At 48.6% G+C, this 144,179-nt stretch overlaps 3 protein-coding genes, 1 long non-coding RNA gene, 1 pseudogene and 1 gene segment (V, D, J or C); 4 read left to right on the forward strand and 2 right to left on the reverse strand.

Annotated features, from left to right (window-relative positions):
• Window positions 1-33,900: 33,900 nt before the first annotated feature.
• Window positions 33,901-53,021, forward strand: LOC119960269. The segment is given in 7 exon segments: window positions 33,901-33,958; window positions 34,087-34,399; window positions 35,614-35,660; window positions 49,122-49,421; window positions 49,629-49,937; window positions 50,560-50,868; window positions 52,573-53,021. Coding segments are annotated over 7 exon segments (1,728 nt in total).
• Window positions 53,022-60,691: 7,670 nt separating this feature from the next.
• Window positions 60,692-67,383, forward strand: LOC119960262 (annotated as a pseudogene).
• A 9,502-nt stretch (window positions 67,384-76,885) lies between these two features.
• Window positions 76,886-79,453, forward strand: LOC119960263 (zinc finger protein 239-like). Its single transcript, XM_038788008.1, has 2 exons — window positions 76,886-77,060; window positions 78,076-79,453. Exon 2 carries the CDS (start codon window positions 78,160-78,162, stop codon window positions 79,291-79,293), a length of 1,134 nt encoding a protein of 377 aa, XP_038643936.1. The 5' UTR covers window positions 76,886-77,060; window positions 78,076-78,159; the 3' UTR covers window positions 79,294-79,453.
• An 18,649-nt stretch (window positions 79,454-98,102) lies between these two features.
• On the forward strand, window positions 98,103-106,782 carry LOC119960264 (gastrula zinc finger protein XlCGF8.2DB-like). Of its 5 annotated transcripts, none has more exons than XM_038788013.1 (2): window positions 98,103-98,121; window positions 105,513-106,782. In XM_038788013.1, the coding sequence occupies exon 2, from the start codon at window positions 105,623-105,625 to the stop codon at window positions 106,550-106,552; it is 930 nt and encodes a 309-aa protein (XP_038643941.1). In that variant the 5' UTR covers window positions 98,103-98,121; window positions 105,513-105,622; the 3' UTR covers window positions 106,553-106,782. The 5 variants fall into 5 exon arrangements, with proteins under 5 accessions (XP_038643941.1, XP_038643938.1, XP_038643939.1 ...); XM_038788010.1 differs by lacking the exon at window positions 98,103-98,121 and adding an exon at window positions 101,170-101,796; XM_038788011.1 differs by lacking the exon at window positions 98,103-98,121 and adding an exon at window positions 101,170-101,730.
• A 4,662-nt stretch (window positions 106,783-111,444) lies between these two features.
• LOC119960265 (zinc finger protein 664-like) lies at window positions 111,445-113,986 on the reverse strand. Its single transcript, XM_038788015.1, has 2 exons — window positions 113,509-113,986; window positions 111,445-111,747 (listed from the first exon to the last, which is right to left on the reverse strand). Exons 1-2 carry the CDS (start codon window positions 113,729-113,731, stop codon window positions 111,464-111,466), a joined length of 507 nt encoding a protein of 168 aa, XP_038643943.1. The 5' UTR covers window positions 113,732-113,986; the 3' UTR covers window positions 111,445-111,463.
• A 146-nt stretch (window positions 113,987-114,132) lies between these two features.
• Window positions 114,133-130,738, reverse strand: LOC119960271. Of its 2 annotated transcripts, none has more exons than XR_005459354.1 (3): window positions 130,673-130,738; window positions 124,163-125,107; window positions 114,133-114,337 (listed from the first exon to the last, which is right to left on the reverse strand). It is a non-coding gene; the product is annotated as an uncharacterized LOC119960271 (long non-coding RNA). The 2 variants fall into 2 exon arrangements; XR_005459355.1 differs by having other exon boundaries at window positions 114,133-114,365.
• Between the last annotated feature and the right edge of the window lie 13,441 nt (window positions 130,739-144,179).

Here is a 144,179-nt window from a genome sequence, read left to right on the forward strand (position 1 = left end):
GAGGGAGCCGCAGTGTCTGGCACTGGAGGAGTTGCAGTGTTCGGCACTGGGAGAGTCGCAGTATCCGGCACTGGGGGAATCGCAGTGTTCGGCACTGGGAGAGTCACAGTGTTCGGCACTGGGGGAGTCGCAGTGTTCGGCACTGGGGGAGTCGCAGTGTTCGGCACTGGGGGAGTCACAGTGTCCGGCACTGGGGGAGTCGCAGTGTCCGGCACTGGGGGAGTCGCAGTGTCCGGCACTGGGGGAGTCGCAGTGTCCGGCACTGGGAGAGTTGCAGTGTACGGCACTGGGGGAGTCGCAGTGTCCGGCATTGGGGGAGTCGCAGTGTCCGGCACTGGGGGGGCAGATGCGTTGTCCAGCACTGGGGGAGTCGCAGTGTCCAGCACTGGGGGAGTCGCAGTGTCCAGCACTGGGGGAGTCGCAGTGTCCAGCACTGGGGGAGTCGCAGTGTCCAGCACTGGGGGAGTCACAGTGTCCAACACTGGGGGAGTCGCAGTGTCCAGCACTGGGGGAGTCGCAGTGTCCAGCACTGGGGGAGACGCAGTTTCCAGCACTGTGGGAGACGCAGTGTCCAGCACTGGGGGAGTCGCAGTGTCCAGCACTGGGGGAGACGCAGTGTCCGGCACTGGGGGAGTCGCAGTGTCCGGCACTGGGGGAGTCGCCGTGTCCGGCACTGGGGGAGTCGCAGTGTCCGGCACTGGGGGAGTCGCAGTGTCCAGCACTGGGGGAGTCGCAGTGTCCAGCACTGGGGGAGTCGCAGTGTCCAGCACTGGGGGAGTCGCAGTGTCCAGCACTGGGGGAGTCGCAGTGTCCAGCACTGGGAGAGTCGCAGTGTCCAGCACTAGGGGAGTTGCAGTGTCCAGCACTAGGGGAGTTGCAGTGTCCAGCACTGGGTAAGTCGCAGTGTCCAGCACTGGGTAAGTCACAGTGTCCAGCACTGGGTAAGTCGCAGTGTCCAGCACTGGGTAAGTCGCAGTGTCCAGCACTGGGTAAGTTGCAGTGTCCAGCACTGGGTAAGTTGCAGTGTCCAGCACTGGGTAAGTTGCAGTGTCCAGCACTGGGTAAGTTGCAGTGTCCAGCACTGGGTAAGTTGCAGTGTCCAGCACTGGGTAAGTTGCAGTGTCCAGAACTGGGTAAGTTGCAGTGTCCAGCACTGGGTAAGTTGCAGTGTCCAGCACTGGGTAAGTTGCAGTGTCCAGCACTGGGTAAGTTGCAGTGTCCAGCACTGGGTAAGTTGCAGTGTCCAGCACTGGGTAAGTTGCAGTGTCCAGCACTGGGTAAGTTGCAGTGTCCAGCACTGGGTAAGTTGCAGTGTCCAGCACTGGGTAAGTTGCAGTGTCCAGCACTGGGTAAGTTGCAGTGTCCAGCACTGGGTACGTTGCAGTGTCCAGCACTGGGTAAGTTGCAGTGTCCAGCACTGGGTAAGTTGCAGTGTCCAGCACTGGGTAAGTTGCAGTGTCCAGCACTGGGTAAGTTGCAGTGTCCAGCACTGGGTAAGTTGCAGTGTCCAGCACTGGGTAAGTTGCAGTGTCCAGCACTGGGGGAGTCGCAGTGTCAAGCACTGGGGGAGTAGCAGTGTCCAGCACTGGGGGAGTCGCAGTGTCCAGCACTGGGGGAGTCGCAGTGTCCAGCACTGGGGGAGTCGCAGTGTCCAGCACTGGGTAAGTCGCAGTGTCCAGCACTGGGGGAGTCACAGTGTCCAGCACTGGGTAAGTCGCAGTGTCCAGCACTGGGGAGTCGCAGTGTCCAGCACTGGGGAGTCGCAGTGTCCAGCACTGGGGGAGTCGCAGTGTCCAGCACTGGGGGAGTCGCAGTGTCCAGCACTGGGGGAGTCGCAGTGTCCAACACTGGGGGAGTCGCAGTGTCCAGCACTGGGGGAGTCGTGGTGTCCAGCGCTGGGGGAGTCGCAGTGTCCAGCGCTGGGGGAGTCGCAGTGTCCAGCGCTGGGGGAGTCGCAGTGTCCAGCGCTGGGGGAATCACAGTATCCAGCACTGGGTGTGTCGCAGTGTCCAGCACTGGGGGAGTCGCAGTCATTCAGCACTGGGGGAATCGCAGTGTCCAATGCTGGGGGAATCTCAGTTTTCAGCGCTGGGGGAATCTCAGTGTCCAGCGCTGGGGGAGTCGCAGTGTCCAGCGCTGGGGGAGTCGCAGTGTCCAGCACTGGGGGAGTCGCAGTGTCCAGCACTGGGGGAGTCGCAGTGTCCAGCACTGGGGGAGTCGCAGTGTCCAGCACTGGGGGAGTCGCAGTGTCCAGCGCTGGGGGAGTCGCAGTGTCCAGCACTGGGTGAGTGGCAGTGTCCAGCGCTGGGTGAGTCGCAGTGTCCAGCACTGGGTGAGTGGCAGTGTCCAGCGCTGGGGGAGTCACAGTGTCCAGCACTGGGAGAGTCGCAGTGTCCAGCACTGGGGGAATCGCAGTGTCCAGCGCTGGGGGAATCTCAGTTTTCAGTGCTGGGGGAATCTCAGTTTTCAGTGCTGGGGGAATCTCAGAGTCCAGCACTGGGGGAATCTCAGTTTCCAGAGCTGTGGGAGTCACAGTGTTCAGCACTGGGGTAGTCGCAGTGTCCAGCGCTGGGGGAGTCGCAGTGCCCACCGCTGGGGGAGTCGCAGTGTCCAGCACTGGGGGAGTCGTAGTGTTCAGCACTGGGGGAGTCGCAGTCTTCAGCACTGGGGGAGTCGCAGTCTTCAGCACTGGGGGAGTCGCAGTCTTCAGCACTGGGGGAGTCGCAGTCTTCAGCACTGGGGGAGTCGCAGTCTTCAGCACTGGGGGAGTCGCAGTCTTCAGCACTGGGGTAGTCGCAGTGTCCAGCACCGGGGGACTCGCAGTGTCCAGCACTGGGTGAGTCGCAGAGTGCAGCACTGGGGGAATCGCAGTGTCCAGCACTGGGGGAGTCGCAGTGTCCAGCGCTGGGGGAGTCGCAGTGTCCAGTACTGGGTGAGTGGCAGTGTCCAGCGCTGGGTGAGTCGCAGTGTCCAGCACTGGGTGAGTGGCAGTGTCCAGCGCTGGGGGAGTCACAGTGTCCAGCACTGGGAGAGTCGCAGTGTCCAGCACTGGGGGAATCGCAGTGTCCAGCGCTGGGGGAATCTCAGTTTTCAGTGCTGGGGGAATCTCAGAGTCCAGCACTGGGGGAATCTCAGTTTCCAGAGCTGTGGGAGTCACAGTGTTCAGCACTGGGGTAGTCGCAGTGTCCAGCGCTGGGGGAGTCGCAGTGCCCACCGCTGGGGGAGTCGCAGTGTCCAGCACTGGGGGAGTCGTAGTGTTCAGCACTGGGGGAGTCGCAGTCTTCAGCACTGGTTGAGTCGCAGTCTTCAGCACTGGGGGAGTCGCAGTCTTCAGCACTGGGGGAGTCGCAGTCTTCAGCACTGGGGGAGTCGCAGTCTTCAGCACTGGGGGAGTCGCAGTCTTCAGCACTGGGGTAGTCGCAGTGTCCAGCACTGGGGGACTCGCAGTGTCCAGCACTGGGTGAGTCGCAGAGTGCAGCACTGGGGGAATCGCAGTGTCCAGCACTGGGGGAGTCGCAGTGTCCAGCACTGGGGGAATCGCAGTGTCCAGCGCTGGGGAGTCGTAGTGTCCAGCGCTGGGGGAGTCGTAGTGTCCAGCGCTGGGTGAGTCGCATTGTCCAGCACTGGGTGAGTGGCAGTGTCCAGCACTGGGGGAGTCACAGTGTCCAGCACTGGGAGAGTCGCAGTGTCCAGCACTGGGGGAATCGCAGTGTCCAGCGCTGGGGGAATCTCAGTTTTCAGCGCTGGGGGAATCGCAGTGTCCAATGCTGGGGGAATCTCAGTTTTGGGGGCTGGGGGAGTCGCAATGTCCAGCACTGGGTGTGTCGCAGTTTCCAGAGCTGTGGGAGTCACAGTGTTCAGCACTGGGGTAGTCGCAGTGACTGGCACTGGGGAGTCGTAGTGTTTGGCACTGGGGGAGTCGCAGTGTCTAGCACTGGGGGAGTCACAGTCTTCAGCACTGGGGGAGTCGCAGTCTTCAGCACTGGGGGAGTCGCAGTGTCCAGCACTGGGGGAGTCGCAGTGTCCAGCATTGGGGGAGTCGCAGTGTCCAGCACTGGGTTAGTCGCAGTGTCCAGCACTGGGGAGTCGCAGTGTCCAGCACTGGGGGAGTCACAGTGTCCAGCACTGGGGGAGTCACAGTGTCCAGCACTGGGGGAGTCGCAGTCTTCAGCACTGGGGGAGTCGCAGTGTCCAGCACTGGGGGAGTCGCAGTGTCCGGCACTGGGGGACTCGCAGTGTCCAGCACTGGGGGACTCGCAGTGTCCAGCACTGGGTGAGTCACAGTGTGCAGCACTGGGGGAATCGCAGTGTCCAGCGCTGGGGGAATCGCAGTGTGCAGCACTGGGGGAATCGCAGTGTCCAGCGCTGGAGGAATCGCAGTGTCCAGCGCTGGGGGAATCGTAGTGTCCAGCGCTGGGGGAATCGCAGTGTCCAGCGCTGGGGGAATCGCAGTGTCCAGCGCTGGGGGAATCGCAGTGTCCAGCGCTGGGGGAATCTCAGTTTTCAGCGTTGGGGGAATCTCAGTGTCCAGCGCTGGGGGAGTCGCAGTGTCCAGCGCTGGGGGAGTCGTAGTGTCCAGCGCTGAGGGAGTCACAGTGTCCGGCACTGGGGGAGTCGCAGTGTCCAGCACTGGGGGAGTCGCAGTGTCCAGCGCTGGGGGAGTCGCAGTGTCCAGCGCTGGGTGAGTGGCAGTGTCCAGCGCTGGGAGAGTCGCAGTGTCCAGCACTGGGGGACTCGCAGTGTCCAGCACTGGGGGACTCGCAGTGTCCAGCACTGGGTGAGTCGCAGTGTCCAGCACTGGGGGACTCGCAGTGTCCAGCACTGGGGGACTCGCAGTGTCCAGCACTGGGGGACTCGCAGTGTCCAGCACTGGGTGAGTCGCAGTGTCCAGCGCTGGAGGAATCGCAGTGTCCAGCACTGGGGGAATCGCAGTGTCCAGCGCTGGGGGAATCGCAGTGTGCAGCACTGGGGGAATCGCAGTGTCCAGCGCTGGAGGAATCGCAGTGTCCAGCACTGGGGGAATCTCAGTTTTCAGCGCTGGGGGAATCGCAGTGTCCAATGCTGGGGGAATCTCAGTTTTCAGCGCTGGGGGAGTCGCAGTGTCCAGCACTGGGGGAGTCGCAGTCTTCAGCACTGGGAGAGTCGCAGTGTCCAGCACTGGGGGAGTCGCAGTGTCCAGCATTGGGGGAGTCGCAGTGTCCAGCATTGGGGGAGTCACAGTGTCCAGCACTGGGTAAGTCGCAGTGTCCAGCACTGGGTAAGTCGCAGTGTCCAGCACTGGGGAGTCGCAGTGTCCAGCACTGGGGGAGTCGCAGTGTCCAGCACTGGGGGAGTCGCAGTGTCCAGCACTGGGGGAGTTGCAGTGTCCAGCACTGGGGGAGTCGCAGTGTCGAGCACTGGGGGAGTCGCAGTGCCCAGCACTGGGGGAGTCGCAGTGTCCAGCGCTGGGGGAGTCGCAGTGTCCAGAGTTGGGGGAGTCACAGTGTCCAATGCTGGGGATGTCGCAGTATCCAGCACTGGGTGTGTCGCAGTGTCCAGCACTGGGGGAGTCGCAGTCATTCAGCACTGGGGGGATCGCAGTGTCCAATGCTGGGGGAATCTCAGTTTTCAGCGCTGGGGGAATCTCAGTGTCCAGCGCTGGGGGAGTCGCAGTGTCCAGCGCTGGGGGAGTCGCAGTGTCCAGCGCTGGGGGAGTCGCAGTGTCCAGCGCTGGGGGAATCACAGTATCCAGCACTGGGTGTGTCGCAGTGTCCAGCACTGGGGGAGTCGCAGTCATTCAGCACTGGGGGAATCGCAGTGTCCAATGCTGGGGGAATCTCAGTTTTCAGCGCTGGGGGAATCTCAGTGTCCAGCGCTGGGGGAGTCGCAGTGTCCAGCGCTGGGGGAGTCGCAGTGTCCAGCACTGGGGGAGTCGCAGTGTCCAGCACTGGGGGAGTCGCAGTGTCCAGCACTGGGGGAGTCGCAGTGTCCAGCACTGGGGGAGTCGCAGTGTCCAGCGCTGGGGGAGTCGCAGTGTCCAGCACTGGGTGAGTGGCAGTGTCCAGCGCTGGGTGAGTCGCAGTGTCCAGCACTGGGTGAGTGGCAGTGTCCAGCGCTGGGGGAGTCACAGTGTCCAGCGCTGGGAGAGTCGCAGTGTCCAGCTCTGGGGGAATCGCAGTGTCCAGCGCTGGGGAATCTCAGTTTTCAGTGCTGGGGGAATCTCAGTTTTCAGTGCTGGGGGAATCTCAGAGTCCAGCACTGGGGGAATCTCAGTTTCCAGAGCTGTGGGAGTCACAGTGTTCAGCACTGGGGTAGTCGCAGTGTCCAGCGCTGGGGGAGTCGCAGTGCCCAGCGCTGGGGGAGTCGCAGTGTCCAGCGCTGGGGGAGTCGTAGTGTTCAGCACTGGGGGAGTCGCAGTCATTCAGCACTGGGGGAGTCGCAGTCTTCAGCACTGGGGGAGTCGCAGTCTTCATCACTGGGGGAGTCGCAGTCTTCATCACTGGGGGAGTCGCAGTCTTCAGCACTGGGGGAGTCGCAGTCTTCAGCACTGGGGGAGTCACAGTCTTCAGCACTGGGGTAGTCGCAGTGTCCAGCACTGGGGGACTCGCAGTGTCCAGCACTGGGGGAATCGCAATGTCCAGCGCTGGAGGAATCGCAATGTCCAGCGCTGGGGGAATCGCAATGTCCAGCGCTGGAGGAATCGCAGTGTCCAGCACTGGGGGAGTCGCAGTGTCCAGCATTGGGGGAGTCGCAGTGTCCAGCATTGGGGGAGTCGCAGTGTCCAGCACTGGGTGAGTCGCAGTGTCCAGCACTGGGGAGTCGCAGTGTCCAGCACTGGGGGAGTCGCAGTGTCCAGCACTGGGGGAGTCGCAGTGTCCAGCACTGGGGGAGTCGCAGTGTCCAGCACTGGGGGAGTCGCAGTGTCCAGCACTGGGGGAGTCGCAGTGCCCAGCACTGGGGGAGTCGCAGTGTCCAGCACTGGGGGAGTCGCAGTGTCCAGCACTGGGGGAGTCGCAGTGTCCAGCACTGGGGGAGTCGCAGTGTCGAGCACTGGGGAGTCGCAGTGTCCAGCACTGGGGGAGTCGCAGTGTCCAGCACTGGGGGAGTCGCAGTGTCCAGCACTGGGGGAGTCGCAGTGTCCAGCACTGGGGGAGTCGCAGTGTCGAGCACGGGGGGAGTCGCAGTGCCCAGCACTGGGGGAGTCGCAGTGTCCAGCGCTGGGGGAGTCGCAGTGTCCAGAGTTGGGGGAGTCACAGTGTCCAATGCTGGGGATGTCGCAGTATCCAGCACTGGGTGTGTCGCAGTGTCCAGCACTGGGGGAGTCGCAGTCATTCAGCACTGGGGGGATCGCAGTGTCCAATGCTGGGGGAATCTCAGTTTTCAGCGCTGGGGGAGTCGCAGTGTCCAGCGCTGGGGGAATCACAGTATCCAGCGCTGGGGGAGTCGCAGTGTCCAGCACTGGGGGAGTCGCAGTGTCCAGCACTGGGGGAGTCGCAGTGTCCAGCACTGGGGGAGTCGCAGTGTCCAGCACTGGGGGAGTCGCAGTGTCCAGCGCTGGGGGAGTCGCAGTGTCCAGCACTGGGTGAGTGGCAGTGTCCAGCGCTGGGTGAGTCGCAGTGTCCAGCACTGGGTGAGTGGCAGTGTCCAGCGCTGGGGGAGTCACAGTGTCCAGCGCTGGGAGAGTCGCAGTGTCCAGCACTGGGGGAATCGCAGTGTCCAGCGCTGGGGGAATCTCAGTTTTCAGTGCTGGGGGAATCTTAGTTTTCAGTGCTGGGGGAATCTCAGAGTCCAGCACTGGGGGAATCTCAGTTTCCAGAGCTGTGGGAGTCACAGTGTTCAGCACTGGGGTAGTCGCAGTGTCCAGCGCTGGGGGAGTCGCAGTGCCCAGCGCTGGGGGAGTCGCAGTGTCCAGCGCTGGGGGAGTCGTAGTGTTCAGCACTGGGGGAGTCGCAGTCATTCAGCACTGGGGGAGTCGCAGTCTTCAGCACTGGGGGAGTCGCAGTCTTCATCACTGGGGGAGTCGCAGTCTTCATCACTGGGGGAGTCGCAGTCTTCAGCACTGGGGGAGTCGCAGTCTTCAGCACTGGGGGACTCGCAGTCTTCAGCACTGGGGTAGTCGCAGTGTCCAGCACTGGGGGACTCGCAGTGTCCAGCACTGGGTGAGTTGCAGAGTGCAGCACTGGGGGAATCGCAGTGTCCAGCACTGGGGGAGTCGCAGTGTCCAGCACTGGGGGAATCGCAATGTCCAGCGCTGGAGGAATCGCAATGTCCAGCGCTGGGGGAATCGCAGTGTCCAGCGCTGGGGGAATCGCAGTGTCCAATGCTGGGGGAATCTCAATTTTCAGTGCTGGGGGAATCTCAGTGTACACCGCTGGGGAGTCGCAGTGTCCAGCGCTGGGGAGTCGTAGTGTCCAGCGCTGGGGGAGTCGTAGTGTCCAGCGCTGGGGGAGTCGCAGTGTCCAGCACTGGTGGAGTCGGAGTGTCCAGCACTGGGGGAGTCGCAGTGTCCAGCGCTGGGGGAGTCGCAGTGTCCAGCACTGGGTGAGTGGCAGTGTCCAGCGCTGGGTGAGTCGCATTGTCCAGCACTGGGTGAGTGGCAGTGTCCAGCGCTGGGTAAGTCGCAGTGTCCAGCACTGGGGAGTCGCAGTGTCCAGCACTGGGGGAGTCGCAGTGTCCAGCACTGGGGGAGTCGCAGTGTCCAGCACTGGGGGAGTCGCAGTGTCCAGCACTGGGGGAGTCGCAGTGTCGAGCACTGGGGGAGTCGCAGTGCCCAGCACTGGGGGAGTCGCAGTGTCCAATGCTGGGGATGTCGCAGTATCCAGCACTGGGTTTGTCGCAGTGTCCAGCACTGGGGGAATCGCAGTCATTCAGCACTGGAGGAGTCGCAGTGCCCAGCACTGGGTGAGTGGCAGTGTCCAGCGCTGGGTGAGTCGCAGTGTCCAGCACTGGGTGAGTGGCAGTGTCCAGCGCTGGGGGAGTCACAGTGTCCAGCACTGGGAGAGTCGCAGTGTCCAGCACTAGGGGAATCGCAGTGTCCAGCGCTGGGGGAATCTCAGTTTTCAGCGCTGGGGGAATCTCAGTGTCCAGCACTGGGGGAATCTCAGTTTCCATAGCTGTGGGAGTCACAGTGTTCAGCACTGGGGTAGTCGCAGTGTCCAGCGCTGGGGGAGTCGCAGTGTCCAGCACTGGGTGTGTCGCAGTGTCCAGCACTGGGGGAGTCGTAGTGTTCAGCACTGGGGGAGTCGCAGTCATTCAGCACTGGGGGAGTCGCCGTCTTCAGCACTGGGGGAGTCGCAGTCTTCAGCACTGGGGGAGTCGCAGTCTTCAGCACTGGGAGAGTCGCAGTGTCCGGCACTGGGGGAGTCGCAGTGTCCAGCACTGGGGGACTCGCAGTGTCCAGCACTGGGGGACTCGAAGTGTCCAGCACTGGGGGACTCGAAGTGTCCAGCACTGGGTGAGTCGCAGTGTGCAGCACTGGGGGAATCGCAGTGTCCAGCGCTGGAGGAATTGCAGTGTCCAGCGCTGGAGGAATCGCAGTGTCCAGCGCTGGGGGAATCGCAGTGTCCAGCGCTGGGGGAATCGCAGTGTCCAACGCTCGGGGAATCTCAGTTTTCAGCGCTGGGGGAATCTCAGTGTCCAGCGCTGGGGGAGTCACAGTGTCAAGCACTGGGGGAGTCGCAGTATCCAGCGCTGGGGGAATCTCAGTGTCCAGCGCTGGGGGAGTCGCAGTGTCCAGCTCTGGGGGAGTCGTAGTGTCCAGCGCTGGGGGAGTCGTAGTGTCCAGCGCTGGGGGAGTCGCAGTGTCCAGCACTGGTGGAGTCGGAGTGTCCAGCACTGGGGGAGTCGCAGTGTCCAGCGCTGGGGGAGTCGCAGTGTCCAGCACTGGGTGAGTGGCAGTGTCCAGCGCTGGGTGAGTCGCATTGTCCAGCACTGGGTGAGTGGCAGTGTCCAGCGCTGGGGGAGTCACAGTCTCCAGCACTGGGAGAGTCGCAGGGTCCAGCACTGGGGGAATCGCAGTGTCCAGCGCTGGGGGAATCTCAGTTTTCTGCGCTGGGGGAATCGCAGTGTCCAATGCTGGGGGAATCTCAGTTTTCAGCGCTGGGGGAGTCGCAGTGTCCAATGCTGGGGATGTCGCAGTGTCCAGCACTGGGGTAGTCGCAGTGTCCGGCACTGGGGAGTCGTAGTGTTCAGCACTGGGGGAGTCGCAGTGTCCGGCACTGGGGAGTCGTAGTGTTCAGCACTGGGGGAGTCGCAGTCTTCAGCACTGGGAGAGTCGCAATGTCCAGCGCTGGGGTAATCGCAGTGTCCAATGCTGGGGGAATCTCAGTTTTCAGCGCTGGGGGAATCGCAGTGTCCAATGCTGGGGGAATCTCAGTTTTCAGCGCTGGGGGAATCTCAGTGTCCAGCGCTGGGGGAGTCGCAGTATCCAGCGCTGAGGGAGACGCAGTGTCCAGCACTGGGGGAGTCGCAGTGTCCAGCGCTGGGGGAGTCGCAGTGTCCAGCACTGGGGGATTCGCAGTTTGCAGCACTGGGGGAATCGCAGTGTCCAGCACTGGAGGAATCGCAGTGTCCAGCGCTGGGGGAATCGCAGTGTCCAGCACTGGGGGAATCGCAGTGTCCAGCGCTGGGGGAATCGCAGTGTCCAATGCTGGGGGAATCTCAGTTTTCAGCACTGGGGGAGTCGCAGTGTCCAGCGCTGGGGGAGTCGCAGTGTCCAGCGCTGGGGGAGTCGCAGTGTCCAGCACTGGGGGAATCGCAGTGTCCAGCGCTGGGGGAATCGCAGTGTCCAATGCTGGGGGAATCTCAGTTTTCAGCACTGGGGGAATCGCAGTGTCCAGCACTGGGGGAGTCGCAGTTTCCAGAGCTGGGGTAGTCACAGTGTTCAGCACTGGGGGAATCGCAGTGTCCCGCACTGGGGGAGTCGCAGTGTCCAGCACTGGGGTAGTCGCAGCGTCCCGCACTGGGGTAGTCGCAGTGTCCAGCGCTGGGGGAGTCGCAGTGTCCAGCACTGGGGGATTCGCAGTTTGCAGCACTGGGGGAATCGCAGTGTCCAGCACTGGAGGAATCGCAGTGTCCAGCGCTGGGGGAATCGCAGTGTCCAGCACTGGGGGAATCGCAGTGTCCAGCGCTGGGGGAATCGCAGTGTCCAATGCTGGGGGAATCTCAGTTTTCAGCACTGGGGGAGTCGCAGTGTCCAGCGCTGGGGGAGTCGCAGTGTCCAGCGCTGGGGGAGTCGCAGTGTCCAGCACTGGGGGAGTCGCAGTGTCCAGCGCTGAGGGAGTCACAGTGTCCAGCACTGGGGTAGTCGCAGTGTCCGGCACTGGGGGAGTCGCAGTGTCCCGCACTGGGGGAGTCGCAGTGTCCAGCACTGGGGTAGTCGCAGCGTCCCGCACTGGGGTAGTCGCAGTGTCCAGCGCTGGGGGAGTCGCAGTGTCCAGCACTGGGGGATTCGCAGTTTGCAGCACTGGGGGAATCGCAGTGTCCAGCACTGGAGGAATCGCAGTGTACAGCGCTGGGGGAATCGCAGTGTCCAGCACTGGGGGAATCGCAGTGTCCAGCGCTGGGGGAATCGCAGTGTCCAATGCTGGGGGAATCTCAGTTTTCAGCGCTGGGGGAATCTCAGTGTCCAGCGCTGGGGGAGTCGCAGTGTCCAGCACTGGGGGAGATGCAGTGTCCGGCACTGGGGGAGTCGCAGTGTCCAGCGCTGAGGGAGTCACAGTGTCCGGCTCTGGGGGAGTCGCAGTGTCCAGCACTGGGGGAGTCGCAGTGTCCAGCGCTGAGGGAGTCACAGTGTCCAGCACTGGGGTAGTCGCAGTGTCCGGCACTGGGGGAGTCGCAGTGTCCAGCACTGGGGGAGTCGCAGTGTCCAACGCTGGGGGAGTCGCAGTGTCCAACGCTGGGGGAGTCGCAGTGTCCAACGCTGGGGGAGTCGCAGTGTCCAGCGCTGGGGGAGTCGCAGTGTCCAGCGCTGGGGGAGTCGCAGTGTCCAGCGCTGGGGGAGTCGCAGTGTCCAGCGCTGGGGGAGTCGCAGTGTCCAGCACTGAGGGAGTCACAGTGTCCAGCGCTGGGGGAGTTGCAGTGTCCAGCGCTGGGAGAGTCGCAGCGTCCAGGACTGCAGGAAAACCCGGTCTCCATGCGCCGGGGGGGGGAGTTCCTGTCTGTGTGGGAGTCTGCACATTCTCCCCGTGTCTGCGTGGGTTTCATCCGGGTGCTCCGGTTTCCTTCCACAGTCCAACTTTGTGCAGCTTAGGTGGATTGGCCGCCCTAAAATTGCCCCTTAGTGTCCACAATGTGCGGGTTAGGCAGGAGTGGGCCGAGTTGGGGAGCTCTTTCAAAGGGTCGGTGCAAACGCGATGGGCCGAATGGCCTCCTTCTGCACTGTAGGGATCCTATGGGTGTTCAAAATAACGCGGGGTCAATAGGGAGTCAGTTACCTTGCTCGCTCCTTGGACTCATTGTAGATCTTTGTTATGACCTGGTCCTTGTTGTCCATGAAGCTCTTGTGAAATTCTTCAAGTTTCCTGAAAGGCAATCAGCTCCAATTTACAAATGTGGAAGATTTTGGTTCACAATCGCAACCTCCGCGTCCCTCATCCCCAGCCCTTTGCTCTCTGGGGTGTGTCCGGGGGGCAGGGGGGGTGTAACCTCTGTGAGATAAAGCATGACTGAGATTCGAGGCGGACAGGTCGCCTGGCGTCGACCTGGGCACCGGATCAGACACCCGTCCAATTCTGGGGCCTTGGCCGTCCCCGATTCCCATCGCTTCACCTTGTCTGGGGGCGGACGGGCGGCCTGGGGCCCCATGCTCTGGATTTCCCTCTGTAAACCTCTATCTCCCCTCCTCTCAGATCTTCCTTAAAACCAACCTCTTTGTTGGAGGCCATTCGGCCTATCGAGTCTGTACCGACCCTCTGAAAGAGCGTCTTACGTAGGTCCACTCCCCAGCACTATCCCTGTAACCCCACCCAACCTGCACATCTTTGGACAGTAAGGGACAATTCAGCACGGCCAATCCACCTAACCTGCACATCTTTGGACTGTGGGCAGGGCAGCACGTCGGCACAGTGGTTAGCATTGTTGCCTACGGCGCTGAGGACCTGGGTTTGAACCCCGGCCCTGGGTCACTGTCCGTGTGAAGTTTATACATTCTTCCCGTGTCTGCGTGGGTCTCACCCCCACAACCCAAAGATGTGCAGGAGAGGTGAATTGGTCACACTAAATTGCCCCTTAATTGGAAAAATATAATTGAATAATTAAAAAAAAAGAAAAATGAAATGAAAATCGTTTATTGTCACAAGTCGGCTTCAAATGAAGTTACTGTGAAAAGCCCCTAGTTGCCACATTCTGGCGCCTGTTCGGGGAGGCTGGTACGGGAATTGAACCGTGATGCTGGCCTGCCTTGGTCTGCTTTAAAAGCCAGCTCTTTAGCCCTGTGCTAAACCAGCCCCTAATAACCTTTGGACTGTGGGAGGAAACCGGAGCACCCGGAGGAACCCACGCAGACGCGGGGGGAGGGGGGGAGAACGTGCAAACTCCACACAGTCACCCTAGGCCGGAATCGAACCGGGATCACTGGCGCCGTCAGGCAGCAGTGCTAACCTGAAGATCACCACACCTCAGGCGAAGGGCAAGATTCAGACTGGGGCCTTCATGAATTTTTTTTTTAAATTTAGAGTACCCAATTCATTTTTTTTTACCAATTAAGGGGCACTTGAGCATGGCCAATCCACCTACTCTGCACATAGAACATAGTACAGTACAGCACAGAACAGGCCCTTCGGCCCTCGATGTTGTGCCGAGCCATGATCACCCTACTCAAACCCACGTATCCACCCTATACCCGTAACCCAATAACCCCCCCCCCCCTTAACCTTACTTTATTAAGACACTACGGGCAATTTAGCATGGCCAATCCACCTAACCCGCACATCTTTGGGTTGTGGGGGCGAAACCCACGCAGACACGGGGAGAATGTGCAAACTCCACACGGACAGTGACCCAGGGCCGGGATCGAACCTGGGATCTCGGCGCCGTGAAGCTGCAGAGGCTAACCCACTGCGCCACCGTGCTGCCCTTGGGGCCTTCATGAATAACGTCAGCCTGCCACCATCCTGACCGAGGCTGTGGTCTCTGTCTCGATATCTCATCATGTGGCTCTGTGTGTTCGATAAAACTCCTGTCCAGCACCTCGGGGACGTCTCACTTAACCGAAGGATGAGTAATGAAGAGGCCCAGGGTGATGTTCCGAGGGCCCTCGGTTCGAACCTCGCCACAAATAAAAAAACGTGGAATCGAAAGCTCACATCCCCTGCATTAAAAATAAAAAATCTTCATCCTTGGAAAGTGGAGTGTTGATTGGACGCGAGTGCTGGCTGTGTGTCTGACACTACTCCCAGCTGCTTGGCAGTGGGAACCATCAGGGTTTAGTTCGGTATACGCGGGAGAACATTCGGAGGACAGAACTAAACTCTGGAAATTACTGCGTCTAAATATGTATATAACATACCGTCCTAATGTAAGCAAATATTCATTACATTTCAGACTTTCTGGGAGTTCAAATACTTGCTGATAAATGGCATATGTTAACGCAGAGCCAGTCTAGTTTGTGCAGGCTGAGAAATATAATACCAGTGTTCTTCAGGGCCAGTCCACAAAGCTTCATATCCAAATATACTAGACCTCCATACTGTTTCAAACGGGCAGTTAGTTTTCGAGGCAAATATATGAATAGGGTGGGAACGGAAGGCTACGGATTCAGTTAGTGCAGACATAGAACTGTACAGCACAGTGCAGGCTCTTCGGCCCACAATGTTGTGCCGAACTGGGCTGAAACTAAGATCGAATCAACCTATTCTTGACGGCTTTAGTTCAGGCAGCTACCATGGACAGTACAGGCTTGGAGGGCCGAAGGGCCTGTTCCTGTATAGTATTGTTCTTTATTTTGAGGAAAGGGAGAATGGTCAGGGCTTTGTGGAGAAGGCCAGGGAGAGTGACACAGAGGCTCAGTCGGAACACGTACGCACACACGACAGGACAAACGGCCTCCTTCTGTCCTCTCACCCGTTCTGTGACTCGGTTACAGATCGCTCACAATTCAATGTTTCATACGGAGGTCTGGGCTGGGCCGGCCGCACACATCCTCAGGACGGACCCAAGACGCTTTACAGCCAGTGAGGGAGTACATCCTCGTTGAGGCGCCGGAATGTTGATCGACCCTGTTGATCGAAACCCTGTCTACATCAGCCTGGAAAATATTCAACGACCCCGCAGCCTCCACCGCCCTCAGGGGCGAGAATTCCAGAGATGCCGGACAAAATTCCTCCTCATCGCTGTCTGAAATGGGAGACCCCTTATTCGAGAATGGAGGCTCAGCTTTATAATTCCAGCTGCCGGCGTTGGATTTGAACCCGTGTTCCCCCCCCCCCCCCCCCACCCGGAACATTTACCCAGGGGCCTCGCCGGATTGCTAGCCCAGTGACATTCCCACTACACAACTGCCTCAACCTCAATCGACATCATTAAAAAAAACAAGATGCCACAATGCTGTCTGTGGGAGCTGGCTGTGCACAAAATGGCTGCCGCATTTCCTACATGGGGGCAGCATGGTAGCACAGTGGTTAGCGCAGTTGCTTCACAGCTCCAGGGTCCCAGGTTTGATTCCCGGCTTGGGTTACTGTCTGTGTGGACTCTGCATGTTCTTCACCGTGTGTGCGTGGGTTTCCTCCGGGCGCTCCGGTTTCCTCCCACAGACCAAAGATGTGCAGGTTGGGTGGATTGGCCATGATAAATTGCCCTTAGTGCCCAAAAAGGTTAGGAGGGGTTACTGGGTTACGGGGATAGGGTGGAAGTGAGGGCTTAAGTGGGGTGCTCTTTCCAAGAGTCGGTGCCGACTCGATGGGCCGAATGGCCTCCTCCTGCACTGTAAATTCTATGATTACTAATCGCGCGACATTACCACGACGCCACCGTTTCCGCACGTCTGCGTTTTGCCTACCTTTCTGGGCTTGTCGAGGAAAGCCTGCTTGATCAGCTTAAGCGGTGGGAAGATCACCAATGGCACGAGAGGTGAGAATTGGAGGAGCGCAGAGACCTCAGGGGGGGGGGGGGATTACAAATACGGGGGGGGGGGGGGCGAGGCCATCAACGGATTTGAAAACCAGGAGGAGAGTTTTCATGGTGGAATTTACCAAGAAGGTGCCCGGACTAGGAGAGTTTCAGCCGTGGGGAAAGGCTGGAGAGGCTGCGGGGAATGTTTTCTTTGGAAGAGAAGAGGCCCGAGGGGAGATTTCATCAAAGTTTATAAAATGATGAGGGGTAGAGATAGGGTGGAGAGTGTGATGATAGAATCCAATACCAGGGTCCGATGCTTGAACAGAGGGGACTACGATAGAATGAGGAAGGACCTCGCTAAAGTAGACTGGAAACAAATATTTTATGGTCGGACAGTTGAGGAGCAGTGGAGTACTTTCAAAGAAATCTTTCATAGTGCTCAACAAAAGTATATTCCACTGAGAAGGAAGAATTGTAAGAAGAGGTAATCTACCATGAGTGTCTAAGGAGATACATGAGGCTGTCAAATTGAAAGAGAAGGCTTACAAAGTGGCCAAGATCAGCGGGAAACTAGAAGATTGGGAAAACTTTAAAGGTCAGCAGAAATCCACGAAAAAAGCCATAAAGAAAAGTAAGATAGAACACGAAAAAAAACTGGCACAGAATATAAGGATAGATAGCAAAAGTTTTTATAATTAAATAAAACTAAAACGAGTGGCTAAAGTAAACATTGGTCCGTTAGAGGATGAGAATGGTCATTTAGTTATGGGATATAATGAAATGGCGGAGGCATTGAACAAATATTTTGTATCGGTCTTCACAGTGGAGGACACTAATGACATGCCAGCAATTGACCGAGAGAAGAAGGTAGGTGAGGACCTGGAAACCATTACTATCACAAAAGAGCAAGTGTTGGGCAAGCGAATGGAGCTCAGGATAGATAAGTCTCCTGGCCCTGATTGGATGCATCCCAGGGTACTGAAAGAGATGGCTGGAGTAATAACAGATGCACTGGCAGTAATTTTCCAAAATTCGCTGAACACTGGGGCAGTCCCAGAGGATTGGAAAACAGCAAATGTGACGCCACTGTTTAAAAAGGGAAGTAGACAAAAGATGGGGAATTATAGACCGGTTAGCTTAACCTCTGTCGTGGGGCAGATGCTTGAGTCTATTATCAAGAAAGAGATAGGAGGGCACCTCGATAGAAATTGTCCCATTGGACGGATGCAGCATGGATTCATGAAGGGCAGGTCATGCTTGACGAATCTCTTGGAATTCTATGAAGACATTTCGAGCAAGGTAGACAAAAGTCTGTGGAGGTGGTGAAGCTAGATTTCCAAAAGGCCTTTGACAAGGTACCGCACAAGAGGCTGCTGCATAAGTTAAGGATGCATGGTGTTAAGGGTAGAGTACTAGCATGGATAGAGGATTGGCTGTCTAACAGGAAACCTAGAGTGGGAATAAATGAGTGCTATTCTGGCTGGCAATCAGTGACGAGTGGTGTGCCTCAGGGATCGGTGTTGGGACCACAATTATTTACTATTTATATAGACGATTTGGAGTTGGGAACTACGTGCAAGGTATCCACGTTTGCAGATGACACGAAGGTGTGTGGCAGAGCAAAGTGTACTGAGAACTGTAAAACCTTACAGAGGAACATTGACAAATTGAGTGAGTGGGCAAAGGTCTGGCAGATGGAGTATAATGTCAATAAGTGTGAAGTCATGCATTTTGGTAGGAGTAACAATAGAACGGATTATTACTTAAATGGTAAAAAGTTGCAGCTGCTATGGAGAGGGACCTGGGTGTACTTGTACATGAGTCAGAGAAGGTTGGTCTGCAGGTGCAACAAGTAATTAGGAAGGCAAATGGAATTTTGTCCTTCATTGCGAAGGGGATTGAGTTTAAAAGCAGAGAGGTAATGTTGCAGTTGTATAAGGTGCTGGAGAGGCCACAGCTGGAGTACTGTGTACAGTTTTGGTCTCCACACTTGAGAAAGGATGTGCTAGCACTAGATGGGGTGCAGAGGAGGTTCACTAGGCTGATTCCGGAGTTGAGGGGGTTATCGTATGAGGAGACATTGAGTAGGTTGGGATTATATTCACTGGAATTCAGAAGGTTGAGGGGGGATCTAATAGAAACATATAACATTTTGAAGGGAATGGATAAGATAGAAGTAGAAAGGATGTTTCCACTGGTAGGTGAAAGTAGGACAAGAGGGCATAGCCTCAAGATTAGGGGGAGCAGATTTAGGACTGAATCAAGGAGGAACTTCTTCACTCAGAGGGTGGTTAAAGTATGGAATTCCCAACCGAAAGGAGTAGTAGCCGCTACTTCATTGAATATATTTAAAGATAGGGTAGATATTTTTTTTTTAAATAAAGGAATTACGGGATATGGCGAGAATGCGGGTAAGTGGTTCTGAGACCAGGAAAAGATCAGCCGTGATCTTATAGAATGGCGGAGCTCGAAGGGCCGGACGGTCTACTTCTGCTCCTAGTTCTTATGTAGGGCGCTCTTTCCAAGAGCCGGTGCAGACGCGATGGGCCGAATGGCCTCCTGCGCTGTAAATTCTATAATCAGACCTGCCTGGTGTATATTTATATCTATCCTCACGTTGTAGGTGTGTTTGGGGGGGGGGGGGGGGGGGGAATAAATGCTGTGGCCAAAAGGAAAACAAAACGGCCGACAGTTGGCGAACCTCCCCTTTAAGGCGGCGGGGGCCAGAAGAACCTCCCCTTTAAATGGAAGAGATGGTCCCGTGACGGGGAATCAAAGAGCTTTGCGAGTCAGTGACAAGAGGAGGGAATTCACGAGTGGGCGGGGCCCCACAACCTTTCTACCTTTTTGATCTCTGAACGGCGACGACGGAGCGCCTCCCCCTCGCCGACCAGCGCCGCCTTCCTCGGGCCACTGCCATGTCCGCGCATGCGTCCGAGGGCGCGGGACTGAGGGAGGGGACTCCACCGATTGTGACATCGCCCGAACCCGCCCCCTTCTTGCGACGCCACCGGGCCCAGCCGTTGACTTTTAAAAGGGACGCGAGCGTCCCCCACCAACCTCCACACGAACGCGCGCACCGAGCATGCGCCACTCCCGGTCGTGCCGGCCAGCGCGCGCCGAGCATGCGCCTCTCCCACCAGACCCGGGCGGGTGCCGGTACTTGCGCATGCGCCCTCCATGCCGGCGATGCCCCGCTCAGTCGAACAGCCCCTCCGCACAAACAGACACTTTTGATGGAAATTCGACACTCGAGGAAACAGAGAGGGAAAGGGAAAAGGGGTGGGGATGATTCTGGATACACGGCCAAAGGGGGGGGGGGGGGCGGGGGAGAGAATGGGGCGCGATTTTAACCCAGTCAGGCGGGTTTCCCGCTGGGGACGGGTTTCCCGCCCCGCCTGATTTACTGTGCTGCTTTAATATTGACGTTAGGCCTCAAAGTGGGTCAACCTGCTGCTGGGTGAGCCGGAGCGTCACGGCGGCGACGGGAGGCCAGTCGGCCCCTCGTGCCCGTGCCGGCCCTTTGACGAATCGATTTGGATTTATTGTCGCCGGTACCGAGGTGCGGTGAAAAGTATTGTTCCACGTGCAGTCCGGGCAGATCGTTCCGGACGTGAGAATCAGACGAGGAATACAGATTCCCGTCTCGACCCCCTGCCCCAAAGTTGAAATGCTGGCAGCTCATTCTGTAGGATCACAAGCTCAAAATAACCACTTGTTAATGTACTAGAGGGCAATCAGTGACTAGGACTGAACCCAAACACATTCATACTGGTGAGAGTCTGTTCACCTGCTCTGTGTGAGAAGAGATTCAGTTTGTCAACTCACTAACTGACCCGCCAATGCACAAGTGACTGCAAGAATTCGATTCTGCTGTCATTGCTGCTGATAATGCGGCATGCTTGCCTTCATCAGCTGGGGCATTGAGTATAGAAGTTGGGAAATCATGTTGCAGCTATATAAAATCTTGGTTAGCCCACATTTGGATTGCGTGCAGTTCTGGTCACCATATTATCAGAAGAACGTGGAATCTTTGGAGAGAGTGCAAAGCAGGTTCACCAGAATGTTGCCTGATCTCGAGGAGAGGTTGAATAAACTAGGTTTGTTTTCACTGGAAAGATGGAGGCTGAGGAGGGACCTGATGGAGGCCTACAAAATTATGAGAGGGATAGACAGGATGGATAGGCGGAGGTTTTTTCCAAAGGTTGTTTTTGAAAACACACCATTATTCTTAGAATTCCCCCGATACCAAAAAGGGCCGACATTCTAAATGGTGAACAGAGGTTCTCACTCCCTGACTCCGATGCAGGCTTCAGTGGGTGCTATTCAGGTCAAACTATATGTTCAAGTTATCCCCCGGTATAACCCATACCTTCACCGAAGATTTTATCTACTTCCCACTTAGTAGCATCGATGTCCTGGGTCCTGCAGTAGACTTTAGGAATAACCACTATTTCAGGTTCAATTAAGTTATTTGATTATATATATTTTTTCTTTTAAAAGCTGCAAACACTTCCTTTACAGAAAGGTAAAAACATCTTGCTTCTGGATCCTTCTTGTTGGCTGAAGGGACCTTCAGGCCCACCTTCACAATCAATTTTCTTTAAAGCCTGGACTTCATGAGATTTATTTGCTGGTTAGCTCCATTGCTGTGTCTTGTCGATCCCATGTACTGAGCTGGCTCTGCTTGCTATCTCTCATCTGACTCTGACTCTTGTTTAAATTCTAGTCTTCCTTAGATGTATAGCTGTTTACGCTCGTCTGCTTGTCTCATCTTTCCCATGACCGAGCTGTGAAAGCTGAATCTGCTTCTCTTGTTCCTTCTCTCTCTGAGTTGTGATGCTGCTTCTGCTCTGGTCTCTGGGTTTAAATTCTCTTTCTAACAGTTAAGTTTTTATGACCTTATTGTAAATTAACTTATTTCACTTTGATTGTAAAAAGTATCTTTGATCTAAACATTCTAATAGAGCTAAGTATTCATTTTGGGCATGACCTCACCTCTCAGATCTGATTAAATTGTCCTTTGTGATGTTCAAAATGCTTTTTGGTTTCAATAGAGGTGTTACTTTTAATTCTTGTCATTTCAAAAGTTTAATTTTCCAATTGTCCCCAGCTCATAACTTTACATTTGATTTTGACTTTAAATTATGTTTCTCGTAGACTGATAGTCTCCAATGTTCTTTCAATTTACTTGATGTTAGTAGAATTTCACACCTAGAATTGACACTGTCTGTGCGGAGTCTGCACGTTCTCCCCGTGTGTGCGTGGGTTTCCTCCGGGTGCTCCGGTTTCCTCCCACAGTCCAAAGATGTGCGGGTTAGGTGGATTGGCCATGCTAAATTGCCCGTAGTGTAAGGTTAATGGGGGGATTGTTGGGTTACGGGTATACGGGTTACGTGGGTTTAAAGTAGGGTGATCATTGTTCGGCACAACATTGAGGGCCGAAGGGCCTGTTCTGTGCTGTACTGTTCTATGTTCTATGTTCTATGTGCAAGTTAGGTGGATTGGACATGATAAATTGCCCTTAGTGTTGGGTGGGGTTACTGGGTTATGGGGATAGGGTAGAGGTGTTAACCTTGGGTGCGGTGCTCTTTCCGGGAGTGGGTGCAGACTCGATGGGCCAAATGGCCTCCTTCTGCACTGTAAATTCTATGTAACACTATGTGACACCAAATTCAACCTAACCTAATCCTTTCCTTTCCAGTTGTTTACTAAGAGAGTTAATTTCAATGAAGGTGTGAACCATTGTTTTTAAACTTAATACAAGAATCCTGTGTGTTTGCTGAGCCTGCTTGAGAGAAAGAATTTGCATTTTATAATCCTGCTCTTTGTAGCTGCTATTAACCCTTCGTGGGATCTTTCCCTGTATCCTCTCATGTTTCTCTCAGACCAGATATTGCCAGACTTCCATGTTTCAAATGACATATTTTTCTGTATTTTCAACAACAGGGTGCAGTGTCAATTACAAATGGGACACAGGCTCCAGGTGAGAGGGGGAAAGTTTAAGGGAGATGTGCGGGCTAAGCTTTTTAGTGGTGAGTGCCTGGAACGTGTTATCAGAGGATTTGGTGGAAGCAGGCACATTAACAACATTTAAGAGGCTTCTGGATGGGTACATGAATAGGGAGGAAATAGAGGACCGAGTCAGGGCAGAAGGTTTTTAGTTAGGGCATCATGATCAGCACAGGCTTGGCGGCCGAAGGGCTTGATCCTGTGCCGTGTTTTTCTTTGTAATCCCATCTAGGACTGAATCATTTTCATTCTGACAGTTCGCCTTTGCTTCTGTTGATAATCCCCATAAGGATTTTGAACCTCGTGTCTTTCCTACCTGATGGTTCAGCATCAACTATCTGGAGCTCAGAAAGGATAATCTGGGGAGGATCATACAGCAATAACAGAGCTTCAGCCTGGACTGTTCTTCACGGTCACACAGAGAGATGAACGTGCACTTTGGTCTTTCTCATCTCTCTTCACTAACAGTGTGCGGTAACTAAAAATAAATGTTTCCCGGCTTCTCTCTCTTTCCCAGTTCTTCGACATGGAACTGAAGACTGTTTTACAACTGTGCTCAGAGCCAGGAAGAAGAACAGAAAATGTCAGAAACAGGCTGTCAAATCAGGAGATTGGTGGACAACTGATTTGGTCCAGATGGAAAATAAAACGGCGAAAGATAAATTGGGAACAAGGTTCTTGCCCCGTAATTTGTTACAGAACTCGCTGCTCCCTTAATCCTCTGACCTCTGAGTTCTCTTCCTGTTGGCTTCCAGGACAATCGATCAACACTCGCTAACATTACACTGTCAGATAAAGTTCAGGGTCTTGGAGGATGAAACAAAATGAGGCCATGACTTATAACATTTTATTTTTCAATGACACATGATGTTTCTCTCTATGAATGGGTGAATCCACGAAAGCTCCGCCCCCTAGAGCCTGCTTCCCGGAGCATGCGCGGCTGCAGGAAGCTGAGACGATCATTAGCGCAGCCTCAGGAGCAGCGAATATAAACAAACAGGGAGCTCTAATGGCGGGGATTTTACCCAGCCTTCCCCGCGGTGGGAATGCCCTCCATCAGCTGGAGATCTGAACGCATGCGCGATTCCTCCAGTGTTCCGAGCATGCGCAGACTGAATGATAGTGAAGGCGAGACGCCTGTTTGTCGCTCGGCAACCGGTAAGAGGCGGTAGCAGCGGCGGGAGGGGGTCCTGCGATTGTGTGGGCGAGAAGAGAGTTCATTAACACCCGGTGCAGGCCGCAAACCCCCAATAACAACCTGCAGCTCCCGCGTTTGTAGCGTCGGTGCTTTCCCCGGGAACACGCCCAGGTTAACGGCCGCCATCTTTTTCCAGCGGGGAGCAGAGCGCAGGCGCGGGTATCTTGGTGACGTAACAATGAAGGGCGCTGGGTTGTGGAGGGTCAGAGGGAGCAGCACAGGGACATCAGCTGGTTCAGAAGGCAGATGGGACACTTGTCTTTATTAGCAGAGATGAGATGCGGACGTTGGACTGGGGAGGGCGCAGTAAAAAGTCTTACAACACCAGGTTAAAGTCCAACAGGTTTGTTTTGAATCACTAGCTTTCGGAGCACTGCTCCTTCCCCAGGTGATTCCCGAGTCGCCAAAGCATATAATATAAGAGCAGGGAGGTTCTGATTCATCTGTTTGAAACACTTGTTCGGTCACAGCTGGAATATTGTGTGCAGTTCTGGTTGCCACACTATAGGAAGATGTGATTGTACCAGAAAGGGTACAGAGATTCACTAGTATGTTGCCTGAACTGGAATGTTTCAGTTATGAAGAGAGTCTGACTAAATTGGGGTTGTTTTCCCCAGAGGAGAGAAAGCTGAGTGGGGCATAATCGAGGTGGACAATATTTATGAGGGACATAGATAGGGAAGTGCTTGTCCCCATAGTAGGGAGATCAATATCTAGGGGATGTAGATTTAGGTTAGGGGATTTGAGGGAATGTTTTTTAACCCACAGGCTGGTGGGAATCTGGAACTCACTACCAGAAAGGGTGCTCGAGGCAGGAACACCCACAACATTTAAGAATCGTTTAGCTGAGCACTTGATAGAGTGGATGTGGAGAGGATGTTTCCACTTGTAGGAAAAACTAGAACCAAAGGGCACAATCTCAGACCAAAGAGACAATCCTTTAAAATAGAGATAAGGAGGAATTTCTTCTGCCAGATGGTGGTGAATCTGTGGAACCCTTTACCGCAAAAGGCTGTGTAGGCCAAATCACTGAGTGTCTTTAAGACAGAGATAGATAGGTTCTTGATTAATAAGGGGACCTTGGGTTATGCGAGAAGGCAGGAGAGTGGGGATGAGAAAAATATCAGCCATGATTGAATGGCGGAGCAGACTTGATGGGTCAAGTAGCCTAATCCTGCTGCTATGGCTTGTGGTCTTGATATGGAATAGCATGCATGACTTTGGACCAAGTCCTAAAACTGGCATTAGTATAGATGGATAGTATAGACCAGACCTGGTCCGCCACCTTCAGGTGGTTCTCCTGAAGCATTGTCACATCTGCCTTTAGCCCCTTCAGATGAGCAAGTACCCTCGACCACTTCACCGGCCCATTCAATCTTCTCGCATTCCAGGTTACCAACCGAATCAGAGGGCGTCCCGCCCCCCTCCCCGTCGACTAGTCATAGCCCGTCGACTGCCCGCCCCAGGCCAGCACCCCCTGCCCGACCCAGTCCCCACAGCGACAACACCTCACCTCTGTCCCCCCCAGCCCCCACCAGCTCCTTCCTGACCCTACCAGCAGCAACCCGGTATTCCCCTTTCCCCCCCCCCCCCCCAGGCTAGGAACCCTCCTAACCGCGAACTGTCCTCCATTGTACTTCCATGGGTCAGCTAACTTCTGTTGACCCCGGAAATTCCCGCCAATAACCCGACCACTCCCAAAGTGGGATCATTCCCCAATCTATCCCTCCTCCAGGCACCGCTCCAGTGCGGGGAAGAACCAGTTAAGGCCCCGCCTCCCCCCCACCATAGTCTCCACTGCCCAGCCCCGCAGCGCGGGAAACCAGAGGAAAGCCCGCGCTTTCGCACTGCCCCACCACACCCTTCTGACGCAGCTCCCAAATACCAGCCCCACTCAATACCCCAAACCCGACATAGAATACAACAAACCCCCCAACCCTCCCCCCAAGATACAAAACTCAAACAATGCCCCACAGCAAAAAAAACATAACAGAACAACGCCCCCATCATAATCATATCAAAATTGCAAAAGTACAAAAAAAGAGAACACAGCAACAGCAGAATCCAGCAATAAAGTATTACAACCGACCCCGCAACCCCCAACCCCTAGTTCAAGTCCAGTTTCTCCGTCCGCACGAAGGCCCACACCTCCTCCGGGGAATCAAAATAATAATGCCTGTCCGAATAAGTTACCCACAGGCGCGCAGGCTGCAACATTCCGAACTTTATCTTTTTCTTGTAAAGCACCTCTGTCGTCCGATTAAACCTGGACCGCCACTTAGCAATGTCCGCACTCCAATCGTGGTAGATCCATACTACCCCATTCTCCAATTGCTGCTCTTCACCTTCTTGGTCCAGCGCAGCACACACTCCCGATCACTGAACCGGTGGAACCTCACCAGCACCGCACGCGGCGGTTCATTCTCCTTAGGCCTCCTGGCCAGTACTCTGTGCGCTCCCTCCAGCTCCAGGGGCAGATGGAAAGATCCGGCCCCCACTAGCGAGTTCAGCATTATAGCCACGTAGGTTGTCAGGTCCGACCCCTCCAGCCCCTCCACAAGGCCCAAGATCCGCAGATTTTTCCGCCTCATGTGGTGAGCAAGCTCCTCAAAGCATTCCTGCCACTTCTTATGGAGTGCCTCGTGCCCCTCCACCTTACTCACGAGGACCCCGGCCTCCTCCTCTCGTTCAGTGCCCTGCGTCTGCAACTCCTTGATGGCAGCACCCTGGGTCGTCTGAATCTCCGAGAGCCTTCTTTTCGTTTCCTGCAGAGAGCTCAGTACCTTAGCCTTGAAGTCTGCAAAACAGCGCAGGAGAGCAGCTTGTTGCTCCAGGGCCCACTGCCTCCACTCCTCTGGAGCTCCGCCGGCCGCCATCTTGGATTCCTTCCCCCGTTTTTTCTTGGGAGCTGCTGCCGTTTTTTTCCCCCTTTCCACTCCGAGTTCGAGTCATGGATTGCGGGGAAAGTCGATCAACACACCTTCTCCCACCGGGAGACGTCGAAAAATTTCCGTTTTGGGCTCTAAAAAGAGCCGAAATGTCCGTTTAAAACGGCAGCTTCCAAATGTGCGGCTTCCTATGTCATCGCCGCCACCGGAAGTCTTAACATTCACCTTAACGAACATGAAGGCAAATGGAATTAATTGCTAAAGGGATGGAGTTTAAGACTAGGGAAGTTATGCTGCAATTGTATAAGATATTAGTGAGGCCACACCTGGAGTATTGTGTTCAGTTTTGGTCTCCTTACCTGAGAAAAGACGCACTGGCGCTGGAGGGTGTGCAGAGGAGATTCACTCGGCTAATCCCAGAGCTGAAGGGGTTGGATTACGAGCAGAGGTTGAGTAGACTGGGACTGTACTCGTTGGAATTTAGAAGGATGAGGGGGGATCTTATTGAAACATTTAAAATTATGAAGGGAATAGATAGGATAGATGCGGACAGGTTGTTTCCACTGGCGGGTGAAAGCAGAACTAGGGGGCATAGCCTCAAAATAAGGGGAAGTAGATTTAGGACTGAGTTGAGGAGGAACTTCTTCAGCCAAAGGGTTGTGAATCTATGGAAAACATTGCCCAGTGAAGCAGTTGAGGCTCCATCATTAAATGTTGTTAAGATAAAGAGAGATAGTATTTTTTAGGAATAAAGGCATTAAGGGTTATGCTGCTCGGGCCGGAAAGTGGAGCTGAGTCCACAAAAGAGCAGCCATGATCTCATTGAATGACGGAGCAGGCTCGAGGGGCCAGATGGCCTACTCCTGCTCCTAGTTCTTATGTTCTTATGATGTTGGGGCGAATTTGTTGGTTCATTATGCCAGCTGAAAGATGATTGGAGTCATTGTCACCGAAGCCTCCAAGGAAGTTAAGATGGGATCTTAAATTGAAAGGGAAAATGTGGGTGTGCCTGGAAGACAGAGAGAATGCTTGCGTGAGAGACTGTGTGTGTTTCTGTGTTTGGCTGTGTAAGTGAAAGCGAATGTTTGCGTGTCTTTGTGTGAAACACATCATGTGTTATATACAACTGAATTTCACTGAGGTCACAGGTATCCTTTTGTTTCCAATAGATACACAGCAAATACATCCACTGGTTTTCAAACAAGTGTTGCACATGAAGCTCCCAATTGTCATGGGTTGTCATTTTCTCGTGTGTGTATTTCAAAGCTGCTAAACCCACTGGTCCTGGTGGATCACACCAGCCCACCGGAAGTGTCGCAATTTTTTGTTTGCTGCTGGTGACCACCAATTGCGATGCTCAATATTTACGTTTCGGGGCATTATGTCACAGTTAGTAGAATCCTTGAAGTGGAATATTTGGCTTCCCATTGGTTGCGTGGCTCCGGCTGCTTCGTGAAGTGGAAATTCCTTGGTCATGTGACCATCTTCCATTTAGAGACCAAACTAGAACTGCGCAAACTGGAACTCATTCTGATTGTTTAGAAGAGACTTGGAACGTTTGTCTTTAAGAGCAATGCCGCATTAATGATTTTGTCCTGCCAGTAAATCTCCATAATGCATGGCGGACAACAAAGATGAATTTTTTAGAGCTATTTTTCTTGACAGCTGCAAGTGTTCATTGTTCCACAGACATACAACAAGGTTCATAGAATCATAGAATTTACAGTGCAGAAGGAGGCTATTCGGCCCATCAAGTCCCTTGGAGAGTACATCCTACCTAACCCATACCTCCATCCTATCGCCACATCTCCACCCTATCTCTGTAATCCCAGCTGATCTTTTTTGGACACTAATGACAATTTAGCATGGCCAATCCACCTATCCTGCACATCCTTGGACTGTGGCAGGAAACCGGAGCACAGGGCGAAGGTGCAGACTCTGTGCAGATAGTGACCCAAGGCAGAAATCGAACCTGGAGCTGTGAAGCAACTGGGCTAACCACTGTGCTACCTTGTTGCCCTAAGGTTAGGCTATAAGCTATAGAATGTGCAGTGCAGAAGGAGGCCATTCAGCCCATCGAGTCTGCACCGGCTCTTTGAAAGAGAACCCTAACCAATCCCACACCTCCATCCTATCCCCATAACCCAGTAACCCGACCCAACTCTAAGGGAAATTTTGGACACTCAGAGCAATTTTAGCATGGCTAATCCACCTAACCTGCACATCTTTGGACTGTGGTAGGAAACCGGAGCACCCGGACAAAACCCACGCACACATGGGGAGAACGTGCAGACTCCGCACAGACAGTGATCCAAGCCGGGAATCGAACCTGGGACCCAGGAGCTCTGAAGCAATTGTGCTAACCACCATGCTACCGTGCTGCCCAGGTTCTGAGAGTTCAGGCCTTACATACCATCAGCTCATTCCAAAGGGTCAGCTTGATGTTATTCCATGGACATTTTATGAGTCAAACAAAGGTAGTACCTGCGTTCCCCATGTCAGCATCACATTCTACATCAAGACAGTCTCTCACCACGGAAAATCGGGAGCAGAATCTGCTCACCGGGTTTTATTTAGTGTGACCAATTCGAAACAGCAACACCTTATCCCACGACCACGGTTTTCCTCATGCTCATGGTAAGGAAGGACAAGTTACAGACACTGTGGACAGGTTCCATGAGCCACTGTCGATGATATTTTGTTCGGATGATCGAATTTTCAGAGAAGAGGAATTCCCTGATGAGGATGTATTGTGATTATGTCTCCGTTTTCATGACTAAAAGGCTGTAGAGGTTGCAGCCTGACCGAGAGCGCAAGTGGATTCATCCAAATCTTCAGGGAAGGCAAAGATCAGCAGCTTGAGGAGGAAGCTCCCGAATAGAGTTGGGTCAATGATACGGTCCTGCTTCACTCAATTATTCACTTTGAATCTGTCGGAAGTGGAATCATCAATCTGTACAGTGCAGTGTATTTGCCATGGAAGGAGTGAATGAGACAGATGAGCTTTGGCAGACAACCAATTATCCCCAAATCTTATAGTGGCTGCTCTGCTGACGGTGTCGAATGTTTATTGAGATTGACGAAAGTATGGTGAAGAGGTAGACATTAGGCAGAGGGAGCAGATCACGTCCAGAGTAAATCCTGTGACATGAATAGCGCACATTGCTTCCATCTACATTCGGCCTGCAAGCAGATGAAGTGTTTGAAGTGTGAAGCTAGCAAAGGCCTTCCCAGTGATGCTGAGTGAGATATGCCAATAGTTGCTGCAGTCTCCTCTGTCCACTGTGTTTTCGGATAGTGGTTATGATTTTGCATCATGAATCTCCTGTGGGATGGGTTATATCTTCCAGCAGAGACGAAACATGCCATAAATGTTCAGAAATATAGTAATTATATCCACCAATCTTCATTCAATTATAAAAATAAATAATTGAATTCACCAATTACCGTCGTTTCATAAAAAATAGTGCAGTTTTAAATTAAGTTATCTAGTGTGGGTGTCGCTAGCTAGCCCATGATTTATTGTGCATCGCTAATTGCCTTTCACAAAGTGGTGGTGTGCGACCTATTTGAAACTCCGCAGTCACCCTGGTGTCGGTAAAACGACGGTGCTTTTAGGGAGGGAGTTCTTGTTGTTTGAACCAGCGACAACGAAGATTCTGCGATCTATTTCCAAGTCAGGTTAGTGAGTAATTTGGAGGGGAATTTCCAGGTGGTGATCTTCCCATGTGTCAGCTACTTTTTCCTTCTAGAAGGTAATGGGCCTTGGTTTAGAAGGTGTTTCAAAGAAGACCTGATGGGTTTCTGAGGTGAATCTTGTGGATGGTACATTATTGTCATTGTTCGTCGGTGGTGGATTGAACCTTGCCTCCCACATCTCCTCTAAACTTTGCCCCAAGGACCTTAAACCTATGCTCACTGGTGACAAAACTCTCCACCCAGAGAATGAGTTCCTGCCCATCCATTCTATCCATGTCCATCATAAGGGTGTTTGCACATAGGGTGACAATCAAGCGGGCTGCTTTGGCCTGGATGGTGTCAAGCTTCTTCAATGTTGTTGGAGCTGCACCCAGACAGGCAACTGGAGAGTATTCAATTACACTCCTGACTTGTGCTTTGTAGATGGTGAACAGGCCTTGGGAGTCAGGAGGTGAGTTGCTCGCCGCAGGCTTCTTAGAACCTGACCAGATCATGTCGCCTCAGCATTTGTATGGTCATTCCAGGATAGCTTCTGATCAATGGTAACCCCAGGGTATTGATAATGGGGTATTCAGCGATGACAATATCACTGAATGTCAAGGAGAGATTGTGAGATTCTATTTTGCTGGAGATGGTCATTTTTTAGGACTTCCGTGGCGAATGTCACCAATTGTCACAATTCACAAAGTTAAATAATTATATTAATCAATTATGATCAACTCACAACATGCATAGTTGCATTCACCAATTATTTTCGGCATTTGGTTTTACAAAATGTAAATGCAATTCATTTAAGGGAGGTGGATTTGAGACCAGGAAGAGATCAGCCATGATGATTGAATGGCGGAGCAGGCTCGAGGGGCTGAATTTCCGAATTCTGCTCCTAATTCCTAGCTTCCTATAATTTATTGAGATTAATCTTCATTGAGATAGCATTGACCATTCTGTCAGTAAGAAGTAACATCTGCATCAGAATTCAGTGTGAAATGGAATTAAACCCCACCGGGGATAATGTGCAGCTACCCAGCAGCCTCTGCGCTGTATTGGTCAGTAATCACCTCATCGTCACACAGAATCGTCAGACTGGAGGGTGAGATGATTTTTGAAGTGTCGGTAAAAATGAAAATACCTGTACCTAATGTGACGTTAATTAATCATTAAATCCCGATTTGTTATTACACTGTTTTGGAAAGTAATTCAACGTCTGCAGCTGTCCACAGAGTTTCACAGGATTTCTGTTTTTAGTCTGGTGTCTTCATTAATTTGGGTAGGGACATCTGGAGTGACTTATTGTACATGAATTTATCACATGCCTACAATATTACAACCATCCCTGCTCAATGTAATCACGTTCCCGCTTTCTGTCTTTGAGATGAAGATTCACCATCAGCAGAGATGAATCTCCAGCACCGCAGGAATATCTCCAGTTTCCTCCTAGTGAAGTCCAGCTCGTCACTTCCCGATCGTCTGGGGATGGAATTCACCCAGAAAAGATTGAGCCACCGAATGTATTAGACTGGCATTAATTATGAAGGACCTGCTTTAATTTATCAAGCGCAAAATTGAGAATGTAGAACAACATCTTTCACACCATCTATCCATGCATCCATCAACCACATTCACTGATCCCTCAATCAAAATATTCAGGCATCCAACCAACATCCATCCCTAATAAAAGCAGTCATCCCTTTATCTTTTGGCAGATAGTGGTATAGTATTAATGTTATTGTACCAGTAATCCAAAGGCCCAGTCTAATCCTGTGGGGACTCGGGTACAAATCCCACCATGGCCGGTGGTGGAATATTAATTCAATTAATAAATCTGGAATACATACCATGAATACATACCACAACTTTACCAATGAAGGAAATCTGACATCCCTCCCTGGTCTCACCTACATGAGGTTCCAGTCAGACAGCAACATGTCTGACTCTGGTTTAGCACACTGGGTTAAATCGTTGGCTTTTAAAGCAGGCCAGCAGCACGGTTCAATTCCAGTACCAGCCTCCCCGAACAGGCGCCGGATTGTGGCGACTGGGGGCTTTTCACAGTAACTTCATTGAAGCCTACTTGTGACAAAAATCGATTTTCATTTCATTTCTTCAGATCCTTCTGAGCTGGCCCACTCAGTTCAACGTCAAATAGGGACAGGAACACATGGTGGTCTTGCCAGTGAGTTCCACATTCCATGGAAGAATAAAGTGAAAAAAACATAAATATACATGTTTATCTATTACAAAAGGTATCCCCTGTCTCACAGTCTGATTGTATTTCTATCCATCATCACAATGTTATGAGGTGTGGGAGAGATCCTCCAGCCGGCTAGTGTTGCTAAGAGAGTCAAGAAAAGCTGGATAACTCTCCTTTCCTTAGAGATGGGAACAGTTCAAATAAGTTCACAATCTAAAACATAAAATGATCTTAGTACTGTTGCTGGGTAGATTTGTTTATAAATAGTTCTCATTGACAATGTTAAGAGTTTGAAGTTGGCTTGCAGCCAAGCGGTCAATACCGAGGAAACAGATATTTGAAAAAAAAAATCCAGATGTTTCCTGTAAACAACATTGAACATTCGAGCCTCCCTGACTGCAGGCGGCTGGATTGCTGCCAAATACTGTGTGGGGCAGATTAGCCTGAATATGAATGGATTAAATGGGATTGATCCATTCAAACAATAAATGTTTAGTCGCACATGAAGTAAACGTTTTAAATAGTGTTCCATGCAAAGAAATATATTCACTGAATGTTTTGTTCACAATGAGATTAAACACAATGGGCTAATAGTAAACGGACTAGCTGCTATTTAATTTATATTAGTTCTGTGTAAAGGTCACTCTAGTTATTAAATTCCGTTTGTTAAGAACCTAATGAAGTGAGAGTGAGTGGTGTTGGTGGACCCAATCCGCAAGTTCAATAAGATGACTTCAATTACAAAAAATAAAATAAAATAAATTAAAAATAAATAAACTGCATTTAATTCGCGGGGATTCCTAGAATATTCTCCGAATTCTTGATCTCCTTTAAATGGAGTCGTCTCTTATACCCGATTAATACCGTGTTATGTACAGTTTAATTTGTCTGGATTTCAATTGTTTAACAGTCCCTCTTATTGCTGCCAATGAGTGGAGAATTGACCAGTTCATGACCTGCTTTAGTGGAGAATAAAACATTTATTCCTGTGATCTTGTGTAACATGCAGCAAAGTCCTGATATCCTGTGTTCCCAACACCAGTGAATGTTAGACAGCCGGTGGTCAGTAAAATTAGCGGCAATGATTTGGATGCTAAAGGATAACTTTGCTGATCGCCGTGTCCGTTCTGATTCATTAACTTCTCTGTCAAAAGCTGGTGTGAATGTTATGTTTCGCTGTCAACTCACTGCTGAATTATCAGGCAAGCGGCTTCTTTTACCGCTAATGTTCACAGGGCTGTCTGAGGCTCAGGCTCAGGGACAGTTCCAGAAATCTGAAGAGAGACATTGTGTAATGTTAGAGTTTCTTCTTGTCTGCAGACCCACATTGTACAGTGATGGCCATCCGCACTGCAAATGTAATCACGTCATTCATTCCCTCATTTAGTTACATTTAGTCTGATAAATTATACTTTATTGTTGCAATGGGATAGAGTCCCTGAGTGTTGCAAATCTGACTGACAGACGATTTGTTCCCTAATAATGTCATTTAATGTTTATGTTCATCCCTTTATATTGAAGTATAGGAATAAAGAGAGTGAATATATAATGGAATTAGATTTTACATAGAGATGCTCAAATATAATTTTCCATTCAGATGAGGATAGACATTACAATTAATCCTTCCAGCCAAACAAATATACCGATACCGATCTAATGTCTTTTAAAAATAATATCCTCCAGTAAATCTATGGGTCCATTCTGTTGGGGGTGTGGAAGGTGGGACGTGGATCCAGCCGCCGCCTCCACCAGGGAATCAACAAGCGGCGCCTGGAAAGCCGCCCCCTTCTGCCGGGTATTTAAATGCCGCTCACTGGGACCCAAATCCAACAGTCCGGGAGCTGGTTTGTTCACTGAGTTCCTGACACAACCATTTCCCCCAAATGGCCAGAAGGATGAGGTGGGCCATTTCTCTCAGTTTGTTGCTGACTTTCTTATCCCGTGAGTAGTTTTTATTGTCCAAGTCTCTCACTGTTACTGTCTCAGTGTTAGTCTCTCTCTGGAATATTCCAGAGTCACCAATAATTTCTCCAGCATTAATCCTCGGGCTTTTTGATATATTTTTACAGGTGTCCAGTCGGATGTTGTGTTGACTCAGCCAGAGGCAGAGACCGGGCGTCCCGGAGGCTCCCTGACACTGACCTGTAAAATCAGCGGGTTCACTTTGGGCAGCACCTGGATGGGTTGGATCCGCGAAGTTCCTGGACACGGGCTGGAGTGGCTCGTTCGCTACTACAGTCCATCCAACACCATCTCCTACGCGCCAGGGATTCAGGGCCGATTTACTCCGTCCGAAGACACTTCAAACAACATCTTCTCTTTGGCCATGACGAACCTGAAGACCGAAGACACCGCCATCTATTACTGTGCAAGAGACCACAGCGAGAGGAACCAGGGCTGGACCCGCACAAGAACAGCTCGAGAGGGAATTCAGCAACTTGCACCTTAACCTGAAGGTTAGCACTTGATCCAAATCTAATATTAATGTCAGTGGTCAGAACCGGACCACGAGCCGCGTCTGACACAACTGAGACAGACAAATTTTCGCAGTAAAACCTAACAAACCTACCGATATCAATGTGACTGTGTTTATATGTAATGTCTCAGTTTCAGCAATTACTGACCTGAATATGATACTTGTTTTAATATGTCTATAATTTGGAGCAGAGCTTTGTACATTGTGTTTTGTAAACTGCTGTATAAATTGTAAATTAGATCAGAAGTAAACGTGTATTTGAAGTGAATATTGAGCGGCAGGACTGAACAGAGAGAGAGTGCAGTTTTTGTGCGGGTGTCTGTCACTGTGACTACAGTGGGTCACAGTGCTGTGCACAGCGACATCCTCATACAAAAACCTCAGTGATAGAGTTTGTTCAAATTGGTGATCAGCGCCACAGCAGGATCGTCAATGTAAATGAGTTTTAAATAAAACAAAGTTTGGAAGTAATATTAGTTTGCAGAGAGGTATAAAAATCTTCCACTTTATCTCTGTTGACCGACTCGCTAAATCTGCACAGAGGGTTTAAAAGTGTTCCGATCCTCTTTATAAATGTAATGACCAGGACAAGCTGAAATAACTCACCCATTCGCTCTTGGAAGAGAGAGAGTTAGGTTTTTGAGAGCGCAGTGAAATTAAATCTCTGTATTTTACAGTTAACAGTCTGCCGCAGTATTTGACACGCTGTGTCTCACTGTGATAACTGGGGCACAGCAGTTACTGTCAATACAAAAAGCCCCTCAGCACTAATTCACTGAGGCTGGCTCAGTGCTCGCTTTTACAATCCAACTTTATTCACAGTGAAGTATTATTTATGTCCATCACTGACTAAGTAATAATAATTAATGTGGAAAATTGGTGGTCGTTATTTAGTCACAGTTGGTGTTTTCAATAACATTTCCATGTCTGTGAAATATAAAACATTCGGTCATTTATGAAGAGAGAATGGTATCCACAAATATTAATATAATTTCCTGAAAATTAATCGTGAATTTTCTTTGCCGTTGGTTTGTGAATGTTTAAAATAATGGTGGATTTCTGTCTATTTTGTGCAGGTGCGGTTATTGAACGGAGCTGCCCAGGGAATATGACACTGTGACTACTTCGGCTACTGGGGACAAGGCACCATGGTGACGGTGACTGCAGGTAAGAACCATTCCGTCATTTACCAACTGTTTTACTTGAGTATTTGTTTTATATTTTTCTGCATTTTCAAAATCCATTCGTTCACTGAAATGTGTTTTGGTGGATCATGTATTGAGATGTTGTTGCAATGTTTCATTTGATTCTGCTGAAAGGGGGATATAGAATCCCGCGGTTTCTTGACAGAAAGATGCTGCTGAGGGATTCAGTCCCTGTTTGCTGTGATTTGATGTTTATTTGCTGAGGATACTGTGTGGCTGGGTTACTTTAAATACAAGACGACTGTTTTTACGATGTTTAATCTCGGTTCTATCTAATGTCTGCAGTTTGTACCGTCTTCCGCACACAAGTGTTTGAGGTCGACCCCAACCACAAAATGTGCTAAAATTTCTGTATTATCTTATTGAACATGTTCTGCTTACTGAAAGTACTGATGATTTATTCAAGTTTTCTGTTTAGTTTACCTGTTCATTCATTTGATGACATGAGGGTTTGGTGCATTCTAAATTGAGATTTTCTTGCAATGTTACATTCGATTCTTTTGGAAGTGTTTGTAGAATTGAGCTGCTTCTCCATGATGTTTCATTCCTTCAGTGACGTGATTTGGTGTTTTTCTGCTGAGGAATGTTTTTGGGTGACTTTGTGTAGAAAAGTTTGTGAAACGGTTTGGCGTGTCAGTATTGTTTCAACTCGGTGACACTGAGCGGTTACACGTTTTGTGATTGAATGCAAAGAGTCTACGTGTTTGAAACTGCTTGTCGCATGATTGTAGGCAGAGAACAGGGAGGCTGTTAGTGCATCGTGAAAAAAGTGAAAATTGCAGATTAAACTAAGCCACGTTTTACGACAAATCCTTTCCGAACACAAGTTGGTGCTGCAATCAGTTTGCCGTTTGTGCAAAGTTTAATCTCGGTGGCATCTGATGGTTGCAGCTTTTACCATCAACTGTAAACATTAAAAGCATTTAAATATGTTTGAAAAAATGTAGTAAAGTTTCAATATTTATTTGTTGTTAATATTCCAGCTCCTCGCAATGCTATTGCTGTTATTCCAGATTTCTGTTTAGTTTAATAATTCATACATTTGGTTATGAGCTGGTTTGCTGGACATTGATATTTTCTTGCAATGTTAAGTTTGATCCTGTTCGATGGAGAGTTGAGTTGCTTCTCCATAAACGGGTTTCATTGATGTGATTTAGTGTTTTGTTCTGCTGAGGAGATTGTGTATCTGGGTGACTTTAAATGATTCAGATCTGTCAAACGGTTCAGCGTTTCTGCATTGTTTCTGCATTGTTTAAACTCGGTGACATTGAGCGGTTACACGTTTTCTGGTTGAATGCAAACAGTCTCGGCGTTTGAAAATGCTTGAAGGGCGATTGTCGGGAGAAAACAGCCAGGCTTAAGAAAATAATCTAAACAAGATATATTGATGCATTTTGTAATTTTAACTGATGCTTCCAGATTAAACGAAATAGTGACTGAAACGCCCATGCAGAACATAGTAACATTTTAATAATTCAAACAATTGCAATGCGGTGATTCAACTCTATATTAACCAAGGGTTATTTTAGATTAATATAATTCAGCATCAATCGCCTTTCACAATCCTGCTGTGTTCTGCACGAGGTTGACATGGTCGGACAGGTTTCTAGGTTGGAAATACTTTGTAGTTCCAGTTATTCTATTATTTCAGTGCCGCTGCAACCATATTGTACCTCCACTGTAATGCGTAGTTGGATAGCGAGGGAATTATCACTAAACTAATCTTAAACAGGTTTCTGAGACGTGGAAGTCGCTGCCAATCAATGAATTGTTCCCATGATTTTATTTGTATTATAGGAAAGTTCAGATTGCATATGGCAAGAGATTGAAAAGTAAAAGCTTGAATGTCAAACCGATTTATTTATTTACAAAAGGTTAACAGTACCTTTGCATTTTATAATGACATCCTGTCTCCCACGGCTGTCCTCTACAGACGATGGAATTATAGGAAGAACAGATGATTGGAAAGGAAGAATGATTATATCTCAGCTTTAGGCTTAAATTTTATTAAATGCTAAATTCAACAACAAATTCTCCACTTGCTCATAATGGGTGAGTTTTGCAAATGATTTGAATAAACTCAGCTGTTCTCGTTATATTCATTACTTTCTGAGAATAGATGGAGGTTATGATTTATCAATGTGTTCAGAAAGGTGCAGATTTTACACATTTGTAGGTCGAATGGAGCAATTTGAGTTTTTAAAAATGTGAATTTAGTCAATTAAATGTTAAGATGATTCCATCGAGTAAGTTGGAGTTTACTGTTCAACATTGTTTGATTGTCAGGTTGTTTTAATTAAATCCCAATTATTTCACAAAGCTCTGGGTAAAAACAAATTGGGGATTATTGAATGCTATTTTTATTATATTCATTATTATAGTACAGATAATCGAATAAAGAATTAGCTGACAATTAACAATAACTTACAATACAATATCAGTGAGAATTAATTCAACATAAATGATCTCCTACAATTGAGTTGTATCCTGGCAATATCTCAAATGTTTTAGAGAATTTTAATAATATCTGAAATTAATTTAGGAAACCATACATTTCATTATACTGCTGTTTGCAGCTAAATTCTTTTTCTGATCACATTCTTTTGCCCTGATTCTTTTTCTGATTACATTTAATTGTATTTTTAGATCATATCAGTGGGTAATGTGAATATTTCCTGGTTTGTTTAATTATTGCCCTGTCACTGAGTCTCTGTTCTGTCATTAATCTACCCTGAATCTGTAATATTTAATCTGCTCATTTTCAGCAAAACTACTTTTTGCCCAATTATCGAGTTTTGAGATAGACAGAGAGAAATTGTTAAAAACCAAACGCAGTTTTGAAATTAATGTCAGTTTAATTTCAAATAAGTCACTAAATTATTGTTGTCGGAAGTTGGCCATTGATAAATTAAAATCAAACAGTTTCATGAAATTGACAGATTGAACAGATCTGCTGGAACTCGATTGTTGTCATTTGTGTCTGTTCAGTTTCTGTGCGCGCGGTCACTGTGCTGGGACCAGGAATCTTCCTGATTGGTTGTAAATCTTCTACTTCATTTTCCAATATTTCAGGGAGTGCAATTTGATCAAGCCCTTCAATAAAACTTGTGTATGTGTGAAATGTGGAAATTGTACTTGATGTTTGACTAGGCGACTCAGAAAGGGGATTCCAAACCCAGATAATGACAGTCAGAAAGAATTCAGCAGCACCAGACAGGCTGCAGAAGGAGATTTGGGTGATTTTTAAGCAGTGATATATCGGTCTTGGGAATTTTCGATTCGGCAATGCAGAGAGCGATTTATTGGGTTACATTCCGTGCTATGGCAGTCCTTGATCTATTTAATGGCTCACTCACACAGCCTCAGTCACACACCCTCACTCACACAGCCTCACTCACACAACCTCACTCACACACCCTCACTCACACACCCTCACTCACACACACTCAGTCACACAGCATCACTCACAGACCCTCACTCACACAGCCTCACTCACCCGCCCTCACTCGCAGATACAGCCTCACTCACACAGCCTCACTCACACAGCCTCACTCACACAGCCTCACTCACACACCCTCACTCACACAGCCTCAGTCACACACCCTCAGTCACACAGCCTCACTCAGACACACTCACTTACTACCCTCACTCACACACCCTCACTCACACACCCTCACTCACACAGCCTCACTCACACAGCCTCACTCACACAGCCTCAGTCACAGGCCCTCACTCACACAGCCTCACTCACACAGCCTCACTCACACAGCCTCACTCACACACCCTCCCTCACACAGCCTCACTCACACAGCCTCACTCACACACCCTCACTCACACAGCCTCACTCACACAGCCTCACTCAATCAGCCTCACTCACACAGCCTCACTCACACACCCTCACTCACACAGCCTCACTCAATCAGCCTCACTCACATAGCCTCACTCACACACCCCCACTCACACAGCCTCACTCACACAGCCTCACTCACACAGCCTCACTCACACAGCCTCACTCACACACCCTCACTCACACAGCCTCACTCACACAGCCTCACTCACACAGCCTCACTCACACAGCCTCACTCACACAGCCTCACTCAATCAGCCTCACTCACACAGCCTCACTCACACACCCTCACTCACACAGCCTCACTCAATCAGCCTCACTCACATAGCCTCACTCACACACCCTCACTCACTCACCCTCACTCACACAGCCTCACTCACACAGCCTCACTCACACAGCCTCACTCACACACCCTCACTCACACAGCCTCACTCACACACCCTCACTCACACAGCCTCACTCACACACCCTCACTCACACAGCCTCACTCACACAGCCTCACTCAATCAGCCTCACTCACACACCCTCACTCACACAGCCTCACTCAATCAGCCTCACTCACACAGCCTCACTCACACAGCCTCACTCACACACCCTCACTCACACAGCCTCACTCACACAGCCTCACTCACACACCCTCACTCACACAGCCTCACTCACACAGCCTCACTCAATCAGCCTCACTCACACAGCCTCACTCACACACCCTCACTCACACAGCCTCACTCAATCAGCCTCACTCACATAGCCTCACTCACACACCCTCACTCACACACCCTCACTCACACAGCATCACTCACACAGCATCACTCACACAGCCTCACTCACACAGCCTCACTCACACAGCCTCACTCACACACCCTCACTCACACACCCTCACTCACACACCCTCACTCACACACCCTCACTCACACAGCCTCACTCACACAGTCTCACTCACTCACCCTCACTCACACACCCTCAGTCACACAGCATCACTCACAGACCCTCACTCACACAGCCTCACTCACACAGCCTCACTCACACAACCTCACTCACGCAGTCTCACTCACACACCCTCACTCACACACCCTCACTCACACAGCCTCACTCACACAGTCTCACTCACACAGCCTCACTCACACACCCTCACTCACACAGCCTCACTCACACGGCCTCACTCACACACCCTCACTCACACAACCTCACTCACACACCCTCACTCACAGCCTCACTCACTATCCTCACTCACACAGCCTCACTCACTCTCCTCACTCACTACCCTCACTCACTCACACCCTCACTCACACAGCCTCACTCACTCTCCTCACTCACACACCCTCACTCACACACCATCACTCACTCACACACACTCACTCACACAGCCTCACTCACACACACTCACTCACACACCCTCACTCACACACCCTCACTCACACACCCTCACTCACACAGCCTCACTCACACAGCCTCACTCACACAGCCTCACTCACACAGCCTCACTCACAGACACAACCTCACTCACACACCCTCACTCACTCACTCCCCTCACTCTCACAACCTCACTCACTCAAACAGCCTCACTCACTATAACACCCTCACTCACCATCACTCTCTCACACTCATTGACTCACACTTGCTAGCCCAACATAAATTGCTCACTCTCATTCACCCGCACTCATTCACACACCCTCAGTCCAGCTTAGTCACACACTGGTTCACTCACCCACCCTCACTCACTCAGCATCACACACCCACCCTCACGCATCCTCACTAATCCTCAGTCATGGAACCTCACTCAGTCACCCTTACTCATTCACCCTCAGTCACACACCTTCACACAACCATCATCACTCACCCTCATTCATCCTCCCTCACTCACTCTTCCTCGCTCACCCACCCTCATTCATTCACCTACCGACCCTCATTCACCTTCATTCAGTAACCCTCCCACGAACCCACCCTCACTCAGCTTAACACACCCACCCTCATTCATCCTCATTCAGACTCTCAGCTCAATCAATCACCCATCCTCACTCACTCACCCTCACTCACTCACTCACCCACCCTCACTTACTCACGCTCAGTCACACACCTTCACACACTCACCCAGTCACTTACCCTCACCCACCCACCCTCACTTACTCACGCTCAGTCACACACCTTCACACACTCACCCTCATTCACTTACCTTCACCCACCCATGCTCACTTGCCCGCAGTCAAACTGCCCTCACTTACTCACCCTCATTCACCCACACACCCTCACTTACTCACCCTCAGTCAGACAGCCTCACACACTCACCCTCATTCACTTACCTTCACCCACCCACCCTCACTTACTCACGCTCAGTCACACACCTTCACACACTCACCCTCATTCACTTACCCTCACCCACCCACCCTCACTTACTCACGCTCAGTCACACACCTTCACACACTCACCCAGTCACTTACCCTCACCCACCCACCCTCACTTACTCACGCTCAGTCACACACCTTCACACACTCACCCTCATTCACTTACCTTCACCCACCCATGCTTACTCACCCTCATTCACTCTGCTCTCACTTACTCACCCTCGTTCACCCACACACCCTCACTTACTCACCCTCAGTCAGACAGCCTCACACACTCACCCTCATTCACTTACCCTCACCCAGCCACCCAACCTCACCCATGCTCGGTCACACACCTTCACACACACACCCTCATTCACTTACCCTCACTCACCCATGCTCACTCGCCCACACTCACACTGCCCTCACTTACTCATCCTCACTCAATCACCCACCCACCCTCGATTACCTTAATTCAGTAACTTACCCTCACTCAGTCACCCACAATCACTAACACACTGACTCACCCACTCTCCCTCCCAACTCTCATTCACTCAACCTCACTGACACCCTGAATCACTCACCTCACTCACTCTCTTACTCACTCAGCCACCCTCAGTAAACTACCCTAATTCAGCTCCACTCACTCAACATCACACCCACCATCACTCACCCATCATATCGCATTCACCCACCCTGACTCACTACCATCACTCACACAGCCTCATTCACACACCCTCACGCACAGAGCCTCACTCACACAGCCTCACTCACACAGCCTCACTCACACACCCTCACTCACACAGCCTCACTCACACACTCACTCACTACCCTCATTCACACAGCCTCACTCACACAGCCTCACTCACACACACTCACTCACTACCCTCACTCACACAGCCTGACTCACACAGCCTCACTCACACAGCCTCACTCACACAGCCTCACTCACACACCCTCACTCACACAGCCTCACTCACACATCCTCACTCACACAGCCTCACTCACACAGCCTCACTCACACAGCCTCAGTCACACACCCTCACTCACACACCCTCACTCACACACTCTCACTCACACAGCCTCACTCACACAGCCTCACTCACTACCATCACTCACACAGCCTCACTCACACAGCCTCACTCACACACCCTCACCCACGCACCCTCACTCACACAGCCTCACTCAAACAGCCTCACTCACACACCCTCACTCACACAGCCTCACTCACACAGCCTCACTCACACAGCTTCACTCACTACCGTCACTCACACAGCCTCATTCACACAGACTCATAGACACAGCTTCACTCACACACCCTCACTCACACACCCTCACTCACACAGCCTCAGCCACACAGCCTCAGCCACACAGCCTCACTCACACAACCTCACTCACACAGCCTCAGCCACACAGCCTCACTCACACACCCTCACTCACACAGCCTCACTCACACAGCCTTACTCACACACCATCACTCACATCGCCTCACTCACACAGCCTCACTCACACAGCCTCACTCACACAGCCTCACTCACACAGCCTCACTCACACACCCTCACTCACAGACCCTCACTCACTCACTCCCCTCACTCTCACAACCTCACTCACTCAAACAGCCTCACTCGCTATAACACCCTCACTCACCATCACTCTCTCACACTCATTGACTCACACTTGCTAGCCCAACATGAATCACTCACTCTCATTCACCCACACTCACTCACACACCCTCACTCACGCACCCTCACTCACACACCCTCACTCACACTCCCTCACTCACACAGCCTCACTCACACAGCCTCACTCACACAGCCTCACTCACACAGCCTCAGTCACACACCATCACTCACACAGCCTCACTCACACAGCCTCTCTCACACACCCTCACTCACACAGCCTCAGTCATACAGTCTCACTCACACAGCCTCACTCACACAGCCTCACTCACACACCCTCACTCACACAGCCTCACTCACACAGCCTCACTCACACACCCTCACTCACACAGCCTCAGTCATACAGCCTCACCCACACAGCCTCACTTACACACCCTCACTCACACAGCTTCACTCACTACCGTCACTCACACAGCTTCATTCACACAGACTCAGAGACACAGCCTCACTCACAGAGCCTCATTCACACAGCCTCACTCACACAGCCTCACTCACACAGCCTCACTCACACAGCCTCATTCACTACACTCACTCACACAGCCTCACTCACACACCCTCACTCACACACCCTCACTCACACACCCTCACCCACACACCCTCACTCACACACCCTCACTCACACACCCTCAGTCACTCACTCCCCTCACTCTCACAACCTCACTCACTCAAACAGCCTCACTCGCTATAACACCCTCACTCACCATCACTCTCTCACACTCATTGACTCACACTTGCTAGCCCAACATGAATCACTCACTCTCATTCACCCACACTCACTCACACACCCTCACTCACGCACCCTCACTCACACACCCTCACTCACACTCCCTCACTCACACAGCCTCACTCACACAGCCTCACTCACACAGCCTCACTCACACAGCCTCAGTCACACACCCTCACTCACACAGCCTCACTCACACAGCCTCTCTCACACACCCTCACTCACACAGCCTCAGTCATACAGTCTCACTCACACAGCCTCACTCACACAGCCTCACTCACACACCCTCACTCACACAGCCTCACTCACACAGCCTCCCTCACACACCCTCACTCACACAGCCTCAGTCATACAGCCTCACCCACACAGCCTCACTTACACACCCTCACTCACACAGCTTCACTCACTACCGTCACTCACACAGCTTCATTCACACAGACTCAGAGACACAGCCTCACTCACAGAGCCTCATTCACACAGCCTCACTCACACAGCCTCACTCACACAGCCTCACTCACACAGCCTCATTCACTACACTCACTCACACAGCCTCACTCACACACCCTCACTCACACACCCTCACTCACACACCCTCACCCACACACCCTCACTCACACACCCTCACTCACACACCCTCAGTCACTCACTCCCCTCACTCTCACAACCTCACTCACTCAAACAGCCTCACTCGCTATAACACCCTCACTCACCATCACTCTCTCACACTCATTGACTCACACTTGCTAGCCCAACATGAATCACTCACTCTCATTCACCCACACTCACTCACACACCCTCACTCACCGACACAGCCTCACTCACACACCCTCACTCACACTCCCTCACTCACACAGCCTCACTCACACACCCTCACTCACACTCCCTCACTCACACAGTCTCACTCATACAGCCTCACTCACTTCCCTCACTCACACAGCCTCACTCACCCACTCTCACTCACAGAGCCTGACTCACACAGCCTCACTCACACAGCCTCACTCACACAGCCTCACTCACGCACCCTCACTCACACACCCTCACTCACAGACACAGCCTCACTCACAACCCACACTCACACAGCCTCACTTACTTCCCTCACTCACACAGCCTCACTCACACAGCCTCACTCACACACCCTCACTCACACAGCCTCAGTCACAAACCCTCACTCACACACCCTCACTCACACACCCTCACTCACACAGCCTCACTCACACACCCTCACTCACACACCCTCACTCACCCACTCTCACTCACACACCCTCACTCACCGACACAGCCTCACTCACAACCCACACTCACACAGCCTCACTCACACAGTCTCACTCATACAGCCTCACTCACTTCCCTCACTCACACAGCCTCACTCACCCACTCTCACTCACAGAGCCTGACTCACACAGCCTCACTCACACAGCCTCACTCACACAGCCTCACTCACGCACCCTCACTCACACACCCTCACTCACAGACACAGCCTCACTCACAACCCACACTCACACAGCCTCACTTACTTCCCTCACTCACACAGCCTCACTCACACAGCCTCACTCACACACCCTCACTCACACAGCCTCAGTCACAAACCCTCACTCACACACCCTCACTCACACACCCTCACTCACACAGCCTCACTCACACACCCTCACTCACACACCCTCACTCACCCACTCTCACTCACACAGCCTCATTCACACACCCTCACTCACACACCCTCACTCACACAGCCTCACTCACACACCCTCACTCACACAGCCTCACTCACACACCCTCACTCACACAGCCTCACTCACACAGCCTCACTCACAAAGCGTCTCTCACCCACCATTTCCCATGCGCCTTCACTCACAATCTCGCCCATCCTCATTCACACACCCTCACTCATGTTCCCTCACACACACTCACTCAGCCACCCTCACTTACACACACTCATGCACCCACCCTCTTTCACCCACTCTCACTCAACCTCACACCCTAACCCACTCTCATTCACTTACCTTCACTCACTCACCCTCACTTACTCACACTCACTCACCCTCACACTCACTCTCATTAACTCACTCACCCAACCTCATTCAATTACCCATATTCTCTACCATTCACTCACTCATGCACCCACTCTCATTCACTCACTCACCCTCACTCACCCGCTAACTGTCACGTACACTCCTGGCTCACTCACCCTCACTCACTCACCCTCACTGAATCACCCTCACTCATTCAGCCTCACTCATTCAGCCTCACTCATTCACCCTCACTCATTCACCCTCACTCAATCACCCTCGCTCAATCACCCTCACTCAATCACCCTCACTCAATCACCCTCACTCAATCACCCTCACTCAATCACCCTCACTCATTCACCCTCACACATTCACCCTCACTCATTCACCCTCACTAATGCACTCTCATTCATTCACCCTCCCTCACCTTCCCTCAACCTCCCCCTCCCTCACCCTCCCTCACTCAGTCACCTTCACTCTCATGTTCACTGCACACCTTCACTCACAAACTCACCCTCCCAGCCTCACTCAGCCTGCCTCATTTATTCTCCACCTCTCACTCACTGCCCCTCACCCATCCAGACCCATCCAACCTCAGTGACATACCCTCACCCATTTACCCTCACTCCATCAACCACCCATTCTCTCCCACTCATCCACACTCCAACCGTTACTCAGTTACTCACTCACCCGCACTCACTCTCCTACTCTCACTCAGTTACTCACTCACCCGCACTCACTCTCCTACCCTCACTCAGTTACTCACCCACCCACACTCACTCTCCTACCTTCATTCAGTTACTCACTCACCCACACTCACTCTCCTACCCTCACTCAGTTACTCACTCACCCACACTCACTCTCCTACCCTCACTCAGTTACTCACTCACCCACACTCATTCTCCTACCCTCACTAAGTTACTCACTCACCCACACTCACTCTCCTGTCCTCACTCAGTTACCCACTCATCCACACTCACTCTCCTACCCTCACTCAGTTACTCACTCACTCGCACTCACTCTCCTACCCTCACTCAGTTACTCACTCACCCGCACTCACTCTCCTACCCTCACTCAGTTACTCACTCACCCGCACTCACTCCCCTACCCTCACTCAGTTACCCACTCACCCACAGTCACTCCCCTACCCTCACTCAGTTACTCACTCACCCACACTCACTCTCCTATCTTCACTCAGTTACTCACGCACCTGCACTCACTCCCCTACCCTCACTCAGTTACCCACTCACCCACACTCACTCCCCTACCCTCACTCAGTTACTCACTCACCCACACTCACTCTCCTACCCTCACTCAGTTACCCACTCATCCACACTCACTCTCCTACCCTCACTCAGTTACTCACTCAGAGAGCCGGGGGGAGGAGCAGAGAGCTGGGGGAAGGGGCAGAGAGCCGGGGGAAGGGGCAGAGAGCTGGGGAAGGTGCAGAGAGCCGGTGGAGTAGCAGAGAGCCGGAGGAAAATCCATGGAGTGGGTCATAAGCGATAAGAATCGGGGGGACGCACAGGGAGCGCGGGGCGGTGTGCGGGGGGATTGCAGACAGCCCGGTCTCAGTGACAGGCGGAATGTGAAACTGCACAATCAACACAGGCAGGAGCTTACTGAATGGGGAGGAGACTCGACAGACCGAATGGCCGACTCCTGCTGTTAATGTGCATGATCCTAAAATTAGAGACTGTTGCAATTACTCAAATGTAGAGTTTTATTGTAATTATATAAATGTGCATTCAGTGAGCTGGATTGTGACGTACACAGCTCAGTTAGCTGGATTGTGACGTACACAGCGCAGTCAACTGGATTGTGACGTACACAGCTCAGTCAGCTGGATTGTGACGTACACAACTCAGTCAGCTGGATTGTGACGTTCACAGCTCAGTCAGCTGGACTGTGACGTACACAGCTCATCTAGCTGGACTTTGACGTACCCAGCTCAGTTAGCTGGATTGTGACGTACACAGCTCAGTTAGCTGGATTATGACGTACACAGCTCAGTTAGCTGGATTGTGACGTACACAGCTCAGTTAGCTGGATTGTGACGTACACAGCGCAGTCAACTGGATTGTGACGTACACAGCTCAGTCAGCTGGATTGTGACGTACACAACTCAGTCAGCTGGATTGTGACGTACACAGCTCATATAGCTGGACTTTGACGTACACAGCTCAGTTAGCTGGATTGTGACGTACACAGCTCAGTTAGCTGGATTGTGACGTACACAGCTCAGTTTGCTGGATTGTGACGTACACAGCTCAGTTTGCTGGATTGTGACGTACACGGCTTAGTGAGCTGGATTGTGACGGTCACGGCTCAGTCAGCTGGGCAGCTGGTTCGTGATGAAGATCAATCCCAGCAGCGCGGGTTCAATTGCTGCACCGACTGAGGTTATTCATAAAGACCCCCATTCTCAACCTTTGCCCTGGCCTGGGATGTGGTGACCCTCAGGTTAAATCACCACCAGTCAGCTCTCAAAAGGAGAGAGCAGACTCCGGGTCTGTGGGACATTACATTTTGTTTTACATGATGGCTGACATAATGGGGAAAATCATCCGCTCTTCGCTTTCGCTTTCAATCCAATGCAAATTACATCATTCAGATTACATCAAAATGTTGTTTTTTTGTGATAGAGACGGAGAAAGATGTGATTTTCTAATGAGGGGTAAACAGGTGTTGGTTCTCAAATGATAGAACTAATAGAAGCTGAAATGTGGATGTAGCATTTGTTAGGAAAATGTTGGAATAAACACATAGTTCTCGTCAAATTTTGACATGTTTGGTTACTGAATAAATACAATCCCAGAGTCTAACTTGTTGAATGGGTCATTCTCTCCCAGCGACACCGTCTCCGCCCACTCTCTACAGCCTGGTCTCCTCCTGTCAGCAACACAACACCGACGGCTCCGTGACCTTCGGCTGTTTGGCGATGGACTACTCCCCAGAAATCACCAGCCTTACCTGGAAGAAAGATGGGCAGCTGATCGACACTGGAGTTAAGAAATACCCGTCAGTGAGAAACAAGAAGGGAACCTACACCCTGAGCAGCCAGTTAACCATCACCGAGTCAGAGGGGGAATGCAGCAAAATCAGCTGTGAGGTTCGACACAGCGGCTCAGCCAAGAGCATTGGAATGACATGTAAGTGTTGTGGAATCTGTGAGAATCAGAAACCTATGATTATCTTGTATAGGGTCTTGGATATAACTAATTTTAATACTCTGCATATTTCTGATCCCTGGAAAATCAAGCTTTGTGTCTATTGACCACAAACATGTTTTAAAGCATATGAACTCATTTTTTTCATCAATTTCTTCTGCAATAAATATCTAATTGTGTTTCTTGAAGGTCCCAGAATTTATGCTCCAAATGTTCTCCTCACCGTGAGTTCCAGTGAAGAAATCACAAGACAGAAATTTGCAACCATCGTCTGTTCAATTAACGATTTCCAGCCAAATTCAATCACGGTGAAGTGGCTGAAGAATGGACAACCCATGGGTTCAGGAATTGTCACCTCTCCCGCCTGTGAAGTGAACGGGAACTTCTCGGCGAGCAGTCGGCTGACAGTCTCCGCTGGGGAATGGTTCAGCAAAGCGGTCTATACCTGCCAGGTCACTCATCAAGAGGTCACCCAAAGTCACAACATCACCGCGTCTGGTAAGGGACACAAACAGAGGAAAGAATAAATCATCCTGCATTCTGATGTTAATCCAAATCAGGAATTTACTGAAGTTAGTACAAAGCACAGAATAACTTCTAATTTACTGCCATGTAGTTTGTGTTTCATTCTGACGGAAAAGCTGCATTAGGATTGCTCACCATTCAGGATTTGATCAGTATAGAAATACATGTTTCACTCTAATTTGAAGTCATCTAGTGAGTGAGGTGGCCTTGATATCAGCTTTATCCTGAGACCGCTGCTTATATTTGAGAGTCAGTGGGTGTCTGAAACACTTTACTGATAACAGCTCCGGGACGAAAGTGTTGGAAAGTTCAATCCAATCTATTTATAAATAAGCCCTCAGTACTTCGTTCCTGAGATCAGCACTTGAGTATTTGTATTGGGAATGCTGCAATACTGATTCGTTAGAATGGCATCGGGGCTGACTGTATTTCATAATGAGAATAGTTTACACTGACCAAACGTGCATAGAAGATTAATGGCGATCATTAGAAGTCTCGAAGTTGATTCATTCCCATTGAGCGAGTGAAGGCTGAATCCTGCTGTCCTGATTCTGAAGATGAAACTTGGGTTGATTTCCACTTTTTTCATTCACAGATCCTTCCGTTTGCACTGTTGCCTCAGTAACAATACTGCCACCACCAATAGAACAGGTCTTGCTGGAGGCGACTGTAACCTTAACCTGCGTCATTTCGAATGCTCCTTATGGAGTCAACGTGTCCTGGAGTGAAGCGAAGAAGCCGCTGAAATCAGAGATCGCAGACCAGCCTGGGGCAGATACTGAGAGCGTGGTCAGCAAATTAAATATCTCGACACAAGCCTGGCTGAGTGGGGCTGTGTTTGACTGTGTGGCGAGCCATCAGGACCTGCCAACTCCTTTAAGAATTTCAATACACAAAAAAATAGGTGAGCGGTGAGACTGAAGCAATAAGTGAGTCATTGTGTCTATTTCTGGTGTCAGTGCAGCGGTCAGTATTTAGCATTCAGTGTATTTATGGTCCATTCTGATTGGTAATTCCACTAACTAAATACTCTGGGCCCTCAGAGTTTAAGGGGGAAATTGATATGTAGCAGAATGAACAATGAATTGAAAACAGTGATATTGGGTTTAGACGGAGCGAGACCATAGACCACAAGATTTAGGAGCAGATGAAGGCCATTGGGCCCATCAACAGCGGCCCAGCCTTCAGTGAGGTCATGACTGATCTGCTGTGATAATCTTCAACTCCTCTTTCCCACCTTATCCCCAGATCTCTTGACGCTTTTACTAATTGAAAATGTTTCTCTCTCAACCTTGAACATACCGATCGACCTAGAATCTCCAGCCCCCTGGGTTAAATAATTCCACAGCTTCACTACCCTCTGAGAGAGGAAATTCCTTCTCATCTCGGTCTGAAATGGGCGAACCCTCACTTTGCGACCATGCACGCTGCTCCTAGACGCTCCCACAAGGGAAGACAATCTGTCTGCGTCTATCCTAAGAAGCTCCCGGAGAATATTTCATGTCTCAATTAGGCCGCCTTCATTCTTCTAAACTCCAATATGTACAACCCAAAATACTTAGCCTCTCCCCATAAGAAAATCCCTCCATACTCGGGATCAACCTCGTGATCCTTCTTTGGACTGCCCTCAAAACCAATCTGTCTTCCTTAGATAAGGGCAACAAAACTGTTCAAAGTATACCAGGTGTAGACTAACTAATGCCTTGTATAGTTTTAGCCAGACTTCCCCATGTTTATATTCTATTCCCTTTGAAATAAATGTCAACATTCAATTTGTCTCCATATTACCTGCAGAATTTGTTTTTTTGTGGTTTCTGCACGAGGACCCCCAATTCCCCCATTACCTCAGATTTCTACAGTCTTTCTCCATCTAAATAATATTCCGTTATGTTCTTCCTCCTCCCAAAGTGGCTAACCTCACATTTTCCAACATTATGTCCCATCTGCCAAGTTTTAACTCAGTGACTGAAGCTGTCTCTGTCCCTCTGTGGATTTTCTGTAACCTCACCACTTGCCTTTCTATTTTTGTCATCTGCAGCTGTGTGAATAGTACATTCATTTATTAAACACAGTTTTGAAATTCATGTATGTTACATCTACTGGTCCCCCTCTCTCTCGCCTTCTCCTTATCACCTCAAACAATTGCAATAAATTTGTCAGGCATGATTTACCCTTCACGAAGCTGTGCAGACCCTGCTTGATTATACTCTGTATGTCTAAATGCTCAGCTACTGAGGTCCCTGGCCTATAGTGCCCTGTTTTTGTCTCCCTCCCTTTTGAATAAGGGTGTTACATTGGCAGTTTTCCAATCCTCTTGAGGTAGGGGGAGATTGATGTGGAGTTTATACAACAGCACAGAACAGTTGGGCCGAATGGCCTGTTTCCCTGCTGTACATTTTCTGAAACTTTCGAATCCAATATCCGTAAAGTCTCAGGGAAAAGGATTGTGTCCACCTCTGCTCCGAGCTGGGAACTCGGACAGATCCCAAAGTGGAAAATGGAAACCTTTAAAATCCAACACAAAACACATTTCTCTCACATCTAACCCGCGGTTCCATTGTCTCCGGAATTCCCCATTTTATTGACATTTATTGTACATTTTCTGCAGATCCCAATCCGCGGGAACCGTCCGTCTCTGTCCTCCTGCCCTCGGCTGAAGACGTCTCCGCTCAGAGATTCGTCTCCCTCAGCTGCTTAGTGAGAGGTTTCTCCCCCCGACAGATCTTCGTCAAGTGGACCGTCAATGACAAGCCGGTGAATCCCGGGAACTACAAGAACACCGAGGTGATGGCGGAGAACGGCAATAGCTCCTTCTTCATGTACAGCCTGTTATCCATTGCAGCGGAGGAGTGGGCCAGCGGCGCTTCTTACTCCTGTGTGGTGGGACATGAAGCCATCCCCTTGAAGATCATCAACAGAACGGTTGATAAATCCAGCGGTAAACCCAGTTTTGTCAACATTTCCCTCGCTCTGATGGACACCGTTAATTCATGTCAATGAGAATCTATTTGTTATATTTCGAACTAAAATAAAAATAATAAAGGTTTTTTCCTCCAATTGTGATTTAAATACACAGCCGCATAATTAATGGCGCTTCCACTTTGCTGATATTAGATCTGTTCAATGAGACCCGGATTTCTACAGGTCTCGGCCCCAAGTCTGATACAACCAGAGCTCCCAGCTCAGATACACCCTGGGTTAGAGACAGAGTAAAACTCATTCATCCCAGGATTCAGCAAAATATCGTCATTGACTTTCCTCCCACTGAGGAGAAATCATTTCAGACAAACAAACCCATCACATTTAGATCTCGGTGTTCCTGCTTCTCTCATTGTCCATCCCTTTAAAATTAACGTCAGCTTTAAGTTGCTGCATCACACCCACTGGGAACTGAATTGAGGGTCACACAGAAACATGGACCAACAACCCCCCGTCAAAGAGAGGGGGAAGTGAAATTGTTAATCTACTGTACCCCTACCTCCCCAACAGAGAGAGTGGGAGGGGTATTAGTTATTCCACTGTCTCCCCACCCACCCACCTCCCCCACAGAGAGAGGGGGAAGGGCATTAGTTAAGCACTGTATCCCCACTTCCCCAACAGAGAGAGGGGGAGGGGCATTAGTTAATCCACTGTACCCCCACTTCCCCAACAGAGAGGGGGAGGGGCATTAGTTAATCCACTGTACCCCCACTTCCCCAATAGAGGGAGGGGGAGGGTCTTTAGTTAATTCACTGTACCCCCACTTCCCCAACAGAGAGAGAGGGAGGGACTTTAGTTAATCTACTGTACCCCCACTTCACCAACAAAGAGAGGGGCATTAGTTAATCCATTGTCTCCCCACGTCCCCAACAAAGAGAGGGGTTGGGGCATTACTTAACACACTGTACCCCCCACTTCCCCAGCAAAGCGAGGGGAGGAGCATTAGTTAACACACTGTGCCCCCACTTCCCCAACAAAGAGACAGTGGGGGGCTGAGTTAATCCACTGGACACCCGCTTCCAACAATGAGTGGAAGGACATTATTTAATCCACTGCCTCCCCACTTCCCCAACAAAGAGAGCAAAGGGGCAATACTAACCCGTTTTACCTCCACTTTCCCAACCACAAGAGGGGAAAGGTGATGAGTGAACTCTCTTTATCTGCACCTCCAGCAGGGACAACCCAAAGGCAATTTGCTGAGCTGACCAGAGAGAGGAAGATTATTAACTCAATATCTTCCCAGTCCCCAAGCAGGGAGTTTGGAAGTAAACGGTTGTCTGGACTAAGAACTCAGTTATGACATTACAAGACGCCATGTAGTTTACAGGCTGATACATAATAAAGATGTTCTTAAAATATCTATTTATGCAACATAATTCTTTTAGCACCCTTGTTCCTCTTATCCGTATGCTAAAACCGATTCCCCATAATCCAAATCCAGGCTGGTGATTGAATTCTCCCTGGGTTTTCACTGTTCTCTCCCGAGGAGCCTCCTTGTATTTTTGCATTCGGTCACCTGATGTCAGCTTGCAACTCACGGAAAACACATTTATATGCAGAAAGTTCAACATATTCTACATCGGTATCAATAATACCCACAACTGGCAAAGCTACAGGCAGCTGATACAAATACACAGACAGATAAACAGACACAGACACTACACACACATGCACACAGACCCAGAAACACACACACGCTCACAAGTAGACACAAACACACATAGAAACACACATAGAAACACATGCACAAACATACACCCAGGCACAACGGACCACACATATTTTGACACAAAAACACACGCAAATGTGCACAAAAATTCACAAGCATGCACATAAACACAAAAAGCACATGTTTAGAAACACACAGACTCACGTGCACATCCACACATACAAACACAATTCCACACACACAAGTGGGTACACACATGTATACAGACATATACAACCACATGTCCACACAGATACACAGACATATACAACCAGACAAGCAGGCTGACAGAAGAATATGAAACAGAAATGTAACCAATAACATGTAAATTAGCAGAATTTCACGATGACAGAAATATTTCCATTCAAACAGAGACAATAATCCACACTAACGGACACATGTAGATACATATTAGCTGACTCGTACACACGCTAACACGAACACATATGAATATACATAGAGTCATCAATACACATCAATAGATAGTTATAATCAAACATCAACGCATAAATAGCACTGCTGCCTCACAGTACCACAGGTGATTGTCTGTGTGGTGTTCCCACGTTCTGCCGGGTCTGTTCCTGTTTCCTCCGCGTGCTCTAGTTTCCTCCCACAGTCCAAAGATGTGCAGGTTTGGTGGATTGGCCAGGCTATATTACCCCTTAGTGCCCACAACGTTAGGTGGGGTTAGGAGGTTCTGGGCATAGGGCAGGGGCATGCGTCCAGGCAGAGTGCTCTTTCGGAGGGTCGGTGCAGACACAATGGGCCGAATGGCCTCGTTCGGCGCAATAGGGATTATATATTTTTTTAAATTTAGATTACCCAATTATCTTTTTCCAATTAAGGGGCAATTTAGCGTGGCCAATCCACCTACTCTGCACATTTTTGGGTTGTGGGAGCGAAACCCACGCAGACACGGGGAGAATGTGCAAACTCCACACGGACAGTGACCCAGAGCCAGGATCGAACCTGGGACCTCAGCGCCGTGAGGCGGTTGTGCTAACCACGAGGCCACCGTGCTGCCCATAGGGATTATATTTAATGATGATTCTATGATGAAATACACGCATCAACAAACTCACACAAACACAAACGCACTTATCCAGACACAAACATTAAGACACTGACATGCATGTTGAACGTATAAAGACACATTAACACTTTCATTACTGGACAGGGAAGTATGAACTCATATTGACACTTGAACACACACGATGACACTTATAAAGACATCGGGACACAAATGAAGAGTAAAGAAATACGAATTTCGCATCCACACAGACACAAAAGCTAAAGAACAAACACAAACGTCAGGCAAGGGCGGCACGGTGGCATAGTGGTTAGCACTGCTGCCTCACGCCACCATGGACCTGGGGTTGATCCCGCTCCTGGGTCTCTGTCCCAGTGGAGTTTCCCCGTGACCCGTGGGTCTCACGCCGACAACCCAAAGATGTGCAGGGTAGGTGGATTGGCCAGGCTAACTTGCCCCATAATTGGAAGAAAAAAGTTACAGAGATCGATTTCCGAGTGTCTTGAACTCAACAGTAGATATGCAATGACAAATATGTTAAATTAGCAGCGGGAGAAAATGAAACGAGAATATTAAAAAACATATCCTGGATTAATAAACAAACTAATTATATTTGGCTCGATCCTCGTAGATACCACAGACAACACCTGGACTGAAGACAATGAGGATGATAACGGGAACATCTGGACAACCGCTTCCACATTCATCACCCTGTTCTTCCTGAGCATGTCCTACAGCGCTGCAGTCACTCTGGTGAAGGTGAGAAGATTCAATCCACTCACACTTCAAACTGACAGAGGCCGTTTAAAACATCTCTAAATGTTTGATTGATTAAAAACTCTAACATCAATGTCCCAGATCATAAACATCTGCTTCATCATTTCTCTCTCTTTTACAGATCAAGTGATCGGTTGACGTTCGGACGCTGTAGATTTCCCTCAGCTGTTTATTATGATCTGTGTGTGACACAAATACAATATCTCCTCTTGGTGACTAACAGTAACATTCTCTCAGTTTATTATTCTGCATCTGTAACTGAGACAATCATGGACAGTATTTCTGCTTTTCAGTTTAAAATGTACGAGATAATTTTGGCTGTAATGTAATTGTAGTTAATAATTTCTCTCAATGTCATGTCTAAATAAGTAACTTACCTCGTACCTTATTTACAACAGTTGCCTTCTCTTTCTGTTGAGCTCCTGTTCTCTCTTGTGTCTGTTACAGTTGTACATACATTTGGCAGCTCAGAGGGCATGTGTTCTGTTCTCACTGTGACCTTCAATCGTTATGTTCCGTTTTGTCAACATCAAAATAAACTTTTGTATAATATTTTCTCTGAAATTTTAATAAATATTGAATGAAAAATGAAGACAATAAGACTAATCTGAACTCCTTTCTCCAAGGTCCATCGGCACCGCTCCATTTCCCCGATTATACAGTTGTCTTCCCTTTCCCAGACAGATATTTCTCACCAGTCCTGTCTGGGATGTGTCTGAACTCAAGGCCCCTCAGTGAAAGAGCCACTGCGCCACCAAGCGGCCCATCTGGGTTAAGACACCTTCACCTTTGCCTTTTTATGGTCAACTCTAGAGACAGAATGATTGCTCAGCTGAAGAATTCCACTGATTCACTACCCTCTGATGGAAGAAATGTCTCCTCACCTCTGTCCTAAATTTGAGATCCCTTAGTCTGAGATTATGCCCTCTGGTCTCAGACTCTCCCACAAGAGGAAACAAGATGATTTTTCAGGCTGTGTAACTGGTTAAAGCTCTTTCCACAGTCAGTTCACTGGAACACTCTCACTCAGGTTTGTGTGGGTCTCGGGGCTTTTCCAGTCACACTGATATTGAAATCTCTTCCCACAGTCCGAACAGACAAGCACATTGACAGTTTGTGATATTTAGATCCTAATGAATTGAGTGACTGTCAGATCTTGATGTTATATTTGGTTTGAGTTGCCCAGCTGCCAATCCTCCCGTTCTAATGCCTGAAAAATAAGTTTACAAAAATGATCACTATAAGAATAGGATATAAATTCACAACAGATCAGTCCAGTTTCTATCAAACCTTCTTTTGTCTCTTGCTTTCCCCAAGCATGGCAGCACGGTAGCATTGTGGATAGCACAATGGCTTCACAGCTCCAGGGTCCCAGGTTAGATTCCGGCTTGGGTCACTGTCTGTGCGGAGTCTGCACATCCTCCCCGTGTGTGCGTGGGTTTCCTCTGGGTGCTCCGGTTTCCTCCCACAGTCCAAAGATGTGCAGGTTAGGTGGATTGGCCATGATAAATTGCCCTTTGTCCAAAATTGCCCTTAGTTTTGGGTGGGGTTACTGGGTTATTGGGATAGGGGGAGGTGTTGACCTTGGGTAGGGTGCTCTTTCCAAGAGCCGGTGCAGACTCGATGGGCGGAATGGCCTCCTTCTGCACTGTAAATTCTATGATATGTGGTCCAGTCAAAATAAAAGACCAAAATCAGCTAGAAGCCCCAACAAAAGTGTTACTGCCTGTGTGGAGTCTGCCCGTTCTCCCCGTGTCTGCATGGGTTTCCTCCAAGTGCTCCGGTTTCCTCCCACAGTCCAAAGATGCGCAGCTTAGGTGGATTGGCCATGCTAAATTGCCCTTATGTTAGATGGTGTCGCTGGGTTACAGGGATAGGGTGGAGATGCTCTTTCCAAGAGCCAGTGCAGACTCGATGGGCCGAACGGCCGACTTCTGCACTGTAAATTCTATGATTGTACCTCTCTGATTATTGAGTCAATCAGCGAGTCAGCCTGAAATCTGCCTCACAATGCCCGGGTGATTGACGGCAGCCCCGGACCAATAGGAAGAGGAGGGGCGGGACTGCGGGACCGACCGGAAGCAGCTAGTCCTCCAACCAATCGGAGTGAATGAGGGGCGGGCCCGCTGTTATTGAAGCATGCGCAGTGTGGGGAATGGCGAAGGAGAAGGATGTGTTTTCAGATCGGAAATCGGTGAGAGGACTTTAACAATATGGAGGGAGCGAGAGATCGCGGGGGCGGGCGGAAACGTTGTGTAAAGTTGTTGAAATCGCAAACATCGGAAAGGTTTCCGGGACCCAGTTTGTCCCGAGCGGAACTGCAGCTCCTCACATTGGGCTCGGGTTAACGGCCGCCATCTTTATTGGATGTAAATCAGGGCGCATGCGCGTTTGCCGTCTTTGTCGGGGGCCAATGTTTCAATGAGTGGGAGGGGCTTGTTCCCCATTGTTCAGAATGGAGACAACTTGTCCATCAAACTGGATTAGTCTTTGACTCCCAATGTCTTACTGATGATGCAAAGCAGTGGCAGAGATGGAAAGAAAAGGAAGCCAATCCTGCTCTCTGAATTTCACTCTCTTATTAGACATTCTGTCCCATCTGTCCAAAGCTCTGCGGCTCTGTTCAGCCATGTGAAGACCCAGGATAGAAATTCACAATCAATGGGCTTTGACAAAGAGTCATCGGACTCGAAACGTTAGCTCTTTTCATTCCCTACAGATGCTGCCAGACTTGCTGAGATTTTCCAGCATTTTCCCTTTCGATAGAAATTCACAACCCTGAGTAGACGTCACCCTCAAATCGAGGGACTGATTCATAGAATTTACAGTGCAGAAGGAGGCCATTGGGCCCATCGAGTCTGCACCGGCTCTTGGAAAGAGCACCCGACCCAAGCCCACACCTCCACCCTATTCCAGTAACCCCACCCAACTCTCAGGGCAATTTTGGGTACTTAAGGGCAATTTAGCTTCACAGCTCCAGGGTCCCAGGTTCGATTCCCGGCTTGGGTCACTTGTTTGTGCGGAGTCTGCACATTCTCCCCGTGTGTGCGTAGGTTTCCTCTGCGTGCTCCGGTTTCCTCCCACGTCCAAAGATGTGCAGGTTAGGTGGATTGGCCATGCTATATTGCCCTTAGTGTTCAAATTTGCCCATAGTACTGGGTTATGGGGATAGGGTGGAGGTGTGGGCTTGGGTAGGGTGCTCTTTCCAAGAGCCGGTGCAGAGTCGATGGGCCGAATGGCCTCCTTCTGCAATGTAAATTCTGTGAAATTATATGAAATACATGGGTTTCTGGAAAATCATTGCGACAGAAAAAATATTTTAGTGACTCTGGAACATGATTAGGACAGTAAAAATACTAATTTTGGGTCTCTGGAAAATCATGAGGACAGTAAAAAAGATTTTTGAACATTTCAGTGGATATAAAAATATTGAAACTGGGATAAAGGTTGATTGACTGACAGTCAATCACTGTCCTTTTTTAAAATAAATTTAGAGTGCCCAATTCATTTTTTCCAATTCAGGGACAATTCAGCATGTCCAATGGGCCTAACCTGCACATCTTTGCGTTGTGGGGATGCAGCATGGTGGTTTCGTGGGTTAGCCCTAATGCCTCACGGCGCGAAGGTCCCAGGTTCGATCCCAGCTCTGGGTAACTGTCTGTGTGGAGTTTGCATATTCTCCCCGTGTTTGCGTGGGTTTCGCCACCACAACCCAAAGATGTGCAAGGAAAGTGGATTGGCAAGGCTAAATTGCCCCTTAATTGGAAAAAAAAATTAATTGGTTACTCTAAATTTATTTTTTTAAATCACTGGGTTGTGGCATGAAACCCACACAAACACGGGGAGAATGTGCAAACTTCGCACAGTCAGTGACCCAGAACTAGGTCCGAACCTGTGACCTCAGCGCTGTGAGACAGCAGTGCTAACCACTGCACCACCGTGCTGCCCTAGTCAAACACTGTCCTGGAAGGGAAGGAGTTATTTTGCTTCCCAATTGGCCGAGGAAGGCAGTGTGTCACAAGGATGGAAGTGTTGACCGATTAATGGCTGGAGGATGGCGGCAAGTCATGTGATCAAGCCTCCAGGAATACATTTAATCAAAGTTGGCGAGGAGAGAATGTTGTGAATTTCTATCCGAAACTGGCAGTGTGGTTTCTGTAAATTTACAGGATACTGGAAGTGGAGGTTTAACAGACGGGAAACACAAACCAAATGTCACATCGCGATCTGACAGAGTCACTCGATTCATCAGAACCAGAATTTCAGCAGCATCTGGTTGTGGAAGGTAAAAGGTTTGTCTGTTCTGTCTGTGAGGGAAGATTTCAGGTCTCAGTGTGACTGGAAAAGCCCCGAGATTCACAAACCCTGGTTAGACCAAACCTGGAGAACTGTGTTCAGTTCTGGGCAACAAACCTGAGGAAGGATAGAATAGCCTCAGAGGGAGTGTAGCACAGATTTATCTGAGTGATATCTGAACCCCCCCCCCCCCCCCCCCCCCCCCCCCCCCCCCCCCCGGGGTTGGGTTAAATTAAAAGGTGAGATTACACAAAAATGTCAGAGTCAGCTGGCAGCACGGTGGCGCAGTGAGTAGCATTACTGCCTAACAGCGCCGAGGTTCCAGGTTTGATCCCGGCTCTGGGTCACTGTCCATGTGGAGTTTCCACATTGTTTGCATGGGTTTTGCCTCCAAAGCCCAAAGATGTGCAGGTTAGGTGGACTGACCATGCTAAATTGCCCTTTAATTGGAAAAAATGAATTCGGTACTCTAAATCTATTTTTAAAAATTATAAAAAACAAAAATGTCAGTCATTATGGGCAGAGAAGGGCATTCGGTCCATTGAGTCCATGCTAGCTCTCTGGTCGGCCAGGTGGTTAGCACTGTTGCTTCACAGCACCAGGGACCCAGGTTTGATTCCTGGCTTGGGTCACTGTCTGCGGTCTGTGCACGTTCTCCCCGTGTGTGTTGTGGGATTTTCAGAGTAACGTCATTGCAGTGTTAATGTAAGCTTACATGTGACACTAATAAAGATTATTATTATCTGGAGCAATCCAGTCAGAGTCATTCTCCTGCTCTGTCTCTGTATCTTCACAGGTTTATTTCTGTCAGGTTTCTATCCAATTTTTAAAAAAATAATTTATTGTGTCTATTTCCAAACACTGTCCTTGGCAGCAAGTTTAAGGTCATTTCACTGGCTGTGTAAAAACATTCTTCCTCCTACCTCCTGGACCATTTACATGCACAGATACAGAGCAACGTAGAAAATAGGAGCAGGAGGAGACCATTTGGCCCTTCGAGCCTGCTCCACCATTCATTACGATAAGAGCTGATTAGGCTCAATAACCTAATCCCGCTTTCCCCCCATATCCTTTGATCCCCTTCACCCTCAGTGCTGTATCTAACTACTTCTTCAAGACATGCAATGTTTTGGCCTCAATTAGTTCCTGTGGCGACAAATTCCACAGGCTCACCGCTCTCTGGGTGAAGAAATGTCTCCTCATCTCTGTCCTAAATGGTCTACCTGGTCTCGTCAGACTGTGACCCCTATTTCTGGACACCACTATCGGGAACACCCTTCCTGAATCTACTCTGTCTCACCCTGTTTTTCTTTTAACATAAATTTAGAGTGACCAAATTTTTTTTGCAATTAAGGTGCAGTTTTAACGTGGTCAATCTACCTACCCTGCACATCTTTGGATTTGTGGGGGTGAGACCCACGCAAACACAGGGAGAATGTGCAAAATCCACAAAGACCATGGCCCGGATTGAACCCGGGTCCTCGGCGCCATGAGGCAGCAGTGCTAACCACTGAGCCACCGTGCCACCCACTTTTTATAGGTTTCTATGAGATTCCCCCCTCATTCTTCTGAACTCCAGCGAATACAATCCAAAACAATTCAACCTAACCCGCACATCTTTGAACTGTGGGAGGAAACCGGAGAACCCGGAGGAAACCCACACAAACACACGGAGAAAGTGCAAACTCCACACAGTCAGGGGGAGAATTGAACCCAGGTCCCTGGTGCTGTGAGGCAGCAGTGCTAAGCACTATGCCACCCCCTGTCTTGCAACCCTCAAGAGAAAAAAAAATCCTTATCCCCATCTGAAATGGGTGACCACTCACTTTGCAACAGTGACCCCCTTGTTCCAGATTCTCCCACAAGAGAAACATTCTCTCCACATCCACCCTGTCAAGACCCCTCAGGATCTTGTATCATTCAATCCAGGTTTTACCCAAATCTTTAAATCTGTGCCCCGACTGCTTGTATGATCAGTGAATGGAAACAGAGTTTCTTTGTCCACCCGATGGAAATCTGGCATAATCGTGTGTCCCTGAACCAAATCTCCCCTCAACCTCCTTTGCTGGAACCATTCTGGTAAATCTCCTCTGCACCTTCTCCAAGAACCTTCCCATTCTTCCTGAAGAGTGGTGACCAGAGCTTTATAAAGATTCATAGAATAGAATTACAGTAGAACTATAGAATTCCTACAGTGCAGAAGGAGGCCATTCGTCCCATCAAGTCTGCACCGATTCTCTGAAAGGGCACCCTGCCTAGGCCCACACCCCTACCCTGTCCCTGGAACCCCATAGCCCCACCTAATCTGCACATCCCTGGACACTGAGGGGCAATTTATCAAGGCCAATCCACCGAACTTTCCCTTCTTTGGACTGTTAGAGGAAACCTGAGCACCGGGTGGAAACCCACACAGGCATGGGGGGAAAGTGCAAACTCCACACAGACAGTCACCAAGGTCACAATTGAACCCGGGTCCCTGGTGCTGTGAGGCAGCAGTGCTAACTACCGTTCCACCAGAAGCATAGTTTCTGTATCAATATTACTGTTTATGAAGGTCAAGATCGAATTTGCTTTGCCATCAACTCTCTTAATATGTCTTGTAGATGTACAAATTCCCTCTTCACCTCTTTCTCTCTCCTCCCAAAGAGGCCAGTTGTGTTTTTGTGACAATTCTGCCATTTTCATTGTCACTTTTTCCCAGAACCGGCCCCACAAATGACCAGATTCATTCAGTTCAATTTCACAACCTGCTTTTGTATTTTTCTAAAATAAATTTAGATTATCCAATTCATTTTTTCCAATTAAGGGGCAATTTAGCGTGGCCAGTCCACCTATCCTGCACATATTTGGGTTGTGGGGGTGAAACCGACGCAAACACAGGGAAAATGTGCAAACTCCACACGGACAGTGACCCGGGGCCAGGATCGAACCTGGGACCTCGGAGCCGTGAGGCAGCAGGGCTAACACACTGTGCCGCCATGCTGCCCGCCTTTGTGTTTTTCTGGGTTCTCTCTCACTCCCTATTTTCTGTTTTAAATCAGTTTCACAGTGTGTTCGAATGGGAGACTTCAAAGTCCAGAAACTCAAACCAAGCATCACGTCAGGATCTGACAGAGTCCTCAATTTATCATATCCTGAATATCAGCGGATTTTGATCATGGAAGGAAAAAGCATCGTTCACAGTGGGGAGAAACCGTACACGTGTTGCGTGTGTGGACGAAGATTCAGTCAATCATCAGGCCTCACAAGCCACAAATGCAGTCACACAGAGGAGAAACCATGGAAATGTGGGGACTGTGGCAAAGGATTCACTTACCCATCCAAACTGGAAACTCATCAACGCAGTCACACTGGGGAGAGACCATTCACCTGCTCCAAGTGTGGGAAGGGATTCACTCAGTCATCCACCCTGCTGAGTCACCAGCGAGTTCACACTGATGAGAGACCGTTTCAATGTCCAGATTGCGGGAAGTGCTATAAATGTTCTGGGGAACTAATGTGCCATCAACGTGTTCACACTGACGAGAAACCGTTTAGGTGCTCTGACTGCGGGACCGGGTTCAGACGGTCAGCTGATCTCGCTGTACATCAGCAAATTCATACTGGGGAGAGGCCATTCGCCTGCTCCAAGTGTGGGAAGGGATTCATTCGGTCATCGGCCCTGCTGAGACACCAGCGAAGTCACACTCGGGAGAGATCGTTCACCTGCTCCGAGTGTGGGAAGAGATTCAGTCACTCATCCAACCTGCTGAGTCACCAGCGAGTTCACACTGGGGAGAGTCCATTCACCTGCTCCAATTGTGGGAAGGGTTTCACCACTTCATCGCACCTGCTGAGACACCAGCGAGTTCACACTGGGCAGAGACCATTCACCTGCTCCGAGTGTGGGAAGAGATTCACTCAGTCATCCAACCTGGTGAGTCACCAGCGAGTTCATACTGGGGAGAGACCATTCACCTGCTCCAAGTGTGGGAAGAGATTCAGTCACTCATCCAACCTGCTGAGTCACCAGCGAGTTCACACTGGGGAGAGTCCATTCACCTGCTCCAATTGTGGGAAGGGTTTTGTCACTTCATCCCACCTGCTGAGACACCAGCGAGTTCACACCGGGGAGAGACCATTCACCTGCTCCGAGTGCGGGAAGGGATTCACTCAGTCATCAAACCTGCTGAGACACCAACGAGGCCACAAGTAACCACAGTGATTGGATTTTGCTGTTACTCACATTCAGGACTGAGCCATGTTCATTTGGGTCTTTTTCTGCTGATAACAAACTCCAGCCCATTTACAGGGGCTAATATTCTGGCTAAAAATCAAATAAATTAGATTTGTGTTAAATACGCAGTGTGTTGAAACTTTTTGATATCTCTGACACAAGTTAGTTCCTTTTGAAGTGTGATGAGCTTGTGGAGCTTCTTTGTGACTGAGATTGAGTCAATGCGATCAGCTGCCTCTGCTGCTTCCCTCCCTTCCACGAGCCTACCGGACCAAACTGTCTCTAAATTTCATCCTTTCCCAAGCCCTGAACCCACATCTTTTTCTAGTTTCTCTCCCACCTCCTCTGAGAGCTCATCTTGTCCATGAGACCCAGCTCCTGGCCCATCGACCCTATTCCCACTGAGCTACTGATCAGCCAACTACCCTGTGTCTATGGATATTGTCAACATTTCTGTCTCTTCAGGTACTGTCCCTCTGTCCTTCAAATCTGCCATCATCACCCCCTCCTCAATAAAACAGACCCTTGACCCTGCCATCCTTACAAATTACCATCTTCAACCTCCATCTCCTCTCCAAACTCTTTGAACATGTTGCTACCTCCCAAATCCTTGCCCATCTTTCCCAGAACTCCCATGTTTGAATCCTTCAATCAGGTGTCCGCCCTGTTTCAGTCGTGAAATACAAGAGACAAACAAAATCTTACCCGGAGAGAAGACAGACAATCCGGGAGCTTGGATGCAAGGGCGGCACAGTAGCACAGTGGGTAGCACTGTTGATTCACAGCACCTGGGACCCGGGTTCAATATCCGTCTTGGTCATTGTGCAGAGTCTGCAAGTTCTCCCCGTGTCTGCGTGGGTTTCGTTCGGGTGACCCGCTTTCCTCCCACAGTCCAAAGATGTGCAGGTTAGGTGGATTGACTGTGCTAAATTGCCCTTGGTGTCCAAAAAGGTTAGGTGGGGTTGCGGGGATAGGGTGGAGGCATGGGCTTAAGTAGACTGCTCTTTCCCAGGGCTGGTACAGACTCAATTCTCGGATTCTATAAAGTGGGATTGTCCTTTCTGAGCTCCAGCCAGGTGATGTTAAACACTCAGGTGGGAAAGACAAAAATCTACAACGTGTTTAAAACAGCTGATTTGTTTCACCAATATCATTCTAGGATGTTAAACTTCAGTCCCTTCGAGGTTATTTTCATCAGAAACAATCTCCAACTATCAGAGTAAAAACCTCAAAGTTCTGGTACAGATAGAGGCCATTTGGCCCATTGTGTGTGTGCTGGCTGAAGTGGAGCTATTCAGCTTAATCCCATTTTGCAGATCTCAGTCGATTGTCCTGTATGTCCCAGTCCTTCAATTGGATATCCAAGACATTAATTTTAAAGTGATCAGGATTTCTGTTTCTGTGACGCTATCAGACAGCGAGTTCTAGACTCCCACCACTGAAATGATTTCCCCCTTCCAGTCGCAATGCTCTGCTAATTACTTTAAATCTAAACCCCTTGATTATTGATCTGTTAATGAAATAGATCCTTCTTATCCATTCTATCCGGGCCCTCAGAATGTTAAACACCTCAGTTAATCTCTCCTCAGCATTCTCTGTTCCACAGAAAACCACCTCGGCCTCTCCAATCTTTCCTCATTGTTAAAATTCTCCATTTGTGTCGGCATGCTGGTCAATCTCCTCTGCATTCTCTTTGGGATGAACACATACTTCCTGTAATGTGGTGCCCAGAGCTGTACTCAGTAATGTAGCTGTGGTTTAACTAGTGTTTGGACAGCTCCAGTATAACCTCCCTGATCTTATAATAAACACAGAAAATGCTGGACATACTCAGCAGCTCTGGCAGCATCTGTGGAGAGATGGGTTTCAGGTCTTTCCTCCAATAGAAATTGCTGGGAATATTCCCTGCTCTAGTATTCTGTCCCCGTGAATAACAAAGTATCCTCTCTGCCTTCACAATCACCGTATCTATCTCTCCTGTCACCTTCAGGGATCTGTGGACATGCACTCTAACGCCCCTTTTTCCCTCTCACCTCACTATCATACCATTCATATTCTTTCCCTTTGCCGTGTTTGTCCACCACAAATGTATTTCTTATCCCGCGCTTCTCTGGATTGACCTGTTTGCTACTTTTCTGGCCCGCTGATCAGTCTATTGATGTCTTCCTGTAGTCATTACAGCCTTGGTTCAAACATGGACAAAAGCGCTGAATGCCAGAGGTGAGGTGAGAGTGTCTGCCCTGGACATCAAGGCAGCACTTGACCGAGTATGGCATCCAGGAGCCCCAGCTAATCTGGAGTCAATGGGAATCGGTGAAAACTCTCCGCTGGTTGGAGTCGTACCTGGCACAAAGAAAGATGGTTGTGGTGGTTGGAGGCCAACCATTTCAGCTCCAGGACATCACTGCAGGCATTCCTCAGGGTAGTGTCTTCGGCCCAACCATCTTCAGCTGCTTCATCAATGACCTGCCTTCATCATAAGGTCAGAAGTGGGGATGTTTGCGGATGACTGCACAGTGTTCAGAATCATTCGCCAACCCTGAGATAATGAAGCCGTCCATGTCCAAATGCAGCAAGACCTGGACAATATCCAGGCTTGGGCTGAGAAGTGGCAAGTTACATTCGTGCCACACAAGTGTCAGGCAATCACCATATCTTCCAAGAGAGGATCTAACCATCGTCCCTTGACATTGAATGATATTACCATTGCTGAATTCCTCACAATCAACATCCTGGGGGGTGCCATTGATCAATACTGTGGATGAGCCATATTAATACTGTGGTTACCAGGAAAGGTCAAAGACTAGGAATCCTACGAAGGGTAACTCATCTCCTGAACCCACCCCCCCCCTTCCCTCCCCCCCCCCCCCCCCCCCTCTCAAAGCCTGTCCACCATCTGCAATGCACAAGTCAGAACCAGTGTTCTAGCGAAGAGGATAAATAGGGTGGTCAGTAGGACTTTAAACTTCTGAGTTGGGGGGAAGGGAAAGTGAAAGCGACAGGGAGCAGGGAGTTAAATGGCAAGATACGCAGGAGGATAACATGTAGGCAGGTGGATTTAAGCTTGAGGCAGACTAGGAATGCAACAAAAAGGAAGGATAACTTTGGACATCTTAGGACTTCCAATATCTGTACTGATAAGAAAGTTAACATTAAGGCACTTTACCTGAATGCTCGTAGCATTTGTAACAAAGTAGATGAACTAATGGCACAGATCATCGTGAATGATTATGATGTGGTAGGCATCACAGAGACATGGCTGCAGGGGGTTCAGGACTGGCAGTTAAACATCCAAGGATATACAACCTATCGAAAAGACAGGGAGGTGGGCCGAGGGGGTGGGGTTGCCTTGTTAGTTAAGAACAAAATTAAATCTATGGCACTAAACGACATAGGGTCGGATGATGTGGAGTCTGTGTGGGTAGAATTGAGGAACCACAAAGGCAAAAAAACCATAATGGGAGTTATGTACAGACCGCCTAACAGTGGTCAGGACCAGGGGCGCAACATGTACCGGGAAATAGAAAAGGCATGTCAGAAAGGCAAGGTCACAGTGATCATGGGGGACTTCAATATGCAGGTGGATTGGGTAAATAATGTAGCCAGTGGATCCAAAGAAAAGGAATTCATGGAATGCTTACAAGATGGCTTTTTGGAACAGCTTGTCATGGAGCCCACAAGGGAGCAGGCTATTCTGGACCTAGTGCTATGTAATGAACCAGACTTTATTAAAGATCTTAAAGTAAGGGAACACTTAGGAAGCAGCGATCATAATATGGTTGAGTTCAGTCTGCAGTTTGAAAGAGAGAAGGCAAAATCGGATGTAATGGTGTTACAGTTAAATAAAGGTAATTACGAGGGCATGAGAGAGGAACTGGTGAAAATCAACTGGAAGCAGACCCTAGCAGGGAAGACAGTAGAGCAAAAATGGCAGGAGTTTGTATGCATAATTGAGGACACTGTACAGAGGTTCATCCCCAAGAAAAGAAAGATTATCCAGGGAGGGATTAGACAGCCATGGCTGACAAAGGAGGTCAGGAAATGTATCAAAGAAAAAGAGAGATCCTATAAAGTGGCCAAAAGCACCGGGAAATCAGAAGATTGGGAAGGCTACAAAAACAAACAGAGGTTAACAAAGAGACAAATAAGGAAGGAGAGGATCAAATATGAAGGCAGGCTAGCCCGTAATATAAGAAATGATAGTAAAAGTTTCTTTCAATACATAAGAAACAAACGTCAGGCCAAAGTAGACATTGGGCCAATTCAAACTGATTCTGGAAGGCTAGTGATGGGAGATGAGGAAATGGCTGGAGAACTTAATAAGTACTTTGCGTCTGTCTTCACAGTGGAAGACGTTAGTAATATCCCAAAAATTATAAAGGGTCAGGGGGCTGAGTTGAGTATGGTTGCCATTACAAAAGAGATGGTGCTAAAAAAGCTAAAAGGTCTTAAAATTGACAAATCTCCTGGCCCCGATGGGCTACATCCTAGAGTTCTGAGGGAGGTGGCTGAAGAAATAGCGGAAGCGTTGGTTGAGATCTTTCAAAAATCACTGGAGTCAGGGAAAGTCCCGGACGATTGGAAGATCGCTGTTGTAACCCCCTTGTTCAAGAAAGGATCAAGACAAAAGATGGAAAATTATAGGCCAATTAGCCTAACCTCGGTTGTTGGTAAAATTCTAGAATCGATCGTTAAGGATGAGATTTCTAATTTCTTGGAAGAGCAGGGTCGGATTAGAACAAGTCAACATGGATTTAGTAAGGGGAGGTCGTGCCTGACGAACCTGTTAGAATTCTTTGAGGAGGTGACAAGTAGGTTAGACCAGGGAAACCCAGTGGATGTGGTCTATCTGGATTTCCAAAAGGCCTTTGATAAGGTGCCACACAGGAGGCTGCTGAGTAAGGTGAGGGCCCATGGTGTTCGAGGTGAGCTACTGGCATGGGTTGAGGATTGGCTGTCTGACAGAAGGCAGAGAGTTGGGATAAAAGGTTCTTTTTCGGAATGGCAGCCGGTGACCAGCGGTGTCCCACAGGGTTCAGTGTTGGGGCCGCAGCTGTTCACCATATATATTAATGATCTGGATGAAGGGACTGGGGGCATTCTAGCGAAGTTTGCTGATGATACGAAGTTAGGTGGTCAGGCAGGTAGTGCTGAGGAAGTGGGGAGGCTGCAGAAGGATCTAGACAGTTTGGGAGAGTGGTGCAGGAAATGGCTGATGCATTTCAACGTGAGAAAATGTGAGGTCTTGCACTTTGGAAAAAAGAATCCAAGCATAGACTACTTTCTAAACGGTGAGAAAATTCATAATGCCAAAGTACAAAGGGATCTGGGAGTGCTAGTCGAGGATTCCCTAAAGGTAAACATGCAGGTTGAATCCGTGATTAAGAAAGCGAATGCTATGTTGTCATTTATCTCAAGAGGGTTGGAATATAAAAGCAGCGATGTGCTACTGAGCCTTTATAAGGCTCTGGTTAGGCCTCATTTGGAGTACTGTGTCCAGTTTTGGGCCCCACATCTCAGGAAGGACATACTGGCACTGGAGCGTGTCCAGCGGAGATTCACATGGATGATCCCTGGAATGGCGGGTCTAGCATATGAGGAACGGCTGGCGTTCCTGGGATTGTATTCATTGGAGTTCAGAAGGTTAAGGGGAGATCTAATAGAAACTTACAAGATAATACATGGCTTAGAAAGGATGGACGCAAAGAAACTGTTTCCGTTAGGCGAGGAGTCGAGGACCCGTGGGCACAGCCTTAGAATTAGAGGGGGTAAATTCAAAACAGAAATGCGGAGACATTTCTTCAGCCAGAGAGTGGTGGGCCTGTGGAATTCATTGCCGCAGAGTGCAGTGGAGGCCGGGACGCTAAATGGCTTCAAGGCAGAGATAGATAAATTCTTGATGTCGCGAGGAATTAAGGGCTATGGGGAGAATGCTGGGAGGTGGAGTTGAAATGCCCATCAGCCATGATTGAATGGCGGAGTGGACTCGATGGGCCGAATGGCCTTACTTCCACTCCTATGTCTTATGGTCTTATGGTCTTATAATGGAATACTCTCCAGTTGCCTGGATGAGTGCAGCTCCAACAACACTCAAGAAGCTCAACAGCATCCAGGACAAAGCAGCCCGCTTGATTGCTCCCCCTTCCACAAACATTCAAACCATCTATCACCGACGAACAGTGGCAGCCGTGTGTACCGTCTACAAGATGCACTGCAGTAACTCAACAATGTTCCTTATTCAGTACCTTCTAAACCCATGACCACCGCCATCTCGAAGGCCAAGAGTAGTAGATCACTGGGAACCCCACCAGCTGGAGGCTCCCCTCCAAGTCACTCACCACCCCGACGGGGAAATATATCACCGTTCCTTCGCTGTCACTGGGATAAAATCCTGGAACTCTCTCCCTAACAGCACAGTGGGTGTACCTACACCTGAAGGACTGCAGCGGTTCAAGAAGGAAACTCCCCACCACGTTCTGAAGGGCATCTAGGGATGGGCAATAAATGCTGGCCTAACCAGTGAAGCCCACATCCCATAAATGAATAATAAAAGTCTGCAGCTTTCTTTCTCACTGCGAAAAAGAGGACCGTAAATTACTTAATCCTGTCCCCATGTTAAAGTCTAAAGCATTGATATAGAACTCTAGAAGCATGGAATCGTGTCCTGGGAAATCTAGAATCCCACTGGAAATACTCCACCAATCACCAACATACCTCTCGACCACTGCCCTTTGCTTCCTGCTGCTCCAGCTGATGTCACTTCCTGCACTTGTGATTGTTCTGGACATGAGAAGTATCCTGGTTTTCCCACGTGGAGCAGGACTGGAATCCCCGGCCAGGTCTTTAATTATTTGATTATTTGACTTAAGCAAAATAAATTTAAGATTAAAATAAATAAAGATTCATCAGCTTCTCACCAATCAGTTTCTTCCGTTGAGCTGAAGTCACCTTTTATCCGGAATTAACTGAAATGTTTTTGATAATTGTTTTTTTTAAATAAATTTAAAGTACCCAATTCTTTTTTTTCCAATTAAGGGACAATTTTGCATGACTAATTCACCGACCCTGCTCATCTTTGGGTTGTAGGGTAAGACACACGCAGACACAGGGAGAATGTGCAAACTCCACTCGGACAGTGATCCGGGCCGGGAACGAAACCAGGTCCTCAGCGCCTTCAGGCAGCAGTGCTAACCAGTGTGCCATCATGCCACCCGTTTTTGTTAATTGTTAATATCTAAACATCTCAAATGATTAATTGACTGAAAAATTCAGATGTCTTTATTCTTACAATGCCAACTTCATCTTTATCCCCTGGATTTGATTAACGGACCACAAACTGTAATTCTGTGAACGATGACTAGATTATTTCAGTTTTGCGATAATTAATGAATTGTCTCACTTTATAATTGATGAATGCAGTGACCAGGATGTGTTCTCCTCAGGACTGGGATGGCCTGTCATTGCCACAGGACTGGGATGCCCAGTCATTGCCACAGGACTGGGATGCCCAGTCATTGCCACAGGACTGGGATGCCCTGTCATTGCCACAGGTCTGGGATGCCCTGTCATTGCCACAGGACTGGGATGGCCTGTCATTGCCACAGGACTGGGATGGCCTGTCATTGCCACAGGACTGGGATGGCCTGTCATTGCCAAGGGACTGGGATGGCCTGTCATTGCCATAGGACTGGGATGGCCTGTCATTGCCACAGGACTGGGATGCCCTGTCATTGCCACAGGACTGGGATGGCCTGTCATTGCCAAGGGACTGGGATGGCCTGTCATTGCCACAGGACTGGGATGGCCTGTCATTGCCACAGGACTGGGATGGTCTGTCATTGCCACAGGACTGGGATGGCCTGTCATTGCCAAGGGACTGGGGTGGCCTGTCATTGCCACAGGACTGGGATGCCCTGTCATTGCCACAGGACTGGGATGCCCTGTCATTGCCATGGGACTGGGATGGCCTGTCATTGCCTTTATTTATTCCATTATTAACTGACTGAAGCAACAATAAATTGGAGGTTAAAATAAATAAAGATTCATCAGCCACTCACCAATCAGCTCGTTCCATTTCCCTGAAGTCACATTTATTTATAATCTAATAATCTAGGAATTAACTGAAATTATTTTCTTCATTCTTATTACGTAAACAGATTGGATTTTAACTTACTGAAGAATTCAGACTTTTTCACTGCTCCAATCACTTGTCATTCAGCTTCAACTTTATCCTCTTGATTTGATCAACAGAACACTAACTGCAATTGTATAAATAATCACATTGATTCAGGTTTATACTAATTAATGAATCATGACTCAGTACATTAATGCAGTGACCAGAATGCTTCTCGCATAATCTCCTTGCTCTTATATTCCAGGCCTCGTCTAAGAAAGGATTCTTGGCTGCCTGATCACTCTATCCAGCTACCTGCGGATAGGGACTCCAATGCCTCTCTGTTGCTCTATGTTCTCAGTATAATTCTATTCATAGTTCATTCCCTTGACTTGTTTTCACTCTGAAATTCATTATCTCTCATTGTTTGCAGCACAGCAGTTAATACTGATTACAGCGCCAGGGTCCCAGGTTCGATTCCCAGCTTCGGTCACTGGTCTGTGCGGAGTCTGCATATTCTCTCTGTAGCTGTCTGGGTTTCCTCCAGGTGCTCCAGTTTCCACCCATAATTCCTGAAAGACATGCTTGTGAGGTGAATTGGACATTCTGAACTCTCCATCTGTGTACCTGAACAGGCACCAGAATGTGGCGACTAGGGGATTTTCACAGTCACTTCATTGCACTGTTGACGTTAGCCTACTTATAAAAATTCAATAATAAAGACTATTATTAAATTGAATTCCGGGGCGGCAGGTTGGCGCATTGGGGTATGTGGAACATTCCTTGTTCCAGGCCTACCCGGGTCCCCTCCCATAACCCCTTTACCGGTACATTGATGACTATTTTGGTGCTGATTTATGCTGTCGTCCGGAACTGGAAAAATTCATCAACTTTGCTTCCAGTTTCCACCGCTTCATCACTTTCAACTGGTCCATCTTAGACTCCTCCCCTCTCTTCCCTTCCTTGACCTTGCTAGCTCCATTTCTGGCAATAGACTATCTACTAATATCTATTACAATCCCACTGACTCCCACAGCTATCTTCGCACCCTACACCCTGTAAGGACTCCCTCCCTTTCTCTCAGCTCCTCCGCCTCTGTCGCATTTGTTCCGATGATGCCACTTACCAAAGTGGTGCTTCAAATGTGTTCCTTCTTCCTCAACCATGATTCATCACCTACAGCTGTAGACAGGGCCCTCAACACTGCACGGTCCATCTCCCACACCACTACCCTCACCCCGTCCCCTCCCTCCAAGAACAAGGATAGAATCCCCCTCATTCTCACATTTCACCCCACCAGCCTCCGTATGCAAAGCATAATCCTCTGCCATTTTCACCAACTTCAACATGATGTCACCACCAAACACGTATTCCCTTCACTCCCTCTGTCAGCAGTCCACAAAGACCATTCCCTCCAAGATAATCTAGTCCACTGCTCCACAATACCCAACACCTCTCCCATCACCTATGGCACCTTCCCGTGCAATCGCAGAAGATGCAACACCTGCCCTTTTACCTCTTCTATGCTTAACATCCCAGGCCCAAAACATTAATTCCAGGTTTAAGCAGCGTTTCACATGCACCTCTTTCAATTTGGTCTATTGCATTCACTGCTTCCAATGTGGTCTCCTCTATGTCAGAGAGACCAAACGTAGATCTTCGCTCTGTGCGCATTCAGGTCCCTGACCTTTCCGTTGATTGCCATTTTAACACAGGACCGTGTTCCCATGCCCACATGCCTGTCCTTGGCCTGCTGCAATGTTCCAGTGAAGCTCAAAGCAAACTGGAGGAACAGCATCTCATCTTCCGGTTGGGCACGCTACAGCCTTCCGGTCTCAACATTGAATTCAACAACTTCAGATGATTAGCTCGAGCCCACCTTGACCCCTTCATTTTCATTCCATTTTATTTGAACTGTCTTTTACCTTTTATTTCTTTGTCTTTCTTTACATATATTTCCCCCCACTCTGTCCCACTATCTGATCCCCCCTTTCCCGTTGTTACCAGACTCCTAAACGACCCTCTTATGGACTGACCTCAGTAACACTACACCCCTGTATGCTTCGTCCGATGCCGGTGTTTATATAGTTACATTGAAAAATAAAAATTGCTTATTGTCACGAGTAGGCTTCAATGAAGTTACTGTGAAAAGCCCCTAGTCGCCACATTCCGGCGCCTGTCCGGGGAGGCTGGTACGGGAACTTGTGTACCTTATGTTACCGTATTATGTATTTTCTTTTATTTCCTTTTCTTTTCATGTACTTAATGATCTGTTGAGCTGCTCGCAGAAAAATACTTTTCACTGTACTTTGGTACACGTGACAATATACCTGACTAACCTTTTGGACACTAAGGGGTAATTTAGGATAACCAAAGGGGCAGCAGGGTAGCATGGTGGTTAGCATAAATGCTTCACAGCTCCAGGGTTCCAGGTTCGATTCCCGGCAGGGTCACTGTCTGTGTGGAGTCTGCACGTCCTCCCCCTGTGTGCGTGGGTTTTCTCAGGGTGCTCCGGTTTCCTCCCACAGTCCAAAGATGTGCGGGTTAGGTGGATTGGCCATGCTAAATTGCCCGTAGTGTCCTAATAAAAAAAGTAAGGTTAAGGAGGGGTTGTTGGGTTACGGGTATAGGGTGGATACGTGGGTTTGAGTATGGCTCGGCACAACATTGAGGGCCGAAGGGCCTGTTCTGTGCTGTACTGTTCTATGTTCTATTTTAGCTCTCTTTTCCCTTGGTTTCTGTGGCTATGACTAATCTTTCATTCGCTACCCTACAGTATAAGTATCTCCCACTTTCAACGGCTTTTAGCTTTGACAAAGGGGCATCTGGGCTCTTTCTTCTCCTTACAGATGCTGCCAGACCTGCTGAGATTTTCCAACATTTTCTCTTTTAGTTTCAGATTCCAGCATCCGCAGCAATTTGCTTTTGCAAATCACTTTGGGAAATAGAACATAACACAACACCCATTTGCACGAATTTGTGTTTTATTTCAACGAGGTAACAAAATATATTTTCTGCTGCCTATTTGGAGTTTCAACGATGCTGTTATTACCCAACATACCCAGCGTTTGTGAATCTGCCCTGATCACGCCCCAGGAGCCTAGTACGCAGGCGCAGTGTTATATATAGAGCATGCGCAGTTTCACTTTGCTCGGAGTCCTGCGAGCACATGAGGTTTTTTTCGGCAGGTGAGGGTCGCTGGGGCGGAGGGAGGAATTGAGTCGGGAATTGGGGTGGACAGCGAGCGGAGGCTTCATAAACACCTGGTGCAGGTTGCAAGCCCCGACAGGAGCCTGCCGGTCCCCTGCTTTCTGTTCCAGGGCGTTTTCCCGGGAACAGGCCCGGGTTAATTGCCGCCATCTTGTTTGGGCGGGCAGCGAAGCGCATGCGCGGATTCGGCCGGACGAGTGGGCGGGGCCTCAGGTTCCCAGTGACCCGGATGGTGACAACAATCCAAACAAAACAGCTGGAGGACATTCCACGGAGCTGACTGGGTGGGAGGAGGTCTGAAGGTTCAAATTAGAGCAAAATACTGCGGATGCTGGAAATTGGAAGTAAAGACATAAAATGTGGATGAATGAGCGGGTCTTTCAGCTTCTGCGGAGAGAAATAGTTAATGTTTCGGATCTAAATGATCACAGCCGCAGGGACTGAGTATGCAGAGGGGAGGTTGGGGAAAGTAGATTGTTAGTGAGCAGGGGTAGTTGGAGTGAGTGGGGAAGGAGGTCTGAAGAGAGGAACCTGAGTGAGATGGGGGGGGGGGGGGTTTGAGAGAAGGGCTTCTGACTGAGTTGGGGGAGGAGGTTTGATGAGAGTGACCTGAGTGGGCAATGGTAGTTAGGCTTCTGTCTGTCAAGGGACGGGATATTGACAGAGTTTTTGTGTTTATATGTTGGGAACCAGCATGGAGTGTCTGGGAGCAGCCTAAGGTCCAAGAGAGCTCTGTGCACACTGTTGGTGGGGAGAACAGGCAGAGTGTAAGTCAAATATTTTATATCTGGAATGTTGCAAGGGCATATTTTTGGTTTTGGACAACTCTTGGGCCTCCTTCACCATGTAAATGGTGTGCACTTGATACCCCTGATAAACCCACATGTCTCCAGTTTCCACAATCTTCACTCTCAACAGGTTTCACCCTTCCCCCATCAATGGTTTTGTCATCAACATCTCCCTCCATACCCTCCCCCCTCACAAGATGTCCCCTTTTCTCCAGTGGATTTGGTCACTCCTGGTGTTGGGTGAACAGGTATTAGTGTGAATCTGCATACAAGCAGCAGATTTTGACATGACCTTGTGTGGTGTTGAATCTGAGAGGTTGGCAAGGGGATAATTAGAGTCGTCAAGGTTTGAGGTGACAAAGGAATGAATGAATTTCAGTAGCAGATGAGATGAGGCAGCAGCAACTCTGGACAAGGTTACTGAGTTGGAAATAGACAGTCTTTGCGATGTGTCATCAAAAAAACAGTTTGGGATGAAATTTGACAACCAGATTATGAACAGATTGGTTCAGCCTCAAAGAGTTGCAATAGATATAGGAGCTAGGGAATGGGATATGTAACACAAACTGAAGATGATTGCTTTCCTCGTCCTGATATTTAGATGGAGAACATTTCTGCTTATCCAGTAATGAGTCAGATAATTTGGGATGTTTCCGGATTTGGAGGGACACTTGGAGATGATAGTGGAGGTTAAGGGTTTTGGACGTCACATGAAAGCTCTGGTCGAGTTTTAGATAAAATCCTCTCCTTCAAGCCTTCCCACCTCCCTCTTCCTCTCTCCCCCAGATTGGGGGGTGTAGGCCCAGATCAGGTGGCAGCTTCCCTTCCCGAAAGGACATTGGTGAACCAGTTGTTTTTTATGACAATTCAGCAGTTTTCATGGTCACATTTCCAAGTGTCAGTCCCACAAATGACCGGATTCATCCAACTCCATTTCACAAGCTGCCTTTGTGTTTATCACTCTCTTTTTCTCCTCTTTGAATTCATTTTTCAGGATATTGGAAGGGTAATTTGTCAATATCACATCAGGATGTAACAGTCACTCGACTCATCAGAGCCAAACCATCAGCTTTTGAACATGGAATCAAAAAAAAACACTCACAAGAGGGAGAAAGTGTTTCCGTGTTCTGTGTGTGGACGAAGCTTCAGCCAATCATCAAACTTGTCAAAACACAAGTGCTGTCCCATGGGGGAGAAACCGTGGAAATGTGGAGATTGTGGGAAGGGATTCAATTGTCCGTCTGAGCTGCGTATTCATCAACGTAGTCACACCGGGGAGAGACCATTCACCTGTTCTGTGTGTGAGAAAGGATTCACTAAATCATCTGACCTTCTGAGACACCAGCGAATTCACACTGGGGAGAGACCGTTCACCTGCTCTGTGTGTCGGAAAGGCTTCACAACTTCGTACCACCTCCTGAAACACTATCGTTCCCACAGTGAGGGGAGAAATGGGGAGAACGTGTTTCCGTGTTCTGTGTGTGGACGATGCTTCAGCCGAAAAGCAAACCTGTCAAAACACAAATGCTGTCCCAGCGGCGAGAAACCGTGGAAATGTGGAGACTGTGGGAAGGGATTCAATTACTCGTCTGAGCTGCGTATTCATCAATACAGTCACACCGGGAAGAAACCATTCCCCTGCTCTGTGTGTGGGAAAGGATTCAACAAACCATCTGACCTTCTGAGACACCAGCGAGTTCACACTGGGGAGAGACCGTTCACCTGCTCTGTGTGTGGGAAAGGCTTCACAACCTCATATGGCCTCCTGTCCCACCATCGTATCCACAGTGAGGAGAGACCTTTCCAATGTTCTGACTGTGAGAAAAACTATAAAAGGAAAACAGGTCTGTTGAGCCATAAACTCACTCACACCGGGGAGAAACCGTTCACCTGCTCTGCTTGTGGGAAAGGATTTGCCCGTTCATCCGAGCTCCTGACACACCAACTTGTTCATACTGATCAGAGGCCGTTTAAATATCCTGACTGTGAGAAGAGCTTTAAAAGCCGGAAGGATCAGCTGACACATGAACACACTCACACCAGGGAGAGATCTTTCATCTGTTCTTTCTGTGGGAAAAGTTTTAGTTGGAAGTCCAACCTACTTAAGCACCAGCGGATTCACACTGGGGAGAGGCCATTCATCTGCTCAGTGTGTGGGAAGGCATTCATTCAGTCATCCCACAGGCTGAGACACCAGCTATTTCACAAGTGACTGAAGGGATTGGATTTGGATTCTGCTGTTAATCACATCCGGACCGAACCATCTTCACTCTGACAGCTGGTGTTTGTTGCTGCTGATATTAATCAGCCTGAAAGCTGGGGTGTGCATTGATGTTCTGTATAAATATTGATTAAATCAGCTTTGATTCAGACACTGTGTTTTGAATATTTGGTTTCCTCAATGATAAGAGGAGACTGATTGATCTGCTGACTGGGACATTATTTTGATCTTTTCTTACTCTGAATTATTTCTGTTCTCTGGTTCACCTTCTCCCAGATTAAACACTGAGCTTTCATCAATCCTATCAATCTGTTGGAGACATTGGGCGGTTGGTGAGTTTCACCTGATGTTGGTGTCAGTTGCCCTCGGAAGATTTCCCAGTTTTCTGAAATTCCAGTGTGGTTGTGTGTTGATGTAATGATCGGAGTTTCAGTTCCAATGCTGATGATGGAGGGCCTGTGCTGCCAGAACCACAGAATGATTACAGTTCAGGAGGAGGCCATTCAGCCCATCGAGCCTGCACTGCTCACTGAAAGAACATCCTACCTAATCCCACTCCCCTGCCTTATCCCTGTAACCTTGCACATTCTTTCTTTGCAGATAATAATCCAATTCCCTTTTAAATACATTGATTGAAGCTCCATCTCCATCTTAATATGTTCATTCCAGACTCTATCCACCATCTGGGTGAAAACATTTTTTAGCCTCCCATCACTTCTGCTCCTTTTGCTAATTATTTTAAATCTGTGCTCTCTAGTTCTTGATGTACTCCTGAGGGGAAATAGCTTTTCATTATTTACCCTGTCCAAACCCCTCAGGATCTTGATTACCTCTTCAAGTCTCCTATCAGCCTTCTTTTCTCCAAGGAAAACAGACTCAGCCTCTCCTCATAGCTCCAGTTATTTATCCCTGGAATCATTCTTGTAAATCTTCTCTGGACTCTGCACTCCAATGCCTTCACATCCTTCCTCAAGTTTAAAAAAAATAATTTCATTGGGATGTGGTGTCGCTGGCTGGGCATTTACTGCCCATCATTAATTGCCCTTGAACTGAGTGGTTTGCTCAGCCATTTCAGAGGGCATTTTCAGAGTCAACCACTTTGCTGTGGGTCTGGTGACACATGAAGGCCACACCAGGTAAGGGCAGGAGATTTCCTTCCCTAAAGGACAAGAGTGAATCTGATGAGTTTTTATTGCATTATTTTATTGCTTTTTTCATAAATTTAGAGTACCCAATTCATTTTTGCCAATTAAGGGGCAATTTAGGGTGGCCAATCTACCTAACATGCACATCTTTGTGTGGGGGCGAAACCCACGTAAACACGGGGAGAATGTGCAAACTCCACACGAACAGTAACCCAGAGCCGGGATTGAACCTGGGACCTTGGCACCGTGAGGCAGCAGTGCTGCCCCCAGATGGGTTTTTCTGACAATAGACGATGGTTTCATGGTCATCATTGGACTTTTAATTCAAGATTTTAAAATATTGAATTCACAATCCACTATTCTAAATACTAAGAAGTTAATTTCTGGACTAAAGAATTGTGAGTTCTTCGAAGATGTAACAAGCAAAGTGGATAATGGGGATCCTGGAGATGTAGTATATCTGGACTTCCGGAAGGCGTTTGATAAGTTGCCACACAAAAGGTTAATTGACAAGGTGAGATCACATGGGATTAGGGGTAATTTATTACCTTAGATAGAAGACTGGCTGACAGACAGGAGACAGAGAGTCAGGATAAATGGTTCTTTTTCTGGATGGCAAGATGTAACTAGTGGGGCGCCACAGGGTTCAGACCTTGGGCCCCAGCTATTTACAATTTATATTAACTACTTGGATACAGGGATAGAAGGTTCTATAGCCAAATTTGTAGATCACACAAAAATAAGTGGGACAGTAAACTGCAATGAGAAAATAAGAACCTTACAAATGGATATAGATACGTTAGGAGAGTGGTCCAAAATGTGGCTGATGGAGTTGTGGATAAGTGTGAGGTCATGCATTTTGGTCAAAAAAATGGAAAGGCACCTTATCTAAATGGGGAGAGACTTCAGGGTGCCCTATGCAGTGAGATCTGGGTGTCCTTGTGCACGAGTCACAGAAAATGAGCATGAAGGTGCAGCAGATAATAAGGAAAAAAAATGGAATGTTAACAAGGAAATGCGTAACAAAGTATTGTTGCAACTATACAAGGCCACACCTGGATTATTGTGCACAGTTTTAGTCCCTTTATTTGAGGAAAGATGTAGTGGCATTGGAGGCAGTTCAGAGGAGGTTCACTAGATTGATTCCAGAGATGAGGGGAGATTGAATAGTTTAGGCCTATACTCTCTCTTAGAAGAATGAAGGGAGATCTCATTGAGGTAAACAAGATGCTAAAAGGTATGGACAGGGCGGCACAGTGGTTAGCACTGTTGCTTCACAGTGCCAGGGTCCCAGGTTCCATTCCTGGCTTGGGTCACTGCCTGTGCAGAGTCTGCACATTCTCCCTGTGTCTGCGTGGGTGTCCTCCGGGCGCTCCGATTTCCTCCCACAAATTCTTGAAGGAGTTAGACAGATTTTTAATTGGTAATGGGTTGAAGGCTTACAAAGGACGGTGGAGTTGAGCCCAGGATGGGATCAGCCATGATCATATTGAAGGTATTTAGACTCGGGAGGCTGCATTGCCTTCTCCTGCTCCTCGGTTATGTGTTCTCGAGAGGAGATGCTCTGACTGATTTTTCAATCCAGCTCTTGGTCTTTAGCATTGTGGGTAGCACATAAGGAACAATCAGCTATGATGGAATGGCGGAGTAGACACGTTGGGCCAAATGGCCTAATTCTGCTCCTGTATCTTAAGAACTTGTGACTACACAGAATACCTTTCACTGTACCGCAGTACATGTGACAATACAACAAATGCAATACAAACAAGTCTTGTTTACCCATCCCCTGGGCTCACTTTCCTTTTAAGAAGGACCAAAAGTTGAAATTTCCCATTCTTCGTTTCTTATAGTTGTGATCATCCTGATCTCTGTAATCTCCTCACACACACACACCCCTTCAAGATCTCTGCACTCATTTAATTCCGGCCACTATAGCACTCCTGATTTGTTCGGTCCACCATTACTGACCTTTTATCATTTGACTGGGCCACTAGCTCTGGTATTTCCTCCTTAAAAATCTCCGACTCTCACTCACTTTCCTCTATTACGAAATCTAATATCTCCTCTTGAGGCTGTGTCAATTGTTATTTTGTAACATTTCTCTGAAATGTCTCAAAAAGCTTTATTCTGTCAAAATAAATTTGAATTATTGTCACAGCCCTGGAAATGTATCATTGTTCTGACTCATAAATAGGAATTTGTAACTCAGAGTGAAACAGTCTGTCACGATGAAACAATTCTAAATGTTGCCCTCAACAATGATGGCGACTGAGCCTTAACTCCGCTGCTGCTGCCCCCAATAAAAATGGTGGGTGCGCGTGCGCACTGCTAGTGCCCAAATAAAGTTAATGGTGCGCATGCGCAACCCCGCTAGCGCGCGATCGAGATGGCGGCCCCATCGTCCCGTCTGTGAGCCTCGCTCAGGGCTCCCGGTACCGGTAGGTTATTTTTACGGGTTTTCGGTTTATATCACATATTTATATAGTGTGTCCAACGACGCGCCTGATTCATCTCTCCCTTCGCCCCTGATTCATCTCTCCCTCCGCCCCGTCATTCCCACCTTTACGGATTGTGGATCCGAGAACGAACGTTTTTCTGTGTCGCCATTAATCACACTGCGCATGCTTCACTCAAGCCCAGTCCCGCCCCCTCATTCACGCTGATTGGTTGGAGGACCCCTGACTCCCCACAGGTCCTCCGTTCCAACCCATTCTTTACCTATTGGTCAGTGCTGCCGTCAATCACTTCGCGCATTGTGAGGTGTCAGGTGAGAGGTCTGTCGGGGGGCGGGGTTTACAAACCCCAGTGCGGCCCCAGAGCCGAACAATGAACATTCTCCACTCACTGTCCGTCACTTCCGGCTTCTCTCCATAAACAACATCATAGAGACCAGGGGGGTAGACACTGACCCAGTGACAATGTCACTGCATTAGTGGGCAAGTCTAATGTAACCTCTCCTGTTCCAAAAGGCAGAAACTAGAAACCTAGTTAGTTTAAAAACTGTTGTTGGGAAACTTGGAATCCATTAATGAAAAAATGAAAATCGCTTATTGTCATAAGGAGGTATAGGGTGGATATGTGGGCTTGAGTAGGGTGATCATTGCTCGGCACAACATCGAGGGCCGAGGGGCCTGTTCTGTGCTGTACTGTTCTATGTTCTATGTAAATGAAGTTACTGTGAAAAACCCCTAGTCGCCACATTGCGGCGCCTGTTCGGGAAGGCTGTAACAGGAATCGAACCGTGCTGCTGGCCTGCTTTCAAAGCCAGCGATTTAGCCCTGTGAAAAACAGCCCCGCATTAGTGAGGATGTAGCAACTGGACATTCGTAAAGTCAAACTGCAAACCATCAGAGTCAGTGGAAAAGTCTAATGTAACCCCCCCACTGGTTAATGATTTGCCGCACACAGAGCCACACACAGAGCCACTGGTTATTGATTTCCCGCTCTAATTGACTTTCATGAATGGAGGCGGGTATAATATATGTCCCCACAGGCCAATTTGAAAGGCAGGCCGGCTTTGGGGGCTTCCTTGATGGGTGGTTTGCGGCTAGGACCCCATCGGCCCTGGTCCCTGTGGGAAGGGCGGAGGGCTGGTCCCGACGGTGCTCCTTTTCCTGGGAAACGGTTCAGATTTGCTCCCTTACTCTTTGGCGGGCAGGGAGCACCCTTTCCCAGGGACATGGTTCGGATTCACTTCCTTACTCTCTGGAGGGAGAGGGTGCTTCTTTCCCGGGGAACATATTTCAGATTCACTCCCTTACACTCTGGCGGGAGAGGGTGCTCCTTTCCCGGGGACACATTTCAGATTCACTCCCTTATTCTATGGCGGGAGAGGGTGCTCCTTTCCCGGGGAAACATTTCAGATTCACTCCCTTACTCTCTGGCGGGAGAGGGTGCTCCTTTCCCGGGGACACGATTCAGATCCAGTCCCTTGGACTCTGGTGAACTCTCTCAATTAACAACAGGGAGGTGACTTTTTAGAAATTAATCCATGGACTATAAAGCAATGTGGATGTTGCGGAATTAAAGTCTCTGAATGGGAAGTGGGTGTAATTCTGGATTTAATAATCCTGGAATAAATGTGTTTCAGACTGAAATGTGAGGCTGGAATGAAATGGAGTTTCTGCTGCTGTTGTTAGCACTGTTGGATTGCTGTGTGTGTGAGCCTGGGGACAGGAGAGAGAGGGAGAGGGACGGAAAGCAGCAGTTGAAAAAAAAATGAAAATCGCTTATTGTCATGAGTAGGCTTCAATTAAGTTACTGTGAAAAGCCCCTAGTCGCCACATTCCGGCACCTGTCCGGGGAGGCTGGTACAGTTCCCCTTGTACAAAGGGTCAGTCACAAGGGGGGACACATTCATGCTGAGGGGCAGGGGATTTAGAAGGTTTTGAGGAAAGTGAGGAAAGAGGGTGGTGACGGTCTGGAATACACTGCCTGGAAGGATGGTAGAAGCGGGTTGCCTCACATCCTTTAAAAAAGTTCCTGGATGAATAGTTGGCACGCCATAACATTCAAGGCTATGGCCAAATGTTGGCAAAGGGATTAGGTAGGTAGGTTGTGTTTTTCATGTGTCAGTGCAGACTTGATGGGCCCCAAGGGCCTCTTCTGCACTGTTGCTGATGAAACAAATTTAAGTGGCATTGCAGACAGCCAGATGATGGCATTAAATTGCAAGGAGATATTGACAGATTAAGTAAATGGGCAAATTTGTGACAGATCGAATTGAATGTAAGCAATTCTGGACCAAAAAAGGATAGAGCAATGTATTTTCTAAATGGAAAGAGGTTTGGTACAGTGGATGTTCAAAGAGACTGGGGTACAGGTGCACAGATCCTTAAAATGTCACAATCAAGTCCAGAACATAATTAAAAAGGCGAAAGCCATTCATATCTAGAGGATTTCAGTATAAAGACTGCAGTTATACAAAACCCTGGTAAGACCCCACTTGGAGAACTGTGAGCAGTTCTGGGCACCACACCTTCGGGAGGATATTTTGGCCTTGGAGGGAGTGCAACTAAGGTTTACTAAAACGGCACCCCACAATACACTGACTACGGGGGGGGGGGGGGGGGGGGGTTACGTGACAAGGAGAGATTACACAAATTAGGCCTGTTTTCGCTAGAATTTAGAAGGTTAAGGTGTGATCTGATTGAAGTATTTAAGATATTAACAGGGAAAGACAGGGTTGATGAAGATAAACTATTTCCACTGATTGGCGATTCGAAAACTAGGGGTCATTGTCTAAAAATCAGGGCTGGACCGTTCAGGAGATGTTCAGAAGAACTTCTTCACACACAGGGTGGGAGAGGTTTGGAACTCTCTCCCACAAACAGCAGGTGAAGCTGGATCACTTGTTAAGTTTATATCTGAAATAGATAGACTTTTGTTGAGCAAAGATACAAAGGAATATGGAGTTAGGTCACAGATCAGCCATGATCTCACTAAATGGCAGGACAGATTTGAGGGGCTGAATGGCCTACTCCTGTCCCAATGTGTATTTCTGTGATTCTGTGAAATTCAGACACCACCATGACAGGGAAAGAGTCCGGATTAGAACCTGAGTTAGTCTGAGCTGCAAACCATCCCTCCAGATCCTTGCCCTTCATGGATTTAGTGAAGATCAAGGCAATAGTTGGGGCAGCACGGTAGCATTGTGGACAGCACAATCGCTTCACAGCTCCAGGGTCTCAGGTTCGATTCTGGCTAGGGTCACTGTGCGGAGTCTGCACATCCTCCCCGTGCGTGCGTGGGTTTCCTCCGGGTGCTCCGGTTTCGTCCCACATTCCAAAGATGTGCAGGTTAGGTGGATTGGTCATGATAAATTGCCCTTAGTGTCCAAAATTGCCCTTAGTGTTGGGTGGGGTTATTGGGTTATGGGGATAGGGTGGAACTGTTGACCTTGGGTAGGGTGCTCTTTCCAAGAGCCGGTGCAGACTCGATGGGCCGAATGGCCTCCTTCTGCACTGTAAATTCTATGATCTATTGAAAGACTTGACGGAGTTGTTGGATACCATTTTTCGGGTTGCAGGATAAAGCCTGACGGAATTCACTCTCCACAGGCTTGAGCTGCCTTTGAACTTCATCGATGCCTTGACGCTTTGTTTGTGTTGCTGCCGAAAAGTCCTGAATCCTCCCCCTCTCCGGGGCCAGGTGCCACCTCACCGTACCCATCTCCAGAATCTTCTTTCAGGCTGTGGAAGCGAATGATAACAGGCCTGGGATGAAAACTATCCCTCGGCCTCAGTGACAGGATATGATGCACACTTTCTAATTTTAAACTCCCAGGCTTCAATGATCCCATTGAATGGTTCAGGTTGGATGGGCCGAATGGCTGATTGCAGCTCATATTTCTTGTGACCTCCTGGACAGGAAGCAGTGAGCTGAGCTGGGATCTGTCAATCAGCCTGAATCAGCACCTTCAGGGGAATAGGGAGGGTGAATATTAGATACAGCAGAGTGAGAATGGAGGGAGAGTGTGTGGGATGGAGATTTCCAGTTTTCGGGGAATAAGAGAGAGGAACCAAATGTTCCATTTATTGAGAATTATTGTTCTGAGTTTCTATCCTGTACTGACAGTGATGAATTTTGTAATTTTTTTTACAGAATATTCAATGAGGAGGAATTACAGACAGAAATCTCAACAGTCAAGTCTCAATTTGACAGTCACTCGATTCCTTAGAACCAGATTATCATTGGCCTTTGAGTTGATAAGATGAAACATTTACCCAAATTGTCGGCTTCTTAAGATTTGAAACATCAGTGTGACTGGAAAAGCTCCGAGACCCACACAACACACACCCCAGTGAGAGTGTTCCAGTGAACTGACTGTGGAAAGAGCTTTGACCAGTTACACAGCCTGAAAAACAACATTCAGAGTGGGGAGGGACCTTACCCGTGTTGTGTCTGTGGACGAGGCTTCAACTGATTTGGAGACCCAAAAAAATGGAGAAACCGTGGAAATGTGGGCACTGTGGGAAGGGATTCAGTTTCCCATCTCAGCTGGAGACTCATCGACGCAGTCACACTGGGGAGAGACCATTCACCTGCTCCAAGTGTGGGAAGGGATTCACTCAGTTCTCCAGCCTGCAGACACACCAGCGAGCTCACGCTGGGGAGACGCTATTCACCTGCTCAAAATGTGGCAAAGGATTGACTCAGTTTTCCAGCCTGCAGACACATCAGCGAGTTCACACTGGGGAAAGACCATTCACCTGCACTCAGTGTGGGAAGGGATTCAATGATTCATCCAACCGGCAGAGACATCAGCGAGTTCACACTGGAGAGAGGCCATTCACCTGCCCTCGGTGTGGAAAAAGATTCACTGATTCATCCACCCTGCGGACACACCAGCGAGTTCACACTGGGGAGAGGCCATCCACGTGCTCTCAGTGTGGGAAGGGATTTACTCAGTTATCTCACCTGCGAAGACACCAGCGAGTTCACACTGGGGAGAGGCCGTTCACCTGCTCTCTGTGTGGGAAAGGATTTACTCGAGCATTCAACCTGCAGTCACACCAGCGAGTTCACACTGGGAAGAGGCTGTTCACCCCTCAATGTGAGACGGGATTGCATGTTGCACCACACCTGCTGTGACACCCACAATTTCACAATTGATTACAGGGGTTGGATTCTGCTGTTATTGTTTCTGCTCTGCATCCAGGACTGCATTTTGTTCATTCTGACAGGTGGTCAGTGGGGATGGTCGGAGGGTTTCTTTCTGCTGGACTGGCCGGTCTCACCACTTTGCCTCCAGTGGGCTGATGCTCTTTGAGCTTTGTTGCTAATACCTGGCTTCAAATTGCACAAGGATCTCAGAGTGAAAGGGTGTTTGGAAGTTTGAAGATATTTCGTTTCCATTTCTGTTTGGAACCCCCCCCCCCTCTCCTCAGCCATGTTGCCATGGAGATGGGCCCTGGTGGTTACCTGGTTCTTTTGTTTAATTTATCTGAGTGTTTCTCACAGAAGAAAACAATCAGGGTATGAGGGGCAAGTTGTCTGAGGTGGACTGGGAAACTGATTGGTACGGGGAATACCTAATGTTTAATGAATTATTTCATATTTATCAGGGGGTCGGTCAGCTCAGTTGGCTGGACGACTGGTTTGTGATGCAGAGCGAGGCCAACAGTGAGGATTCAACTCCCGAACTGGCTGAGTTTATTCATGAAGGCCCGGCCTTCTCAACCAGGCCCCTCGCCTGAGGTGTGCTGACCCTCGGGTTAAATCACCTCCAGTCAGCTCTCTCTCTGTCAAAGGGGAGAGCAGCCTATGGTCCTCTGGAATTTTTGCAATTTGTATTTTGCACATATACAACATATATAGATTCCTTTAAGGAACAACAATCCAACATAAAAAATGATGCAATCTTTGCGAACAAGAAAAGTTAAAGATTCCATGAGATCCATTAGAATTCAGCAAAGGAGGATCAAGAAACTGATGAGAGCAAACTGGGGAGAAACATAAAAACCGACTGGAAAAGCTTTGACAGGAATGTGAAAAGGAAAAGATTAGCAAAGACCAATGTGGGTCCATTCCAGGCAGAGACAGGAGAGTTTATAATGGGGAGTAAGGAAATGGCAGAGAAACTAAACAATGTGTGTCTGTCTTCACAGAGGAAGATACAGAAATTGTCCCCAAAACACCAGAGATCCAAGGGACTGGCAGAGATTAGTATTGGTGAAAATGTCGTACTGGAGACATTAATGGGGTTGAAAGTGAATAAATCCCCAAAAGCTGATGATCTGCACCCCAGAGTGTTGAACGATGTGGCTGTGATCTCTATTCCTCATTATAGACCATACGATGCAGAAGGAGACCATTCGGCCTATCGAGTCTGCACCGACCCACTTAAGCCCTCACTTCCACCCAAACCCAATAATCCCTCCTAACCTTTTTGGACACTTATGGCAATTTAACGTGGCTAATCCACCTAACCTGCACATCTTTGGACTGTGGGAGGAAACCGGAGCACTTGGAGGAAACCCACACAGACACGGGGAGAACGTGCAGACTCAGCACAGACAGTGACCCAGCAGGGGATCGAACCTGGGACTCTGGTGCTGTGAAGCAACTGTGCTAACCATTGTGTTACTGTGCTACCCAATAAATTCTCCTGACTCTATCTGCGTCGGACAATCCTTTGCCTTAGCTAAACGTTTCCTATTTTCGTACCTGTAGGAACTTTTACAGTTCATTTTTATGTATTTTGCTGGTTCACATTCATATTCTGTTCTCCCTCGCTTTCTCAGTCTTTTGGTCCTTTGCTGTATTCTAAAATCCTCCCAATCCTCAGGTTTATTCCTATTTCTGATAACTTTATCAGCCTTTTCTTTCAATCTTATATAAAACTTCACTTCCTCTGGTAGTCACGGTTCTCTGACCTTTTGGGGTTCTTGTGCCGTGAAGGAATGTGAACTGTGTAATAATTATTGAAAGTCTGTTGCCTGTGGACTGTCACACCTTTTAATGTATTTACCCCAATCCACCTCAGCTAATTTGTCCCTTCTACCTTCATAATTTCCTTCAAACTTAATACCCTGGCTTCAGATTGGAATACCTCAGATTCAATATTCTGGTCACTCATCGCTAAAGGTTGTTTTCAGCGTGATTATCAATTAGCCCTTTATCATTGCATAATATTAGATCTGCAAAGCCTGTTCTCTAGTCGGTTCCTCAACTTACTGCTGTAGAAAACTGTCCCTAACACACTCCAGAAACGTGTCCTCCACAGCATCAGTGCCCATTAGGTTAACCCAGTCTTTATGCAGATTGAAGTCACCCATTACTGTTTTACCCATGCTACATACTTCTCTAATCTCCGATTAATACCATGTCCCGCACTACCCCTACTGTTTTGATCTTGAACACCGATGGGTCAGAGTACAGGAGGGGGACAGAGAACCTAGTGGAGTGGTGCAATGACATCAATCTCTCCCTCAACATCAGCAAAACTGAGGAGCTGGTCATTGACTTCAGGAAGTGTCGTACACATCCCTGTCTGCATCAATGGTGTCGAGGTGGAGATGGTTGACAGCTTCAAATTTCTAGGTGTGCACATCACCAACAATCTGTCCTGGTGCACACACATCGACGCTACGATCAAGAAAGCACAACAGTGCCTATACTTCTTCAGCAAACCTTTGGTCCCGTCATCAAAGTCATTGATATAAATTGTAAACTGTTGAGACTCCAGCACTGATCCCTGTGACACATCACTCATTACATCTCGCCAGCCAGAAAATGGCCTATTTGCGCCTCCTCTTGGTTTTCTGGCAGCTGGCTAATCTTTCACTGTGAAAGACAATTCTGGGATTAAAGGCTGCCTGGCAGTGAAAAGAATGGAAGTAAATCCTTGGGAATGAATCATCACTTTGGACAGGTTCTGAGACAATTAAGTTTTGACTTCCAGGACAGAGTGAATTGTAATCGTGGCGTGCGATTTTAGATTGTGTAAAAAGGCAAAGTTCTATTTTATAGTTTACTGTGTAGGTTTCCGAGTTAAAGTAGCTTCTAATTTGTTTGTTGCATTAAACGTCATGAAACTTGAAGTCCTGTTGTGTTCACTTAGAATTTGATTTTTTTTCTAAGAAGTTGCTGACCTTTATGGAGATCCTAATCCACAGGTTTTGTCTTCCCATTTGAGCCTCGGGCACCTTTCTGTCTCTATTGTTCGTGTCACTGACAGCCAGGTGATGGAGCTGAGGGCTGAATTTAGCGGAGGATAACGGGGCCTGTGTCCCAGTTGGGAAACTGCCATGGGCGTCGCTAATAGAGACAGGAAGGTGCTGGGGGACTGACTGGGAACTGCACCTCCAACCAATCAGGGTTCAAGGGTGAGGGTGACCGGGGCTGACGGTGATGGGACCCCCCAGGGTTCAGTGCCCCCGTGTCCAAAGCGGGGAGTCACGTGAACAGGGTACAGAGGAGCCGCAGGGAAAACATTTGGGACCCAGAACATTGTGAACATCCTGTCACTCTGGCTGTCTTTGATCCTCAAGTAATTTTCTGTTAGTTTTTTTCAACCATGTTCTGTTTGGTCAATAAACTTTTAACAGGAAAATATTAAAAAATAAAATAATCTTTTATTGTCACAAGTAGGCTTACATTTACACTGCAATGAAGTTACTGGGAAAGCCACTAGTCACCACATTCTGGCGCCTGTTTGGGTACACCGAGGGAGAATTCAGAATGTCCAATTCACCGAACAAGCACGTCTTTCAAGACTGGTGGGGGGACCCAGAGGAAACGCACACAGACACGGGGAGAACGTGCAGACTCCGCACAGACAGTGACCCAAGCCGGTAATCAAACCCGGGTACCTGGCGCTGTGAAGCAACTGTGCTAACCACTGCTACCGTGCCCACAGTATTTTCTAATTGAAGATGTCAATCAGAGGAAGTGTTCAGCCACTGAATTGTAGAGTTTGTACAAAAGACCAATTTAGGAGTTGAGTAAAAATGTATAATTTTATTGTTCACTTTTCCTTCGGAAGTTCTTGAATTGCGGTGTAAGATCACAGACGATGCTTTTAAAATGGACACTGCTATCACAAAAATCAGCGATATATCTGGAATATTAAACTCAAGTCAGTTAACATTAGAAGGAAGAAAGTAAATATTGTCAGACTGTCAATCCTGGATGTGATTAACAGCAGAACCCCAACACCGCAGTCACTTATGTTCCTGCTGGTGTGTCACCAGGTGTTGTGACCGAGTGAATCCATTCCAGCAGGTGAATGGTCTCTCTCTGGTGTGAATTCTCTCGTATGTCAGCCAGTTACATGAGTGACTGAATCTATTCCCACAGAGCATATGAATGTCTTCACACTAGTATGACTTTGCATGTTGTTTAACTGAGTGAATCTCTTCCCACACAGAGCAGGTTAACAGCCTCTTCCCAGTGTGAACTCACTGATATATCACCAGAGTAGTTGACTGAGTGAATCCCTTCCCACACACAGAGCAGGTTAACGGTCTCTCCCCAGTATGAATTCGCTGGTGTGTAGTGAGGTTAGATGAACACCTGAACCTCTTTTCACAGGAAATTCAGCTGAAAGATCTCCTCAGTGTGAGCTCACTGGTGTGACTGGAGGAGAATGAGAAACACGGAGCACATGAACGGCCTTTTACTGGTGTGACTGTGTCGAAGGTTTTCCAGCTGGTGTCTCGGTGCTTTTCCAGTCACACTGATGTTTCAAATCTTTTCCCACAGACAGAACAGACAAACATTTCTCCTTCCACATTGCAAAGTTAATGATATCCAAGACCTGATAAGAAGCATGATTCTTAAAGATCTTAAAATCCCCCCTTTCTGATACCCTGTAAAAGGAGTTTACAGAAGTTCCCACTGTCAGTAAAGGGCAGAAATATAGAGCAGACAATTCTCGTTTCTGTTGGGTATTTTTTTCCCCTCTCTTGATTCCCCAAAGGTTTAACTCTGTCTCACAAACTCTCCTTCAATCATTTTCTCCGCTGGTCACTGGGTTGTTAAAGTTCCACCCAGTCTGTTCCCTCACCAAGATGGTCACACTCTTGCCCTGCTCGCTGAACAGTGCCAGCTTTATAAGGTCATATAAAACGGCAACAGCGTGGGCCATTCAGCCCCTTATGGCTGATCTGATTCTGCCCTTCATTCCACTTCTCTCCCCGTACCCATAACCTATGATTGCCCAGTGGATCAAATATCAGAGCTACAGGGCAGCACGGTGGCCTAGTGGTTAGCACAACCGCCTCACGGCGCTGAGGTCCCAGGTTCGATCCCAGCTCTGGGTACTGTCCGTGTGGAGTTTGCACATTCTCCCCGTGTCTGCGTGGGTTTCGCCCCCACAACCCAAAACTGTGCAGAGTAGGTGGATTGGCCATGCTAAATTGCCCCTTAATTGGAAAAAATAATTGGGTAATCTAAATTTAAAAAAAAAAAAAAGAAAAAAAAAATATCAGAGCTACTAACTCAGCTGGTGACCCAGTCTTCGCTCCTCTCCGGGGAAGTAAATTCTGTTTTAAAATGCTGCTCAGACCAGTGTGTTCCTGAAGCCCCTCCCACTCCCTCTTTCCTCACAAAGCCCCGCCCACTCCCTCTTTCCTCACAAAGGTGTGGCCACTCCCTCTTTCCTCACAAAGCCCCGTCCACTCCCTCTTTCCTCACAAAGGTGTGGCCACTCCCTCTTTCCTCACAAAGCCCCGCCCACTCTTTCCTCACAAAGGTGTGGCCACTCCCTCTTTCCTCACAAAGCCCTGCCCACTCCCTCTTTCCTCACAAAGGTTTGGCCACTCATGCAAACTACTTCCTGCCAAGATGGCAGCCGGTTGGCTGGGTAACCTGGGCCTGTCACCGGGGAGGAAGCCCTGCCTCATGATCAGTCCTGACTCCCATCACAGGATGGTGGCCGGTGAACCCCGTTGCCCCGGGCCTGTCATCGTCGGCAGGCAGGGTAAACATGGGGCTTGAGGACTCCATGGAGGCAGCCACTCTCTCCATGACACGGTCTCTGGAAATTCAGACAGCCTCCAATTCTTCAAACATATGAAATAGGAGCAGGAATGGGCTACTCGGCCCCTCGGGTCTGCTCCGCCAGTCAATAAGATAATGACTGATCTAATTGTAACCTCAACCCCACATTCCTGCCCACTCCTGGATAACCTTTCATCTCCATGTTGATCAAGAACATATCTAACTCTATCTTAAAGATATTCAAAGATTCTGCTTTAATGTCTTTTGAAGACGAGGGTTCCAGAGACTCTCAACCCACGGAGAGAAATAAAATCTCCTCAGCTCCGTCTTTAATGAGAGACTCCTTTGTTTTAAATAGTGACAGCGAGTTCTAGATTCTCCGACAAGAAACATCCTCTCCACACCCACCTTGTAAAACCCCTCAGGATCTGAAAGGATCGCCCAATTCACCATTTACTCTTCTACACACCAGTAGATATAAACCTAACTTCTCCAACCTTTCCTCAGAAGGCAAGCAGAAGGGACAATTTAGCGTGGCCAATCCACCTAACCTGCACATCTTTGGGTTGTGGGGGTGAGACCCACGCACACACGGGGAGAATGTGCAAACTCCACACGGACAGTGACCCAGGGCTGGGATTCAAACCCAGCTCCTCAGTGCCGTAATCCCAGTGTGAGCCACTGCGCCATATGTCACCTGATCAAACGTTTAATAACCTGTGAAACAGCTTGGGACATTTTATGATAAAGTTTCAGACTATAAACTTAAAGCTGCTGTTTCACTTTCAGTCAGGAACAGGTCCCAGTTTTACACCAATCTCGGATTTGACAGCACGTTTCCATCATTCTCCAATGTCCTTCCTGACTCTGAACACAGTGGTAAAGGAGCTTCTGTTCTGTGTCTAGTAGCTCTGAACCCTAGAGAGAGAGCGGCTGGGACACATTTCTTACACACCTCAGGATTAACCCACACATTCAGTCCTCAATTTGGTTACAGCAGCAATAACACAAGAATCCAATCACTGCAGTCACCTGTGAACCCGTTGGTGTGTCAGCAGGTTAGACGACTGAGTGAATCCCTTCCCACACACTGGGCAGGTGAACGGTCTCTCCCCAGTATGAGAGCGTTGGTGAGTCAGCAGGTGGGATGAAGCAGTGAATCTCTTCCCACACTCGGAGCAGGTGAATGGCCTCTCCCCAGTGTGAGTGCGTTGGTGTTTCAGCAGGTGGGATGAACAAGTGAATCCCTTCCCACATACAGAGCACGAGAACGGCCTCTCTCCACTGTGAACTCGCTGGTGTGTCAGCAATGTAGCTGATCGAGTGAATTCCTTCCCACACAGGGAGCAGGTGAATGGCCTCTTTCCACTGTGAGTGCGTCGATGTCTCAGCAGATTGTCGCTGCTTTTAAAGCTCTCCTCACAATCAGGACATTTATAAGTTCTCATATCGGAGTGAATACGCTGGTGTCTCAGCAGGTTGGATGAATTAATGAAGCCCTTCCCACACATGGAGCAGGTGAACGGCCTCTCCCCAGTGTGAATTCGCTGGTGTACAGTCAGTTCAGATGATTTCCTGAACCCAGTCCCGCAGTGAGAGCACTTGAATGGTCTCTCGTCAGTGTGAACACGTTGATGGGACATCAGGTCCCCAGAACTTTTATAGCACTTCCCGCAGCCTGGGCATTTAAAAGGTTTCAGGTCAGTGTGAACTCGCTGATGTTGCAGCAGGTTGGATGACTCTCTGAATCCCTTCCCACACATGGAACAGGTGAACGGCCTCATCCCAGTGTAACTGCGTCGATGAATTTCCAGCTGGGATGGCCAATTGAATCCCTTCCCACAGTCCGCACATTTCCATCGTTTCTCCATGGTGCCAGAGTCCTTGTGTCTCTCCAGGTTGAAAGGTCAGTTAAATCGTCGTCCACACAAAATACATGTTTCTCCTGCTGTGAATATTTTTCAGGCTGTGCAACTGGTTAAAACTCTTTCCACAGTCCACCTACTGGAACACTCTCACTCGGGTGAGTGTGTCTCGGGGCTTTTCCAGTCACACTGATGTTTGAAATCTTTTCCCAGACAGAACAAACATTTCTCCTTCCATATAAAAAACGTGATGCATCAAATAGCTCTGTCAGATCTTGAATCCTCTTCTAATATCCTGTAAAAGGAGTTGACAAATGTCATTATTGTAAGTCCTGGATAGAAATTCAAAACAGAAATTCCAGTTTCAGTGGAACATTTTTGTTCCCCATCCCTCTTCCTAATGCAGAATGCAGTTAAGTTTATTTCCTCCACTCCCAGTTTTCCCTCTCCCACTTCTCTGACTGGGTTTACTTCTCCAGCTTCTGTTTGCAGACTGAGAATAAAATCAATGAGTCCATCATTTTCTCTCCAGGTCACTGGGGCCTGAAGCCCACCTACCCAATATCCCTTCACTAAAATGGCCACACATGTACCCTGCTGGCTGGACAAGACTCCCCAAGCTCAGGGCAGTACGGTAGCGCAGTGGTTAGCACTGCTTCTCCAAGGCACCGAAGGCCCGGTTTCGCTCCTGGCCCCGGGTCACTGTCCATGTGGAGTTTGAACATTCTCTCCGTGTCTGCGTGCGTCCACCCTACAACCGATGGCGGCCGGTTTCCAGGGTAGATTTCCTGCCGAGCCACCTCAGAACTTATTCACGGTCCCAAGGGATTGCCAATGAAATAGGAAGTCAGGACTGATCAGGGAGGTTTCCTTTCTTCCAATTAAGGGGTGGCACGGTAGCACAGCGGTAAGCACTGTTTCTTCACAGTGCTGAGGTCCCAGGTTCGATTCCTGGCGTTCGAATCTGCACGTTCTCTCCGTGTCTGTGTGGGATTCCGCTGGGTGCTCCGGTTTCCTCCCAAAAGACGTGTTGTTAGGTGAATTGGACATTCTGAATTCTCTTTCTGTGTACCTGAACAGGCACCGAAATGTGGTGACTAGGGGCTTTTCACAGTAACTTCATTGCACTGCAAATGTAAGACTACTTGTGACAATAAAGATTATTATTAAAAGAAAACCAGAATCAGTCCAACCACAGACATTAAGCTACAGCATGCAGATGTCTGACGTGTCTGTTCAGCCCACCCAGCTCCCTTCATTTAATAACCCTTAATACTCTCATCTCACAAACTTCAATCAATTTCAGTTTTTAAACTTTCTACTGACAGAATTTGAATAGAATTCCAGGTTTCACGATATTTTCTATGAAGTGATTTCTGACATTGCTCCTGAACAGCCCATTCTCAGTTAAACAAATAAATGATTTGGACTGATTTGGACTCACTGATTTGGACATTTAAATAATGACAATTATTTTACTCTGAACAGGTTATGTAACAAAATTTCAAAAACATAATAATAATTTGAGTAAAACACTGCGGAAGCTGGAAATGTGAAGTGCAAACAGAAAGTTGTGGAAATCCTCAGCAGGTTTGTCAGCTTCTGTGAAGAGAAAGAGAGTTAACATTTCCAATGCAATCTGATTCTTCTTCAGAACTGAGTGTTTGCAGCATTGTGGTTCCATCTGACAAACATAATGAATGTGAACTTTGTGGTTCTTACAGATATCTGGCTGTAAATCTGATTTCAGACCTTCCTCTGAACACTTTGCAACCTCAGCTCCAACTCATTGTCCTTCACTGAGACCCGGAAAGAAAATCCCGCCACAAGATGGCGCCGGTTGCCTGGGTGACCCGGGTGTTGTCACCGGGGAAGAAGTCCCGCCCACTCTCTCCCTAACGAAGATGGCCGCCACAGCGCTCCGCTCCCCGAAGAAAAGATCCGACTTCCATTTCCAAGATGGCGGCGGTTCCTCCGGGGTCTGTCACCGGGCAGGAAGCCACGCCAATTCCCTCTTCCCATACTAAGATGGCCGCCCCAGCGCTCCGCTCCAGGAACAAAACACCAGCTTCCTTTTCCAAGATGGCGGCAGGTCAAGCCAGACCCGGACTGCACTCTTCCTATTGGCCGTCAATCACTCCCCAGCCATTGTGAGCGGGAGCATGCGCAGTGCAGGTATGAAGCTGGATTCAGGCGGGTGAGTGGAGGCCCCAAACCCCCCAATAAGACCCATTGGTTTTATTGTCAGTCTGCAGACAGGAGCTGGAGAAGTGCAGACAGGAGCTGGAGAAGTGAACCCAGGCAGAGGAGAGGGAGGGAGGGAGGGAGAAAACTGGGAGTGGAGGAAAGAAATGGTGCAGATGGTGAGATGGGTTTGAATTTCAGCCCAGGGAGGAGGGAGAGTGTGTGGGACGGGGATTTACAGCTTTGGGGGAACAAGAGAGGGAAAAATGTTCCAGAGAAACTAGAATTGCCTGTTCAGAATTTATATCCTGGACTGATGGTGATGGCTTTTATAAACTACTTTTACAGGGGGTTCGAAGCGGAAGATTGGCTGTCAGAAAACTCAAACCAAATATCGAGATCTGACAGAGTCACTCAATTCTTTCGAACCTGAATATCACAGTCTTTGAATGTGGAAGGAGTAACGTTTGTCTGTTCAGTTTGTGGGAAAAGATTTTAAACATCAGTGTGATTGGAAAAGCACCGAGACGCACATACACATTAAGTGTTCCATGAACTGACCGTGGAAAGAGCTTTAACCAGTTACATAGACAGAAAAACCATCACACCATTGACTGTGGGGAGAAACCGTCCATGTGTTGTGTGTCTGGACAAGAGTTCAACTTGTCATTCAACCTGGAGAGACAAAAGGACACCGACCGGCACCATGGAGAAACCGTGGCAATGTGGGGACTGTTGGAAGGGATTCAGTTACCCTTCTGAACTGGAAATGCATCGACGCAGTCACACTGGGGAGAGGCCGTTCACCTGCTCCACCTGTGGGAAGGGATTCACCCAGTCATCCAGCCTGCTAGCACACCAGTATGTTCACACAGAACAGACACCTTTCAAATGTTCTGAATGTGAGAAGAGATTTAAAAGCAAAAAGTATCTGTTGAGACACCAACACATTCACAGTGTGGAGAAGCCATTCACCTGCTCCTTGTGTGGAAAGGGATTCACTGCTGCATCTAACCTTCAGAAACACCAGCGAGTTCACACTGATAAAAGACCTTTTAAATGTCCAGACTGTGGGAAGTGCTTTAAAACGTCCGGGGAAGTGACCTGTCATCAACGTGTTCACACTGACGAGAGACCATTCAGGTGCTCTCACTGCGGGACTGGCTTCAGGCGATCATCTGAACTTACTGTACATCAGCGAATTCACACTGGGGAGAGACCGTTTACCTGCTCTGTGTGTGGGAAGGGATTCATTCAGTCATATCACCTACTGAAACACCAACAAATTCACTCTGATCTAAAACCTTTTAAATGTTTTGTCTGTGAGCAGAGCTTTAAAAGCAGCAACGGTCTAGTAATGCATCAGCGGATTCACACTGGGGAGAGACCATTCACCTGCTCTGTGTGTGGGAAGGGATTCACTCAGTCATACAACCTGCTGAAACACCAACAAATTCATTCTGATATGAAACCTCTTCAATGTTTTGCCTGTGAGCACAGCTTTAGAAGCAGCAGTAGTCTAATGAAACACCAGCAAGTTCACACTGGAGAGAGATTGTTCATCTGCCCTGAGTGTGGGAATGGATTCACTGACTTACAGCTTATGCTGAAACACCAGCGACTTGATAAGTGTCTGCAGGGATTGGATTCGGCTGTTTTTGCTGCTGTCAATCAGATCCAGGACTGAATGTGTGGGTTAATACTGAGGTGTGTAAGAAACGCGCCACAGTCGCTCTCTTCCATGGTTCAGAGCTCCTAGATACAGACAGAAGGCTCCTTTACAACTGTGTTTAGAGGCAACAAGATTAATGATGAATGCTGGAAACTTAAGATTTTAGTCCGGGAGTCAGAGTTTACCCAAAAAGGGGGGTCCATGTCATTGATAATTTTGAAGAGTTTATGAAAAAACAACAGGTTAGATATGGTACACCAGGGCAGCACGGTGGCTCAGTAGGTTAGCACTGCAGTCTCACGGCGCTGAGGTCCCAGGTTCGATCCCGGCTCTGGGTCACTGTCCGTGTGGAGTTTGCACATTCTCCCCGTGTTTGCGTGGGTTTCGCCCCCACAACCCAAAGATGTGCAGGCTAGGTGGATTGAACACGCTAAATTGCCCCTTAATTAGAAAAAAAAAAAAAAAAAAATACTCTAAATTTAAAAAAAAAAGATATGGTACACCAGCTAAATTGGCAGAAAATACATGTGACCCATAACAGTTGTAAGGCTCCATCCTGTTTATTCCCTTATTTTCACTATCTCTTATTTTGTCGTTATTATTTTTGATCCAAGGATGATTAATGGACATGTATTTTTAAATCAAGCAGGATTAATGGACACCTATCTTTACGTCAAGCAGGATTAATGGACACGTATCTTTAAATCAAGCAGGATTAATGGATACGTATCTTTACGCCAAGCAGGATTAATGGACATGTATCTTTACGTCAAGCAGGATTAATGGACACGTATCTTTAAATCAAGCAGGATTAATGGACGTGTATCTTTACGTCAAGCAGGATTAATGGACATGTATCTTTAAATCAAGCAGGATTAATGGACATGTATCTTTACGTCAAGCAGGATTAATGGACATGTATCTTTACGTCAAGCAGGATTAATAGACATGTATCTTTACGTCAAGCAGGATTAATGGACATGTATCTTTACGTCAAGCAGGATTAATGGACATGTATCTTTAAATCAAGCAGGATTAATGGACATGTATCTTTACGTCAAGCAGGATTTTTTTCTAAAAATAATTTTTATTCAAGTTTTTCAATAACAAATTTTCTCCCCACAATTTAAAACAAACAAGGCGTGTTTCCACACCAACACAAGAAAATAACTCACCCCCGCAAAATAAATAATAACAAAAAACCAACAGCAATACAAGACCAAAGAAAATAACAACATAGCAAACCCACCGCCGTAAAAAAAAAACCCCCCTAACCATCCCCAAACCCCCCCCCCCAAAGTTGCTGCTGAGACCGACCACTCTCTACCCCTTTGCCAGGAAGTCGAGAAAGGGCTGCCACCGCAGAAAGAACCCCTGTACCGACCCCCTCGGGGCAAACTTCATCCTCTCCAACTTGATGAACCCAGCCATGTCGTTGACCCAGGTCTCCGAACTCGGGGGCCGCGTATCCCTCCACCGTAACAGAATCCTGCGCCGGGCTACTAGAGACGCAAAGGCCAGAATGCCGGCCTCTCTCGCCTCCAGCACTCCCGGCTCCGAAGCTACCCCAAAGATTACGTCAAGCAGGATTAATGGACATGTATCTTTAAATCAAGCAGGATTAATGGACAAGTGTCTTTAAGTTAAGCGGTAGAATTCAGAAGTTACTGGAGAGAATACTAGTTCCTGCTGGTTTGAATGCTGATCTCCGGGGCTGGAAGTGACAGCCTCCTCGGAATGGATTACTGATCCCGGATCAGGAGGATGGTGATATCCGGAGCTGGAGGTGACGATCTCCTCGGAATGGATTACTGATCCCGGATCAGGAGGATGGTGATATCCGGAGCTGGAGGTGACGATCTCCTCGGAATGGATTACTGATCCCGGATCAGGAGGATGGTGATATCCGGAGCTGGAAGTGACAGTCTCCTCGGAATGGATTACTGATCCCGGATCAGGAGGATGGTGATATCCGGAGCTGGAAGTGACAGTCTCCTCGGAATGGATTACTGATCCCGGATCAGGAGGATGGTGATATCCGGAGCTGGAAGTGACCGTCTCCTCGGAATGGATTACTGATCCCGGATCAGGAGGAAGGTGATATCCGGAGCTGGAGGTGACAATCTCCTCGGAATAATTTACTGATCCCGGATCAGGAGGATGGTGATATCCAGGGCTGGAGGTGACAGTGTCCTTGGAATAATTTACTGATCCGGATTAGGAGGATGGTGATAACCAGGGCTGGAGGTGACAGTGTCCTCGGGATAATTTACTGATAAAAATTAGAGTACCTAATTTTTTTTTCCAATTAAGGGGCTATTTAGCCTGACCAATCAACCTATCCTGCACGTCTTTGTGTTGTGGGGGTCAAACCCACACAGACATGGGGAGAATGTGCAAACTCCACATGGACAGTGACCCAGAACCAGGATTTATTTATCTATTTATTAGAAAGGAACAGATATTCAAGGTAATCCTTCCTATTGCCATCAGAAACCATGAAGTTATGGAATGAAGAACCTCTTTTATATGAGGAGCGGTTGAGGTCTCTGGGTCTGTGCTCGATGGAGTTCAGAAGGATGATGGGGGATAGAATTCTAATAGTGCAGAAGGAGGCCATTCAGCCCATTGAGTCTTTATGGACCCTCTGAAAGAGCACCCTATCTCGGCCCATGCCTCCATCCCATCCCCCAAACCCTACTTCACCTAAATTAATTGAAGCCTACTTGTGACAATAAGCGATTATTATTATTATTATTATTATTAAGGGCCAATTTAGCAGGGCCAATCTACCTAACCTACACATCTTTGGACTATGGGAGGACACAGGAGCACCCGGAGGAAACCCACGCAGACACTGGGACAAAGTGCAAACGTCACAGACAGCCACCCAAAACTGAAATTGAACCTGTGGCGCTTTGAGGCAGCAGTGCTAACCCCTCTGCCACCATGCCATTCTCATTGAAACTTACAGAATAATGAGAGGCCTGGATAGAGTGGACATGGAGAGGATGTTGCCACCAGTAGGAGAAACTAGAACCCGAGGGCACAGCCTCTGACGGAAGGGACGAACTTATCAAACTGAGATTAGGGGAATTTCTTCAGCCAGAGGGTGGTGAATATTCTCACTCTCTCTTTCTCACTCTCTCTCTTTCTCACTCTCTCTCTTTCTCACTCTCTCTCTCTCTCACTCTCTCTCTCTCTCTCTTTCTCACCCTCTCAGGGTAGCACAATAGTTAGCACTGTTGTTTCACAGCGCTAGGGACCCGGGATTGATTCCCGGCTTGGGTCACTGACTGTGTGGAGTCTACTCGTTCTCCCTGTGTCTGCGTGGGTTTCTTCCGGTTGCTTCGATTTCCTTCCACAAGTCCCTAAAGACATGTTTGTTAGGTGAAGTGGACATTAATTCTCCCTCAGTGTACCCGAACAGGCGCCGGAGTGTGGCGACTAGGGGATTTTCACAGTAACTTTACTGCAATGTTAATGTAAGCCTACTTGTACCACTAATAATATTATTATTATGTGGTACTCTTTGCCACAGAAGGCTGTGGAGGCTAAATCACTGGGTGTCTTTAAGACAGAGATAGACAGGTTCTTGTTCCTAAGGGGGTTGGGGGTTATGGGGAGGAGGCAGGAGAATGGGGATGAGAAAAATGTAAGCCATGACTGAATGGCAGAGCAGACTTGATGGGCTGAATGGCCTAATTCTGCTCCTATATCTTGTGGTCATTTTGTGGCTCATTGCTTGCTCGGATCTATGTTTAGCACTGGGTAGCACTGTAGCTTCACAGCGCCAGGGTCCCAGATTTTCTCAGTGACCCTCAGTCACCATCATTGAGACTAACTTTAAATTCCAGATTTTATTAATTGAATGGATTGGAGCCGATGTCCCCAGAACATTCTCCTGTCTCTCTGGGTGACTAACGCAGTGACATTGTCACTGGGTCAGTGTCTCCCCCCCTGATCTCTATGAGGTTGTTTGTGGAGAGAAGCCAGAAGTGACGGATAGTCACTGACCTCTCACCTGGTACCTCACAATGTCCAGGGAATGATTGACAGCATCTCTGGGCCAATAGGGAAGGGGGAGGCGGGTCTGGAGGACCGAGCGGGAGTGACTGGTCCTCCAACCAATCCGAGTGAACGAGGGCCGGGCTGGGCTCGGTCGTGTGAGGCATGCGCAGTGATTAGAGGCATGCGCAGTGTGATTAATGGCGGCGCAGAGACGGTGCTTTCTCGGTTCGATAATCCGCAGAGGTGGGTATGGCGGAACCGGGGGAGCTATGGATCAGGCGGGGGGTAGGAGAAGCTTTGTAAATATGTTATATGAACCACAAACCCATGAAAAACAACTTACTGATATCCGGGATGGTCCCCCACCCTTTGCACAGAGCAGGCCGCAGCTTTCCTCAATTACACACCCGGTTTAATGTCCGCCATCTTTGTCGGGGGGCACTGGTCGCAGGGAGGCGCATGCGCAATGCAGAATCGCCATCTTTGTTAGGGGCACTATTTTTGAAATTTACCCAGTAACGAAGAGAACAAATTGTTCATTAAACTGCTTCACTCTTTCACCTCCAATTTCTTATCGATGACGCCGAATAACGATTTCAGGCCAATAACAATCATTTGTATTCATATTGTGTCTTTAACAGAATAAATCTGACTATAAAATCAAAAGGAAAGGATGATGGTTTCTCTAGCAGATAAAGTAAAGACTAAAGTGGAGCCGGGCTCTGTAACTGAGGGCGAAATAGGTGGTCTTGGAGATGATGTGGATATGTGGTCAAAAGATGACCTTCAGCCTCAGACAGTTAACAAGTAGAGGGATGGAGTAGGTGGTTAGAGAGTGAAGTTTGTGCTGGTGACTGGAGAGAATGGCTTCAGCCTTCCCAATGTTTAAAGGCCGGAAATTTCTGCTCCTGCAGCACTTGATGCCAGACAAGCCAGGACAGTGTGTGTGAGTTGGAGATTACATAGAATTTACAGTGCAGAAGGAGGCCATTCGGCCCATCGAGTCTGCACCGGCTCCTGGAAAGAGCACCCTACCCAAGGTTAACAACTCCACCCTATCCCCATAACCCAGTAACCCCACCCAACACTCAGGGCAATTTTGGACACTAAGGGCAATTTATCATGGCCAATCCACCTAACCTGCACGTCTTTGGACTGTGGGAGGAAACCGGAGCACCCGGAGGAAACCCACGCACACACGGGGAGGATGTGCAGACTCCGCACAGACAGTGACCCAAGCCGGAATCGAACCTGGGACCCTGGAGCTGTGAAGCAATTGTGCTATCCACAATGCTACCGTGCTGCCCCAATGAACTAGGTGGTGATGATTTTCACTTGCACCTACTTCTCGAGTCCATCCAGACAGTGGAGGTTGATGGGTTAAAAAATTCACTCAGAGCTCTGGTCAAGCTGTAGTTGTAGAAAATTTGTCTCTTTTACCCCCTGTTTATGATAGATAGAACAGTACAGCACAGAACAGGCCCTTCGGCCCTCAATGTTGTGCCGAGCAATGATCACCCCACTCAAGTCAACCTATCCACGTAACCCAACAACCCCCCCCCCATTAACCGTATTATTTAGGACCCTAAGGGCAATTTAGCATAGCCAATCAACCTAACCCTTTCTTGCACCCCTCTCTCTATCTCCCTCTCATCCCCTCCCATTGATGCTAGATTATGTGTAATCCCAGATTGGGTGGCAGGATTCATTCCGTGAACAACATTAGTGAACCTGTCTGATTTTTATGACAATCCAGTAATTTTCAGTCACTTTCCTCGTGCCGACCTCACAAGTTACCAGATTTATTCAGCAGAATATTATAGCTTGCCTTTGTGTTTCGGTGGGCTCTCTCTCACTTCCTTTTTCTTTTTGAAATCTATATCACAGAATATTAGAAAGGGGAGGATTTGCAGTCGGGAAACTGAAACTAAAGATCATATCAGGATCTCATGGACGCGCCCAATCTATTGTAACCTGAATATCATCGGATTTTGAAGATGGAAGAAAAAAGCAGCATTCACAGTGAGGAGAAACCGTACACGTGTTCTGTGTGTGGACGAGGGTTCAATCGATCATCTGGCCTGTCAAAACATAAATGTAGGCATGACGGGGAGAAGCCGTGGAAATGTGGGGATTGTGGGAAAGGATTCAGTTACCCATCAGAGCTGGAAATTCATCAGCGTGGTCACACCGGGGAGAGGCCATTCACCTGCTCGGACTGTGGGAGGGGATTTACTAAGTCATCCATCCTGCTGACACACCAGCGCACACACAGTGGGGAGAAGCCATTCACCTGCTCTGACTGTGGGAAGAGATTCACTCAGTCATCCACTCTGCTGAAACATCAGCGAATACACACTGGGGAGAACCCATTCACCTGTTCTGTGTGTGGCATGGGATTCACTCAGTCATCCACCCTGCTGACACACCAGCGAATACACACCAGGGAGAAGCCATTTACCTGCTCTGATTGTGGGAAGAGATTCGCTCACCAATCCACCCTGCTGACGCACCAGCAGGTTCACACTAAACAGAGACCATTCATCTGCTTCGAGTGTGGGAAGGGATTCATTAATTCATCGCACCTGATGATACACCAAAGAGTTCACACTGACGAGAGACCTTTTAAATGTCTGGACTGCGGGAAGTGTTTTAAAACCTCGCAGGAACAGGTCTCCCATCAACAGGTTCACACTGATGAGAAACCGTTCAGATGCTCTCACTGCGGGACTGGGTTCAGACGATCATCTCACCTCACTGTACACCAGCGCACTCACACAGGAGAGACACCGTACGCCTGCTCCAAGTGTGGAAAGAGGTTCACTCAGTCATCCGCTCTGCTAAGGCACCAGCGAATTCACACGGAGAGAGACCGTTCATCTGCTCTGATTGTGGGAAGAGATTCATTCAATCATCCAACCTACTGACACACCAACACGTTCACACTGCAGAGAGACAGTTTACCTGTTCCTAGTATGGGAAGGGATTTACTCGTCATCCGCACTGCTGAGACATCAGTGAGTTCACTGGTAACTACAGTGATTGAATTTCGTTGTTACTCACATTGAGAATGAGCCCTGTTCATTGAGCTCTGTTTCTGCAGATGTTAATACACTTCAGACCTGTCATAAAGACTAATATTCTGGACAAAAATAAATTATGCCATCTTTATGTTAAACATGCTGCGTCGGGTATTTTTAATATCTGAAGGGTTCTCCTTTTGAACGGCTCTAACCCTCCGATCTCCTCCATCCTCGCCAATAACAAGTGTGAGGAGCTGATGGAGCTTCTTTCTCACTGAGATTGAGACAATCTGATCAGCTGCCTCTGCTGCTTCCTCCCTCTCACAAACCCACTGGACCAAACTGGCTCTGAAGCTCCCCCTTGTCCAAGATCTGAACTCACATCTTTCTCCAGTTTCTCTCCTGTCCCCCATCAAACCCTCTCATTGCCCATCCTGTCCATGAGACCTGCCCAAACCCTCCCATTGCTCATCCTGTCCATGAGACCTGCCCAAACCCTCTCATTGCCCATCCTGTCCATGAGACCTGCCCAAACCCTCTCATTGCCCATCCTGTCCGTGAGACCTGCCCAAACCCTCTCATTGCCCATCCTGTCCATGAGACCTGCCCAAACCCTCTCATTGCCCATCCTGTCCATGAGACCTGCCTCTATCAAACCCTCTCATTGCTCATCCTGCCCATGAGACCTGCCCAAACCCTCTCATTGCTCATCCTGACCATGAGACCTGCCCAAACCCTCTCATTGCTCATCCTGACCATGAGACCTGCCTCTATCAAACCCTCTCATTGCTCATCCTGTCCATGAGACCTGCCTCTATCAAACCCTCTCATTGCTCATCCTGTCCATGAGACCTGCCACTATTTCCCTTTGCCCTGATCACCTGACTCCCCACGTTATCTGATATCGTTAATGGTTCTGTCCCTTCCAGCGTTAAATTCACTCGCATCATCCAACCTAAAAACAAAACCCTTGATCCGATCATCCTGGCAACCTACTGCTCCATCTCCAATCTCCCTTTCCTTTCCGTGCACTCGGTGTTCCCCAAGGATCTATCCTCGACCCTTCCTATTTTCCATCTACCCGCTGCCACTGGCCGGAGTCAACAGCAAGCCGGAGCAACAACAGCAGATCTGGGCCGGAGCAAAAACAGGCAGAACCATGTGCGGGGTCTACCTTTATAGGTCCCCCAAAGTCCGTGCCTCTTCGGGGCGGGCCTTTACCTGCCATGTATCGATTGGGTCATTTCCCAATCGATATCTTACAAATCCCCCAATCTGAGGGTCTCTTCTCGATGGGTGGGGCGGTCTCTATGGTGCTTTGTGATGGATACTTCTGGTGCCGTTTCGTCTGGGCATCCACTCAAAGTATCCATTCAAACCCAAATGTTGCTATTGTGTGGGCCTAGATCTGGATCACCTCATTACTATGCAAATCGTTGTTGCCATTTATACCTTAAGCTGAGATCCTGCACCTGGCCATAAACTGGTTTCGATACGTGCAGAATGCTAATTAGCCTTCTGCAAACTGCTTGTCCTTGCTAAGACTGTTTTCTCCCTGCAGCCTTAGCAGTTCTCCATTTTGGTAGCCCAGTGTCCATCTTAGGTGGCTACAGATCTTACCGCCCAGTTCCACCATCAACTGAGATTGGAACACAGGTGTTTTGGTGGTGTCAGTTAAAACACGAATCTTGGTCCCACTGGACCAGGAGATCTCCCCTGTGGACAGTGTGTGGAGCTGCTGAGCTCTCCTGAGTTGAGAGTGGAGCTGATTAAGCCGTCGGGCCTGCAGTGAACCTTGAAGAACCATTGTCTGGGATCTTTCCTCTTCATTCACTGACTCCCAGCTGAAGCTGTTTGTGCAGTAAAATAGTTAACTTCAGATATCAATCCCAATTAGCACAGGGCGAGATCGCTGGCTTTGAAAGCAGACCAAGTCAGGCCAACAACACGGTTCAATTCCCGTACCAGCCTCCCCGAACAGGCGCGGGAATGTGGCGACTAGGGGCTTTTCACAGTTACTTCATTTGAAGCCTACTTGTGACAATAAGCAATTTTCATTTTTCATTTCAATTTAATCTTTGGTTCAAACGCTGCAGATTTAAATCAGCTATAAAAGAGAAAGAAAGTTATTGTGTTAATTTCACACCCTCAGAACATCCCAAAGTGATTGACAGTCAATGATGAATTTTGGAGGGAGGAATGAGGAGAGACAGTAAAAACTAAACGGTGCAATTTTAAACAGAGTGTGGGGGGGGGGGGGGGGGTGATAAATGTACACAATTGGTTGATTAAGCTGTTTAAAAATAAGCTAATGGGGTTCCCCTGTTTATTAATGTAGACACAGAGTACAAATGCAAGGAAGCTATCGTGAATCATTGTAAATTACTGATTACCCAGCAGCGTGGAAAATTACCCAGGTATGTCCTGTATAAAAGAGCAGGTCAAACCCAGCCCATTACTGCCCCATCAGTCTTCTCCCAATCATCAGTAAAGTGACGGAGGGGTCATCAACAGTGCTAACAAGTGGAACTTGCTCAGCAACAACCTGCCCTTAGGTCACTGTTTGTGAGGAGTCAACACATTGAGTCTCTGTTTCAAGTTATTTGATTTGATTTGTTGTCACATGTACCGAATTACTGTGAAAAGTATTTTTCTGCGGCTGAGGGAATGTAGACAGTCGGTAAAAAAAGAATAATCAACAGACAACATTGACAAATGGTACAGCGACAGTGATTGGTTATACTGCAGAATAAGGCCCAAACAGAGCAAATATATGAGCAAGAGCAGCATAGGGCATCGTGAATAGTGTTCTTACAGGGAACAGATCAGTCCGAGGGAGAATCATTGAGGAGACTTGTCGCTGTGAGGAAGAAGCTTCCTCCCACAAGTCCCGAAATTTGGACATTCTGAGTGGTTTCTGGGAGATTTGAGAGGCTGCTTTCTGCTAAGGGGTCAAGTGCAGAGTGAAAGGACCCTGGAAAACCGTGGGATGGAATGTTTTGGGTTGGTGTTCACATCCCCGGGTCAGTGTGCGGTGCCCTCCACGCGGGTGAGGCAGGCTGGCCCACCCTGCACCTCCTACTCGAGCCCCAGGCTCCACCACGGCCTCTGCACCTGCTGCTGCCGCTCGGGTTGAGCTCGAGGGTCCAGCGCGCGTGGCTAGTGAGCGCCGCCCCCGCAGCCATGACAACGCCAGCGACGCCTCAAATCTGATCCGGGGAATAATCCGCGCGCTTCTGTCAACAAAACACACCCGCTGCAATGAGCATGCGCTGCAGTACGGACATCCTCGGCGAAATGCATGCTCCGCCGTCATCCATCTTTGTTAGGGGCAACTCGGCTCCGATTCACCCTCTGGCCTAATGGAGCAGCTCTGCCCCGCACAAAGATGGACGTCACTCAATATCAGAGACATTTATAATATTGCTTCCTTTTCCCCTCACTCCGTTTTACAATAAAATCTAATTGATCAGATTACACTTATCATTCTGCAACCAAAACCATAAGAACTAAATGTTAATGGGTTTCTCCAGAGATTTTGCCAGACCTGCTTAGTTTATCCAGCATTTTGTGTTTTTATCACAGATTTCCAGCATCCACAGTATTTTACTTCTATTCCCTTCCAATTTCTGCCTTGCATGTAATTGGGTATCATGAGTGAAGCTACCACCAGGTTCAGGGCTAAACCTTACAGCCAAGCTGCAATGGGCATGTGATATTGCGGCTTCCTACAGATGTTGATTAGATTCACAATATCACTGATGTAACCGAGTGATTCCAATGAAATGATGACAGCGATCTCATTGATCTGAGAGACAGTTTGATCTTTAATTAATTTAAGAGAAAGAATACAGGTGTTGAATATAGATGAAGATGTCCAACTTATTTCGCTCATTGTCATTAATTAGACTGAGCTTGGTGACGGGGTAGATTCTGATTAAACTTCCACTGAAGATACAAAAAGGGGAAGATTTGTTCTTGTTATTCTCCATCAGTGGCACATCAAACAGAGCAGAAAAATATAAGGGCAGTGAATGAAATCTGACTTCTCTCTTCAGAGCTGATGAGAGCTGTCTGTGGACACATTGTTTAGATGGTATTGTCTGTTAAATTCTAGAACTCCACATAACTCCCTCCACAGCCCACTGCTGTGTTCACCTTGCCACACTGCGGCAGTGTTCTTGTCTAAGGTTCCCTCTGGTTCCTGTCACTGTGTCTCTCAGCCTGCAGCAATACAACGCGCTGTCAGACAGCCGCACCTCACTGATTGTTCCTCACTCTTCCCCCACACATATCAAACTGTCGATTGATGCAGAAAATCGAGTCCCCACACCCTCTGCTCTGAAATTAGGGATGTAAAACAAGAAGTTGGGGGCTTTATCCTAGACCTGATGGTACAGCTATTAGGAATATATGAGTTAGCTGTGGTCAAAAAGCTGTAATTACTGGTCACCAAATCTCCTTCACACTGTGTCATGTAACCGGCTCCTGTGAGACAGAGGCATTAAAACTGATCTATTTTCATGTTCTGCTGTATCTGGACCATTAACTGGAAATTTTTACTGAACCTTGGGGAAGTGTCCAGGTCACTCTCCCCCTCCCTGATGCCTCACAATGTCAGCAGCTCAGACTCCAGCTCAATACCCCTGAGCCCAGGTTCTGCAAGTTGCAGACACTCCCGAAGATATGATTGTCGAGGATTGTAACGTTCTCCAAAACCTCCCACATGCTGCAATCCCGACACATCACCTGTCCTGTGATCAAAATCCAGCCCTAATAAAGGATGCGATTACCAACAACACCCAACTCCTGCAGTCACACATGAACCTGCTGGTGTCTCAGCGGGTTGGATGATCGATTGAATCCCTTCCCACACTCGGGGCAGGTGAACGGCTTCTCCCCACTGTGAATGTGTTGGTGTGTCTGGAGATTGGATGATTGAGTGAATTGTTTCCCACACACAGAGCAGGTGAATATCCTTTCCCCAGTGTGAATTCGCTGGTGTTGAATAAGGTGAGACGATTGTCTGAATCTCTTCTCACAATCAGAGCAACTGAATGGTCTCTTGTCAGTGTGAACAAGCTGGTGTTTAATTAGATCTGGAGAGGTTAATCCAAAGACTTTAGTTCAGTTTATTAGTTGCTGAAATTACAGGATACAGGGAAACCGTTGGTTGTTGCAAAATTTTGTAAAATTGTTTTAATATTTTTATTCAGATTGGAAATAATTAGACGCAGTTTAAATAGAAGATAATGTTAAGAGTTTAGCTTGAAGCATTGTATATCTGCATGTCTGGTTGTTATGCAAGAAAGCAATCTCTGTTTTTGTAAGGTGTAATATATTGATAATTTTCCAGCAAATACCATTCACCAATTCATGTCTTTATTGAAGATGTTTAAAGGGGAGTATTTACATACAAATTGGCCCAGTTGTGACCTTTAACCTGTAATTAAAGTATCTCCTAAGTTTTTAAGTTTATATTCTTTTTGTTTTAAAAAAATCTGCAGCTGTATTTCCTCTTAAGTGCCTCTCTTGTTTTCAAGGATGTAAGTTTTGGGTGCACACTTTTACAGAACTCTAATGAACATAATGGCTTAATGTGAACAAGCACTTTAGCTGTCAAGGAATGTATTATGATTTGGCTCTCAATAAAATGTGACTGTTAACTCAATAACTGTTTTGAAATAAAATAAAGCATTTAAAATTCAACAAAACACATCTTGATACGAGTTACAACTATTTTGCTGGGTCAGCTGGTGAAAGGTCACAATTGAGCTCAATTTTCAAGCTTGAAATGTTTTCTAATGAGTCTGTGATAGTTCAAGTCTTTTTTAAATGGTTACTTCTGAATGTGATTGAAAAATAATTATGCTGTGTTAATCAATTAATTTACTGATGTGTAGCATAATATTGATTGGTCTTGAAAATGTATATTTGGTATATTCTGAGAGACTTAGAATGTGCGGGAAAAATATTTGGAAAAGTTTGCAACTGCTGAAAGTGGAAGTTTAAATTGTTTCTGATTTCTTCAATCTGTAGTATTTGAGCACTAATGGGGGAAAAATGTTCAAGACACATTAATACACATGCATGTTTTATAATATGTTCTTCAGTAAATTCAGTGTGATGGTGTAAAGTATGTACAAACGTAGTCAGGGAAGAATAAAATCTACATCATGAATTTTGACACATTACAGCTGTCTGAAGAGAAACGTCTCCCAGATAAAAGAAACAACAAAGGCTCTTCACAGAAAAGACTGCCCTTTATCCATCTGTTGGAATTTCATGGTTGAACAGGAATTCTCAGGCTACGTGGTTAAACGGAGCAACAGTAACGAATAAAGCAAATGTAATGGTAACTGATTGCTCTACTTTTTTTTTATGTTGCTTGATTAACCATTTTATTTGGACACAACCTGTGTGACTTAAAAGTTACTAAAAGCTTTGGCAACTCTTCGTATTCTAAGCGTTAGAAGTACATGACATGTAAATTTAAAAGTCGTTAGCTTCACTGTTTTTATAGTTCTTTCATCTTGTTACCAAAATTGTTACAAAAATGTTAATGTTCAAATAATGACTGCAAACAGCTAAGTTTCAGTTTATCAAACTAGATGTACTATTAGTGTTGTAATAAACTGTTAAATGGAGCCTACAGTAGATTATGCAAGTTCTCAGATTCAGTTTCTTGATGTTGAATTCCTTTTGAAGGCTGTATGTTGTGGTATTTTAATTTGATAAATTCCAACATGTGTAATTTGCCTCAGTTGGTTTGAAGCTTGTGTTAGTCAACCTCCCATTGTAGTTTTAATACAGAAGCATAATGACAAAGAAAAGAAAAAAAAAAAAAAAAAAAATTAGATCTGGAGAGGTTTTAAAGCAATCCCCACAGTAAAAGCATTTAAAAGGTCTCTCATCACTGTGAACTCTCTGATGTGACGCCAGGCTGGATGACTTTGTGAATCCCTTCCCACACATGGAGCAGGTGAACGGTCTCTCCCCAGTGTGACAGCGCCAATGGCTCTCCAGCTGGGATGGGTAATTGAATCCTTTCCCACAGTCCCCACATTTACAAGGTTTCTCCATGGTGCCAGTGTCATTGTGTCTCTCCAGGTTGGATGGTCAGTTGCAATCTTGCTCAGACACAGAACATGTGCACTGTCTCTCCTCACTGTGAATGGTGTAATGTTTCTTCAGGCTGTGTATCTGGTTAAAGCACTTTCCACAGTCAGTTCACTGGAACACTCTCACTCGGGTGTGTGTTGTGTGGGTCTCGGTGCTTTTCCAGTCACACTGATGTTTCCATAGTCAGTTCACTGGAACTCTCTCACTCGGGTGTGTGTTGTGTGGGTCTCGGTGCTTTTCCAGTCACACTGATGTTTCCATAGTCAGTTCACTGGAACTCTCTCACTCGGGTGTGTGTTGTGTGGGTCTCGGTGCTTTTCCAGTCACACTGATGTTTCCATAGTCAGTTCACTGGAACTCTCTCACTCGGGTGTGTGTTGTGTGGGTCTCAGTGCTTTTCCAGTCACACTGATATTTGAAATCTTTTCCCACAGACAGAACAGACAAATATTTCTCCTTCCACATTCAAAGGCCGATGATCTTCAGGTCCTGACGAATCAAGTGACTGTGTCAGATCTTGACATGATGTTTAGTTTGCGTTACTCATCTGCAAATTCTCTTCATGCTCTGTAAAAGGAGATTACCAAAGTCATCACTGTAAGTAGAAGATAACAATGCAGAACAGTTAATCATCGTTTCTATGAAACATTTTTTTCCTCTTATTCCACGACAGCTACAGATCCCCGTCCCACACACTCCCTCCCCACTGGGCTGAAATCGAAATAAAGTGTTGGATATTGTTTTCTGTATCCTTTGTACAAATTTAGACAAATAGAGATAGAAACATGTTGGATAATTCATTTCATCCATGAATGCTGATAAAATATTATACAATCAATCGGCTGGATATGTGTTCACAGCAAGTTGGAAAACTGTTTGGATTTCACTGGAAAACTCTTGAACCTTCGTCCCCACTGCCACTATCTCTTTGTCACAACCACACAAAAATAAATGTAGATTGGAATTCACGACAAAGGACTCTACACCACAAATAAGAGATAGAACAAATAGACGACAAGACTTACTTTATAAATGACATACTTTATAAAACTCATAGACAGTATGTAAATGATTGAAAATTTAATGAACTCAAGCTGACAACATATGATCTGTGGACTTTTTTTTTTTTTAAATAATTTTTATTGAAATTTTTCGATACAAACATTTACCCCTACTACATTTTAAATTATAACACAACAAATCCCCCCTGGAAAATCCTCCCCACGCCCTCCCCCGCGCGCACCCCCCCACCCTCCCCCCCCCCCCCCCCCCCCCCCCCCCCGCGCTACCCGTCTAGCAACCAAACCGTTTTTCCCTTTCTGCCGATGGCCTCGGGCAGTCATTGCCCGCGACCCCCCGCTAACGTGCTCCCTTCGTTGCTATCCCCCCCCCCCCCCTCCCTTCCCCCCCCCCCCCCCCTTTCTCCCCGGGTTGCTGCTGTTTCGGCCTCCAGTTCCTATCTCTGATCCAGAAAGTCAAGGAAGGGCTGCCACCGCCGGAAGAACCCCTGTACCGACCCTCTCAGGGCGAATTTGATTCTTTCCAATTGGATGAAGCTTGCCATGTCGTTTAACCAGGTGTTAACACTTGGTGGCCTTGTGTCCCTCCACTGAATCAAGATCCTTCTCCGAGCTACCAAGGACGCAAAGGCCAATATTCCGGCCTCCCCTGCCTCCTGTACTCCTGGCTCCACCCCAACCCCAAAAATCGCTAGCCCCCACCCTGGTTTGACCCTGGTTCCCACCACTCTCGATACCGTCCCCGCCACCCCCTCCCAGAACTCTTCCAGTGCCGGGCACATCCAGAACATATGTACATGGTTCGCAGGGCTTCCCGAACACCTAACACACCTGTCCTCACCCCCGAAGAACCGACTCATCCTAGTCCCCGTCATATGGGCTCTGTGCAGCACCTTAAATTGGATGAGGCCCAACCTTGCGCACGACGACGACGAATTGACCCTCTCTAAGGCATCCGCCCATGTCCCATCTTCTATCTGCTCTCCCAGCTCCGCTTCCCACTTGTCTTTCAGCTCCTCTATCGATACCTCCTCCACCTCCTGCATTATTTTGTAGATGTCCGAGACCTTCCCTTCTCCGACCCAGACCCCTGACAGCACCCTATCACTCACCCCTCTATCGGGAAGCAAGGGAAATCCTTCCACCTGTCGTCTGGCAAATGCCTTCACCTGCAGGTATCTAAACGTGTTCCCCGGGGGGAGCTCAAATTTCTCCTCCAGCTCTCCCAGGCTCGCAAACCTCCCCTCTATGAACATGTCCCTCAGTTGCCTGATGCCCGCCCTGTGCCAGCTCTGGAATCCCCCGCCAGTGTTCCCCGGGACAAATCTGTGGTTCCCTCTCAGTGGCGCCGCCATCAGACCCCCCACTTCCCCCCTGTGTCGCCTCCACTGCCCCCAGATTTTCAGGGTGGCCGCCACTACCGGACTCGTGGTATACCTTGTGGGGGGGAGCGGCCATGGTGCCGTTACTAGCGCCCCCAGGCTTGTATTGCCGCAGGACGCCCTCTCCATACGTTTCCAAGCTGCCCCCTCCCCCTCCATCACCCACTTGCGCACCATCGATGCGTTCGCCGCCCAGTAGTATCCGGAAAGATTGGGCAGCGCTAATCCTCCCCTGTCCCTACTCCGTTCCAAGAAAATCCTTCTCACTCTAGGGGTGCCATGTGCCCACACATAGCCCATAATGCTGCTAGTTACCTTCTTGAAGAAGGCCCTGGGGAGAAAGATGGGCAAGCACTGAAACAGAAACAAGAACCTCGGGAGGACCGTCATTTTGACTGACTGCACCCTCCCTGCTAGCGACAGCAGTACCATGTCCCACCTCTTGAACTCCTCCTCCATCTGCTCCACCAGCCTTGAAAAGTTCAGCTTGTGGAGGGTCCCCCAGTTCCTTGCCACCTGCACCCCCAAGTACCTGAAGCTCTTTACTGCTCTCTTAAAGGGGAGCCGCCCAATTCCCTCCCCCTGATCTCCCGGGTGTATCACAAAGACCTCACTTTTACCCACATTTAATTTATATCCCGAAAAGTCCCCAAACTCCGCTAGTATTTCCATTACCTCCGGCATTCCCCCTTCCGGGTCCGCCACATATAACAACAAATCATCCGCATAGAGTGATACCCGATGTTCCTCCCCTCCCCTTGTCAGTCCTCTCCACCCCCCTGAACCCCTCAGTGCCATCGCCAACGGTTCGATCGCTAATGCAAATAGTAAGGGGGATAGGGGGCATCCCTGCCTGGTACCTCGATGGAGCCCAAAATACTCTGACCTCCTCCCGTTTGTAACCACACTCGCCCTCGGGGCCGAATACAGCAGCTTCACCCACTTGATAAATCCCTCCCCAAACCCAAACCGTTCCAGCGTCTCCCACAGGTATTCCCACTCCACCCTATCGAATGCCTTCTCCGCATCCAGTGCTACCACTATCTCAGCCTCCCCCTCCACTGCTGGCATCATAATCACATTCAACAGTCTCCGGACATTTGTGTTAAGTTGTCGTCCCTTTACGAACCCCGTCTGGTCCTCATGGATTACCCCTGGCACACAATCCTCTATTCTGGTTGCCAGGACCTTTGCCAACAGTTTGGCATCTACATTCAAGAGGGAGATAGGCCTGTAGGACCCGCACTGTACAGGGTCTTTGTCCCGCTTCAGGATCAAGGAGATCAGGGCCTGTGACATTGTCGGGGGCAGAACCCCCCCCTCTCGCGCCTCATTGAAGGCTTGCACCAGCACTGGACCCACCAAGTCCACATACTTCTTATAAAATTCCACCGGGAACCCATCCGGCCCCGGCGCCTTCCCCGCCTGCATCTGGCCTATCCCTTTAACTAGCTCCTGCAGCTCTATCGGCGCCCCCAGCCCCTCCACCCGTTCCTCCTGGACCTTTGGGAACCTCAATCTATCGAGGAAGTTCTCCATTCCCCCCCTCCTCCTGGGCGGCTCAGACCGGTACAATTCCCTGTAGAAATCCCTGAAGACCCCGTTCACCTCTTGCCCCTTCTGCACTACGTTCCCTCCCTTCTCTCTCACTCCCCCAATCTCTCTGGCTGCCTCTCGCTTGCGCAGCTGGTGTGCTAGCATCCTGCTCGCCTTTTCCCCGTACTCATAGACCGCGCCCTGTGCCCTTCTCCATTGCGTCTCCGCCTTCCTAGTGGTCAGTAGGTCAAACTGGGCCTGTAAACTGCGCCGCTCCCTCAACAGCCCCTCCTCTGGTGTCTCCGCATATCTCCTGTCCACTTCTATAAGTTCCCCCACCAGTCTCTCCCTCTCCTGCCTCTCCTTCCTTTCTCTGTGTGCCCTTATGGAGATCAGCTCTCCTCTGATCACTGCTTTCAGGGCCTCCCAGACTACCCCCACCTTCACCTCGCCCGTGTCGTTCGTGCCCAGATATCTCTCAATGCCCTTCCGGACCCTTCCGCACACCTCATCGTCCGCCAGCAGCCCCACATCCAGGCGCCACAACGGGCGCTGGTCCCGTGCTTCCCCCAGTTCTACCTCTACCCAGTGTGGTGCATGGTCCGAAATCGCAATGGCCGAGTACTCCGTGTCCTGCACTCTCGAAATCAGCCCCCTGCTCAGTACAAAAAAGTCTATTCTGGAGTACACCCTGTGGACGTGGGAGAAAAAAGAATACTCCCTCGCCCTTGGCCTGCCAAATCTCCAAGGGTCTACCCCCCCCATCTGCTCCATGAACCCCCTTAGCACCTCTGCCGCTGCCGGCCTCCTATTCGTCCTGGAACTCGATCTGTCCAGCCCAGGGTCGAGCACTGTATTGAAGTCCCCCCCCATGATCAGGCCCCCTGCCTCCAGACCCGGAATGAGGCCCAACAGGCGCCTCATAAAACCCGCGTCATCCCAATTCGGGGCATACACATTCACCAGCACCACATTCTCTCCCTGCAGCCTACCCTTCACCATCACGTACCTACCCTCCTTATCTGCTACCACCTGCGCCGCCACGAACGACACCCTCTTTCCCACCAGAATCGCCACCCCCCGGTTCTTTGCGTCCAAGCCTGAGTGGAACACCTGTCCCACCCACCCCCTTCTCAGGCGTACCTGGTCTACTACTCTCAGTGAGTCTCCTGCAACATTGCCACATCCGCCTGCAGTCCCTTTAGGTGTGAAAAAACCCTTGCTCTCTTGACCGGCCCATTCAGCCCCCTCACGTTCCAAGTAATCAACCGGGTCGCAGAGCGACCTGTCCCTTTCCCCTGTCTATTAGCCATGTCCTGTCCCCTGTTCGCCCCGGGTCGACCCTCCCCTTCTGACCCGTTCCCCATGGCGATGGCCCCCCCCCCCTCTCCTCCCGTTCTTCCCTTCCCGTCCTCGGCCTTTCCAGCAGCAACCCGGTATCCCCCCCCCCCCCCCCCCCCCCCCCCCCCCCCCCCCCCCCCCCCCCCCCCCCCTGGCTAGGACCCCTCCTAGCCGCGGTGTATCCACCATCGTACTCCCGAGAGTCAGCTGATTTTCGCTGACCCGGCTGCCCCTGCCACACTCCGACTCCTCCCGATGTGGGGGGGAGGGGCCTCCCCCCCCCCTTGCCATCCCTCTCTGACCCCGCTTCAGCGCGGGAAAAGCCGCCATTGCTGGCCACACCCCACTCTTCTCTCCTCCCCCTTCCTCCGTCCCGCGCGTGGGAAACAGGGGAAAGCCCGCGCTTTCGCCCGGCCACACCCTACCCCGCCATCTTCAATTCCACCCCCGTCCCCATCCAAGCCCATAAAAAAGCCCCCTTAAAACGAGAGGAAGAAAAAGAGAAAAAGAAAACACGCATAACCAACTTGCACCCCCCCGTCCCGCCTCCCCAACTTAACAATATAACTATATAAATAACAAATCTCAAATAAATACATAAATACATAACTATGCCTGCATAACTAAATAACTACCCAATAATAACGTATTTAACCATCACCCTCCATCGAACAGAACAGTAACCATAACCCTTAAAGAACAGATCAAAAAACGGTAAAAAAAAGCCCCCCCTGCAACAACAATAATCAAGGGAAGTTGGCAACGGGAAGAGACACACAAAAAGGAACAAAGAAACCCCCCATAACACAAGTTTCAAAGAAACCAAACGATCCATCAACTTTAACCAAGTTCCGACCTGGCCTAAGAAAGACATGGGCCACTTGATCAGTCAAGGGTACTCGGGCGGCCTCGACCGCCGGCGTTCCCAAGTTCTAGTTCAGGTCCAGCTTTTCCTCCCGAACAAAAGTCCATGCCTCCTCTGGGGTCTCAAAGTAATGGTGCTGGTCCTTGTAGGTGACCCACAAGCGCGCTGGCTGCAGCATTCCAAACTTGATCCTTTTTGCGTGCAGCACTGCCTTCGTCCGGTTAAACCGGGCCCGCCGCTTTGCCACCTCCGCACTCCAGTCCTGATATATCCGCACCGTCGAATTCTCCCATTTGCTGCTTTTCTCCCTCTTGGCCCACCTCAGCACTTTCTCCCGATCACAGAAACGCTGGAATCGCACCAGCACCGCCCTCGGGGGCTCGTTCGCCCTAGGCCGCCTAGCCATGACCCGATATGCTTCTTCCAGCTCCAGAGGCGATGGACCGGCCCCCTCTCCCATCAGGGAGCTCAGCATCTCCGCTACATATTTCGGGAGATCAGGCCCCTCCAGGCCTTCTGCTAGGCCCAGGATCCTCAAGTTCTTCCGCCTCATTCGAGTGTCCAGCTCCTCAAAGCGGCTCTGCCATTTCAGGTGGAGTGCCTCGTGCACCTCCACCTTTCCCACGAGGACCGTGGCCTCCTCCTCCCTTGCAGTCATCTCCTGCTGCAGCTCTCTTATCGACGCCTCTTGGGTCGCCTGGGCCCCCATCAGCCTTGTGGTCGTCGCGTTCATAGACTCTAAGAGTTCCACTTTCAGCTCCGTAAAACACCGGAGGAGAGCGGCCTGCTGCTCCTCCGCCCATTTTCTCCAATCTTCTAGTGCGCCACCGGCCGCCATTTTGGTCCTCTTCCCCCGCTTTTTTCGGGGAGCTGCTGCCGCTTTTTTTGTCGCCCCACTCCGAGTACCGACCATAAAGTTGGTCTCACTCTCCTCAGGGAGCCTTCCCCCACCGGGATTCGTCTTTACAGTACCGTCGGGGCCCTCCAATCGGCCCTTAAACACCTTTGTCGCAGGAGCTGCCAAATGTGCGACTTAGCTGGTCATAGCCGCAACCGGAAGTCCATGATCTGTGGACTTAATACAAAAGGCAGATGGCAAAGGTTTGGAGGGTTTGCAGTCAGGCAAGGTCCCGGGACTGGACGGATATCCTGTAGAATTCTATAGCAAATTCTCAGAGCTGTTGAGCCCACTATTGCTGAGAACCTTCAAAGAGGCTAAAGAACATAGAACATAGAACAGTACAGCACAGAACAGGCCCTTCGGCCCTCAATGTTGTGCCGAGCCATGATCACCCTACTCAAACCCACATATCCACCCTATACCCATAACCCAACAACCCCCCCCCCGCCTTAAACCTTACTTTTAAGGACACTACGGGCAATTTAGCATGGCCAATCCACCTAACCCGCACATCTTTGGACTGTGGGAGGAAACCGGAGCACCCGGAGGAAACCCACGCACACAGGGGGAGGACGTGCAGACTCCACACAGACAGTGACCCAGCTGGGAATCGAACCTGGGACCCTGGAGCTGTGAAGCATTTATGCTAACCACCATGCTACCCTGCTGCCCCAAAGAAAGGGGAACCCTTCCCCCCGACGATGTTCCGGACCTTGATCTCGCTCATCCTTAACCGAGATAAGGACCCGTTGCAGTGCGGCTCCTACAGGCCGATATCGCTCCTTAATGTAGACACCAAACTGTTGGCCAACACCCTGGCCACTAGAATTGAGGACTGTGTCCCGGGGGTGATTAATGAAGACCAGACCGGGTTTGTCAAGGGCAGGCAGCTGAACACGAATGTGCGGAGGTTCTTGAACGTGATCCTGATGCCCTCGGAAGGAGGGGATGCAGAAGTGGTGGCTGCAATGGATGCGGAAAAAGCCGTTGATCGGGTGGAGTGGGAGTACCTGTGGGAAGTGTTTGGCAGATTTGGATTTGGCAAAGAATTCATAGGATGGGTCAGATTACTATATCAGGCCCCTATAGCAAGTGTGTCCACGAACCGACTGCGGTCGGAGTACTTTAGGCTGCATTGAGGAACGAGGCAGGGTGCCCCCGTCCCTCCTGCTGTTTGCCCTGGCAATCGAGCCATTGGCCATGGCGCTGAGGATGTCTAGAAACTGGAGGGTGCTGGTTCGGGGAGGGGAGGAGCATCGTGTTTCACTGTACGCGGATGACCTGCTCCTGTATATTTCAGATCCGGTGGAGGGGTGGGGGAGGTCATGCAGATACTAAACGATTTTGGGGATTTCTCGGGGTATAAGTTAAATGTCGGGAAAAGCGAGCTTTTTGTGATCCATGCGACAGGCCAGGAAAAGAGACTGGGAGAGCTCCCGCTCAAGATGGTGGAGAGGAGCTTTCGCTACTTGGGCATACAGATGGCTAAGAGTTGGGATGCCCTGCACAAGCTCAACCTAACGTGGCTTGTGCATCAGATGGAGGAGGACTTTAAGAGGTGGGACATGTTGCCACTTTCCCTGGCAGGCAGGGTGCAGTCCGTGAAGATGACGGTCCTCCCCAGGTTCTTGTTTATCTTCCAGTGCCTTCCCATCCTCAAATCCTTCTTCAAGCGGGCGAACAGGATTATCACGGGCTTGGTATTGGGAAACAAGACCCCGCGAGTTAAAAGAATGTTCTTTGAGCGCAGCCGGGGGGGGTAAAAAGAGGCCGGAATCCTGACCTTTGCCTCCTTGGTAGCCCGGAGAAGGCTGTTATTAATGTGGAGGGACGCAAAACCCCCAAGTGTTGAGACTTGGGTTAGTGACATGGTGGGGTTTCTAGGTTTGGAGAGGATAACGTTTGCCTTGCGAGGGTCTCTGCAGGGGTTCTCCGGGCGGTGGCAACCATTCCTTGACTTTCTCACGGAACGTTAGATGGAGGTCAGCAGCAGCAGCAACCCAGAGGGGGAGGTGGGGAACTGTATGGGTTGTGGATAGATTTTTGTTAAGTTGTTCATTCTTTTTTTGTTTTTTGTTGCCTTCTTTTAGTAGTGGTTTTGTAAAAAGTCTGTAAAATTCTCAATAAAAACAAGTTTTAAAAAAACGCACTATGCAGAGAATCTTTAATTTATATTCTGCTGGTTAAGGAGTGCTGCTCTTTGTAACCTATTGTAATTATTTGTCTGATGAAATAATGTGCAATCCCGTCATTATTTTATACTTTTATTTAATGGCTATCTATAACTATGTGATGAATTCTAATTACTTGTTATATTTGTGTTGTCATCACAATTCAGACATTAACCTTTCTCTCTCTCTCGCTCTCTCTTGTTTTGATTTCTGGTTCTCGTCCTGTCCAATCTAACCCTGAGCTGATGTTTCACAGGGAGACATTTGTTAATAGTTTCCCAGAAATCAGAGTCCTCATTGATTTGAGTGCGAAGTGTCAGCTCTTATTGATTATCCCCCCCCCCTCCCCCATCCTGTGATGTGAACCACCCTCCAGTGTGTGAAGCAGGATTGTGCCCGTTAACCTGGGCCTGTTCCAGGGAGGGAGGGAGAAGCCACACAGGCAAACCAGGGAGCTGACAATTATCCTGATGAGTTTGTGGATCCACAAAGTGTTTCCAAATCCTCCCCATCCAGCCGCCAACTCCAGCACACCTTCGACCAGCTGCAAATTTGACAAATAAACACCTGTCCATGGTCATGACCGACACAGCACGTGCTTCAAAAACTGGGCGACACTGCACCTGTGCACTCGTCTCCTGTGGTGTAGATAGGGGACATCCACCATGTGGGGAATGCTGGGTAAAAACCCCACCATTGTGATTCACAATTCAGTTTCTTGTGATTACTCAGCAGTAAGGCAGTGGAGAGTGACCTTAGAACAAATCATTACAGTGAGGTATTTGACATGTAACAACCTACAAGGTTACAGACTAACAGCTAGAAAGTGGGGTTGGGCTGGTACTGATATGATGGGCCAACTGGCCTCCTTTGGTCCTATAAATTTAAATTTTCTGTTTCCATTGTCGAACAAATTGAAGACTGAAATAGACTGAATTTTGGTCTCTCAGTGAATCAAGGGTGCTGGTGAACAGACAGGAGGGAGGAATTGAGGCTCATTCAGCCATGATTGTATTGAATAACGGAGTAGGTGAGACAGGTTGTCTGGCCTGATCCTGCTCCTAACCCTTGTCTGCTTACAACAGCGCTGTCTGATTTCATCATCACCAATTTAGTTGCAAGAGTTACTAACAGCAACAGAAACAAACAAATGATGTGATTAACAGCAGAATCTAACCTCCACAGTCAGTTGTGAACTCGCTGGTGTGTCAGCAAGTGAGACGATCGAGCAAATCTCTTCTCACACACGGAGCAGGTGAACGGCCTCTCCCCAGTGTGAACTTGCTGGTGTCTCAGCAGGTTGGAAGACTGAGTAAAGCCCTTCCCACACACAGAGCAGGTGAATATCTTCTCCCTTGTGTGAACCTGTTGGTGCCTCACCAGGTTGGATGATGAAATGAATCCCTTCCCACACACAGAGCAGGTGTACGGCCTCTCCCCGCTGTGAACTCGCTGGTGTTGAATAAGGTGAGGTGACTGTCTGAATCTCTTCTCACACTGAGAACAACCGAATGGTCTCTCATCCGTGTGAATAAACTGGTGTTTAATCAGATCTGGTGAGATTTTAAAGCATTTTTCACAATCAGAACATTTAAAAGGTCTCTCATCAGTGTGAACTCGCAGGTGTAACTGAAGGCTGGACATCAGAGTGAATCCATTCCCACATACGGAGCAGGTGAACGGTCTCTCCCCAGTGTGACTGCGTCGATGAGCTTCCAGCTGGGATGGGCAAAGGAATCCCTTCCCACAGTCCCCACATTTCCACGGTTTCTTTGTAGTGCGAATGAGTTTGTGTCTCTCCAGATTGGATGATCAGTTGAAGCCTCGTCCACACACAGAATATATGTACGGTTTATTCCCGCTGTGAATGGTGTGATTTTTGTTCAGGCTGTGTAACTGCTTAAAGGTCGACTGGAACACACTCACTCGGGTATGTGTATGTCTCGGTGCTTTTCCAGTCACACTGATGTCTGAAATCATTTCCCGCAGACAAAACAGATAAATATTTCTGCTTTGACATTTAAAGCTTGGTGATATTCAGCTCCGAGTGAATTAAGTGATGATCAGATCTTAATGTGATGCTTGGTTTGAGTTCCCCATCCACACGTTATCTCCTAATATCCTATAAACAGAGTTTACTAAAGTCATTGCTGTCAGTGCAGGATAGAAATTTACAACAGACAATTCTAGTTTCTATGCAACATTCATTCTTTTCTTGTTTTCTCAAACATGTTGTTCAATCAAAATAAAATAAACCAAAATCAGAAACAAAGTCCCAACAAGAGCAAAATAATCTTCCTGAATAAACCAGAATGTTATTACCAATGTCTCTGAGACATTCTGTACTCCGAGGAACCCACTGATTGTGGAAGGTGTCAATTACAAAGAACATAGAATGATACAGCGCAGTACAGGCCCTTCGGCCCTCGATGTTGCACCGACATGGAAAAAATCTAAAGGCCATCTAACCTACACTATGCCCTTATCATCCATATGCTTATCCAATAAATTTTTTAATGCCCTCAATGTTGGCATGTTCACTACTGTTGCAGGTAGGGCATTCCACGGCCTCACCACTCTTTGCGTAAAAAACCCACCTCTGACCTCTGTCCTATATCTATTACCCCTCAATTTAAGGCTATGTCCCCTCGTGCTAGCCACCTCCATCCGCGGGAGAAGGCTCTCGCTGTCCACCCTATCTAACCCTCTGATCATTTTGTATGCCTCTATTAAGTCACCTCTTAACCTTCTTCTCTCTAACGAAAACAACCTCAAGTCCATCAGCCTTTCCTCATAAGATTTTCCCTCCATACCAGGCAACATCCTGGTAAATCTCCTCTGCACCCGTTCCAAAGCTTCCACGTCCTTCCTATAATGAGGCAACCAGAACTGTACGCAATACTCCAAATGCGGCCGTACTAGAGTTTAGTACAACTGCAACATGACCTCATGGCTCCGGAACTCAATCCCTCTACCAATAAAGGCCAACACACCATAGGCCTTCTTCACAACCCTATCAACCTGGGTGGCAACTTTCAGGGATCTATGTACATGGACACCGAGATCCCTCTGCTCATCCACACTACCAAGAATTTTACCATTAGCCAAATATTCCGCATTTCTGTTATTCTTTCCAAAGTGAATCACCTCACACTTCTCCACATTAAACTCCATTTGCCACCTCTCAGCCCAGCTCTGCAGCTTATCTATGTCCCTCTGTAACCTGCAACATCCTTCCGCACTGTCTACAACTCCACCGACTTTAGTGTCGTCTGCAAATTTACTCACCCATCCTTCTGCGCCCTCCTCTAGGTCATTTATAAAAATGACAAACAGCAACGGCCCCAGAACAGATCCTTGTGGTACGCCCCTCGTAACTGAACTCCATTCTGAACATTTCCCATCAACTACCACTCTCTGTCTTCTTTCAACTAGCCAATTTCTGATCCACATCTCTAAATCACCCTCAATCCCCAGCCTCCGTATTTTCTGCAATAGACGACCGTGGGGAACCTTATCAGACGCTTTACTGAAATCCATATACACCACATCAACTGCTCTACCCTCGTCTACCTGTTCAGTCATCTTCTCAAAGAACTCGATAAGGTTTGTGAGGCATGACCTACCCTTCACAAAACCATGCTGACTGTCCCTAATCATATTATTCCTATCTAGATGATTATAAATCGTATCTTTTATAATCCTCTCCAAGACTTTACCCACCACAGACGTTAGGCTCACCGGCCTATAGTTACCGGGGTTATCTCTACTCCCCTTCTTGAACAAAGGGACCACATTTGCTATCCTCCAGTCCTCTGGCACTATTCCTGTAGCCAATGATGACCTAAAAATCAAAGCCAAAGGCTCAGCAATCTTTTCCCTGGCTTCCCAGAGAATCCTAGGATAAATCCCATCCGGCCCCGGGGACTTATCTATTTTCACCTTGTCCAGAATTGCCAACACTTCTTCCCTACGCACCTCAATGCCATCTATTCTAATAGCCTGGGTCTCAGCATTCTCCTCCACAATATTATCTTTTTCTTGAGTGAATACTGACGAAAAGTATTCATTTAGTATCTCGCTTATCTCCTCAGCCTCCACACACAACTTCCCACCACTGTCCTTGACTGGCCCTACTCTTACCCTAGTCATTCTTTTATTCCTGACATACCTATAGAAAGCTTTTGGGTTTTCCTTGATCCTACCTGCCAAAGACTTCTCATGTCCCCTCCTTGCTCGTCTCAGCTCTCTTTAGATCCTTCCTCGCTTCCTTGTAAATATCAAGCGCCCCAACTGAAACTTCACGCCTCATCTTCACATAGGCCTCCTTCTTCCTCTTAACAAGAGATTCCATTTCTTTGGTAAACCACGGTTCCCTCGCTCGACCCCTTCCTCCCTGCCTGACTGGTACGTACTTATCAAGAACATGCAATAGCTGTTCCTTGAACAAGCTCCACATATCCAGTGTGCCCAACCCTTGCAGCCTACTTCTCCAACCTACACATCCTAAGTCATGTCTAATGGCATCATAATTGCCCTTCCCCCAGCTATAACTCTTGCCCTGCGGGGTATACTTATCCCTTTCCATCACTAACGTAAAGGTCACCGAATTGTGGTCACTGTTTCCAAAGTGCTCACCTACCTCCAGATCTAACACCTGGCCTGGTTCATTACCCAAAACCAAATCCAATGTGGCCTCGCCTCTTGTTGGCCTGTCAACATATTGTGTCAGGAAACCCTCCTGCACACATTGTACAAAGAACGACCCATCTAATGTACTCGAACTTTATCTTTTCCAGTCAATATTTGGAAAGTTAAAGTCTCCCATAACAACTACCCTGTTACTTTCGCTCTTTTCCAGAATCATCTTCGCCATCCTTTCCTCTACATCCCTAGAACTATTAGGTGGCCTATAGAAAACTCCCAACAGGGTGACCTCTCCTTTCCTGTTTCTAACCTCAGCCCATACTACCTCAGAAGAAGAGTCCCCATCTAGCATCCTTTCCGCCACCGTAATACTGTCCTTGACTAGCAGCGCCACACCTCCCCCTCTTTTGCCCCCTTCTCTGAGCTTACTAAAACACCTAAACCCCGGAACCTGCAACAACCATTCCTGTCCCTGCTCTATCCATGTCTCTGAAATGGCCACAACATCGAAGTCCCAGGTACCAACCCATGCTGCCAGTTCCCCTACCTTATTTCGTATACTCCTGGCATTGAAGTAGACACACTTCAAACCACCTACCTGAACACTGGCACCCTCCTGCGAAGTCAAATCTGTGCTCCTGACCTCTATACTCTCAATCTCCCGTACCCTAAAACTACAATCCAGGTTCCCATGCCCCTGCTGAATTAGTTTAAACCCCCCCAAAGAGCACTAACAAATCTCCCCCCCAGGATATTGGTGCCCCTCAGGTTCAGATGTAGACCATCCTGTCTATAGAGGTCCCACCTTCCCCAGAAAGAGCCCCAGTTATCCAGAAATCTGAATCCCTCCCGCCTGCACCATCCCTGTAGCCACGTGTTTAATTGCTCTCTCTCCCTATTCCTCATCTCACTATCACGTGGCACGGGCAACAACCCAGAGATAACAACTCTGTTTGTTCTCGCTCTGAGCTTCCATCCTAGCTCCCTAAAGGCCTGCCTGACATCCTTGTCCCCTTTCCTACCTATGTCGTTAGTGCCAATGTGGAATACGACTTGGGGCTGCTCCCCCTCCCCCTTAAGGACCCGGAAAACACGATCCGAGACATCACGTACCCTTGCACCTGGGAGGCAACATACCAAACGTGAGTCTCTCTCGCTCCCACAAAATCTCCTATCTGTGCCCCTGACTATTGAGTCCCCAATTACTAATGTTCTACTCCTTTCCCCCCTTCCCTTCTGAGCAACAGGGACAGGCTCCGTGCCAGAGGCCCGTACCCCATGGCTTACCCCTGGTAAGTCCCCCCCCCCACAAGTATCCAAAACGGTATACTTGTTACTCAGGGGAACGACCGCAGGGGGTCCCTGCACTGACTGCTTCTTCCCAGTCCCTCTTACAGTTACCCATCTATCTCCAGTCTTTGGTGTAACTACTTCCCTGAAGCTCCTATCTATGACCCCCTCTGCCTCCCGAATGATCCGAAGTTCATCCAGCTCAAGCTCCAGGTCCCTAACACGGTTTTTGAGGAGCTGGAGTTGGGTGCACTTCCCACAGATGAAATCAGCAGGGACACTGACGGCGTCCCTCACCTCAAACATTCTGCAGGAGGAGCATTGTACTGCCTTCCCTGACATCACCTCTAGATTTAAAAAAAACAAGAAAAAGAAAAAGAAAGGAAGAGCTTACCTGATATTACCTCAAACCCTGCTCCCGCTGAAAGGTAAGCAAATTTAAAGGCACTCACTCACCTTCACGACAGGCCCCTGCTCCCGCTTCCCAACCACCGTGGGGTGGGGGGGTTGGTTAGAGGAGGAGGTAGGGTGGGAAATACTCACGAAGTGTTTCAGGTTTAACTGTCACTTGCCAACAGCCTCTCCACAAACCACCTTCAACTTAGGCTGACCGCACTGCACGTATGCAAATTTCCCCAGAACATCTGATCAGTAGCTCTGCTCTGCTGCCCTCTGCTGGTGGACACCGCATGCTCCCTCACCAGAGCCACCCAAACACAGACAGGCCCATGGAAGAGAGGCCAGCAGCCTCTTATGGGGGGCGGCAGTAAAGTGACCTTATTCAATGGTGGAGCAGGCTCAATGGACTGATTTTTATTTTATTTGTTCATAATTATTGCCCATCCCTAATTGCCCTGGATGAGGTAGTTAAGAGTCAACTACATTGCTGTAGGTCTGGAGTCACATGTCGGCCAGACCGGGTAAGGACGGCAGATTTCCTTCCCTCAAGGACATTAGTGAATGAGTTGAGTTTTTAATGACAATCAACAATGGTTTCATGGTCATCATTAGACTATTAATTCCAGATGCTTATTGAATTCAAATTTCAACATCTGCAGTGGCAGGATTCGAACCTGGGTTTTACCAGAAGCATTACCCTGGATTTTTGGTTTAGGAGTCCAGTGACAATACCACTACGTGGTACTGGTGTAGTGGTGTTGCCGTAGTGGCTGACTCCTGCTCCTATTTCTTATATTTAACCAGTGTAATCCCCACCACCAAATGGGACCTGATCATCCAAATTCTATAAATTGCTGTTTTAACCAGGCCCAAGAGCAAGTCCAGGAGAAGATCCTCTGACTTACCCAGTCCCTCCACACCGGGCAGCCAAAGATTAGGAGCCTGGGGCTGAAATGTATCTAAAACTTCAGAAGTAGCTTTTGCAGGTAACTAACTATCGAGACTGCAACCTCCCACACTGAATGTATACATGGCCCATGGAATTCTCTGGGCTGCAAGCAGCACCTGCAGCAGGTTGCTCATGCCGGACACTAGGACCCGGTTGGAAACAGAGGCGCTGAAGCCCCGCCGACAATCTTTCGAAGGCCCCATAACAGAAGCGCATGCGCACTCTCCACCTGAAACAAGATGGCGGCCGTTAGTCTGGGTCGTCTCCGGGGAAAAGACCCGGAGCTGCAAATGTGGGACCCGCAGGTTCGGATTCGGGGCTTTGTGCCTTCACCAGGTGTTTAGAAAGCCTCCCCGTCCACCCGCCGGCTTCATTGCCCCCTACGCGTTTCCGCATCCTCACCGGTTTGGAGATCCGATAAACAATAGGCTTCTCTTTGCTATCACTGCGCAATACAGGGCGGTCCTGCGCTTGCGCATTGCTCACCTGTGTTCTGGATAGAGGACATTCACCACCGCGGGGGGTGCCGGGTAATGTTCCCGCCATGGCAGCTACTAACCAAGCAGGGAATTGTTAATTATTTCGCTATGATTTGGCGATTGCAGCGGAAATCAGTAATGTTAGGAACCCAGGTAGCATGGTGGACAGTGGTGAGCATGGTAGCACTGCTGCCGCGCAGTGCGTGCGACCTAGGTTTGATTCCAGGAATTTGGTGAATTGTGGAGTTTGCACTTTCTCCCCGGGTCTGCATGGGTTTCCTCCGGGTGCTCTCATTTCCTCTCACAATCCAAGGATGTATAGGTTAAGCGGGGATGGAGAGGTAGGGTGCTCTTTCAGAGGACTGTGAGCGTTGCTTTTTCCTTCCATGGTCCAAATTCACCAATATTTAGGTTACGATCAATTCGATGACGTTGTCTGATCCTGATAAGATGTTTGATCTGAGTTTCCTGACTGCAAATCCTCCCCTTGTAACTCTGAAATTGATTTAAAACAGAAAAAAGGGAGTGAGAGAGATCCTACAAAAACAGGTTGTGAAATTGAGCTGAATGAATCTGGTAACTTGTGGGGCCGACACTGGGAAAAAGTGACCAGGAAAACTGTTGGAACCTTTTGTGAAAAGTGAACTAGTTTGTTAATGTCCTTCAGGGAAGGGAACCTGTCACCGGCCTGAGCCCACACAAAACTCGGGCCTCTGCAAGAACACAAGAAATAGAAGTAGACCATTCGGCCCGTCGACCCTGCTCTGCCATTGAACACGATTGTGGCTGATCTCAGTCTTCAATTCCACTTTCCCGTTAGCTCTCTATGTCCTTTGACTTCCTGAGAGACCAAAAATCGCACATCTCAGCCTCAAATATCATCCACAACCCTCTGGGGTAGAGAATTCTCTGCAAGAAACCAAGAGAGAAAGTAAAAAAGAATGAGGGAAAGGGAGAGGGAGGGAGAACACTGGGGGTGGGGGGGGGGGGCAACAGGTGGCATCGGAGAGGCATTTTCTCGACTGACGACGAATCACAATTTGACAGAATGTCCTAAATATTTAAACTCCACCACCTTGATGAACAGGACAGCAGATGTATGTGAACATCATCACCTGCAAGTTCCTTTCCAAGACACACTGTCTAAACTTGCCTGACATCCACTTTCCTCTATTTAAATATTGACAAGACTGAACCTATTCCCGTCCACTGGGCCCACATGACGGTGGCCCGGATGAGTACATTTTTTGGGGTGGAAGAAAAATGCGCTAGGTCTGCAGAGGGCCAGCGAATGATGTCCACATGTTCTGGGCATGCCCAAAACTTTGGAGATACTGGGAAGGATTTGCAAACGTCATGTCCCAGATACTGAAAACCAGGGTGGTGATGAGTCCAGTGGTGGCAGTTTTGGGGTCTCGGAAGCCCCGGGGACCAGGAGGAGAGGGAGGTTGACATCTTGGCCTTTGCTTCCTTGGTAGCCCGGCAACGTATACTGCTGGCATGGAGGGACTCAAAGCCCCCAAAGACTGAAGCATGGCTCTAGGACATTTCGACCATTTTAGGGCTGGAAAAAATTAAGTTCGCCTTGAGAGGATCTGTATTAGGGTTCGCCCGAAGGTGGCAACCATTCATCGACTTCCTCGCGGGGAATTCATTGTTAACCGGGGGGGGGGGGGGGGGGGGGGGGGGGGGGGGTAAATTAGAGTAGAATAGGAGGGATAAATAGGCGGGTACTGTTTATGAGGGAGGAGTGGTCTTTATCATAGAATTTACAGTGCAGAAGGAGGCTGCACCGGCTCTTGGAAAGAGCACCCTACCCAAGGTCAACACCTCCACCCTATCCCCATAACCCAGTAATCGCACTAAGGGGAATTTCTGACACTAAGGGGAATTTATCATGGCCAATCCACCTAACCTGCACATCTTTGGACTGTGGGAGGAAACCGGAGCACCCGGAGGAAGCCCACGCACATGGGGAGGATGTGCAGACTCCACACAGACAGTGACCCAAGCCGGAATCGAACCTGGGAACCTGGAGCTGTGAAGCAATTATGCTATCCACAATGCTACAGTGCTGCATTTGCACTATGTTTCTGCTTTGTGTTGATACTTGCATATTACTGTCTGTAACTGTAACTGTTTACAATGCCATAAACACCTCAATAAAATTGTTTATTTTAAAAAAAGACTGAACCCATTCCCTTCCTGTCCCGGCTACAAACTCCACTCCCTTGCCACCAATTGCATTCCTGTGGCTGAAGCAGACTGTTCAGAACCCTGGTGAAATATTTCACCCCGAGATGAGCTCTTGACCAGATCCACATCATCACCAAGATTGCCGATTTCCACCTCAGGAACATAGCTCGACTCCACCTTAGTCACTGTTCATCTGCTGCAGAAACCATCATCTATTCTTCTGTTCCCTCTCAAATAAATTATTCCAATGCACTTGCAGCCAGACTCCAACATTAAACAACCCCCCCCCCCCCCCATCCCATCCCAAACTCTGCTACCCATGTGCTTACTCACACCAGCCGCTGTCCCACTGATCCACTGAAATGCTTCCTTTTAAAAGGCACAAAAAGTTTAAATTTCTCATTCTTCTTTTCATCCATGGTAGTGATCATCCTGATCACTGTAATCTCCTCCACATACATCCCTTTGAGATCTCTGCACTCATTTAATTCCAGCCATTTGAGTATTCTTGATTTGAATCTCTCCACCATTACTGAGTTGCCAAGACCTCAATTTCTGGAATTTCCTCCTTAAAACTCCGACTCTCAAACTTACTTTCCTCAGTTAACATTCTCCTTACAATCTAATATCTCCTCATGCGGCTCAGTGTCAATTGTTGTTTTGTAATGTTTCTCTGAACTTTTCTCTGAAAAGTTATATTCTGTTCAAGTCATAATATAAATTCGAATTATTGTCACAGCCCTCGGCAGATATTCTGCCCTATAAATAGGAATTTGTAACTCAGAGTGAAGCAGTTTGATGGACAGTCTGTCATGAAGAAACGTTTCAAAAATGTTGCCCCTAACAATGATGGAGACTGAGCATGCGCTCTCTGCTCATGCCCCAATAAAGATGGTGGGTGCGCATGCGCACCACTGCCAGTACCAAATAAAGATGGCGGCCGCATAGTCTCGTCTGTAACAAAGCTGCGGCCTCCGTTCAGATCCCCAGGCACCGGTAGGTTATTTTCCGGATTTTCAGTGCAAATAACAAGTTCACGAAGCGCACCTAATCGAGCTCTCCCTCCGTCCCGTCATTCCCACCTTCACGGATTGTGGATCCGAGAACGAACGTTTTTCTGCGTCGCCATTAATCACACTGCGCATGCTTCACTCAGCTCAGTCCCGCTCCCTCGTTCACGCTGATTGGTTGGAGGACCAGTCACTCCCGACCGGTTCTCCGGTCGCGCCCAGTCTTTGCCTATTGGTCAGTGCTGCCGTCAAGCACTCCCGGCATTGTGAGGTGTCAGGTGAGAGGTCAGCGTCGGGGGGCGGGGTTTACAAACTCCAGGGGGGCCCCAGAGCCGAATGTGAAACAATGAACATTCTTCACTCTCACTTTCCGTCACTTCCGGCTTCTAGCCACAAACAATCTCATGGAGACCCGGGCGGGGGGGGGGGGGGGGGAGGAGACACTGACCCAGTGCATTAGTCACCCAGAGAGACAGGAAAATGATCTGGGGACATCGACTCCGATCCATTAAATTAATAAAATCTGGAATTTAAAGTTAGTCTCAATGATGGTGACTGAGGGTCACTGAGAAAATCTTCAATGTCACTGGATTAGGTGAGAAAGTAGGAAACTAGTTAGTTTAACGCCTGTTGTTGGGAAACTGTTGGAATCCATTATTGAAGAAGTAGTAACTGGACATTTGGAAAGTCAAACTGCAATCCATCTGCACTCTGCGTGGTTTTGTGAAGGGTAGATCCGGTTTGACTCATTTTGTGCAGTTCTTGGAAGATGTAACAGGCTAAGTGGATAATGGGGGTCCTGTAGATGTATTTGGACTCCCAGAATACATTTGATAAGGTGTCACACAAAAGGTAATAACGTAAAATCCCACGGGGTTGAGAGATAATACATTAGATAGAGGATTGGCTAACCAGCAGACAGCAGAGAGTGGGGATTAGATGTATTTACACATGTACTGAAGAAAAATGTTTTTACCCAGAGGGTGGTGACGGTCTGCAATGCACTACCTGGGAGGGTGATAGAGACGGGTTGCCTCATATCCTCTAAAAAAAGTACCTGGATGAAGACTGGCATGTCATAACATTGAAGGCTATGAGCCAAGTGCTGGCAAATGGGATCAGGTAGGTGGGTCAGGTTTATCATGTGTCGGTGCTAACTTGGACTAAAGGGCCTCTTCTGCAGTATGAAAATAATGAAAGGAAAATGAAATGAAAATCGCTTATTGTCACAAGTAGGCTTCAAATGAAGTTACTGTGAAAAGCCCCTAGTCACCACATTCCAGCGCCTGTTTGGGGAGGTTGGTACAGGAATTGAACCGTGCTGCTGGCCTGCCTGGGTCTGCTTTAAAAGCCAGCGATTTAGCCCAGTCTGCTTAACCAGCCCCTCTGAGTTGCTGATGATACAAAGTTTGGTGGCATCATAGACAGCATAGATGATTGCATTAAATTGCAAGAAGATATTGACAGACAAGGTGAATGGGCAAGATTGTGGCAATATAAACAAGTGTGAGGTTATCTGTTTTGAACCAAAAAAGGATCGAAGTGAGCACTTTCTAAATGGAAACAGGTTCAGTACAGTCGGTGTCCAAAGAGACTTGGGGTTCATAGAATCTACATTCGGCTCAAACTGGTCCATGCCAACCAAAAAGCTCATCTAAGCCAATCCCATCGGCCTGTACTTGGCCCAGATCCCTCTGAACCTTTCCTATCCATGTATCTGTCCAAATGCCTTTTCAGTGTTGGCAATGTCCCTGCCTCAACTCCTTCCTCAGCGAGCTCATTCTGTACTATCCTCTGTGTAAAACCATTGCTCCTTGGGTTCCCATTAATTCTTTCCCCTCTTAACATACACCTGTGCCCTTTAGTTCCCGACTCCCCAACCCTGAGAAAAAGACTGAGTGCATTCACCCTGTCCATGCCTCTCATGATCTTATACACCTCTATAAGATCACCGCTCAGTCCCCTACGCTCCAAAGATAAAGGTCCTGGTCTGTCCAATCTCTCCCTTTCACTCAGTCTCTTGAGTCCTGGCAACATCCTTGTAAATCTCTTCTGTGCTCTCTCCAGTTTAATAACATATTTCCTATAGCAAGGCGACCAAAACTGAACACGATACTCCAGGTGCGACCTCACCAACGTCCTGTACAACTGCAACATAACTTCCCAACTTCTATACTCAATGCCCTGACTGATGAAGGCCAGCATGCCAAAAACCTTCTTCAGAGAATTTACAGAGCAGAAGGAGGCTATTCGGCCCATCGAGTCCGCCAGAACTGCATAGCCCTTACAAAGAGCACCCTACTCAAACCCACTTATCTACCCTATCCCCGTAACCCAGTAACCCCCACTTAACCTTTCTTTTGGGACAGTCAGGGCAATTTAGCATGCCCAGCCCACCTAACCCACATATCTTTAGACTGTGGGAGGAAACAAGAGGAAACAAGAGAACACACGCAGACTCCGCACAGACAGTGACCCAGCTGGGAATCGAACCTGGGACCCTGTAGCTGTGAAGCAACTGTGCTAACCACTATGCCACCATGCTGCCCTATCTACCTGTGACTCCACCTTTAAAGAACCGTGCACATGAACTCCAAGATCCCTCTGTTCCATGATACACACAAAGGCCCTACCATTCACTGTGAAAGTCCAACCTTGCATTTGATTTTCTGACATGCAACACCTCACATTTATCTCCACACAAACAGTTACCTGGGGCTGAATTGAAGAGCTTGACTGATTATCTTAAATTGATTGTTAGTGTTGCTATTAGCACACTCTGAATTGTTCAGCAAGTGCTGCCTGTTTTATTACACTTCTGGTAGTATGTTATGTTATACTACTGAATGTAATATATGTCACTCAATAGTTGATGAGGTTTTCATCCATAGATTCATAGAATTTACAGTGCAGAAGGAGGCCATTTGGCCCATCGAGTCTGCACCAACTCTTGGAAAGCGCACCCTACCCAACCGCACACCTCCACCCTATCCCCATAACCCAGTGACCCCACCCAACACCAAGGGCAATTTTGGACACGAAGGGCAATTTATCATGTCCAATCCACAAAAATACTTGCACATCTTTGGACTGTGGGAGGAAACTGGAGCACCCGGAGGAAACCCATGCACACACGGGGAGGATGTGCAGACTCCGCACGGACAGTGACCCAAGCTGGAATCGAACCTGGGACCCTGGAGCTGTGAAGCGATTGTGCTAACCACAATGCTACCATGCTGCCCACGTATCCTTTGATACCCTTCACCCTAAGTGCTATATCTAACTGCATCTTGAAACCATACAATGTTTTGGACTCAACTACTTCCTGTGGGTGTAATGAATTCCACAGGTTCACCACTCTCTAGGTGAATAAATTTCTCCTCATCTCTGTCCCTGTATCCTCAGACTGTGATTCCTGGTTCTCGACACCCACCGTTGGGAACATCCTTCCTGCATCTACCCTGTGTAGTCCTGATAGGATTTTATAGGTTTCTATGAGATTCCCCCTTCATTCTTCTGAACTCCAGCGAGTGCAATCCTAAACTGCTCCATCTCTTCTTGTGCTTCTGTCCTGTCATCCCAGGAATAAGTCTGGTAAACCTTGATCCTTTTGCACCTCAGAGCGCTGCAATCTCACCATTTAAATTATAAGATTTTTCATTCTGCCTGCCAAAATGGACAATTTTACATTTTCCCACAGTAAACTCCGTTTAACAGTTCTTTGTCCAGTCAATTAACCTATCTATACATTTTTGTAACCTCCTTATATCCTCTTCACAACTTACTTTCCTTTATACCTTGGTGTTATCAACAAATTTGGCAATCATCCCTTCCAAACCTTAACCCAGTCATTGATGAATTGTAAAATGTTGAAGAACCAGTACTGATTACTGTGGCTCACCACTCGTTAGATCTTCCAACCTGAAAAAGTCCCATTTTGAGCCAACTCTGCTTCCTGTTCGCCAGTCAATCTTCTATACATGCAAATATGTTACCCCCATATGTGATGGTAAGCGAAACACATTGATTTTATTTATCTTTCTATCCCTATGATTTTATTTATTTTTCAATCCCGATGTGAGCAGAAGCTCACTCTTCTCCAGATTCAGACAAAGAATTATTAGAAATTAGATCTTTAATGGCGGCTGCATTACCCACAACCCCACGCGCCCCAGAAACCGCTCTATCTCCGGCGGATTGTAAGGATGGTCCGCGCATGCTTGGAAGGTCCTGGTCTCTGAAGTTGTTTGTGGAGAGAAGCCGGTAGCGGCGGATCTGAATGGAGAATGTTCATTGTTCCACATTCGGCTCCGGGTCCGCCCCCCGACACTGACCTCCCACCTCACAATGCCCAGGGAATGATTGACGGCAGCACCGGACCAATAGAGGAAGGTGGGTGTGACAGTACAACCGAGGGGGTGTGGCTAATCCTCCAACCATTCGCAGTGAACGAGGAGGCGGGGTTATGACTGAAGCATGCGCAGTACGGGTGCTGGAAGCGGAAGGCCTCTTCAGAATTTCAACCCGATATTTCCAGTGTAGCGTTTTCTGAACTCCTTTTCCAGCGAGTGAGAAGGGGAGGATTTACAGACAGGAAAATCAAAGCAAACATCATATCAGGATCTGAAAGTCACTCAGTTCATTAGAAACTCAACATCATTAACCTTTGAATGTGGAAAGAGAAATGTTTGCCTGTTCTCTCTGTGGGAAACGATTTCAAACATCTGTGTGACTGGTAAAGCTGCGATGCACACATAACACAAACCCAAGTGAGAGTGTTCCAGTTAACTGACTGTGCAAAGATTGTAACCAGTTACACAGCCTGAATAAACATCACACCATTCACAGCAGGGAGAAATCATACATGTGTTCTGTGTGTGAACGAGGCTCCAACTGATCATCCAACCTGGAGAGACGCAAGGACACCAGCATTATGGAGAAGAGTTGGAAATGTGGGGACTGTGGGAAGGGATTTAATTATCCATCCCAGCTGGAAATTCATCAACGCACTTACACTGGAGAGAGGCTATTCAGCTGTAATCTCTGTGGAACAAAGTTTAAATGTGTTTCCACCTTGCTGCGGCATCAGCAGATACACACTGGGGAGAGGCCGTACACCTGCTCCGTATATGGCAAGAGATTCACTCAGTCATCGGGGCTTTGCACACACCAGAGAATTCACACTGAGGGGAAGGCATTCAGCTGCGCGTCCTGTGGCAAGAGGTTTAGGCAGTCATCTGAGCTCAATGAACACCAGCAAATTCACACTGGGGAGAGGTCGTTCATCTGCTTTGAGTGTGGGAAGGGATTCACTCGGTCATCCCACCTTCTGAGACACCAGCGGGTTCACACAGAGGAGAGACCATTCAATTGCACATCTTGTGGAAAGAGTTTCAGGCAGTCATCTGATCTCAAAGCACACCACCGAGTTCACACTGGGGAGAGGCCGTTCACCTGTTCTGAGTGTGGGAAGGGATTTACTCAGTCATCCCACCTGCTGGCACACCAGCGAGTTCATAAGTGACCACAGGGGTTTGATTCTCCTGTTATTGCTACTGTTAATCACATGCTGGACTGATAGTCGGACAATATTTGCTTTGTTTCTATTGATATCAACAAACCTTACAGCTGGCTGGGGTTTAACTGGCTGGAGTTTAATATTCTGGAGGCGTTACTGATGTTTAGGGCTGCAGTGTCCGACTATGCAAGCACCATTTGTGATTTTTCTCTTTAATTCAAGAACTGTCAACGGGAACGCAGGAAAACTAACTTTTACTTCAATCCAAAATTGATATTTGATGCAATTCAGAGTCTGCGATTAGAAAATGCTGATCAATCCTTGCTGACTTGCACCTTTTTCACAGTGGCACATCCACTATTAAGTTAACCTATCAAGGAACAAGAAACAAAGTAGTGATATATTTTACAGGCACATCAGCATTGGTATTGATGAAACTTGGAAGTCACTGAGTTGAATCATTTCTGACGCAGCAGCAGCAACATTTGGTAAAGGTGGAACCCACACACAGACTGGTTTGAGACCCACTCAGTACAGATGTCATCTGTCATTGAAGCAAAAAGCAAAGCCGACCTGATGTACAACATATTACATGAGCAACAGCAGCTTAGGGTGTCGTGAATAGTGTTCTTACAGGGAACAGATCAGTCTTAGGGGGAGTCATTGAGGAGTCTTGTAGCTGTGGGGAAGAAGCTGTTCCTATGTCTGGATATGCGGGTCTTCAGACTTCTGTATCTTCTGCCTGATGGTAGGGTCTGGAAGAAGGCAATGCCTGGGTGGAAGGGGTCTCTGATAATGCTGTGTGCCTTCCTGAGGCAGCGGGAGATGTAGAGAGAATCAGTGTGGGGGTGGCAAGCTTGTGTGATGCGTTGGGCTGAGTTCACCATACTCTTCAGTTTCTTGCGATCTTGGACCGAGCAGTTGCCATACTAGGCTCTGATGCAGCCGGATAGGATGCTCTCTATCGCACATCTGTAGAAGTTTGTGAGAGTCGATACAGGCATGCCAAATTTCTTTAGCTTCCGTAGGAAGTAGAGATGTTGTTGGGCTTTCTTGACTGTTGCATCAACGTGAGTGGACCAGGACAGACTGTTGGTGATGGTGACCCCCAGGAACTTAATGGTATCGACCATCTCCACTTCGGAGCTATTGATGCAGATGGGAATGTGTGTCATGGTGCGCTTCCTGAAGTCGATGATCAGTTCCTTGGTCTTTCCAACATTTAAAGAGGTTGTTTTCGGTACACCATGCAACCAAGTGATTTATATCCCTCCAGTAGTCTGATTCATCGTTGTTTGAGATATGGCCCAACACAGTCGTATCATCCACAAACTTATAGATTGAGTTGGAGTTAAATCTTGCCACACAATCATGTATGAACATAAGCCTACTTATGACACTAATAAACATTATTGTTAATAAAATTGAATATAGGGGGAAAGCGAGGTGTTTCCAATAATTGCCAGGGGCAGGAGAGAAGGCTGGGGAGTTGCTGTTCCAGATGGTGGGGGTGAGTTTCCACAATATTGGGATATAGGTGGCGCACAGATGGGTCCAGCTGCATAAGTTGAAGGTGGACTTGAAGAGGTTGGATGTGTTGCCTTGTCTTTGGCAGGATGTGTACAGACAGTGAAAATGATGGTGCTGCCCACCTTTCTGTTCAAATTTCAGAACCTGTTCCCAAGTCCTTTCTGAGGAAGGTGAATGGGATGATTTCGAGGTTTGTGTGGGTGTGGAAGGCCCTGCGAGTGAGGAAGGTGTTTCTGGAAAGGGATTGACGTGGGGGTAGGGGGTGGTTGGCTTTGCCGAGCCTGTTGAATTACTACTGGGCAGTGAACACACAATGATTAGGAATTGGGTGTGGGAGGAGGGTCTGTCTGGAGACTGGTGGAGGTGGCGTTGTGTAGGGGCACCAGTTTGAGCGCACTGTTGTTCTTGTCCCTGCTGGTCTCGCTGGTCTGGTGGTGGTGTCAGAGTTGAGGGTTTGGAACTAGTGTAGGCAACACTTCGGACTGGAAGGCCTGTCTGTGGCAATATTTGACAAACATAGGTTTGTGCCGACAGGGCTGGTTCTAGGGTGGCAGCAGGTTAGGCATAGAGTACTTCAGGGCCTTGTTTCTGGAAGAAATATTTGCAGGCCTGGAGGAGCTTGAGGAGTTGTATCAGTTGCCTGTGGGAAACAGTTTTTAAAAATAAATTTAAAGTACCCAATTCATTTTTCCAATTAATGGGTAATTTACCATGGCCAATTCACCTACTCTGCACATCTTTGGGTTGCAAACACAGGGAGAATGTGCAAACTCCACACGGACAGTGACCCAGAGCCGTTATCGAACCTGGGACCTCGGTGCCGTGAGGCAGAAGTGCTAACCACTGCGCTGCCATGCTGCCCTAAGGGAAACAGTTTTAGGTACCTGTAGGTGAGGGACTTTGTTAGGAAAGAGGTGCCGACCTCTCCAGAGCTGCCACCTCCGGTGCTGCAAGACAAGTTATATTCTGAGGATGACATTGGGGAGGGAGAGGTGCGGATATATATGGAGAGCTGGTGGATATCCCTCCTCCTGTGGAGGAGGTCAGACACAAGTGGGAGGAAGAGCTTGGGGCAGAATTGGGGGCCGGGGTGTGGAGGGAAGCCCTGCGGAAGGTGAATGCTTTCTCAGCGTGTACGAGGTTAAGTCTCATCCAGTTCCAACTGGTGCACAGAGCCCCCATGATGGTCTTGAGGATCAGTCGGTTCTTTTTGGGGTGGAGGATAGGTGCAGGTAGTGTGCAGGTCGGGGGCCACCGCACCATGTGCTTATGTTTTTGGTGGCCCCGAGGTTGAGGGGGTTTTCGGATGTAATGTCTGAAATTCTGGGAGTAGGGGCGGCTCCAAATCCGGAGGGGGCGATATTCGGAGGATCAGAAGATCTGAGAGTTCAGGTGGGGAGAGAGGCTGATGTCTTGGCCTTTGCCTCCCTGATAGCCTAGAGCTGGGTTTTGTTGAGTTGGCGGGATTTGGAGCTTCCAAAGACGAGGGCATGGGTGAGTGACATGGCGGAATTTCTGCACCTGGAAAAAGTGAAGTTTGCCATACGTGGAGTGGAAGAGGGGGTCGCCCCGAGGCGGAAGCCGCTTATCAACTTCTTTAAAGTGGATTCATTGGCAGCGCGGAGGAGGGGAGATTGTTTTGTTTGGGGGGGTTGGGAAAAAAGGATGTGAGCTTGGGGTGATGGAGGGTGGGTTCTTAGCTTTGTTACCTGTTGCTGATGTTTGGCTTTTGTATTTTTGTATATGTAAAAAATGTCTTCAATAAAAATATTTCTTAAAAAAAGAATTCTCTGCTCTTCAGGTTAAGAAAAATTGTGCAGCTCCATCCAATCTTGATCTGAAATTTTATGTGAAATCTTGACCACAAATCTTCCCTTCTAAGACCAACTATGTTAACATGTATAACAAAGCTGGAGCATGTTCAGTCCTGAATATGATTAACAACAAAATCCAAGCACAATAGTTATTTGTGAATACGTTGGTGTTTCAGCAGAGTGGATGAGGTAACAAATCCCTTTCCACAATCAGAGCAGGTGAACGGCCTCTCCCCAGAGTGAACTCACTGGTGTAATTCTAGTTTGGATGACTGATTGAATCTCATCCCACATTCAGAGCAGGTCAATGGTCTCTCCACGGTATAAACCCACTGGTGTCTCACTAGGTGGGATGAGGTGGTGAATCCCTTCCCACACTCGGAGCAGGTGAATAGCCTCTCCCCAGTGTGACTGCTCCGCTCGGTTTGCAACTTAGACTGGTAATTAAATCCCTTTCCACAGTCCCCATGTTTCCATCGCATTTCCCTGTTGTGACTGCAATTATGTTCCAAAAGGCCAGCGAATTGGTTGAAGTCCTGTCCACACATTGAACACGTGTACCGTTTTGCTCTACTGTTAACGGTGCTCTTTCCTTCCATGTTTAAAATCCAATGAAATCACGGTACAATAAATTGGCCAACTCCATCAGATTCTGATATCATTTTTCGTTTTCAGTTTCCCAACTGCAAATTCTCCCCTCCCAACACCTTGTGGAATTGATTTAAAACAGAAAAAAGGGAGTGAGAGAGAACCCACTAAAACACAAAGGTGGTGGTGAAATAGAGCTGAAAGAATCTGGTCATTTGTGGGGCCGGCACGGGGAAAAAGTTACATTGAAAACTGCTGGATTGTCATAAAAACACAACTGGTTCAGTAATGTCCTTCAGGGAACCTGCCACCCAGTCTGGATCCACACAATACTCTGGGCACTGCAAGGGGAGACATAGAAGTAGCAGAGGCAGAGGTTGAAGGAGAGGGATTTTATATATCTACAACTCCACCAGAATGTCCCAAACCTGCAACCTCCACCACTTAGAAGTACCAAGGTAGCAGATAAATGTGAACACCATCACCTTCAAGTTCCCCTCAGTCACCCACCATCCTGACTGGTCTGACATCCAGTACTAAAAGAACAGACATGTATTTCATATAAATACTGGGAATACTGAACCCATTGTCTTCAGTCACCACTACAGATTCCACACCCTGGGCCCAAACTCCATCCCTCTCCCCAGCAGCTGTGTGAGGCTGAACCAAACTGTTCACAACCATGGAAAAACATTTTACCCAAGACGAGATTCCAACAATATATCCACAACATCACCAAGAGCGCTTATTTCCACCACAGTCACATCGCTTAAC

Source organism: Scyliorhinus canicula, unplaced genomic scaffold (genome assembly GCF_902713615.1).
Source record: "Scyliorhinus canicula unplaced genomic scaffold, sScyCan1.1, whole genome shotgun sequence".
Classification (NCBI taxonomy): Eukaryota; Metazoa; Chordata; class Chondrichthyes; order Carcharhiniformes; family Scyliorhinidae; genus Scyliorhinus; species Scyliorhinus canicula.

Excerpts from the sequence above, each read along its gene's own strand:
- LOC119960265 (XM_038788015.1), bottom strand. The coding sequence starts at position 113,731 with ATGGAGAAACCTTGTAAATGTGGGGACTGTGGGAAAGGATTCAATTAC. Across the intron at positions 111,748-113,508 it reads TTGCTTTAAAACCTCTCCAG|ATCTAATTAAACACCAGCTT; the intron begins ATCTAATTTTTT and ends TAACCTCTCCAG.
- LOC119960264 (XM_038788013.1), top strand. The coding sequence starts at position 105,623 with ATGGAAGAAAAAAGCAGCATTCACAGTGAGGAGAAACCGTACACGTGT.
- LOC119960263 (XM_038788008.1), top strand. The coding sequence starts at position 78,160 with ATGGAATCAAAAAAAAACACTCACAAGAGGGAGAAAGTGTTTCCGTGT.